Source organism: Notamacropus eugenii, chromosome 2, assembly GCF_028372415.1.
Source record: "Notamacropus eugenii isolate mMacEug1 chromosome 2, mMacEug1.pri_v2, whole genome shotgun sequence".
Classification (NCBI taxonomy): domain Eukaryota; kingdom Metazoa; phylum Chordata; class Mammalia; order Diprotodontia; family Macropodidae; genus Notamacropus; species Notamacropus eugenii.
This window is the reverse complement of record NC_092873.1, coordinates 198,110,312-198,239,134: the sequence shown is the minus strand read 5'-3', so window position 1 is coordinate 198,239,134 and position 128,823 is coordinate 198,110,312. Positions and strand designations below refer to the sequence as shown.

General features: G+C 38.0%; 4 protein-coding genes across 8 annotated transcripts; 2 read left to right on the top strand and 2 right to left on the bottom strand.

The window, feature by feature from the left end:
- Nucleotides 1-18,838: 18,838 nt before the first annotated feature.
- Nucleotides 18,839-58,755, bottom strand: CALHM4 (calcium homeostasis modulator family member 4). 4 transcript variants are annotated; one of them, XM_072643100.1, is made up of 5 exons: nucleotides 58,634-58,755; nucleotides 52,826-52,937; nucleotides 26,008-26,156; nucleotides 21,661-22,099; nucleotides 18,839-19,282 (listed from the first exon to the last, which is right to left on the bottom strand). In XM_072643100.1, exons 4-5 carry the CDS (start codon nucleotides 22,024-22,026, stop codon nucleotides 18,896-18,898), a joined length of 753 nt encoding a protein of 250 aa, XP_072499201.1. In that variant the 5' UTR covers nucleotides 22,027-22,099; nucleotides 26,008-26,156; nucleotides 52,826-52,937; nucleotides 58,634-58,755; the 3' UTR covers nucleotides 18,839-18,895. The 4 variants fall into 4 exon arrangements, with proteins under 4 accessions (XP_072499201.1, XP_072499200.1, XP_072499202.1 ...); XM_072643099.1 differs by lacking the exon at nucleotides 26,008-26,156; XM_072643101.1 differs by lacking the exon at nucleotides 26,008-26,156 and having other exon boundaries at nucleotides 21,661-22,040.
- Nucleotides 30,593-91,530, top strand: TRAPPC3L (trafficking protein particle complex subunit 3L). 2 transcript variants are annotated; one of them, XM_072643104.1, is made up of 6 exons: nucleotides 30,593-30,891; nucleotides 33,426-33,473; nucleotides 36,004-36,101; nucleotides 39,589-39,688; nucleotides 89,055-89,240; nucleotides 90,885-91,530. In XM_072643104.1, exons 1-6 carry the CDS (start codon nucleotides 30,850-30,852, stop codon nucleotides 91,002-91,004), a joined length of 594 nt encoding a protein of 197 aa, XP_072499205.1. In that variant the 5' UTR covers nucleotides 30,593-30,849; the 3' UTR covers nucleotides 91,005-91,530. The 2 variants fall into 2 exon arrangements, with proteins under 2 accessions (XP_072499205.1, XP_072499206.1); XM_072643105.1 differs by lacking the exon at nucleotides 33,426-33,473.
- Nucleotides 76,250-85,607, bottom strand: CALHM5 (calcium homeostasis modulator family member 5). Its single transcript, XM_072643102.1, has 2 exons — nucleotides 84,727-85,607; nucleotides 76,250-77,312 (listed from the first exon to the last, which is right to left on the bottom strand). The coding sequence occupies exons 1-2, from the start codon at nucleotides 85,264-85,266 to the stop codon at nucleotides 76,923-76,925; spliced, it is 930 nt and encodes a 309-aa protein (XP_072499203.1). The 5' UTR covers nucleotides 85,267-85,607; the 3' UTR covers nucleotides 76,250-76,922.
- A 13,957-nt stretch (nucleotides 91,531-105,487) lies between the features above and the next one.
- LOC140523781 (calcium homeostasis modulator protein 6-like) lies at nucleotides 105,488-109,101 on the top strand. Its single transcript, XM_072638447.1, has 2 exons — nucleotides 105,488-106,136; nucleotides 107,464-109,101. The coding sequence occupies exons 1-2, from the start codon at nucleotides 105,561-105,563 to the stop codon at nucleotides 107,824-107,826; spliced, it is 939 nt and encodes a 312-aa protein (XP_072494548.1). The 5' UTR covers nucleotides 105,488-105,560; the 3' UTR covers nucleotides 107,827-109,101.
- The last annotated feature ends 19,722 nt before the right edge of the window (nucleotides 109,102-128,823 follow it).

Genomic DNA, 128,823 nt, shown 5'->3' with positions numbered 1-128,823 from the left:
CAGATTGGCACCTTACCTTGTCTGAAATTTATAATTTTATAGATTTTCCTAGAGCATGGAGAGTATAAGCTACTTGCCCAAGGCCATGCAGTTAGTAGGTCACAGGAGGGACAGGAGGAACTTGAACACTGGTTCTCCTAGCTGGGACTACATCTCTATCCACTAGGCTGCACCATCTTTCAGATAGTTAATATAGCTATTAAACATCTTTAAGACTGGATATGGCTCTCATCCTTAAAGTCAGTAAATTCTTCACTTCAATAAATTTCCATCCTTACCTCCAAGTAACATAATACCAAATTGTTCTGTGATATTAACTAAAGAGAACAGACATTCTAGGATTGTAGACCTAGAGACAGAAGGAACTTTAACCATCTAGTTCAGCTCACATCTTACAGAAGAGGAATCACACACACACACACAGTGATAGAGCCAGGATTCAAACTCAGGTCCTGTGATCCCTTGGTAGCTAGATAGTGCAGTAGATAGAGTGCCAGGTCTGGAAGTCAGGAAGATGAGTCTTCCTGAGTTCCAATCGGATCTCAGATACTTCTAGCTGTGTGACCCTGGGCAAGTCACTTAACCCTTTTTGCCTCAGTTTCTTCACCTGTAAAATGAGATGGAGAAGGGAAAGTACCGTCAAGAAAACCCTAAATGGGGTCACGAAGACGCAGGCAAGACTAAAATATGACCTGTGACTCCAAGTTTAGTGTTCCTTCTACTGGATCACCAGTACCTCATTTATAATCTCAAAGATAAGGGGTTTTTGTTTTTTTGTAAATGTCTCACCCTGTGACATTTTGTAGGAGGAGAATTACATTGTGTTTTACCTCCATCAGGCCAGAAGATAGCACTTAATCACAAGGAAATTCAGCAAGGATCTCTTTGGGGGATCTATACTGATGTTATCCAAGTTCTGGTATTGATCCATTGAAACAAACTGACTCATTGTACAAACAAAGCAAGTCCTGTCCAGAATAGCAATTGCTACCTAAGTCACAGACACTATCAGAACCCTCCAGGTGATAGAACAAAACTTCCAACATACATAAGGCCTTTCACATAGATATGCACGATTTACTTCTTAATTCAAGAGGGGAGGTTCTAAAGACACCTGTGACCAACCTCCAAACTGGGGCCACTAGACATATATCCAACAATCAGGAAAATGAAGGCCAGAGCACCCAGAAAAAGCCATAAAAGAGATTAACCAGGGCATCTGAAAGTCAACACAGAGGAAAACTTTTGTCCACTGATGACCAACACAGAAACTAGGTCAGAAATAATTGATTGGCAGTTTTTGATGAAAGATAAAATTTAGGAAGCAAACATATTGTTCCCTTGTTTTTACTCTCTACTGTTTGCTTCTGGGATTCTTTTCTTCCTTCCTTGGGCATCAAAGTTGTAAGAAGCAGATTCAGATTTTAGCAGAGAATTAATTTTCTCACAATTCACCTTATTTAAAGAGGATTAACATGTTTTCTCTTTCCTCCTCTACAACTGTTTAAGAAAAGCTAAAAATCCCCAAACAATCCCAATTTTGTCCATTTTTGCTATAGATTGTCTATAGTATTTTGTAAACTTGATTCTTTCAAATAAGTTCTTTCCCATTGTTTATGGGCATTTTATTACTTGAGACCAGAGTGAACCCTGAGGGACTCTTGAGCAGAACCCTAGAACTCAACTCAGGAACATTGAGATTTTTCCCTGCAAGAATAAGCCATTGGAGCATGGGAGGGCTGTGGGTGTGAGCTCAGTTCTCTTGAGCAGACCCCTGAGGCTAACCTCCCCCTAAGGGATGGAAAGAAAGGAGAATACAGACACTGCACTTAAAAGGAAAAGAGAGCTTGAGAGATTCATTGTTTCATACACAATCCTGCCTCTCCCCAATTCCTTATATCATTTTGCTCATAGTGTTTGATTTTGCTAAGTTCAGAATAAAAGTAAATTAAAAAAAAAAAATGAAGGGGCCTAAAAAATAAAACCAACAAAAAGCCCTTGGGAATCTTATGTTTCTTCCTCCACCTTCCCCTAAAGCTAATGTTGTACTTAATGATCAAATCAATCCCTTTAAAGAGGCTTTTAATTTTAAAGACAGATTGCTAAATTTTTACCTTTTTAAAAAAGCATTGTTATTTGCCTGGGATTGTCAGAAAAGCTTTTGAGCTACCTACCAGATATATTTGATATGTCATGTATTGGACCTTAGTTATTTTAACTAATTGTCAGCAATGGTTTTCCTCATTATGTTCCCATAATTAAAAATGCCTGGAGAAAGTAGATATGCTCTACAAAGAATGTGACTGCTTTCAATCCAAGTGGTAAGAGAGATAATTTATAAAACTGAAAATGCCATAATACCTAGAAAATATTTTCCTGTGTAAGTCCAGTTAGTAGTTTAGTATCAATTAATTTCTGAGAAACGCATCAGACATTCTGACATTGGTTGTGAAGAGTAGCGAAAAGTGTGGATTTTAGTTTCAAGTGTTAGTCCAATTAATGTATATTTTGCTTTTTTTGTTGTTGTTAAGTCATTTTTCAGTTGTAGTCAATTCTTCATGACCCCATTTGTCTTTTTTCCCCCAGTTAATAGTATTTTATCTTTTCCAACTATATATATATGTAATATATTTGCATATATATTATATATATATAGTTTTCAACATTCACTTTTATAAGATTTTGAGTTCCAAATATTTTTTCTTCTTCCTTCCCTCCCTTCCTACCTCCCCAAGATGGTAAGCAATCTGATAGAGGCTATACATGTACAATCATATTAAACATATTTCCAAATTAGTCATATTATGAAAGAAGAGCCAGGACAAAAGGGAAAAATTACGAGAAAGAAAAAACAAAAAAAAGGAAAAAAAGGAAAATAATATGCTTCTATCTTCATCTAGAGAAGGCTGTGGATAGCATTTTACAAGACAAGTCTTTTGGAATTGTCTTAGAGTTAAGTCTAACAAAGTTGAACATGACACAATGTTGCTGTTACTATGTACAGTGTTCTCCTGGTTCTAACATAAGTTCCAGATTTTTCTGAAATCTACCTGCTCATCATTTCTTATAGAACAATAATATTCCATGACATTCATATACCACAACTTGTTCAGGGTTTTCTCGGCAGAGATCCTGGAGTGGTTTTCCATTTCCTTCTTCAGGTCATTTTATAGATGAGGAACTGAGGCAAAGAAGGCTAAATGACTCGTCCAGGGTCACACAGCTAGTAAGGTAGTAAGTGAGGCCGGAACTCAGGAAGATGTATCTGGTTCCAAGTTCAGTGTTCTATCCACTGTGCCACCTAGATGTCACTTGGGATTTTTGGTTTGTTTTTGTTTTTTACTGCACTGCATTATTAGAATAGCATCCTTGGTCAATCCTCCATGTCTTATGTTCTGGATTCACTGTAAAGTATTGAAAAGCCCCCAATACTAGTTTTTTTACACTGGAGAAGAGACAAAAATATATTCAGCAATAAAGTCCAGCTGCCAGCTATGGAATCAAAGTTTGCCCCAGTTCTTTATTTTGCCCCACCTGCAAAGGGGTCAGTGATAATTGTAGCTTGATTTATAATCTCCCTCTGTGTGAAAGCGAGGAAGCTTCATGGGGGAAAGGAGAGCATAGAATATTATTAAGCAGCATTCTTACAGGGCAAACACATTTTTTTTATTTGTAGCATTAGATTCTTAATAATATAGGTAATTTTTAGTGGAGCATTTGTGGTTGCAGAATATTTTAAGAATAGTTCTGTTATTTTCCCATATGAAATGCTTCTGTTCTCTCATGATTTTAGTCATTTTGGTCTGTGTATGAGCAATATGGCTAAACTTTAAAACTATCTCTGGGAAGCTATGGTTCCCTCATCTATAAAAGAAGGGAGTTAGTTAAAGTTATCTCTTCAGTCTCTTCAGCTGTATTTTTCTAGTGAATTTTGTTTACTTCTAAGATTGTGGAAACTCAGGAGTTTTAGTTTTCGGATAGATTGTTCTGAATGTCAGCTATTTTTAAGTAAAAGGAAAGGATGGGAGACAAAGCTAAAGATAAAATATAATAAATATGACTGGTGAGCTCAGTACTTTTGATTTAAGTGATTGCACAATCAATAAAGCATTATTACAGGGCTGAGTTAGCTTTCGTTTTGCTTTGGGATTATTTTTTTTTCCTTCTTATTTCTTCAATTCATATACTGGAACGTGTCCCTATTGTAAAAGATTTTGAATAATGTCATTCTGATGATCCTGATGGGCAGCCACAGAAGGGGAAATATTTTAAATAGCTTTCATTTTCCACATTGAATTTTTCAAAAAGAATCTCATTAGTGTCACTATTTATTTCTAAAGTCTCCACCACCATTTTTTAAAATGTCAGAACTTCCTTTTGCGTGTACTTCTAAGATGAAGCCTTTGATTATGTCTTACTAACACATTCTGAAGAGTTATTTTTCAGAAGCAAATAAAGTTGCTTTGTATGTTCCTATTCAGGTCTTGAAATGGTGTGGAAGGAGAGAGAGGACCCCAGGTTTCCCCAGAAAGAATATCTGAACCAATCTGAAACACCCTCTTTTCCTCTTGCCCTTTTATGTGTCCTCTGGTAAGGAATAGCAGAGAGTGAGTATATTTTGATAGTGGAGTTGGACCCTATATCAGGTATAAAGGGAAAGGAAAGGCAAACTATTATTTCAAAATTTTATTCTTTCTTCTCTCCACTCATCTCAAGCTCTATTTGCATAATTATATGTAACTAGAACGTGTTTCTTCTACTCACCTCATAATTTTCAGGAGTTTAGCTGAGGCAACACCAACAACTTGACGTCAGGTTTATGTCAAATAAGCTTTCCTTAAGAATAAAGTCCATGTATAATAAAATAGGATTAGTAATAATTGATTGTGCTATTTTTAATTCTCTGGGGTTTTTTGTATTTTTGTTTTGTTTTTGCACTAAGTAGAGTCCCAGAGACAAAATAATACAGCAGAAAAAATACTAATCTGAGAATGAAGAGCTTTGGACACATGTCCTTGCTGTTGTCACTAACTTGCAATGAAACTTTTGGCCACTCATGCCACTTTCTGGATTCCAGTTTTCTTAACTGTGAAGTGATGGGGTTGGATTTAGATGTTATCTGATATCCTGTGGCTCTTCACTGACATTTGATAGCTCTAATTTGGTAATATACTTAATCATTCTCTAGGCTCAGCACATGAGCTATATCTTGGACCATTTTATTCCCTTTCGGAGATAAGCCAGCTAACAGAGTTAGGAACCTCAGGGAACTGCAATGGGGAACATGGATGTTTAGGATCACATTAATGGCAGGAGAAGTGAGAACTCAAACATCATAGCCAAGGGTTTCTAAAAAAACATGTAACCCCATATCACCATTTAAGGTCCTGACCAACGATGTGTCTACATACACATGGAGAACATATAATTCAAATAAGCATATAATATAATGGAGAGCATATAATTCAAGGAAACTGGCATCACACTCCCCCCAAAATCAATTGTCAAGACAAAGGTACAACAGCATTGATTTGGTGTCAGAGCACCTGGGGTCAAATCTTGGCTATGCTGTGTACCACCTATCTGACTTAATCACTTAACTTTTATGGGTCTCAGTTTCCTCCACTGTAAAATGAGGAATTGGAATACGTAGTTTCTGAGGACCTTTCCACCTCTACATCTGAAATCTTAATGCAACAAAACAACATGGATGAGTATTAAATCATAGCTGGTTTTCTTCAGAATGCTTTTTTTAATATAAGAATTCTCATGTCCTTTGAATATTTATTGGGGAATGATTCTTGTTGATATGTATTTGATTTGTTCCATATATACCTTGAATATCAGTCTTTTATCAAAGAATCTGATTTTTTCCAGTTAACTAGATCCCTTCTAATTTTAACTGTATAAGCTTTTCAATTTTATATAATCAGAATTGTCCATTTTATCTTCTGTAGCCGATCACTTATTTTGTCATGAATTATTCCCCTAGCTACTTCTATACTCAATAGTATTTCCTTCCTTGCCAATTTGTGTAATTTCTTCCTTCTAATTTGTTTATTTTATACCTATCATATCAGACAATCAACACACATTTATTAAGTGCTTGCTTAGAATTGGGGATACAAAGAAAGGCAAAAACATGGTCCCTGCCTTCAAGGAGCTCACATTCTAATAGGGGAGATAATATGCCCCTCCCAAAGTTGTACATACAAGATATATACCTACTTCCTTTTCATCTAGAGCATTCTTTTCCCCCTTCCTTTCCTTTCTTGTTTCAAGATCATTAAAATATTACAAAGGACCTCCGATGACATTAAGGTTCTGATGGGGTCCTTATATTATCTTGCTCCTTGATTGGAACCTAAATAGTTAATTGTCTTTTTATGTTTCTCTTAATGCCTGTGTTTATATTTCAGAATTTCTATTAAGCTTTCAGTCTCATCAAGATTCTTGAAAGTCCCTTATTGAAGGTCCAACTCCCTATAGTAGGAGTTTTACTGAGTAAGTTATTCTTAGTTGTAGACTTTTTTTTCCTTTTTGGTTATTGCTTTCCTTGCTCTCTACTTCTTTGTAGAGGTCACTCTGCATTGTTTCTTTAACAATCTAATTCTTTTTTTTATTTTGCTTCCAACATTTTTTTAAACTGGAAGCTCTGGAGGCTGAGATATAAAATCCAAATACAGTAAGTTCTCTCATTTCTGATCCCTGCATCATCTAATCCAAATGTGCAGTCTCTAAATGGAGTGAGATTCTCTCACTACCTCTGTTCTTTAGAGCATGCTTAGATAATGTGTGTGACTAAGTCTAAATCCATTTCTGAAGCTCAGATCCAATGCTAATTCTAATCATTTATTGAATTACCCAGTTTAGGCATACCTTGGGCTTCTTTTAAGGTTAAGATCTTCCTTTCAAAGAATGGCCTGCTTTATTTATAAGAAATGAGACAGATGTAGGATAGGGTGCTCCAGGAAAAATGAACTTTTGTTAATGTACTCTCCCACCCCTGCATGCCAAATGTCGCACTTCTATTATACATAAAAGTTTTAGTAGTTGTATGTTTTCAATGAAATCTTCACTAAACATGACTTCACAATTTCTGTTCAGTTGCGATAATTAAAGTGGGTATGCCATTGATGAAATGGGTTTTGTCTGAAAATCAGGTTCCTTTGACCAAAATATTTAACTCTAATTCATCATGTATTCTTATGGTAACCAAAATCTGTATCACTGAGCCTCACAGATGCTTCTTTTTTATTCATTTTTCATTTGAAACACATGAGAATGTACTTTTTATTTCCCTACAAAAACATAGCTGCTGAAAATGAATTAAAACCTAATTTTTCTTGAAATGTTCCTATGGTTTTGAGTAAAATAAACTCAAACTGCATTTATAGTCAAAATAAGTATGAAGTTGCAGAATTGGATAATGATTACACTGTGCATATTAAGTGTGGTTGGCTCTAGTTTCATTTGATTATATAAAACTCAGATAATCATCAATGTGAATGTTTTCTAAGTCTACCAAAATCATTAGCTTTTCTTAATTCATTTTTAAAAGAATTTTCATAAAAACTGAAATTTTAAAATTGTGAACCAATACTTCATTCTCTTTCAAGTGAAAAAAGCATTCCAAATTTTAACTTTTGTAAAAGAAAAGAAACAGAGGTACCATCTGCTCAGAACCACATGGTAATAGGGTACAGGAATGCGACTTGATGATGTTCCCCAAACTCAGAAGCTCATAGCAGTTCTTGTCTTGCTGGCTGCTAGGAAACAAATGAGAAGTATTGCCCTGGAGTCCCCTTTAAATGCAGATCATCATTAAATGCAAATAGTTTTTAGTATTTATTTACTGAAATCACCCACTTTTTCATTATTTTTATGAAAATTTTTATAAATGGAAACTAAAATGTTAAAATTATATACCAACTTGGCATGAAAATTCAGTCCATTTCTTTACCTTTAGGGTCATTGGTTCTGCCAATTCTACAGCCAATTAGATTTTGTCTCACATCAGGCCAACCCCTTTAATCACTCAAGCCCAGAAGAACCAAAGTTCTCAAAGTTCTATATGATGGATGGAAACCAGGCAGGCAATATCTATACATGATCTGTATAATCCACAAAGAAGGACAAATCTGAGCATCCTCTCGGGGTCAGGACCTCATTGGCCAGGCCTCATATCACATGTAAAATGGGCATGGTAATATTTTTATTATGTACCACACAGCATTATTATAAAGAAAGTGCTTTGTAAAGTATAAGGCGATACATAAATGTGTACTATATTGTACGTATTATTATACTAAATTTATATATATATTTATCTACATATGTATATATAATGTATTATGTGTGTATATATATGCATACACATACACACACACATACACACACACACACACATACACACACACACACACAAATTATTATAAAGGAAACTTTCAGGAGCTCCTCTTTGAACCTTGTATTTAAAGATCAAATTTTCTGTTGAGCTCTGGTCTTTTTATCAGGAAGGCTTGGAAGTCCCCTATTTCACCCAATATCCATCTCCTCCCCTGAAAGATTATGCTTAGTTTTGCTGGGTTGTAATCCAAGTTTCTTTGCCTTACAGAGTAGTGTATTCCACATCCTCTGATTTTTTAATGTCGAAACTGAAAGGTTCTGAATAATTTTGACTGTTGTTCCATGATATTTAAATTTTCTGACTGCTTGCAGTATTTCCTCTTTGACTTGGTAATTTTGGAATTTGGCTACAATATTCCTTGGTGTTTTCAATCTGGGATCTCTTTCAGGAGGTGATTGATGGATTCTTGCAGTCACTATTTTACCTTCTGGTTCTAGGACCTCAGGGCAGTTTCCCTTGATGATTTCCTGAAAGATGGTATCCAGGTACTTTTTTTTCATCACGGTTTTCAAGTAGACCAATATTTTAAAATGGTTTCTCCTTGATCTATTTTCTAGGTCAATTGTTTTATCAATGAGGTATTTTATGTTTTTTCCCATTTTTTCATTCTTTTGCTTCTGTTTGACTGATTCTTGATATCTTGTGGCCATTAGCTTCCATTGCCCAGTTCTAATTTTTAAGAAATGGTTTTCTTCTATTAGATCTTGTACTTACTTTACCATTTGGACCATTTTACTTTTTAAGGAATTCTTTTCTTCAGTGAGTTTTTGTGCCTCCTTTTCCATTTGGTCAACTCTGCTTTTTAAGGACTTATTTTTTACATTCAACTTTTGTCCTTCCTTTTCAAAGTTATTGATTCTTTCTTGCATACCTCATTTCTTTTCCCAATTTTTCTTCTACCTCTCTTATTTGACTTTTTAAATTCTTCTTGAGCTCTTCCAAGAAAGCTTTTGGGGTTTGATACCAGTTCATATTCCCCTTTGATATTTTAGATGTGGTTACATTGACAGTGTTGTTCTCTTCTGAATTTGTGCCTTAATCTTCCCTGACCTCATAATAAGAATCTATGGTCATTGTCTATTTCTGTTTTTTTGCTTATGATGCTTGCCTAATTCCTGACTTTTAGAGTTGAGCTCTCCTGCTGGAGCACAAGGGACACTAAGTCAAGCCTTTTGTTCTAGGAGCCCAGGACTTGGTCACTGGCATTATGTGCTGGGGCCTTAGATGCTGGCAGCTGGAGGCAGTGGGGTTCTGGCAGTTTACCTGGTGCTGAACTGGGGTCAGCAACACTGGAGCTCTCAAGGTGGGGATGGGAGTCTGGCTTCTGGGGGGCTCCTGTTCACTTGGGCCTTGCATTTGAATGTTTGACTGCTGGAATATGTCTGCCAGCTTGGAGCTGTGTCTCCTGGAGTTGTGCTTCTAGGAGTTGTGCTGAAGCACTAGGAGACTTGGCTGCTGGAGAATGCCACACTTGTGATGGTTTTCTGAGCTGGTATCTACTGCTTCCCCTTCCTGTGCTGAGGCACTCAGGGGTCCTGGGGTTGGCATTTGCCTGCCCTACCATCCTGGGGCTCGGGATCTCCCCCTGGTTTGCTGAGGTGGGCTTGCTGGGATGCCTCCCCCTCCCCCTGAGCAAGGAGGGAACTTTCCTATTAATCCCCCAAGCTTACTGGGCTACAAGACTGCTTCACCCTATCTTTCTGCTGGTTCAGCTGTTCCAGGGTTTTTCAGGGGCAATGTTTTCTGGGCTTTCAGAGGTCAATAAGAGAGAGTGAGAGCAACTTGCTTCTTACTCATATATCTTGCCTTCTAAAAGTGGCTCAGTTTCCTCATCTTTAAAATGAAGAATATTAGAGTAGATTATATCTGAGATCCCTTCTGGCTCTAATATTCTGTGTATTGTAATATAAATAGGCAGCAAAATAATGCAGCAGCCATGTGAATTCATATACTGAAACGACTAGATTATCAGCATGGAGCAAATATCTTTCCTTGGTTATTCTTCATTCCCAGAAAGCTTTCCCTCCTCACTTCCCTGCTGTCTCTCAAGTTTTGTCTAAAATCCCAGCTTCTGCAAAAAGCCTTTCCCAGTATAGTGTAATGCTAGTGAGGGTGTCTTGTATTTACCCTAATATATCTTATATGGACACAGTTGTTGTATGTTGTTTCCCCCATTTGATTGATAACTCATTGAGGACAACGACATTTTTGCCTTTCTTTGTATCCCCAACATTTAATATAGTGTCTGATGTATAGTAAGGGCTTAATAAATACTTGTAGACTGATTTATTGAATGACTGATTGAGCATGAAACTGCTTGTCTGTCAATGAAGTAATCAGGTGCTCTGTCAAATCATGAAGAACCCCCAGAACTGTTTTCAAACTTTCATTCTTTTTTGGGGGGGGGTTATAAATTTTTTTTATTAATTTTATTTATTTTCAGTGTTCCACAATCACTACCATATAACTTAGATTTCTTTTTCCCTCTCTCCCCCCTACCTTCCCCCTCCCTTTTTGAGACAGCATACAATTTTACATAGATTCTATACATACATTCTTATTAAATACATTTTCACCACAGTTGTGCTGCATAGAAGAATTGAAATGAATGGGAAAAATCATATAACAAAACAAAATATAATACAAAAGAAAATGATCTGCTACATTCTGCAACTGAATTCCATAGTTCTTTCTCTGCATGTGGAAGACATTTTGCCTAAAAGACCATTGGGAATTGTTTTTTTAAGTCCTTGCATTACAATGAAGTTCCAATTGGGGAATGGCTTGTATTCTTGTAAATTTGACTCAGTTCTCTATATATTTTAGAAATGAGGCCTTTATTACAGACACTAGTTGCAAAAATTCTTTCCCAGTTTTCTGCTTCCCTCCTAATTTTGGTTGTATTGGGTTTGTTTTGCACTTCATAATGCTTTCTATCTCTTGTTTAGTCAAAAATTCTTCCCTTCTCCATAAATCTGAAAAAAATACTATCCCTTGCTCCACCAATTTGCCCATAGTAACAATCTTTATATCTAGATCATGTACTCATTTGGATTTTATTCTTGTGTACAGTGTCAGGCATTGGTCTATGCCTAGTTTCCGCCACACTGTTATCCAGTTTTCCCAGCAATTTTTGTCAGACAGTGAGTTCTTATCCCAGAGGTGGGGTCCTTGGGTTTATCAAAGAATAGATTGCTATAACCATTGCTTACTGTGTCTTGAGTACCTTCCATATTCCACTTGTCTACCCTTCTGTTTCTTAGTCAATACCAAGTGGTTTTGATAATTGCTGCTTAATAATACAATTAGAGATCTGGTAGCACTGGCCACCTTCCCTAGCATTTCTTTTCATTAGTCCTCTTGATATTCTGGACCTCTTGTTTTTCCAGATGAATTTTGATATTGTTTTTTCCAACTCCATAAAATAATTGTCTGATAGTTTGATTGGTATGCACTAAATAAGTAAATTGTCATTTTTATCATATTGGCTCAGCCTACCCATGAGCAACTAATGTTTTTCCACTTACTTAGACCTGACTTTATTAGTGCAACAACTGTCTTGTAATTGTGTTCATATGGTCCTTGAGTTTGTTTTGTCAGGTAAACTCCCAAATATTTGATAGTGTCTACCCTAGCTTTAAATGGGATTTCTTTTTCTATCTCTTGCTGTTGAGCTTTGGTACTAATATATAGAAATGCAGAAGATTTGTGTGGGTTTATTTTGTAACCTGCAACTTTGCCAAAGTTGTTTATTATTTCAAGTAGTTTTTTACTTGAATTTCTGGGATTCTCTAATTACATCATCATATCATCTGCAAAGAGTGATAATTTAGTTTCTTCTTTGCCTATTCCAATTCCTTCAAATTCTTTATCTTATCTAGTTGCTACAGTTAACATTTCTAGTGCCATATTGAATAACAGTGGTGATAATGGACATCCTTGTTTCATCCCTGATCTTGTAGTAAATGCATCTAGTTTATCTCCATTGCAAATAATGCTTGCTGAAGGTTTTAGGTAGATACTGCTTATTATTTTATGGAAAGTTCCCTTTATTCCCATGTTTTCCAGTGTTTTCAACAGGAATGGTTGTTGTATTTTGTCAAAAGCTTTTTCTGCATCTATTGAGATAATCATGTAGTTTCTGTGAGTTTTGTTGTTGATATGATCAATAATGCTAATAGTTTTTTTAATATTGAACCAGCCCTGCATTCCTGGTATGAAAGGGTTATTCGCGTGATAAGTTGCTGTATTCTTTTTGCTAATATCTTATTTAAATTTTTTGCATCTATATTCATTAGAGAAATTGCTCTATAATTTTCTTTCCCTGTTTTATCTCTTCCTTGTTTAGGTATAAGAAACATATTTGTATCATAAAAAGAATTTGCTAGGACTCCTTCTTTGGCAATTTTCCTACATAGTCTATATAGTATTGGAATTAACTGTTCTTTAAATGTTTGATAGAATTCACTTGTAAATCCATCTAGCCCTGGAGATTTTTTCCTAGGGAGTTCTCTGATGGCTTGTTCAATTTCCTTTTCTGCGATGGGGTTATTTAAGTACTCAACTTCCTCTTCTGTTAAGCTGGGCAATTCATATTTTTAAAAATACTTATTCATCTCATTTAGACTGTTGAATTTATGGGCATAAAGTTGGGCAGAGAAATTTCTAATTATTGTTTTAATTTTCTCCACATTGGAGGTGATTTCACCCCTTTCATTTGGTTTTCTTCTTTTTTTTTAATCAAATTGACCAAAGTTTTATCAATTTTATTAGTTTTTTCACAAAACTATTAGTTTTATTTATTAGTTCAATAGTCTTATTAATTTCAATTTTTTGATCTCTCCTTTGATTTTCAGTATTTCTAATTTGATATTTACTTGGGGATTCTCAATTTGTTCTTTTTCTAGCTTTTTCAGCTTCATGCCCAAGTCATTGATCTCCTCTTTCTCTATTTTATTTATGTAGGCATTCAAAGATATAAAACTTCCCCTAAGAACTGCTTTTGCAGTATCCCATAAGATTTGGTACGTTGTCTGATTATTGTCATTCTCTTGAATGAAGTTCTTGATTGTTTCTATGATTCGTTGTTTAACCCACTGCTTTTTTAGGTTTAGATTATTTAGTTTCTAGTTAGTTTTTGGTTTATCTTTCCATGGCCTTTGATTACATATAATTTTTATTGCATTATGATCTGAAAAGGATGCATTGAATATCTCTGCCTTTCTGCACTGGATTATGAGGTTTTTATGCCCTAAAACATGGTCAATTTTTGTATATGTGCCACTGAGAAAAAGGTATATTCCTTTCTATCCCTGTTCAGTTTTCTCTGGAGATCTATCATATCTACCTTATCCAGAGCCAAACTCTTATTATTTTGATAACTTGGCTATTATTAATATATTCTTGAACTTCTAGGAAAAAGAGGTTAAGAAAAATGTGTTTAATTGGGTAAATTCTGAAAACTATTCTGAAGAGTTTTTCCCTTTGCCTCTTTGAGTTCCCAAATTTAATTCTCAAAGAGGATGTGGGAATAGATGTAATGAGAGTTAAAGATCTTTGTCCACCCATTAATAGGCCTCATGTGGAGCCCAGTGGAGGAGAAGCTTGTTTAAAGGGAAAGTTTGCTTATGGGGAGGTTTGCTTGCTTGAAGGTTTTCATATCTTTTGGTAATTAAGCATTGAAGCACGTGGGTTGTGAGGTCTTCTGGCTCCATATATACTTTGAGATGAGGTTTTGCTTTGGGGGATGACTCTTTGGAAGAAGTTTCTATGATATGACCAGATGAGTCTCTGGGTAGCTGTTAAGGAGCCCCCTGTGTTTGAAAACCCAGATGATGGTGCTTCTCTCTCTGGTAACTATGTTTGCATGTAATGGTCATACAGTTCAATCTGTCTGTTGATCTCTGATGTATGTATTGTTTATGGTCAGATAGTTAGAAGCCCTGTCTGTTGGTCTTTATTTCTCTGTTTGTATTTTCTCTGTTGGTGAATGTAATTAAAGAAAATTGTTGACCTCTCAAAAGTTTCTTTCCTTTTAGAAAAGTAGATCTAAGAACCTGTGCAGCAGACCCTTTTGTATATGCAGGGATGCTTGCTACAACAACAGCAGAGGAAGGTAAATACCGAGGAATAAGAATCTCCTTTTAGCTTGTTAAGTCAAAGTAAAATAATATACCAAAGTACCCTTCAATTCCCTTAATTGTCATTATCTTTGCTTCTTGTGGAAGTTAGATAATGTCCCTATGTCAAGCATTTGAAGTGGCAGCCAAAAACCTTTGGTAGCAAAATGTATAGTAGTATCGACACTGAAATGATTGTAAGTAGACTTCATAATTAAAATTCCATTAAGTACAAAGAGGGAGAATGTCTGCCCTTCATTGTACATGTTTTGTCTAACTGGTTGCAAAATAGTGAAAGCAGATTTTGCGGCTCAACAAAGAGAAGAACTTCAAAATGAGTCCTGCTCTAAGGAAGAATAGGTTGCTTTACGAGGTGGTAGTAAGATCTCTATCACTAGAAGTATCCATGCAACATCTGGATAACAATTTCTCCTGTTGTAGAGAGAATTTATCCATTGTTTGAAGAATCAAACTAGATGACTTTTAAGACTCGTTCCAAGTCTAGGTTTCCCAATCTTTGTCAAAAGACATTTTGTCCATCCTTCCAAGTGAAAGAATGCACTAAAAATCACAAGGAAAATGTTTTATTTTAACTTTCAAGATGATGATTCCTGTTTCTTCTATAGCACAGTGCAGAAAACTTTTTATTCCCTGCATTAGGAAAAGTTGGGAGACATTTTAAAAGTGTTATTGCAACTACTTTTTCATGAAAGCTATTTGGTCAAGTTGTATTTCTCCAAATATTGAAAGATCTATGATTTCACAAATGCTGGGAGTTCCTTCCATGGTACAGTGAAAAGAACACTGACTTCAGAGTCAGAGGACTTGAATTCACTCTGAATCTCACTACCTGTCTGATCCTGGGCAAGACATTTCACTTCCATGAACCTCAATTTCCTCATCTGTAAAATGAGGGGGTTGATATATTTGGAGACTCTCAGATAACTAGTAGCTCTAAATCGATGATCCTATGACCTAATGACTCAGAGCATGAACCAGCTATACTTTGATGTAGTAATTTCATCAGTTACTGTGACCAAAATATTTGGGGGTGAGCCTCACTGAATTGAGTTAGGTTGGTCATCAGAAGACACACACACAAACTATTGCTGGACTTTCCAGCTTGGTAGTGTTTGCTAAAGCTTGTGATCTTCTGGCATAGTTTCTAAGAACCCAGGGTCACCTCTCTGGCTTTGGACTCAGACTTGAATGGAGAATTGGAAAGTTATGCCATCCTAAATTAACTGGTTCAGTCTATAAAGAGTATACCATTGCTTTAAAGGAATTTGATGTGGAAAAGGCTTCCAGAAGCTACTGAAAATGTTTCCTGGCGTTAGGGTGTGAATAGCTATTAGGCATATTTCCGATTATGTAATGCTTTGAACTTGTTTCATTCATTGATTTTGCTATTGCTCTTTTAGGAGAGTCTTTGCAGTAGCATTTTCCCCTAATGCCAACTTGAAGTGCAGTTCATGGTGTTGATTTAAACTCCATAACCTAATTCAGGATCTCAGATCCATTGGAACTATAAAACTTGAGAGTTGGAAGGAATCTCCTAGGTTATTTGGTTTAGCTCTTTCATTTCACAGATCAGGAAACCTCAAAGACATCTTGTTTTGATGGTTTGGCAAGACTGTTGAGCTAGTGACCAGACAAGGCAACTTTTCTTTCCCCAACTTAAAAAAAAGTACAAGAAAAAGCACTCGTGTTTCTCTGTCTCTCTGTGGTGTGTGCAGATAGTGGATAGAGATGGATATAGAAATAGGTGGGTATATTCTGTCTGTATATAGAGAATAAATATATGTTCATCTATTCATCCATTCTCTAAATAGAGAGAATATATTCTATCTATTCATCCATCATCTATCTATCTCCCTGCTTATCTGTATCTATTACATATTGGAATGTCAGCCATAGATAGTAGATAGATAGAATACGCATCTAACTATCTATTTCTCTCTGTTTAACTCTATATTCATATCTACCTACTGTATGTTGGATTATCAATGAAAGACTAAAGAAGAATAAATAAGGTTCAATAAAATGACCATATTTCACTGACAGCAGAGAGCAACTGTCTGTTGCTGAGTCCACCAGCTCACTCAGAATCAGACTGGAGTACTTCACATAGATTACGTATATACACATATATCAATAAATCCACAAGCATTTTCTAAGCACTTACTATGTGTCAGGTACTGTGCGAGGTGAAGGGGATATGAATACAAAGAATCAAACAATCTTGTTTTCAAGGAACTAGAGTCACAGTTCTTAGAGCTGGAAGATAGGCTAGCCTCATCTGCTTCCAATATAAGAGGTATTGATATCTCTGTTTTACAAATGGGGTAGAAAGAGGTTAAATTAATTGTCCAAAGATTATAGCTAGTGGATGGGGGTAGAGATGGCTAGAGGGAGGGTGTGCAGAGCTCAAGTCTGTGATTTAGAAATAATTCCTCTTACCTCTTAGTTGGTTGTTTGTTTGCTTGTTTCTTTGTTTTGGGTATATCTATCTATCTATCCATATATATCTACATACGCACATACGTAGATATATATATATATGTACATATATATATAAAACCTCCTAACCCCACTAAATAAATGCTTTATTTCTCTAAATTTCATTTTCTATTTGATATCTTGAAGTATGAGAGAAAAAAAGTTATATAAAAAGGAACACAAAAAATGTATAATTTAAGTCACTGATCATGTTGCCTGTCCATCTTAATCCCTGAAATAACTGACTTACATTCACTGTAGAAGATGTCACATCAGATTTTACACTTTTCAGTCCCACTGCTCAATTGTCAAATATTGAGACTGGGGGAAGAAGAGAGAGAACAAATTTGTTAGTTGATATAGTCATGCATGTGCTCATGACCCAAGTCAGGTAAGACACAGTTCAGACACTAACGTTAGGAGTCAATAAGACATGACAAAAAGACATCAGATGTCAGAGGTTTCAGGTGGCAAGACAAGGTGAGTGAGAAGTCAGGCAGTGGCAACTCTTCTTTAGGAGTTGTAGAAGTAGGGAAGAAGAAAGTAGGTGAGAATCTAAGTTTCTCACATGGAAAGTGAGTGTACAACCTGTGATCTGGTCAAGAATCAGAAGACCATAGATGCCCAGAGCAAAAATTTTATGGAGTGAGGGAGCTTGGTATACCCTGCCTAAAACAAGGCACTCTAGCATACACTCTAGCACATTAATCAAATTTAACAATAATGAGGATGATGAAATGTATCCTCTTCTTGGAGAAGCAGTATGACTCAGTTTCCTGTATGAGTTTTTCTCTCTTGTAGTTAGTCTAAGAGGGTTGTCTGTCCTGGTTCTTGAGAGATGTGTTTCAAAGATAATTAGCAGATAGGAAATAGGAATGATAATTAAAGCTCTCCTTCTTATAGCACTTTACAGTTTACAAAGTACTTTCCTCATAATGACCCTGAGTAGTGGGCAGCCTAAACATTAATATTCTCATTTTACAGACAAGGGAACTGAAATTCATGGACCTGAAATGACTTGTCTAAGTTACTTAAGCTAACTCACTTGATGCTTACTAGCCAAGTAAACATCTGAGCCAGGCCTGGAAAACAGGTCTTCAAGATACAAGCCCAGTGTTCTTTCCATGGATTCAGCTATGGAGTAAAGTTTGGAGAAACAGGGAGAGAAAACAACTGTGGGGGCAGGTAATGGGCCTAGAGCCAGGGTTGGGGAACCTGAAGCCTCTGGGCCATATGTGGCCACAAATCCATGAAGTTCGGATTCAGGTAAAGGGCCACATTTGAAGACCTAGAGGGACACAGGTTCCCCACCCCTGATATTGTACACATACACATATGCGTATGCCATGTCAGCATGGCAGTTCCTTGAGGATAGAGACTTTTTTTTGCATTTCTTTGCATCCTCAGCATTTATCACAGTGTTTGGCACATAGTAATTGCTTAATAAATGCTTCTTGACTGATTGAATTTTGGGGAGTTGTATGGGAGCAATTGTCTAAGAGTGAAATGAGAAATTAAAAATACAGAAAATGGTGGGAGAAGAGACTTGAATATGAATAAAAAGTTTAAATACAAAGAACTGAGTAAGAAGTTAGAGAAAGTAAGGAACAAGTGGTGAAAGGAGTTTGAATGAAAGAAAAATTTTAAATAGGTTGCTGAAGGAATAACATGTTCAGTGAGGAAATTTGGAGAGGGCAGTAAGTTCAGACATAATAGTCACTTGAATCATTTTGACAACACCATTTGGGATAGACTTATATGAGTAACCTCAGATAAAGGGAAAAGCAATGAAGAGGTTGAATTACTTATCTCATCCTCATAAAGTAATCAATTCTTTATTAGCCCAGCATCATGGAAGATGCTTTAGTTAGGATGTCAGTTCAATAGCTTCTGACTTTCCTTCCTCAAAATTCACATCTAATCTCTCCCCAAGGAAATTGTAGCAACCTTGCTGATTGTCAGTAATGCACACAAGGCTGGGTCTTGAAATGTCCTTCCAGTCCTGACAAGAAGGAATCCGAATTTGCCTGACATCTTCACTCCCAGGCATGAAACCAAACAATTCCTTGATGCGTTGCATGATAAGGATTCGGGAGTGCTGTTCTGCAGCCTCTTCAAACAGTTGCCTCTCATTTCGGACGTGAGTAGACCAATAGTAGTGCTGCAGGGAGGTAAATGGGGAGCAGCATCTTGCCAGGCAGCAGGAAAGGAAAGCCACCAAAGCTGCCACTGCAATTAAAGTCCAGCCCAACATCTACAAAGCATTATTTAAAAGAAGATAAGAAAGTTAATTAAATGTTGATCAGAATGGAATGAAATTGAGCAAATATCTCAAATTTGAAAATTGGTAATGGTAAGGACTTGGTTTCAAAAATGAAGGCAAAGGTCAATAATGTTTCATGAATGTTGGTAAGTGTTATTATGTTATATGGGGCTTTGGTCTAATGAGAAACTAAAGGCTCTAGGCATTTCTCTTTGGTCTTCAGTTAATGAAGTTTGGCCATAGGGAATCTGGAGCAGCTATTAGCTATTAGCCATAAAATGAGAAACATGTAACCACCAATTACCATAACTTAAAATACTGCGCAATAGTTTCTTAGTTTTTTGCTCTGAGGGTCCTGGTATAAGTATGACACCATGCACCCTCTAGGTACTCAATCACTTTTTTATTGTGGTGGTGGATAATAAAGGAAAATCATGACATATAATATATTCCAACTGATAATATATTGCTATCTCTGATAATATATTGACCAGTAGGAACTAGGGCACCAACTGTTAGTGACACTCTTTTTGTCTACTTATTAATTTTTGACCACCACAAGAAACATTTTTGAATAAAAATGTTATGTCCCTAAATGGCTTTTGTTGATAGCAGTAACCTTGTCTAGGTCCTGAAGTATGTAAAATACTGAATCTTCTCTGCAAACAAATTAATTCATTAGGATGTTTTATGACATGTATAAAACATACTTCAAAAGGATCATGAAATGGTTTTTATATGGAGGCAGTCTGTGATGTTTTCATTAACATGTATGAGGATAAAGGGGAAATAAGGTTATTTTCTTATTATCTTAGTTTTGCAGGCTTTTAAAAAAGTGATTGCTATTATTATTATTGTATGAAGCAAGGAGACAAATCGGTCAAATGTAAGGAAGGCCTGCTTATTACCCAGAGAGTTCAGTGGGTGGAAAATGGCAAGCCTTTTAATAACTGCTTATAGATCTGTAAATAGCTAGCATGGTAGGGCTTTTCAATAACACTATAGGAGGGGAAAATATTTCATCATTGCACATTCCAAGGGACCTGAGGAAGAGTGAGACAGGTGTAAAAATCATCTGAGACACTTCAGAATGGGACTGAAGGCAGAATAGAGACCCTACTTCCCAACCCTGCTGGTGAACTTAGGAGACAACCTGAAAGAGTCCAACTTGGGGTGGGGGTGTGTGGAGAATCTTCCCCATAGGGGATTACAAATATTAAAGAGATGCCCACACGGACACTCTCAATGGCTTTCTTTATGCTACTTATTAGATATCTTTCACAATAAAGTATTGATTATGTTTAGTTTCTAAATGGATTCAAATTAAATATCATTTTGGTAATTTTGATAATTTTCAGTATCATGAAAAGTTCCAATACTAGTATATCCTACTCTTCTTTGACCTCTGTGATTTTAATCCACATTTACATTTAATTTCAAAGTTTTAAATTATTATTTCTTTCTAATCTTTCCCATTGAATGTAATGGGTATTTATTTTAGATTCTAAACATTAGTTTCATTTTGAGGCCCACCTAAAGAAAATCTTGCCCAAGTTGAGTGGGCGACATCCAGTTCTCTCTATAATTAGCGTCTTATAGAAGGCTGACCTTGTTTCATTGGATTTTTCTCTTTAAAATATCTCCTTGTAATTCTAACTTTGCTCAGGACCAGTCTAGAGAAATATAAGAAAAAGTTTCTCTTGATAATTGTCATCTCATATGAAACCAGGATTTTATTGGGGGAAAACTTCTATAATTTTCAAAGATAGACCACTTTGTATGGGAGGAGCAGGAGAAGGTATGGGAGGTAGAGAAAAGAAGAAGCATGGTGAAGAACCAATTATCTTGAATAACCTCTTAAAAATTTCGAATGAATTGCCAATCTATAAATGTGAAAATATGCCTCTTTAATATCCACCATCACTGCCCTAATTCTAATGTTTAAGAATTATAAGTCCATCTTAGGATCACTAATTCATACAACATAGATTTAGAGGTAGAAGGGACCTTAGATGCTATCAAGTCCAAATCCCCTCACTTTGTAGATGTGGAAATACTGAGACACAGAGACCTTAAGTGACTTGTCCAGGATAACACAGTTCATAATTTCTGAGGTGGAATTTGATGTTTCTGGACACCAAGTCAAGCATCCTATCTGTTGTATTTCTCCACAGGAGAAACTCTGATGACTTTTGCTGAAAATTTTACAATTAAAGTAAAGCTTTTTTTCTTAGGGAAAGTGTATAATTACTTTAGATGAAGCTAGATTGTGTTCTGTATTAAAAACAATATGAAAAAGAGAAAAGAGAAGTCTTTCTGGTTTCCTATGAGATGGTTGGTTTGACAGTAAGAACAGAGATAAAACTCACCTGTGACTGATACCTGAGTTGAAGAGCCACTTCATTTCTCACCATAAGCATGTCAGGAGGAATCTGTTCGAAGCATGGAAATTCAGCCAGGATCTCTTGGCGTTCAGGGATGCTGAAATTGTTAAACTCATTATATTGTTCCACTGAGGCGAATTCACTTGCTGCACACTCATAGTGGGTCCCTGTCAGCAGAGCCACTGCCAGCCATGTCAGCGGAGCCACCAGAGCTCTTCCTGTGATGCTGAAGAAGGTGAGGCAGGCAAGCTTGCGTTGCAGGGAGTTCACAGAGCGCAGATGAGGAGAGGAGCTGCAACAGCTTTCTTTGCTTATCATCCATGTTTGACCACTCACAACATAGCCAACCATCAGGAGGACCAGAGCTGGAATGATGAGAAAAGCTGAGCCATAATACAGATTGTTTCCAGGCTGGCAAGGGCAGCTAAATGTGAAAGAAGAGAAAAGTTGTTGTCCACATATAGTTAGAAATGCAATCAAGGTATTGATAAAACTTCCACTCTTTTGTAGAGAACACAGAATGCTGCTGATGCTTGTATCCATCATAGGATGCTTCTTACAGCTGTGGCCTTGTGGTCCTTACTGTTTGCCACACTCCATCATCTGTAAGCTTTTTTATAGGACCCTACTGGTTTAACTGGTTGTGTAGTTACTCAGCATCTTTGCCTCTTTAAAAGATTGTAGCATCTTCTCTTATGTACTTAATGAATACTAAGCTAGTAAACAGCTTAATTAAGAGGAGAAGGAAAAAGAAGAGGAGCTTAGTACAGTGAGGGGCCAGGAAGGGACAAATGATAATGATAAATTGACAGAATATCATTGACAAATGATAATGTTTTAGTTACAGGGAACTATTTTAAAATTCAGTTCTACAAACATTTTTTAGGCACCTAGTCTACATGAAGTACTACATTAGACACCGAGGAACATACACAAATGGCACAAGTCTCAAGGAGTTTACCAGCTGCCATCAGTCCAACATTTGTCTTTGGTAATAAATGTGAACTCAATGATGGGAAGCTTCAGGAAAGGTATTAGAAGCAAAAAGGAGAGTGTCAATTGTGTGGTCCTGGAATACCACAAACAGTTCAGGGTTTTCACCATTGAAAAAAATCCCATAAAAGTGAAGTCTAGAGAAGGTAAGTGGAATTACTCAAGGTGATGGAGAGGTTACTGTATGAAGAAAAACTAGAAGCTTTAAGTTTCTTCAGAAGATAGAACCAAGCTCCCTAAGATCATAAAATATAGGAGTGGAGATATTCACTAGATCCAGTTATTTACTAGACCTATACGGTGCCTCCTAAAGCTTATCATTAGGAACTGGGCTCATGATTTCATTTGTGTAGGAAGCTCTCTGGTGTGGAAGCTGCCTCTACCAATGGAGGTTGGCACCTTCTTTGCAACTTATAATGATTTTTGTGTCATTTGCAGTCAGTGTGTGAAATCCATATCCTCCTTTTCAAAATAACTTTATCCAAGAAACTCCCTCAACCCTCCCAGATCTAAAAGAGTTGCCCAAAGCACTGGGGGATATAAACACTTACCCTGGGTCACATAACTAGTATGTGTCAGAAACAGGACTTGAACTCACATTTTCATGGTTCTAAGGCTAGCACGCCATCTTCTATATCACATTGCATCCTTAAAGTTTTTAGCAGGTAAATTTAGGGGGAAAAAACCCCACAAAACCAAAATGAAGTACCAACACCAAGTAGGGTAGAATTGTTCAGCCAACTAAATATCTAATTAATGGGACTCATTGACTGGATGTTTCTCTAATGTAACAGAAAGAGTTCAAGATTTGGAACTGGAAGTCCTGGCTTAAATCTTGTTTCTGCTACTTACTGTGTGACCTGAGACAAGTCACTTAGCTTTTCAGTTCTCTTATCTATAAAATAAGAAAGATGATCCCTGTCCTACTTACCTAAGAATGTTCTAATCTAATGAAAAATAAAATTCATGTAAAGTGCTTCATAGATCAAAAAGTGTCACATGAACGTTATGTTTTTATTATCATCATCCTCTGAATAAGGCTGAAAATAGAAATAAAATTAAAATATTTAGCTAATTTTGTCAATTTATTTATTTAGCTAAACTCATTGATTTACTCATGAGTTTTATTTAGGAAAATTAAGATATTCTGATATGTGTCACTTATCTTCTGAGTCTGACGATCAGAGTGTATAGTAGTCACATACAGAATATAGGGTTGAATTTCTTTTTAAAATCTCCTGAAGTTCTTATATAGTCTCGCTTCCAAAGAAATATTAAATGATAGTGAAGAATTTTTTTTTTGTAAATTTATGGTTTTCTGTATTCCCCTTGTGTAGGAATAGACAAACTTTTAAAAACAGGATATCAAATCGCTTATGTCAGATAAGTTGAGGATTTCATGGGAGCTGAAGCACATTAGGATATGAGAAAGTTCCCCCTTCAAAAATATCACTCCTTATTTATGCTATCTACTAGAAACTTGTTTTGGTTTGTTAAAAATGGAAATATCCCCTAGAAGAGTGAAGTTTTTGGCGAGGTTCTTAATCTGTCATCTATGAACTTTTTAATATATTTGTAGTGGAGAGTTGGCATAAACCTAAACCATCTAAGATGGTTCCTCTATATGAAAGACACTAAAGACTTGTTTTGGAGGGGACTGGAGACTTGTAGAATATAGAAGAAACACATGAATGAACATCCAGTGTTGATTTTTTGCATTGGCTGTTTAGCTGGGTAGGTCTGTCCCTTTAAAATAATCTGACTCTCTAATTCAGGGGAATTCTGCTCTATTCTAAGAGTGAAAGATCTCCCTCATCACATCCTGTCATCCAGAGGCAAGCCTAAGATCATAGAGGTTCATCACCAGAAGGTTGACATCAGGGCATGATTTTTTTCTCTTTGAGTTACAGTAACTTATGAAACATCTACTGAGGTGTGAAAGATTGTGATCCATTAGAGGAAGTATAAAATCACAGATCTTTTAAAAAGGGGGAAGGTAGCTTGGAGCATTGACCTGCTTCTGGAGAGGGTAGAGCTGGGTAAGGTAACATGGCATAGGGAGAGTTGAGGTAGGGCTTTCATTTGTCAAAGGGCAGTAGAAAAAAGGTACCAGAATTTGAAGATGAGGGGCTCAAGAAAGAAATAGTTTAGAGTCTAAAGTAGGTCTCATCTATTATAGCAGCTAGGTGAAGTACTAGATAGAGTGCTGGACTCAGAGTTTGGGACCAGCCTTTGAATCCTGCTTCAGACACTTGCCAGCAATGCAACTCTAGGCAAGTCACTTAAACTCTCTGTTTCCTTATTTTAAAATATGGATAATAGTAACTCATAGGGTTGTAATAAGGATCAAAAGAGATAATATATGTAAATACTTTCAAATCTCAAAGTGCTATATAAAGGCTAGATCTTATTATCCAGATTTGACTTGGGCCCTAGTGATGGAAACCACCACATTTTAATATTTGAGATGTTTTTTCCATAGTGTCTTTAGCATGCTTCTATAGACCTGAGTCACCTTTTGGTAGTAAATTGGACCCATGGAAAAAAACAAAAACACGAGCTATGGGGCAATGAGAAAGTAGTCTAACTGACAAAATGAAGTTCTTTAGCCTATTTTCATTCCATACACTTAATGATGTCTGCACAAATTTCCCAGGCGCTCATACCTACTTTTAGTGCCTCTTGCCCCCAAACCATCATGTATTTATTTTGTATGTACTTGTACATGTATATAATCTCCGAGAGGGACTGGACCTGTGATTTTTCTAGTATGGGAAACTCTCTGGTAAGGCAATTCCTTCTACCAAGGCAGGCTGGTAACTTCTCTGCAATGTATTGTCTTAAAGAACCACCCAGAACACCAGGAGGTTAAAGAACTTGCTCAGAATCACACAGCCAGTAAGTATTGTAGGTCAAATCTGACTCAGGTCATCCTGGTTGTGAGATTGGCTTTCCATTATATTGCACTGCTTTTTAACATGCACATCTGACCTCATAGAATATAAAGTTTTTGTGGGGCTAGGATCTTTCATTTTTTTCTTTGTATCTTTACCATCTAGCACATCTCTCTGGCACATATTAGGTACTTGATTCATGCTTGTTGATTAATTAGGCGGAATGGTACACAAATCTTCCCAATATATGAGACTGAATCATATCTGAGGAAAAGTTCTTGAGTACTATTTGAATATGGGTCATGTTCAGTAGATAAAGTACTAGACCTGGAGTTAGAAAGAGCTGAGTTCAGTTTTTTACCTCAGATACTTACTAGCTGTGGGCAAGTCACTTAATCTCTATTTCCATTTCCTCATGTAAAATGGGAATCATAATAGCATTTACCTCACAGGATTGTTTTGTGGATCAGATATTACGGCAAACAAACAGTTCTTGCCCTTGAGGAGCGTAATATGCAGTGTGTCTTAAAGAACACACTTCAATGACTGCTAGAGATATTGTCTGTTGGCTTGGAGAAGTTACATCAGCAACTTCTGAAAAAAAGAAAGTTCAGTAAAAAATTAAAGACAACACCAAAAATTGATAAATTATTGGCACAAACATGAAGAAAAAAGTTTGTCATGCACAAAACAATACAAAGATGATGATACTGGTTTGGAAAAAGATATTTTTACTGATAGGGAGTGATGAGGTGCAGTAGATATAGAGTACTGGGCCTGGAGTCAGACACTATTAGCTATCTGACCCTGGGCAAGTCATTTAACCTTGTTTGTGTCAGTCTCCTCACCTATAAAATGACCTAGAGAAGGAAATGGCAAACTACTCCAGCATCTTTGCCAACAAAACACCGAAAAGGGGTCACAATGAATCAGACAAGACGAAAAATGACTAAACAACAATTTTCACTGATAAAACTCACCTTTCCATTCAAAGCTATGCTAAAACAATGGTCAGAGACTACAAGACAGACATTTTCATCAGCTGATAAAAATATCTATCCCAAAAAATGATTTGGAGATTTAAAAAAAATTTCAGTGGACCTGGAAGTCTTGTCTCCACTGAAGAAATTATAAACTCTGATAGATATATTGAGATATTGAGAAATAAAATTGTCTTGGAATTATGAAAATTCCCAAATGGAGGTGAAATACTGAAATACAACTTTGCCATCCTACACATCATGATGGATTAACAAATTATCTGAGATATGGACATAAATATGTTTCAACGGTCTGGGAATTCATCTAATTCATTGAAAATCTGTGGGACATAATCAAGACCTGTAGAAAAAATGGACTATTTATCAAAAGTACACTTAATATTCAATGTGCTGTTTGCTTTCATAATGGAGAATTAAAGAATATATCTCAAAATATTGTTAACTCAATGCCAAATCATTTAAAAATAAACAATTGCTGCAGAAGGACATGTTGGAGATTAAAAGTTGTTTAGAGATGTAAAAAGGTATAAGGTTTATTACATTAATCAATAAATTTATTTATTTTACTTTGTCCCAGTTAATTCACACAATAATATACATTCTGACTTACATTTCAGCACTACTTTCTCTCCAGCTTTCAAGCTCCTGGAGACATTGCCAAGATTCCTGGTTTCCTTAGCATGGAAGGTGAGGGGTGGCAGAATCAGAGGGAGGCAGCCACCAAAGCCATAGGGCTAAGGTCCTGCCAAATGTATACGTATAATGAATAAATAACTTCTCCGTGGTTCTCTAGCCTTCCTACTTTTTCACAAATACAAAATCAGTGTGATCTGGGCTGCTTAACAAATAGCACTTGTCGTAAGACAAGAACTTGCAGTCCTGAGCGAACAACGAAGACTGCCCATCTACCATGCTGAGCACTCTTTACTCTGTCATGCACAGCACTTTCCTGGCCAAACTTAACCTCTGTATTTTTGTTACAGTCACAAATGTATTTCTAAAATTAATAGGAAAGAGGCAAGAGATGGCAGAGGTGGTCCACATGAGTATTAGGGAGTATGGCTTCCAGGTTAGAACGCAGAGCTGTCCAGCTAAATCCAATGTCATCATCCTTACCATACAGTTCCCTTATTGTTTTTTGCTATTGTCAAGGACCTTGTGCAGAATATAGAACTGGGTGCAAGCTATGATGTCATTTCACCTTGGTTCCTCTTTTTTTATTTGCTTCCCAAGAACTATTGTTGCCTTACTTGATCCCTGGAGAGGCCCGTAACACCCACACAAATTTATTTCCCCGGGTCAGCAAATCCTCTGAGACTATAGAAAAGGATGCTTATACATTAATTACTCTAAAATTCCATATGTTGCTATCTTTTGGCTTTTAAGCCTCATCTATAATAAAGTCTCAGTAATGGGACTTTAAAGTGGTCACTAATTTCTTACTTTAGAGTTAGATATTTGCCAAATTGAATAGGGCTAATGGACTTATGCAATGAAGGGTCTGGAGTTACTTTCAAACTGAACTTTAGGTTCCTATTTCTGGAAAAGCTTTGATCAAATGCACCTTAAAGTTGTTGAGATAACGGTTTGTTGTTTGAATTTTAAATGTCTGTAATGCTGCATAAATAGTCTTTGATATCTGAGTATCTTGGGGAATATTAGAAGAGAGTCAAGAGATTTTGTTTCCCCATCAGTATCATTATAGATTATTAAACTCCAGACCATCCATTTGCACATCAGTCTGATAAGCCAATGTCATTGAAGATCCACTACTCATTACAACATCAGGGACTTTGTTGATTTTTTTCTCTTCTCTGAGTCATCATAGCCATTATCCAGGAAAACAACTCCGGTGGAGAAGGTTACAGCCAGCTCCTCCAACTATCATCCGATTGCCCACACACTAGGAAGCCAACCTAGTTGAAACAGCAATGTACATTGAGTGGGAGAAAGGAGGTAGTGCAAATTAAACCACCACCACCACCATCTTGACCATCCTTTCTCCACAAACTGATGGAAACAGAATAGGATTCTGAACACAAGAGCCTTAGAAATAGCAGCACCTCCCTCCCCCAAACCATCAAGTTTGCTTTCAGCCCAACCCTTACAGGGGAGAAATTATTTTGCAGAGGAGATCCAGGGAGCCAAGCATAAGAGCCCTGGGAATGGCAGTGCTCCCCAGACCATGAAACCTGTTACTAGCCCAGCCATCACAGCCATCATCTAGAGAGAAAATGCTGTGGAGAAGGTTCTAGGCATCTCTACCAATTGTCAGAAATCTGCTACACTAAGGTTGGGTAAATGAGTCTAGTTGAAGCAACAAGGCACTAAGAGAGAGGCGGAGAGAGAGAGAGGGGGAGAGAGAGACACACACACACACACAGAGAGAGAGAGAGAGAGAGAGAGGGAGAGAGAGAGAGAGACAGAGAGAGAGAGAAAGAGAGAGAGAGAGAGAGAGAGAGAGAGAGAGAGAAGGCAGTATGTGGCAAATAAGTCAATTTCTCCTCAGACAGTGATGGAGACAACCCAGGTCTCTGAACCTTAAGAGCAGCTATGCTTCCAAAGTCCTCAGTCATCATTCTGGGAAGCCACCCTTATAGAATTATATAGTCTGGCTACTGCTCCTATAAGAGCTATAGCTATAGCTGCTGAAGACTCTAAAACGAAAGTTCTTGCCACCACAGTCCTTAGCACTATCAAATCACTCTTCATCTAAAACTGATAATCATTTTATCAAAAATGACTTTAAAGAAAAGGTATCACTATCTGCTCTGGCTCTGTACCCGAACGACAATGGGCTTTTCCATCTGCAGATGAAATCTTCCATATACCTTATCTCCTCCTTTAGAATGTTAACTGTTAAAGAACAGGAACTGCCTTACTATTCTTATTATATCTTATTACATATATTATATAATATATTATACTATTCTTACTATATAATAAGGATTATATCTTATATAATCCTTATTATATTATTATATTATAAATGGTTAGTAAATACTAATTTTCAATGAAAGAATTCCTTCATTCCTTCATAACATCATACTGTGAAAGGAATTCAGCTCATCTAAAAATATATCTTTTTGAAAACTCGTTGGGACACCTAGGTGGCACAGTGGGTAGGCCAGCAGCCCTGGAGTCAGGAGGATCTGAGTTCAAATCCAGCCTTAGATACTTGCTAGCTGTGTGATCTTAGGCTGGTCACTTAACCCTGATTGCCTCCCAAAAAAGTGGAAGTATCTGTGGGCAGGGTAATTCTTTGTTTTGTCATCCGACACTTTTCACATGTATCCTAACTTTACTATTCAAACTTGTAAAGGCAGTTCTCTTTCTCGTTCTACCTTTTGGGCATTATTGGTAGTTTAGGTAGCAGTGGTGACCAGTTCATTCTTCCCTTCACCTGGGGCTAAACTCAGAAGAAGGAGAGAATCAGAAAGTTAAGAGGAAAAAGTATCTTACTCTCCCCAACCAGTCAATACTTGTTCCCCATAATTGAAGGGACATAGTAGCTTAATATATTTATTCAGTTTTTAAGTAAGCATTTCTCAGCCAAATTTCTTCTGGGAGGGAAAGTAGAACTCTCCAGGTAATTAAAATCATTCAAAAGTTTAAGACAGGCAGAAGTGATAAGAGTATAATAAACATGATTACTAACTCTGAAGGACATTATTAAATCTCTTAGCACTCCCTCTTCATCCCCTAATTTAAAATCTTTTATGGATGTTTGTTTTATATTCTGAAACTATGAATTTTTAAAACTGTGTTATAAAAACTACATTTTTTTCAGTTTAAAAAAACCAGGTCTTGAAACCTATAAGTTGATGATAGTGTCTATCTAATTTATAGAATAGTCAATGCAGGTTTATAATGCCAGCATTGAGATTTCTCTGGCCTGTGAAAATTTATTTGTGATTAGAAAAAAAAATCTTGGCATGAGAACAGAATACCACTCACATATTCCCTAAGGCAAAAGAATTCTCAGTATCTCTGAGCTGAGCTGTGCAGCTGGTTCTAACTTCACACAGAGATACTCAGCTATTATGTCTGTAGCTCCATCCTTTTGGGTGGAGCAGTTATTTGATCTGTATAAAGCTATTAGGGTTAGAAGTCAATTCTGTCCACAAAACTTCACCTCCACAACTGAACACAGAGCAACAAGAGAGTTTGGAAGCAGCCTTTTTTAGATGCTGAGATACTTGAGAGTGAGGGAAGACTGAAAGGCCTCCAATACTGTAGGCAAAAGAAAATAAACTGATCATCCCATTCTTCATTGTTTAAGTACCATGTCTCGTCCAGGAAACAGAAGACCAGAATACCATAAAATAGTAAGTTTTTTAACCATATCAATATATTTAACTTAATGTGTTCTATTTTCAAGAATAGGGTTTCTTGAATTCGACCTCAATTTTCAGGGATGATTTAAGAAAAAGTTATTTCATGGAGTAGTAGCAATTGAAATTGCTTATCTATTAGCAACAGAGAGTTTTGTGAAACCTGTATGTATCACACCTCTAGGGATGTTTATAATTATGGTGAAACATTAAAAGTACTCCAAGGGAGTGATAGATCTCATAAAACATTTTAGGGATATATTTTTCTGTCTAATTAGAGCCGTCCTAAGAGGGACTGAAATAATCACTAAAGCAAGTTTATTTTACTTGTAACTAATCATAATATGATTAATGAGTTGTTTGATAATGCTGTATGAATTGAGTAATGAATATTATATAGAGAGTATATGTAATATACATATATATTCAACTGTGTTAAATTTAACTGAGCTGGCATAAGAAAGGTAGGCACTGAAGTTCCTACATTAAGAATATTGCTTAATATATTTAAATTTAGTGATCATTTCTATGATTCAGCCTGTGGTAGTATTTTCAGAAAATTGCTCTAAATTCAGTCATTTAAAAGAAAATCTTAGGTTTTTTTAATGGGCTGTGATTCTGGTGGTGGTGATGGAAGTATTACTTCATAATTCTTAATCCAGTACTGCAATTTTAGGTATAGAGAAGTCAGCAATTTGAAAACTCATTTTAGATTAATAATCCCCAAACTCACATGACCAGAGACTGCTGGTCATTGAATCAGATGAGAGCAACTGAATCAATTTTAACAGGTGGTACTTAGGATTGCTTTTGCAGGCTCTAAGATGGCTGCTGAAAATACTTGCAGAGCCTCTTATGACACTAAATGATGCTCATACCCATTTTCTGCAACATTCAAAATGTTTTTCTTTTAAAATAAAGCAATGATACTTTTGTTTGTGAATGTCATTAAGTTGCTTGATGATATGTCTTAATTGAATGTGATATTTTTTTCTAAGATGCCCAAAGCATCAGAGAATCATCAATAATAATGATAATATATCCTCTTCCATTTGTGAAGATAATAATAGTTAGCAGTTATATATTTATGTGGCTTAAAAACTTTACAAATATTAACTCATTTTATCCTCACAACAATCCTGAGAGGTAGGTACTATAGTGTTCCCCATTTTACATGAGGCAGACATAGATTAAGTGACTTGCTCTGGGTCACACAACTGATGTCTAAAGTTGGATTTGAATTCAGGTTTTCCTGAATTCAGGTCCAACTCTCTTATCCACTATGCAACTGCTGGAGATGAAGCTACTGTTCAGTGGGGAAGGTGTTTTGAGGAGTTTTCAAAAGAATTTGTTGCCAATCAATCCACATTTCTCTCTTCTGGTCTCTGTTATGCCCAATAGTACTTGTTCATTTGTCAAACAACAACAACAAAAGGCTATAACACAAGGTGTGCTTTATAATCAAGGGACAGAATAAAAACCAAGTAAATTCAGATTGAACCTGCAACCTTGGTATCATTGTTATTTTTAATCAACTGATAGTTTAAAACTATTCATAAAATACGGTTACATTCTACTTACGGCTGATCTAATTTACTGCATTTATTCTTCATGGCTGATTTTTCCTTTTCAATTGCATTTGAGACAAAATGAGAATTACACAATGCTAGAATCATTGTCATTCATTCTTTATGTGATGCATCAGTTTTGAGCCTCTGCTAAGCAGAAGCTCTCCTTCCCTGAACTCTGCCCATCACAAGTTAACATTCCAAGAACCTCCACAATATTCTACATAAAGAGCTTCCTTCCTCCAACCCGTTGTCTCTTAAATACCGTTGGAATACATCTATTTAACGTCCCCAAGCCATGAATGGGCTACTTAGACAGAAGCTATGCCTAGGTGCATTATGGTTAGGGGAGAAAGGGTCACTTTTTATAGGGATGTTCCAAGGAACAGCAGAGAAGAAGCCAGTGTAACAGAGCAGGATATGGAATTGGCCTACATCAGGGAACTTTCTAAAGACAGTCTCTAAAAAATGAAAAATTTGATTGTGATGTGTACTTAATTTGCTAATTTGATTCCATATACAGTCTCTCACTTTGCCAGAAGGAATTAAAGTTTGTGCCTTTGTTTTTTAAGGAATGGATATCTAAAAGGTTAAACTATATATGTGCATGTATATATATATATAAAATGTGTATATAATATTTATATAAAATATATTCCCATTTGTATTATATATACACATGTATATGTGTACATATTATATATACATTTGTATGTATATATAATTAGCCACTAAACTCTATTAATTAAAAACTGAGAAAATGTTTTAACTTGAAATAAATTATAAATTGGCATAAAGCTAAAGCCAAGGTATGTGGGTATGACTTGAATGTTTGCCCAGTCCTTTTCCTGACATATCTGTTACACATCACTTTTCCTTGGCTGTTAGCAGCAGCATAAAGCTATGCGGTACTTGGTTATTTTTTTACTCCCTTCACTTTTGCTTTTTTTGATGTTGTAGGATTGGCATTTACCAGCAATTTCATCCTCTGCTTCAGCACATTCCATGGTAGGCAGAACATTTTGTTTCTAGTTTCAAAACATTTTTTGTCTTTTATGATGCGTTTGCATTGCACGCCTCAGTGGCCAGAACGCACTCCCTGCTATGGCTTGGCAGAGCCCCAGGCTGACCCATTTGTTTCAGTTGGAAAGTTTTTGATTGTTATATCTGGATCATGGCTGCTCTACATTTTAAATATATTCATTGTACTGAATTGCCTCATTAGTGAGGAAACAGTGTAGTGAGGAGAGAGCTGAACTCAAATCCAAGAAAACTTGGGCTCATAGTCCTGCCTCTGACATATGCTGACTGTTTGACCCTGGGCAAATCATTTAACCTCAAAGTGCTCTGCGAGTAGCTCTTTAATACGACTAGTTGCAGAGAAAGAGTAGATTTGTATTAGCAGAAGGGGGTTCCTTCACTTAGGAGTTTTCTTCAATCATATTTCTGTATCATAGAAGAAAATAGTAACAGCTCACATGTATGTGATGTTAGATGGTTTACAAAGTACTTTTCCTCACAACTAGGTAGATAGTATAATTAATAGTAGTAGTATTCCCATTTTATAAATGAGAATACTGAGGTTCAGAGAGGAGGTAGCTTGCCTCATTCAGTGGCTGAGTCAGGTAGCCTCAAGTCAAGACTTCTTTCCCATTATATCATGCCAGTGTCAGAACTAAAACAAAGAAATGACGTTTAATGGTGGATTGAGTTTCCATCTCACATACTCTGAGCATGTCTCTACTAATAATAGTTCACATTTGCACAATACTTCTAGGCTTACAAAATTCTTCTACCACAACAATTTTGTGAGGTCATTATGTCAATACATTCAAAGATCTGTGATTATTACCGGTATGGGAATTCCATCCACCAATACAGATAGCAAATCTTAGGGTTCTAATTTGGAACAATGTAGAAGTCTTAGTAGGTTTTCCAAGGCTCGGAGAAATTGTGACTTGCTCATAGTCACGTGACTATTTAGTGTCAGAGGTGGAATTTGAAACCAGGTCTTCTTGTTTGCAGTAATAAATAATTTTGACATCTGGGGCAAATTCATTAGAGATGAAGAGGTTTTAAGATTGAACTGTTACTGTGTGTGTGGGTAAGGTCAATTGGAAACAGAAATCATGGGAAGTGAGGAAGATGAGAAACTAGAAGATAATGGTATTTGAAGGCAAGTTGAGTTGGGGTAGAGAAAACAGTGAGTCAGTTACTGAATTTACTTCAGATATGAGAATGAATTTAAGGTTCATAGATGACTGTAATGAGAATATGAACAAGGTAGAGGCAACGATAAAGCAAGAGAAATTGTTAAGTGATGGGAAAATCTGGAAGTTTCCATGAAAAGCAAGAATCATGCCGATTATTCCTCTTGACTGTTTGTTAGGGGTATGGGAGAAGGAGCAGTCATCTTTGGGGAGGGAACTGAGTGATGTGGCATCCTGGGGAGAAAGTTTGGTTTTGGTGAGCACTGGAAAATGGAAGAAATCTAGAAAGAATAGGAACTTGTTAGCAATAGGTAAGGATTCCAGAGGGCACAGTGGAAAAGGAGGAAGAAAGAGGATTGGATCTAAGGAGACTTAGTGTTGAATTTATGATGGGAAGGAGGCAGTCAGTTTTGGGTTCCTGAATTTATCCCATAGCAAATTCAGGTCTCCCATATGGCATGAGCCCCCAGGCCAGTTGGTTCCTCAGAGACAGTCATCCCATGTGGGAGAAGAGCATGGCGGCCATAGAACTCTGGAGGGTGCTCAAGGGACAGGATAAGAAAGTCAGAAATTGCTAGTTCTAGCACAGTTCTAGCCTGATTTCAAGTTTAGTACTGTATTTACTATATTGCATTACTCTGAATTAAGTAATAAAATTCTTCCCATCTTACAGGTGAGAAAACTGAGCCTCAGAAACTGTGTGACTTATCAATAACTAGCATCACAGAATTTGAGGTCCAGAGCTAGAAAGGACATAAATGCTTGGGCAGCCAGCTTTTGAAAATGCTTGATAATGTGTGTTGGAGGGACCCTGCCCTCAATTCAGAATTTTAAAAAGTATTTCTATGATATCACATCTCTACTTTTGTAACTGAAATCCATGGTAAGATATGCTTTGATTTAGATGCTCCTCCCCCTATCTTCCTCCCCCTCCCCCCACCCTGATTAGTCTTCATTCCCTCAGGAAGGCTTGTTTCTGTATGTGGCTCTCAATGGCTGTCAAAAATAAAGTATGTCACTATTGTAAGCATAGGGGACTGGTGTGGGACCGTCTTCCACTCACCGGATCATAACCCATCTGTGACTTAGTAGGAGTTATCTGAGTTTCAAATAACTGAAATGTCTTGCCTGGGTCACAAGCTGATAAATGTCAAAGGTGATATTTGAACTCAAGTCTTTTTGACTCTAAACCCAGTGCCCTAAGAGCTACACTACATTGCTTCTGAAAATTAAACAATGTTGCACTATTCAGGGTGAAGCAGGGCAAATTTTAAAATGTTTTGTTCTTAGTTTTTCACTATAGCATAAATGCCATTTTTTTTGGACAGAACAGAGATCTCTTTGTGCTCACCTATGGAGCTCTGGTGGCCCAGCTGTGCAAAGACTATGAAAAGGATGAAGATGTCAATAACTATCTGGATAAAATGTAAGTGGAGGACTCTCCTGCATTGTATATTAATAATGAGTTTCTCTTGCCTTTTAAAAAAAATCAGATTTTCTGGTTCTTTTCTAAGACTTTCATTTCTATGACCATCTTCTTAAAGTAGGAAAAGAAAGATTCCCAAAACCATTGTGTGGGATGGCTCAGGTCCCTACATAAATCAATTACTCAGAGGCCTCTCAAAGTGATGACAGAAAAGAGATTTATTCTTTTCTCGAGAATCTGGACAATCCTACAGCAGTTCACCTGGAGTAGGAAAGCCGAAGACAAAGAAAGGGCAGTGATTTATATAGACTCTAACGCAAGTCCCTCCCCCCCCCCCCCACTGACCATTATTCTCATTAGCTGAGAATATGATCTTACATTCTAGACACGAAATCGAACCAATCCCTTTTGAAATGAAGACATTGAAGAATTAGGTAAACTTTATCCAATCATTGAGACCCTAATGTACTACATAGTTTTATATCCTTATATGGAATTATTCTGTTCTAAAAATATAGTAACCTTGAGCCTCTCAGTCTTACCTCACCCCTGGGAGAAGAATTACAATCTGAGAAGTCTTCACTAAACCTATCCCACTCACCATCATTTGTGTGACTAGTCATTAAAGGGACATATTTCTTCACAAATTTAATGCAAAAAGCCCCCTATGAAATACTTTCCCTCTCATTGGTTGGAAGCCAAATAAATCTTTGTCATTCAGTTCCAGTCAAAACATGGTGGAACTGATATGGTTGTATTAGAGTTATGGGGAGTCATCATAAATTCTCATTTACAGAAATCTCCTTGTTTTTTTAGGCAGTGTTGCATAGTGGGTAGAGAGCCATGCCCAGTGCCAAGAAGACCTGAGTTCAAGTTCTGCCCCTCTTACATACTGGTTGTGTGATCCTGAGCAGGTCATTTAAACTCTCAGCGATCTAGCAACTCTCTAAAACTGTAAGCTATAGAAGTGCCGACATGTGTTGGTAGAAATTTCCTTACCAGGAAGTTCCCTATATCAGTAAAATCACAGGTCCAACTTTTATGCTTATTCTTGTTTTTATATAATTTCCTACAATTATATTAAAACTCCTTCTGATCACCCCTCTTAAAAACAAGGGTCATCCTCATTTGTAATAAAACTCTTTCACAATTGTTGTTTGTCCTTCATTCTTGAAGAGGAATAGGACATCAGGGAAATGATGCCACGACATGCAGGTGAACTGGATTTAAGTGAGGGAAGTCTGTGCAAAGTCTTCAGCCTAACTCTCTCTTCCTGAGTCATCTGAACCACATTCTCAAAATAATTTTGTTAGTAGTTAAATGGAGGTCATATAAAGAACACTGGTTCTGAACAGTTCAGTCACAAATAATTGGGAAATGAAAGTAGTCAATGTGTTTTTGTATCTCTCATTTGTAGAACAATATCAAGGAGATGAATCATATGATGACCCTTAAAACTTTTTAGACCTTCCTGCTTATATATGTTAGGAGAGCTTGGCACTAGACCTTCTTAGGTAAATTAGGTGGCCTACCATTGAGGCAATTCAATTGGCTACTGCATTATATTCAATTGATTATAAAAGGTCAAGGTTAAGGAGATTTATCTATGTAAGGCTGGTGTAGAAAGTACAAGTAGAGCTGAGAGTAAAAAGGGCTTGCCCATACATTTTCTTGAATGAATCAATGCTATTGTGCGACATGGAGAAGCTGTATCAGAATCAGGGAAAAAGAGATTCTGATCATCAAGACATGTTAGCTCAACATGAAACAAAGGAAAGACTTACCTGTGTCAGAAAATGGAGATTCTGAGGATAGTCCTTGACATTGTCCTATGGGACAATGGGCATTGCAGACTTAAGGAAGTCGAATGAAAAGGTCATTTCTTTCCCCAATTTACCTTCCTAATGTCTATCCACAAACACAATAATATAAAATTTTGTTCGTTTTCTAAATATTTCCAGCAAACTGAATTTTGATTCAACCACAAAAAGATTAGGGGTTAACCAGAGAGAGATATAATGTAAGATTAGTCAGAAAACTCAAACTCTAAGTATTAAATTTTTTTCTTAGCTTGAGGCTTGGAGCAGTTGTGACGAAATGAGGAACTTTTTATTTAAAATAAATTCCCTAAAGTTAATGAGAAGAAAAAGTGGATATTAGGAATCATTATACTTCTCATAGACTCAATTCAAGCAAATTATTCTGAGTGTTATAATTTTTTCAGGAAAAAAACTGATAAAAAAAGATTGAAATATTTTTCTGAATCATTGCATTTCTCCCTGAAAACATCATTCTCTGTATATTTTCAGTCTTTTTTCTTATTTTAGAAGCTATTTTTATTTTTCCAGATTGATTTGTTCAACACAGTTTTTTGGAATGTATACTTAAAGAGGCATGCATATCCCTAGAAGAAACAAAAAGCACAGCTAATGAGATTTGGAGGGGGGAAGAGTGGGTAAGAAATATAATTACATCAATTTATTGAACTCCCAATATGGAAACTCTCACCCAATGCACTTTGGCAATACAGTAATAGAGAGCTGACAGTAATAGAGAGCTAAAAGTCAAACCAATGTGCCATAGTAGAAATGTGTAAGACGTAGAATTTGAACCCAGACCTTCCTCTGGCCCTCTGTTATGCCAAGCTGCCTCTTTTGGTATTGAGATGAGACCTTAAGTTAGTTCTTTATTTGCCCTCATTATAGCACTAAATATCTTATAAGGGTGGAAAAAAAGTACACAGTAAAAATTACATAAATTTCACTTGTCTAGCTTGTTTTACTTTGCTTAATTAACAATCTTGCATTATATTTGCTTTCTTCTATAGAACTAAAGTTATAAATGATATCACTATTAGTAGCAATAACTAGCATTTGAAAATTTGCAAAGAATATTCCATATGATATCCGTTAGCAGAAAGAACATTTATTTTGCTCTAATTCTAAAGGATGAATAAAATAAGTCAATAGGGTAGAGAATACTACTGAGATTATTTCAGAGCTTCCTGATGAATCTATGCAATCATGCTTGAATGCCATAAAAATGCTCTTGATATGCAGGTATCTATCATGTGCTTTGAGCAGACTTAATCCAGGAAAGGGGCAGCTAGGTGGTGCAGTGGATAGGGCACTGGGCTTGGAGTCAGGAAGACATTCACGAGTTCAAATCCAGCCTCAGACACTTACTTATGACCCTGCTCAAGTCGCTTAACCCTGTTTGCCTCAGTTTCCTCATCTCTAAAATGAGCTGGAGAAGGAAATGACAAACCCCTCTGGTATCTCTGTCAAGAAAACCCCAAATGAAGCCATAAAGAGTTTGATTCAACTGAAATGATTGAGCTTCAGCAATCTAGAAAAGTAGAATTTACACAATGTGTACACCAGGCACAACCAGAGATGATCACCATTCTCAAACACAATGAACAATATTCTAAATGACCAGATACTGCTTTTGACATTCACCTGTCTTTCCTTCATCTCATTCACAGGGGTTATGGCATAGGGATACGACTAGTAGAAGACTTTTTGGCTCGTTCTTGTGTGAAAAAATGCCATAGCTACTCAGAAATTGCTGACCTAATTGCACAGGTAAATACTCTTCATTTCTGTCGTATCTATTTTTCTTAGTCTTTAATTCTGTGACTGTGTTCAGTAGCTTTGAAAAAAATCACATAAACTTTGTTTGGAAGGGACTTTATAGGTCATCTAGTCCAGTTGGCACCTCTTTAAGCCCAAGTGTCCTCTGAAATATCCCTGGTGAGCAGTCATCCAACCTTCATATGAAAACTCTCATTGATGAAGAATGGCATTTTCTTAGAAGATGCAATGAGCTTATTGTAATTACATGAACTTAGAAAAATCTGTGCTAACCTGAAAGGTCTGCTTAGCTGACTTCCCTTTAGGTCTAACACCTGAAACAACCTTTTAAGTGTGGAGTGTTTACAAACAGGCCAAGAAATGATGGTTGTCCAAGGAGCTGTGATACTGCATATCCTGGTCTGGCTATTGGCCACAGAAATCAATTTCCTTTGTAAATAATTACTTTGTAGATAATAAGGCTGCCTCTGCAGCTCTATCTCATTACTATCTTGGTCCAAAATGTTAGGGTCATATAGTATATGGTTGGAAAAGATAGAAGTAATTGTATTCCTTTACTTAATATCTCTGTGCCATAGTTAAAAAAACAACTAAGTCAATTGTTTTAGAAATATTTTATACTTATAATTTATATTTGTGCATACACATACAAACACAGAATATTCCAAAAGTCTTAGCATTTTAATCTATTAAATTTATAATCTATTAAATTTTAATCTATTAAAGCTTATAGATGTATGTGTATGTTTATAATTATACATGTATTAATGCGTGTAATAGCTAATGCTCATGTGACATTTTAAAATTTGCAAAGTGCTTTACATAATCTTAGTCCCACAATAACCCTCTGAGGTAGGTTCTATGACTCTTATTACCCCTATTTTACAGATAAAGAAAATGAGTTTCAGGTTAAGTAACTTTCACATTGTCACATAATTATCATCAGAAGCAGTATTTAAACCCAGGTTGTCCTGACCTTGGGCCGAATATTCTGTTCTCTAACTCAATATTGAATGAATAGTTTATTTTAGAGTTGAAAGCGTAGTGAGCCTTGAATAGATCACCAAAAAAATTATTACAATCTAATGGACCAGAAATTACTGATTACTAAGATGGCAATCCTTTTCAAACCAGCTGCTTGTGTACAGTCAGCCTATAAGCTTGTTAGAGAAATGATTGAAATCAAAACCAACTTAGAAGAAATGATAAAAGTGAGATACAGTATGCAACTGAAGTAATTCTAACCTAACCTGTTTAAATGGTGCATTGATGCCAAAAGAGAAGGAAATGCATAAAAGAATAAATTTGGACATATCATTGCCATTTTCTAAGCAAGTCTAACCGATATAAATCAGTTGTTGCAACAGGGAGCCCGGAAACTGCCTCAGCCAGCAAACGTTTGATTTACACCCAATAGGGAAATGTAGGCTTGTCAGAGGAGTTTGTACTCTCACTGAGGATATCCTGTACTTGAACTCTGGTTCAAGTGGAAGACAAGTTTCTTAGAGATTTGCTTGCCTTGTGCTTATTTTAACATTACAGAGACTACAAAGATCCATAATTGCTCAAAAGAGTTCAACCAGTGAAAATACAAAACAAAACAAAAAGATGAAGAGTGATTCTTGTCTAGAGTATGATATTTTTGTTTATGGGACAACCAAAAGTCCATCGGTGTTTCGACCTTGGACAGACATTGAGCATGGACAATAAATAAGAGATCCAGTAGGCTGGATTGCATGTAGGATGTTATGCAATACTTTTAATGATCCCAAGCATCTTCCTGAAGCAAAGGCTAATTCTTTTAACAGCAGTATTCTTCTCCTGCTACTATGTGAGTCATGGAATAGCACAGTTTGTGAAGAATTCTCTTTGCAGGTCATCCAAAGGGCAATGGGCAGTTGGGTAGGCCATAACAGGTTAATAGTAAAGAACTCCTCAGAAAAGTGATGCAAAGGAGGTATCAGAGCAATAAGTGAGGTGGGCCAGTCATGTAGTCAGAGTGAAGAAGAACTGATTGATATTCTACCTGCTACACTAATATCCATATGATATCAAAACTAAAGGAAGGCCCCTGATGTGTTGGTTGGACCACCTATGGAGGATCTATAGGAGGACATGTATAAGAGTTACTCCAGAGGAGAAGGTAAGATTGGGATTTCCATCATCTGGGAGAGTAGCCACATCAATGAGAGCACAGATCCATCAAAATACAAGAGTATAGCTCAGCTATTTTTCAATGTATATTGGATACAATAGATATGTTGGCTCTCCTAGTAGATAGGATTATTGATAACATCCAGGAAATCATTCTGGTTCATTACATTTTCAAGTAGTGCTCAGTGTGTTTGATTTACCACAGAGGCACTCACTGTTATTAGCCATATCCATAAGTCATGGACACTTTCAGCTTAAGAGCCAGTTACTCAATGACTAACTAAAATTAACTTCAAAATAATCCCATTCATTGTCTTATTTACTGTCGGGTAATACTGATAGGGGCATAGCATTAAATCAAAAATAATGCAACCAAAGGAAAAACAGGTTTATAGATCTTTGTGCCAGTGGAATTTTAAATTATAATTTATAGGTTCATGGAATTTAGAACTAAAAGGAATTTTAGGGATCATCTGATATACCCCTCTCATTGTTCAGAGGTCCAGGAAGGTGAAGTTATTTAAATGAATGAAGTCATACAGTATGTAGCAGAGTGATTTTTATTTTTGTTATTCCAAACTTGAAAGACACTATCATGAATATTTCTGGTACAAAAAGTACAGAAAGAAGGTCACATATATGGAACCATGAATCCCTTATTAAAAAGAACTTGCTTTTAAAAAACATATAATAAATTAAACATGTTAGTTTCAAAGCTGTCCCGATTTTCTAAACTTTTTTTCTGTTCTTTTCTGTGTGCTTTTTTCAAATAGTTTAATGACCTTTTCCCCCTTCTTTTGACATTGCTATCAACTTCCCCTTTACAAAAGTTAAAATTAGAAATCAAAAACTAAGCATAAAATATTATGTGGCTACATCACATCTCTCTCTCTCTGTCTATTCATCTATCTACATAAGTATGCAGTACAATACATTACACCATTTGTAGCTCATATCTCCTTGAAATTTAATATTCCTAAGGACAATTACATATTCCTTATGCTATCCAGCACTCTGGGGACCCAATGAAATAGCTTTTCCCAGTAGCTTAGCTACACGAAGTTTTTTTTGGTTTTGTTTTGGTAATCAGGTTAAACAAGAGAAGGCTGATGATGGACTTAGTAATCCTTTTCATGAAGAAATAATTTATAGAAAATGATGAGAAGATATTTTTCCATTGAATGCAAGAGAAGTGTACTTCAATTTCAGTATGAAGGGTGCATGTAAATTATCCAACAATAGTTGCTAATTTGGTACATTCTGCTTCAGTTAAATTCAACAAGTCTTTATTAGACATCTGCTATGTACTAGCGTACTGTGTTGGGATCTGGGGTTATAAAGACAATCCCTGTCCTCAGAGAGCTTACATACAACTCAATGGAAGTGGGAACGTGGGGAGTGGTACATAGCAGGCACTTGCTTGTTAACAATGCTTGTTAATTGGTTAATAGATATACATGAATACTAAATTCATGCAAAGTGATTTCAGAGTGTGGAGGAAAATACTTATGATTATAGGAGAAAGGAATCAGGAAAATTCTCTTGTAGGAGGTGAAGCTTGGTGAGATCTAAGGGTTCTAAAAAGCAAAAATAAGGAGGAATTATCTTCCTGGTCTAGGGAACAGACTGTGAAAAGGCACAGAGTCAGAACACAGAATACTTTTTATTTATCCATATTCATTAAGTACGTTAGTCTGAAGCTTTCCCTCTCCTCTTCCATCCCTGGTTGGGGCAACAGGACTTCATTTGGAGAAGATGTGTGGATTCTCTCTATTGACACTTTGTTTCCTGTATTTGTAAGTTCTAGGCAGTTTTCTTGTATCATTTCTTGCATCATGGTATTCGAGCTCTTTAAACTGAATTGTCATGTTCATCTGGGAGACCTATAGTGAGTGTAGTGTCATGTAATGAGAGTGAAGAACCTAACTGATGAATATCCTACCTGCTACATTAGTATGCATATGATATCAGAACTAAAGGAAGGCCTCTGATGTGTTGGATGGACCAGCTATGGAGGATCTATAGGAGGACATGTATAAGAGTTACTCAGGATGAGGAGGTAACATTGGATCTCCATCACTTGGGAGAGTACCCTTATCAATGAGAATATAGTCTAAGTTGTTCCTTTGTATCTATCTTTGATGTCTTATGTTTTATTCCTATAAAAATCATGTTTTCTTTCAGTGTGATTGCTTTTTGTTTCTTCCAGATGGTCTTTCACTTCTGTATATTTGCATTTCCAATTAACTGTTCTCTCTTTTACATCTTTGTAGAGAATACTGGATTCAAGCTGTTTTTTTTTCCTATTCTGCCAATCATTTCTGCTATGCAGGCCTTAAATTTTGTTTTCATGATTCTTTTTTCCCCTTAAACGACTAAGGAACATCTTGCTGCTGTTGCGTGACATTTTTTTAGAGTCCTGGGTGTCCTTTGTCTCTCTGCATCATTAGTTGTTGATTCAATTTCTTTTGATTTGAAATTTTTATTTAGAGATATTTGGACTTATTTAGATGTGTTGCTGAACATCTTCCCTTCTGTTTTAAAACCTTCCCTGTTGATTTATCTGATTATGCTTAAGGTTTATAACTACGTTTTCTTCCTCCTGACATCTTTGGCAATTTGTCTTTCTTTCCTTACATATCCCTACCACTCACTTTTTGACTCCTCCTGCTATGGTAATGGATTTCCCAAGGGCTAGACCACAAAATTTCCCTTGTTGGGAAATTCTCTTTTTATTGGCCTCATGCCCTGTCCTAAGTGGCTTCTGGGGTGGGGGGAACAGAACAGGCTTCATTTAGATGCCAATCTTATTTCCTTTAGACCTGGTACAGGCCTATCCTCCTACTCCACAACACACACATATTAATGCCCTGTCCCACCTCCCTCTGTTCTCTAATTTTCTGGATGAGTGCTACTGTATCTTGTTGCCACCTCCAGGAAAAGCACACTTCCATTTTCCTATATCTCTGTTCTTTCCACTTCCCTAAATTTCCTAAATTTCCTTCTCTTAAGAAGGGGATGGGTAGAGCTGATATCTACTGCTTAGTACCACAGAATGGTACGGTGAGGGCAGAGGCAGAGAATGCTATAGCACACCCTTTAGACTGTAGTAACAGCAAGGAGATTGCTGAGTAGATCCCACCTAATACAAACGTATGGATTGGGTGTGCTATACTGACAGAGCATGGTTTGTGGGAGAAGGGTACTGACTGAATTTGAGTTTAGAGATTAGCAGTCTCTCATGTTAATTCATCAGTCTTTAGCCTATTAAGATTCTTGGTGTCTTAGTCTGCCATCTCAGCTCTAATTACTTTATCTCTTGTGCATAATTCTTATTTTGGGGATTTGAGGTTTGGAAAAATTGTCTAGTTCTCTATCTTGCTTTTCAAGCAGCCTATAACAGGATCACATTTGTATACTTCTATTTACAGAAGTATATGTACTCCAACAGACTCCTTAGTAACCCTATAGCCTGAAAGAGTCATTGCAACTTTAAAAGGCTCCTGAGTTCCAAATAATGCATAGTTTTGACCCTATAAGAATTGGATTCATTCACTGTTAAAATAGAAATGACTTAACCTCTGATTTGTACATGGTTCCTTATCTCAAAATTCTGATCATTGAGAAGTTCTTCTTAATAGTTCATTTATGGCTTTCCTGCTGTATCCATTCTTACTTCATATTTACAAAAAATTAAATAAACAATTATTTAGAAACAATGTAGAAAGAACACTGACTTTAGAATTGGAAGACCTGAGTCTGAGCCTTAGCTTTGGACTGTCCTTGTTGTCCAACCTTGAACAAATCACTTAACCTTTCTTCAGACTTAAGATATACCTATACATGCACATGTTGGGTCCTTGAGGATGTAGACTGTTTAACTCTTGTTTTTGTATCACCAGTGATGAGCACTGTGCATGGCACATAATGCTTGTTAAGTAATTTAATGATAGATCAGGAGTCTTGTTGTTCTCATAAGATCATAGATTTAGAGTTGGAAAGGACTTTGAAGGTCATGAAGCCTAACCTCCACATTTTACAAGTGAAAAAGAATTGAGAATCCAGCCTAAGACCACAAAATGTCACAATCATAGTTTGAACTCTGGGTCTCTGACTCCAAAATCAATGCTCTTTCCACTGAACTATACTGCCTCTGTAAAACAGGTATGATAACATTTGTCCTACTTGTCTTGAAGGGTTGTTCTACAGAGAAAATAAAGTAATGAAATAAAATGAAATACTGTTAACAATGTTGACATTATGTAAACTGTGAATCATTTATTAATGCAAATATAGCAATGGCTCTGAACTCATTATTCCAGAGGCAGGCCAGCTACATCTCTACCTCCACTGTGGGGTTCTCAACCCCATGAAGCATTGGGTCTTTCTTTAATGTTATCGGCTTGAGCCCCCATTCTGGTAGGGTTCTCTCTGTCTCTGTCTCTCTGTCTCCCCTCCTCTTCCTCTTCCTCCTCCTCCTCCTCTTCCTATTCCTTCTCCTCCTCTTTCTTCTCTCTCTGTTTTTCTGTCTCCCTCTCTCTCTGTCTCTGTCTCGGTTTCCTTTCTTCTCTCTCACATCTCTCCTTCCATCCCCCAACTTCATACATACACACATACACACTCACACACACACTGTTAACCACCATGATAAGCACCTCGGTTCCATTTAGCCAGTTAACACTGATTTGCTTTTACAAAGGGACATTTACTGTGAAAATATTGCAAGCACAGAAACACAAAGATTTCCTCCCAAAACCTGGGTAAACACACTCCCCTATAGCACTTGAGTCCTTACATAGACTGGACTCAGATTTAACACACTTTCCACTCAGCACTCACCCCACCCAGTTCACATCCAAATTCAGCTTGGCCAGTGAATGGATGAGTTTGCATCTTTATGACTGCTGGGCTGTCCTAGATGGTATGGGTACTCAGGAGTTTGCTCCTCACCATCTGATTTCCAGAAAAATCCTGGCATGAAATCTGGCTCCAGGACTTTGGGGAGCTCACTCTCCAGATGTTTCAAAGCTCCAAGGTCATACCTATTCCTAATCTCTTTCATCTAAGACAGGAAAGGCCAAAGCAGAGACCTGTTTGTTGGCTTTAGATAAGGAGGCTCCTGGGTCTCTTCCCTTATAACATTCTCTCTTGCCAGAAAGCCACAAAGAGAAAACAGCCAGACCAAGAAAATGTCTCTGGATACCTAGTTCCTTTTGAAAGCATCTCAGTTTTATTACAGTCAACCATCCACTTCTTTGTTATGTGGCTAGCAGAATTGCTCCACAATGGAGAATAGGATGCTTCTATTATACATCATCATGTCTTTCCAGAGACAGGCTCCCTAGCATCTTCCTCTATGGGAGTGACTGCAGCACAAGATGCTTCTGTCTGTCTCATGTCAGAGTGATTAACTCCTATTCTTTCAGCCTTCCTCCAAAACAAAATTTTCCAACCCTTTAATCATTTTCCATTCTCATCCTCCAGCTGATGACACCTGATGCATAGATCCTTCTTCTGACACTTGATAAAAGGTTAGACTTTAGTTACACACCCAATGACTAATACTTTTTAAAAAGTAGAATGCCTAGCATCAGAATGCTAAGTTCCTTTTACCAGTAATATCTCATTAATCCTCATACTGCCCCTATGAAGTGGGCAGCTGCTTGTTTTACAGAAGGGGAAATCAAAGCCAGAGGAAGCTGTCTGGTGACTATAGTTGTATGCTATTAACAGAGTCATTGGCAAGATCAAGAATAGATTGTCCACTGAACCCATGCTGCATCAGGCCATGCTGCATCAGGCCATGCTGATACCAAATGCACTGCATAGAGTCACTAATCAGCTAAAATCCCACCTTCTACAGGAAGCCTTTCCTGATCCCCATTAATTCTAGGGCCTTCCCTCTGTTGATTCCCTCCACTTTATCCTGTATTTAGCCTGCGAGTATGTACTTGTTTGCACTTTGTCTCCCCCATTAAATTGTGAACTCCTTGAGAGCATGGACAGTCTTTTTCCTCTCTTTGCATTCCCAGCACTTTTATACAGTGCCTGGCACACAGTAGGGGATTAATCAATCCTTATTGACTGACAGTCTCCCCAAATATTAAGAAACTGCTTCACCCTTGGTGTTTCTAATGTACCAGTAACTAACTGAATGAAAGACAAATGCTCAAAAAGGCAAGCCATTTAAAATAATACTAATTAATAACATAAGATAGAATGGTTTCGTGAGGCAATTAATACAAGTAGCTTGAAGTCAAAAGAGACCAGGCCCCAGACTGTGGACATAGTACTTAGCAGCAGGGTGGTCATGGGCAAATCACCTAACCTTTCTGAATGCCAGTTTTCTGATCTGCAAAATGGAGAAAAATCACACCAGGGCTGCAGACACTACATACATGAGAACAATTATTGATATCACAGAATCATAGGATTGGGAAGAACTCAAAGATCATCTGGTCCACCCTATACTGAAAAAGACTTCATTTTACAGATAAGGAAGCTGAGACTCAGTGATGTAAACTCACTAGTAAGTGCCCAACTGTATATATATATACATATATATGAGGCAGCTAGGTGGTGCGGTGGAGTCAGGAGGACCTGTGTTCAAATCTTACCTCAGACACCTGTGTGACCTTGGGCAAGTCACTTCACCCCAACTGCCTCATCCTGAGTCATCTCCAGTCATCCTGATGAATATCTAGTCCATGGATTCAGATGGCTCTGGAGGAGAAGTGAGGCTGGTGACCTGCACAGCCCTCCCTCACTCAAAACAAAGTCAAATGCAAGTCATATCATTATTTCTCTGATGACATGGTCTTCTTTGGCAACGAAGAATGAACACACACACACACACACACACACACACACACGCATACCTCATCTCTGCCCTATACTTTTACAAAGGAAAAATGGCAGAGGTAAAATTCCTAAGACTCTTTTGCAATTTGTGACTACTATATAACTTTCTTAATATGTAAGGTCATTTTTTTTGTGACAGTTACTTAAAGGTATAAGTTCAAACATTTAGTGAGGCACACAAAATGGTAAGTAGCATTTTAATATAATTTTGAAACATTTTAATAATATAGTCTTCCTTTTAAAGTTTGGAGTGCTTTACATCTATTATCTCATTTGTTCTTACAAATGGAATAATGAAGGGAAGCTATATTATCTATATTTTTACAAACAAGGAAACTGAGGCCCAGAGGGGCTAAGTCCCATGCTCAAGGTCACAGAACAAGTCCATTTTTATATATAGGGCCAATATAAAATTATAGTGCCAATATAAAATTTTCACATCCTATCTCCTCAAAATTATGCTCTACCAGAGACTCCCATACTTCTTCATAACTAGTCATCTCATTAATGTGGGTTTTTTTCCTCCAGTAATATACATGACAAACCATCCATGCCTTCCTATCCTATATGATGCTTTTCTGCATTGCAGTATAAAGAATACTGGATAGGAAGGCAGAAGACAAGTTCACATGCTAGCTCTTTTACTTTCTACCTATTACCTTGGATAAGTCACAACTTTTCTGGGCCTCAGTTTCCTCATATGTAAAGTGAGTAGGTTAGATTGGATGAGCTCTGAGGTCCTTTCCAAATTTGTATCTACATCACAAAGTCATAAAGAGGCATATCTATGCCTTCCTATGCTGGTTGCTGAATTGTTAACAACATTTTGATGGTCTAAGCAAAACAAAGTAATGGACCAAGGGAGATCAGATGAAGGACAATTAAATTTGATTCATCTTTTCTGTTGGACTCTGTCTCCATACTAGAGACAAACAGAGATGAGACTTCCAGGACTCACTGTACAGATCAACTGAACCAACTGACTGAATTTAGCATTGTAGACTAAGTCAGCCATGTCTGCATAAACATCCAGTGCTTAGCACAATGCTTGACACATAGTAGGCACTTAATAAATGTTTGTTGGCTGAATGAGAAACATGACCACACTCTTGGAAAGATGTAGATTCTGGAAAATACTAAAATATTTTGAAGCTTTCATGGAAAAACTTCTCACTGGCATTTACATTTCTTAATGTTGGTAGTTAAAGGCTATGCCTTTAAGTTCTTTCTAAAGTATACACCATTTACATTTCCTTTAGATGTTCTGTTTTGTGTGATTTAATTTATATTGCAACCTATAAGCATTTGCATTCAATTATATCATTGATTTTTACATCACTCAACAGAAAATCGTTGCTTGCATTATTTAATTAAGGTAAAATTTCAACTTCAAATTCATCATTAGATTTAGAGGGCTTCCTTTTTTGCTTTCCAGAATAAAGTCATGCATGAACAACAGGTCCAGTGTATTAGATTCCAGTACTGTACACTAACAGTCTCAGAGTCAGGCACCATTAGACATTCTGTGCTGACATTTTCCTCAGTCTTTTCATTCAGTCTACTGGGAGTAACAATAATATATGTTGCTTGCAAAAAAAGACAATCAATCTCTGTCACTCCGGTCTAAGTAGTCCACAATTAGTATTGATCTCACTCAGGAAAAAGCCCATCCTGCTTTTATGTATTAGTTTATGCAAAGGAAACTTTCATAAATAAACTGTCAGTTAAAAGACAAGCTGCTCAGAGGAAAGCCTTATGGAAGGTTTACCTACAAAATCTAAACATATCTCCGTGACTTTCCAAATCCTCTTCCACATCTTGGGGCTTCCCGCACTGCTCATGTTCATCAAAATCCATTAGAAATGTAAAATCCTTGTAAACAGGGTTCATTTCATTCTTTATCATTTACCCCCTAACATACCTATCATAGTGCCTAGCACATGGTATATACTTAATAAATGCATATTGATCGATTGATACCCATGTAATTAAGTTGTGCTATGCTTAAACAATGTCTAATATTCCAAGTCAGTGACTCAATCTCTGGATAAAGTAAAGCGCATTTACATCCAGAAATATTTTAAGCCAGGAATGGTGGCACTTGCCTATAATCTCTGCTGCTGAGGAGGCTGAGGCTGGTGGATCACATGAGTTTGGGAGTTCTGAGCTGCAGTCATGATAAACCAATCAGATGTTTTGGCACCATTATAGTTAGCCTCTGAGAGCTAAGGGCCACCATATTGCCTAAGGTGGGTTGAACTGGATCAGGTCAGGAATGGAGCAGGTAAAAGTTCTTGTGCTGGTCAGCAGGGTTCCATAAGTGGTAGCTACAAATCTAGCCTGGGTGAGATAGGAGTATATAAGGAAGGAAGGAAGGAAGGAAGGAAGGAAGGAAGGAAGGAAGGAAGGAAGGAAGGAAGGAAGGAAGGAAGGAAGGAAGGAAGGAAGGAAGTGAGGGAGGGAGGAAGGAAGAAAAAATAAAGACAGAAGGAAGGAAGAAAAGTTTTAATTCCTTTTGAATTTGAAACTACATATTTTCTTTTCCTAAATAGTTTGGTATCTTCCCTACTCTTGAAAGTCTGTATCTTCCATTGGTATAGATACAAAACAAAGGAAATTCAATAAGAGCTCTCATAGACCTTGATGAATTACAGGAGGATATGGATCGTAGGGTCAAAATCTTGGAAGTCGGGCTCTGACTTCACTGGGTACATCACTGCATAGAAGTCACTATTACAAATAAAGGCAAATCTATTTTTCTTGACTTTTTTTTTTTGTCCAGACCTATAATTTTATCTGTGAGGTGAGCTCCTTGCATAAATACACTACTCTCTTCCTCCCCACAGATCAAGAGTACCTCTATATCTTACCTTAGGGAATTGTCCTAGGGGTACTGAGAGGTTAAGTGACTTGTTCTTGGTTGTCCAACTAGTATGTATTGAAGGTAGAGGGCATGAACCCAAGTCCTTTTGGCTCCAAAACCTGTCCACTATTCATGTTATCACTCTGTTTTTGCTTTTATTTCTATAAATTTTCACTTTACTACTTTTATTGCTTGGAGAGACCAGAGCAAAAAAGTGTTTTAAGCCATGCCTATAATCTCTGCTGCTGGTGAGGCTGAGACTGGTCGATCAGAGAGCAGGGGGCCACCATATTGCCTAAGAGAGAGTGAACTGGACTAGGTTAGAAATGAAGTAGGTTAAAGCTCCTGTGCTGACCAACAGTGGGTCCAATAAATGGTAGCTAAAATTCTAGCAAATTAATCTTTCAAATTAATTCATTGATTACTAATTCTAAGTTTCTATGACAGTTATCTGGATATTTGCCAGTAGAGCCAGTCTTTTGTGTTTATACTCTAGATATGATGCACTTAAAATCAGGTTCCTTTAGGTAGTACAAGACATAAAGTGCTGGACCTGGAGTCAGGAAGACCCAAGCTCAAATCCTGCCTTGGACATTTTCTGGCTATGTGACCTTGGATAAAGTCATTTAACCTTGCTTCCCTCAGTTTCTTCATATGTTAAGTGGGGACAATAAAAATTGTCAGCACTTTTGACAGCACAAAGTTGTGAGGATCAAATGAGACCATATTTGTAAAGTGCTTTACAAAACTTAAATGCTAGCTAGTAGACTACAAGTTCAGAATCTCACCAGTCCAGGAATGAAGAAGGCAGGTATAGAGAAGAGGGAAGTGCAAATATGGCTCTCTGGGTATTCTAATATACTTTTTGTAATGGAGTAAGTCTCCCATAGATAGGAATAACACCATTTGCATTATTTTACCCTTCAGTTTTATTCTTGGTTACTTTAAGAACTAATGCTCTTACTGAGGGTGGGTATAGGAAAAGTCAGTCATTCTACACTATTATTAACTAATCTATAACTCCCAGGATCAGAGATCTCATAGATTTCTAGTCCAGCTTCCCCAATTCCCTCCCTCTTATATTTGAGGACGCTAACGTCCAGAGGGGGTAAGTTACTTACTTGCCTAAGGTTACACAAGCAGTAAGCAGCAGAGTCAAGATTTGAACCTGGGACCTCTAATTCTAAGTAATTCCATTGAACCATGCTGCTTTTCAGTTCTTCAAACTTATCTCAAGTGGCACCACTCACCTTAAAGCATTTCCTTGTCAGCACAGTTTATGACCATTCCCTCTTCCTGCCACAGTTCTAGATAAGTGAATGAATGTAGCTGTCTCCTCCACTCAGAAGCATCTTCTTAAGTCTGAAAGGAAGAATTAGGCTGAAAAGCTTGTTTTAAATATGAGACCACTTGTCTTCCTGATACAATAGAAAGAATGTTGACCCTGGAGTTAGATAACTTGGCTCTGCTACTTATTGCCTATGTTACCTTAGACAAGGTTCCCCCCCCATCTCTGTACCTCAGTTTCCTCATTTGTTAATATGAAGGGTTTAGACCAGATGACCTCAAAGGTCCTTTCCAGCTCTAGCTCTATAGCCTTTTAATCCTAAATAAAAGACTGCTTTACCTATTAAAAACAGATGCCTCAAAAAATGGGACTTTCTTCTTTTTCTTCTGTACTTAGGATTTCGTTGGCATAAGGAATGCCTTGCTGCTAAAGAAACTCTTGCTAATAATTCAGCTTGGCAGTTGTTCTGCAATTCATTATTTGTAGTATTGCCTGGGACACTGAAATGTTAAATAATTTTTCCAGATACATATATAATTAAAATATAGATCGTACCTTCATGAAGATTATACTCTGGGAAGGGGGAAGTACATTTTTATATACTTTATACATACTACAGGTATTAGAAATATGCAATAACTCTAATGCAGGATAGAAAATAACATGATAGGAATAAAGCATCAAGTCACAGGAAAGAAGCAAGAAAAAGATAATTCTAGTAGAGGTTTCAAATTTGATTAGAATTATGGAGCTATTGATAGGAATGAAGTTAGGAAAGGAAGCTGGTTTGAGGTCAGAGGAGGGAAAATGATGATTTTATTTCAGAGATCTCCCTTATTGCCCCACTTAAGCTATCAGCTTGAGCTAGAACAATTTCCCTATAGTGCCCAGCACATTTTTTATACTCATTTTACTCTCTAAATCTATACTTATCCTGTTCCTTCTCAAATTTCCCTTCTTTTCCATTTATTCAAATCTTAACCAGCCTTCAGAGATTAGCTCATCTTCTCTTTGAATCACTTTCCACAATGTACCTCACAGTGATTTTCCTTGCTCTGATGTATTCAATTGGTTATTGTCTGTACCGGTCATTTTAGCATTTATATATGATCTTATTTGTTACCTAACTTTTTCTCATACATACTTCTTTCTTTCCAACTATACTGTAAGCTTCAGTAAAGTATGGATTGTATTTTTTTCTTATTTTTGGAAACATCTGCAGGTTCACAGAATCATAAAATGTTAGATCTAGAAGGAAGAAACCATCTAATTCAACTTCCTTCATTTTACAGATGAGGAAACAGACTCAGAGAAATTAAGGGACTTGGCAAAAGGTCAGGCAGATAGAAGGTGATGGAGCTGGGATTCAAACCCAGGTCTTCTGGCTCCCGGTCCAAGGTTCTTTCCACTCTGCCTTAATCCAGAAGAGAGAGGAGGTAGAAGAATTTCTACAGGTTTTCTAGGTATATAATAAGTGCTAGTTTCCTTGTTGAGTGAATGGAAGATTTTTATTTAATTCGTTAACAAATTTATTGAACTATAAAATCTCTTAAAATTCTAATTAAGAATAGAGTTCTGCAGGTCATGGAGGTTCATTCATTGTATACAGTTATTTATGTCCTTTAAACAGGATCCTGGAAAAATTTTAAAATATGTGCTGCATTCCCATAGAGTATTTGTGCCACCTAAAATATTTATGGAGCATTCTGCAGGTCTCTCTTCAAAGTTCTCCCATTTCCAATTGTCTCTCATTCCTTATTGTGCCAGGGAGAGAGTTTCAGTTACCTGGGAATCTGATTTTAACAACTTTTTTTTTAACCCTGTGTAGCTTCTGATTACCTAAATCCAGAAATGGCTGCTAATATCCCTTTTAACAAATATAGCATGTCCTAAGCACATCTAGAGCCAAGTAATGGCCAAGAAGAGTCAGGCTTGGAATGGGGACCCAGCAGGATAACAGGAGCAGCAGGTATGTGGACCTATATCAAGTGGTCTGCATGCACACTGAATATTTGAAGCCATGAATCCTGAATTCCTTCTCCCTTTCTTTGCACCCCTAGTGCATAGCGTAGTGTCTGGTACATAAGTGCTTCTTAAATTCTCATTGACTGTCTGAATCTTTCTTGTAACAGCCCAATCCAATTGAAGAAACATGGTGCTCACGATTCTAGATACCTCAGACTTAATAAGTGATGACATCTGAATGATTATTTCTGTTATTGAGTCTGATCCTTTACTGCAGCTCTTAGCATATAGCATTGAGGGCCAATTTGCCAAAAAAAAGTTCATCTGAATAACTAGCTAATTAATAATGCTCATTAGGTGGCAAAGAAGTACCCATTAGAATAGCCTATAACATGAATATGGCAAGTTGCCTCCTACGATCCTCCAAAGCATGCATCTTGCTACCAGAATATTTTTATATCGCCCATCTTAATCTTAACCATGGGGAATAAGTTACTAGTGCTTTCTTGAATTAATCAATAACTTTTCCGGCCAGTGATTCCTGGGTACCTGCTCCTTTTCATAACAATCTGGCTCTAATAATTTTCCTACATGTTTCTGAGTAAAATGGAAGAATCAAGGTTTCATCCTTAAGCACCAGTCTATCTCACAGTCCACCTGTGTACACCAAATCAACCTGTCCTTCTAAAGGTTCAGGCTAAATCCTTAAGGGACTCACTCCATCCCTCCTCCCCACTGAAAATACCAGATTTGGTCTTTGAAAAGGGGAAAGCAATTACTGACTGGTTCTTGTTTAAACGATCTTTTTGCCCCCACCAAACAAAGCAAGCCTGTGTTTTGTTTCAGTTTTTCAATCAACGTTTACTGTGCAATTCTAAGTGTGAGGTATGTTTGCTTGCTTTAAAGGACCTGCTGCTGAATTTATTCTTTTGGGTAAATGCTCTCTGTCCATCACACAACTATCAGTTAAATTTACACACAGTTTAAAAAAATATATTTTCATTCACAGTGGCCAAAACTCAGAATCTGAATTAAATGTCTTGTTCATAACAGGAGGAATTTTTAAGCATGAGCACTTATAGTTAATTTATTATATATCATATGTATACATCTATACATACATACATATACAAACACACACATATATGAATATAGATTGTGCCTGACCTGTGGTAGAGCCTTCTGAGCTCATATTGGTTTGATCAGTCACTTTGGACTCACTGTACCTTGACCCCATAGTGATGTCATTTTGGTTCTCCTTGAAAACAAAGTACAACCAACCATCTCTCTCTCTCTCTCTCTCTCTCTCTCTCTCTCTCTCTCTCTCTCTCTCTCTCTCTCTCTCCCTTCCATACATATACACATACTATACATATATATGTATATGTATATATATACATGCATACATACACACACAGGTTCCACTGGCCCACTACATTTATATATATGTGTGTGTGTGTGTGTGTGTGTATACATATATATATATACACACACGTACACAAACACTACATATATCTATATCTATATATAGGTATATACTTTAATACAATTTAATTGGATATATTCTATAATTCTATAATTTAATATATTTCAAAAAATATTGATTGGCAGCTTTCCTCCTCACTAGGGCTGTCTTGTATGTCAACATCTTGCCTCCCCAGTAAGATGATAAACTGCTCAATAACTATGTTATATGCTTCCTGTCTAGCCCTCATAGTGCCTGGAAAGTAGGCACTCTAAAAATACCAGTTTAAGGGAAGAAAAAAAATTTGTGACTGTTTTCCCAGAGTATGCTTCCTATTCCATCCAGTAGAGGGCAGTATTCCACATTCATTGATATGGGGCACACCCTTAAATCAGGCTGCTAGGGCTTGAGAAAAATCTTTGTATAATGAAAAGATATTTAGACAGAAATCTAACATCCACTTATTTGAACCAATTCACAAACCTTTATTAAGTACCTGCTGTGTACCAAGCACTATGCTAGGCACTGTGAGAAGGACCAAAAGTAATAGTCAATACAATGAAATTGTCTTGAATGATGCAGTTCACCATTTTAAAAAGGAACTGCTCTCTCCCCTTGAATATTTGTCCCTTTGTTCTCAAACTGCTAATTTCTTCATCTGGAAACAAATTGGGTTCCATGCCCTCTAAATTTCTTTCCTCTTCTTAGTCCTGTGATCCTAAGCCTGAACTTTGGGTCACTCCCACCATCCAGCTCTTAGCACTCTTATTCCTGAGTCTCCAAGCAATGCTGCCTACCTGCCTCCTACTCGCTCCCTTCCCTCTGAGGTCAGTTTCCATTTATACTGTATATATCTGGGACACACATAGCTATTTGCATATTTTCTCCTCCATGAGAATGTGAACATCGTGATAGGGTGACTGACTACAGAGGGGAATCATGGAACTTTGCCAACTGCATGGACTGCACGTTGAAGCTCTCTAACTTGGAACAGGCTTTTACCACTCACTGTACAGTGATCACTTTATTCATCCATGACTATACCAGTAATATTTCTTGCAACTTCCTCCTGACTCCTCAAGTCCCCAGTGCCACCCTCAGTGGAAAACTTCACCTCCTAATTTACTGAAATTAAAGTCCTTTGCTATACTTAGCTTCAATTCTCTACCCTTAAAAAACTTTTTATTTCTTTACTTGTCCTCTCCTTCCTTTCTGCCTTAGTTTCCAAAATGTGTGACACTCTTTACTGATGAAGCTACTTTACTTTTGCCTCTGATATCATCTCCTTTCACGTCTTCAGGACCTTTCTTGGTGTATGACTGTTACAAGTCATTGTAACTGAATTTGACCTTGTCGGACCAGGATCTGCCCCTCTTTCCTTTTCTCTATTTCTCTTTTGGCACCCTCAGCTTGAAAACTTGTAATCAGATTTAGCATTTTCTACCACACATAAAAATTAGTTGCCCATTCCTGTCAGTTCTAAATCTACAAAAACTCTAGTATCAACCATCCCTTCATCTACAGTCCTCAACCACTACTGTGGTTCAGACCCTCATCACCTCTCACTTAGACTATTTCAATAGCCTCCTGACTGGCATCCTCAAATCCCTCCACCCAATCTCACAGTGCCTCAGTTTCCTGATCTTTAAAACAAAATAATTAAATTCAATGGCTTTTCATAGCCGAAGAATTCATATTTCCAACCTACTGATAATGAGCCTTTCCATAATTAGCTCAGCTAAGCTGGTCTCAGAAAAACAGACATAGAATGCTTTTAGGACCAGACTGAAAATCTTTCCAAATTAGAAGAACTTCTGTTCTGTTGGTACAACCTTCAAGAACCTCTGGTCAACTTCCCACTATTTCAAGGCATTAGACTTTGTTGTAGTTCTGGATATTTCATTTCTATAAAAATAGTAAGACAATTCTCACTTTTTTGGCTGCCATATCACACTTGCTGACTCATAGTGAACTTGTGATCCAATAAAACTCCTAGTTCTTTTTCACATGAACCTTGTCTAGACATATCTCCCCCATCACCATAACAAGATTTGAGCTGTAATAGGATCCTCAGCAGGACATATCCAAATCTAATTAAAGGATAGATGGTGAAATCATTTTGATAACTTGATCAGATTTTTTTTCTATTTATACAAGAGGGTAAGCTTTAGGAAAAATAGACAGGATTTGTTTCTATGACTTTAGGATCAAATGAGAATATTAAATTTGTTGTTCTATAGGCTTTACCAAATAGGTGATCAAATCACTATGACATTTCAGAACATTGTAGATTTTTTAAAATTGCATCTACACTGCAATTTTTCAGGAAGTCTTGCTCACCTATGGACAATGTACTTTTATCATCCTATTCTTTTACCCACATGAAAAGAAAGCAAAGATTCTCTGTTTTTTTTCCCTCTCATTAGTAATGGTTTCCTTCTTTATGCTTGTTTTTTCATCTTTCAAAGACTCTATGGAGTGGAATTTATGGTGATGAAACCACTACATTAGCATAGTGGGTATTCTTCTGTTACCTCATAGCCGGAAAGAATATTGAGGCATAGAGACCTTTGGTTGGTAACCAGTACAAACATTTATGAAACACTATATGCAAAGCACTGAGATGCTTTGTGGAATCCATAGATAGGTGTAGTTTTTCAATTCAAATATTTATGAAGTTCCTATTATGTGCAATACAATGTGCTTACAACTTTATAGGGTTAATGAAACGTGTACAAATAACAATGCTGTAACTGTGCACACAGAAGCAGTGTGGTGTGATGGAAAGAGTGGTGGACCTGGAATCAGAGCACTTGGTTTCATTCCAGCCCTGGATCTGATATTTTCTAACTGTGGAACCTTGAGCAAGTCACTTAACTTCTCTAAGTCTTCATTTCTTGATCTGTAAAATAGGGAGAATAACACAAAAACACTATTGTAAAGAAAGATCTTTGTAAAACTTGAAGTTCTATGTAAATATTATTTAATATAATAAAATGTGATGGGAAATCATTGAATTTTCTATCAGCATCCTAAATAACATTTGTATGTTTAGTAGAGAATAAATGAATTAAGCAACACTTGAAGGATTTAGTCACAATTTATATTACAATGCAGATGACAAACCTTTCCATATCTTAGTAAGTGAGAACCCAAACTTGAAATTTATTGCCTGGCGATCAGTCATCTGAGGATGGATGAGCTGCTCTCAGTTTAGTCAGACTGGTTCTAAGATGATACAGAAGTTCAACACTAAGCTCACTTCAGTACTTTCCAGCTGAGTTGAACTCACCAAACCTTGTGCTTTACTGGAATAGCTTTTGAAAAATTAGGGAAGCCTCCATGCCCCAGTGAGGCATCAAAACAGAACTCTACAGGAGAAAAGTAAAAGCTTTCAGAAGATGTGCAGTTTAATCTAAGTCGTTCACGGAATAATAAAACATTGTTGGTTGAAATTAATTATGGTCAGTATGTTTTATACCATCATTAAGAGGATGGGTAAAGCAGTGAAAAGAGTTGTTTGGAGTTGGAGGACCTATGTATAATCCTGTACCTGATGCTTACTATCTGCGTGATATGGGCAAGTCACCTAAACACTAGAGGGCTCAGTTTCTTCAAATGTAAAGTGAGATCCAGGGCATAGAGTGGAGGCTTGGTATTCCCAGTTTTCAGTTACATAGATGTATATGTGTGTGTGTGTGTGTATGTATGTATGTATGTAAAACCATTCTATACATACTGCTATTAATCAGTTCTTTCTTTGACTATAGATAGTGTCTTCTTTCCTATGTCCTTTGTGGTTAATTTAGGTATTTATAATAGTCAAAATGACTCTTTATTTCATAGATGAGAAAACAGAGGCCCTCAAAAGTGATGTCACACAAGTACTGAATAGCAGAACCAGGATCTGAACCCAGGTCCTCTGACTCCTCATCTAGCATCTTTTCACCTGTACCCCATTTCTTTTCTTTCTCAAACTTTAAATGTACAGTGGTCAGTACAACATGCTCCCAGCATCCTTGAGGCACTATTAGGTAGGGATGGGGCTATGTTAACAAATTGTACTCAGCTTTTGTCAGATAAAAAGGTCAACTCAGTCCAAAAATGATGCAATGTGGTTATATAATTGTTTTGTACTGAAAAAGGAATTTTAAAGATTTTTACTTTCCTAAAGCAACACTCTACTTTCATAATTCTAAAAGTTTTTCTAGAGTGATTATCTAAGTTATCCTTCAGCTATACAAATTTAGCTTATTTAATTAAAGCAACATATAAAAGTTATGTCTTTCTGTACTTTCAAGGTTAGGTCAAAAAGTTGCTAAACAGCTTTGAGAACTTGTAACATTTTAATCTAGTTACTTTGTTTTTTATGAACTCTGATATAATTAAATTAGTGTTGTGTGAAAGAGTACACTGAAGAATGGGCTGAAAATTAAAAAGGGGATCATGATATGTGATGATGTAAGGCTAGGCTGTAAAAATCATTATGAAAGAGAATATCTCACTAAATACTGCTTCCATGTGAGAGCTGAGTATCAGAGCTATTTTAAAGAGAAATAGCAATTTGAGGGGAAAGGAGAGAAGTGAAGAAAATTTAGAAGAATTGCTTTTGGGAGATTTAAATGTGCTCCCAATTCCATAAGCTATTTAGACAATCTCAAATATTGGAAGTTCTATGTGAAATATTTTTCTCATCATGTGTCCATATGTATGTCTGGATGACTTCATAAAAATATTACTATCTTTTATTTCTATATAACATTCATTTTATGCAACTTACCCTACAGAGAGCCATTTTCTGTAACAAAAAATAAAAAAAGGAAAAGGAGAGCAAGAAGCAGTTCAATGTAATTAGCCAACTTATCATCCAAGTCTGATAATAAATGCAAGGTCCCATGCAGGGGTGGGGAACTTGTGGCCTCAAGATCACATGTGGCGCTCTAGGTCCTCAAATGTGGCCCTTTGACTGAATCCAAACTTCACAGAACAAAATAAGTCACTTCCCTCCATTCTTTGCAGAAGTAGGGAGATTATGGGTGTAAAACCCAGCATAGAAATGTGTGGGGTACAGAGAGCCTTATCAATGAATCAGAGACTCAGAGATATTAGCAAAGAGAATAGTTCATTTATTGACTTTCTTGAGAAAAGGCTCCCTCAGAGTACCCGAAACATGGCACCAACTGAAGAGCTGTGTTTTGCTCAGCAGATTATATAGACCCTAACCACAATCCCCCCTCCCCAGCCTCCTTCCTTGTGGCTCACTGGTGCAAGCCCTGAGGGGACAATCTATTTGAGGCACTATATACCTCAGCAGCAGAGAACAAAGACAATTTTCACACATTAACCCTAAAAAAAGGAGGGGGGGGGGATGTTATTCCTCCCTGCTATGGGTCTAAAAACAAGGAGGAGAAAGTCTGGGAAAATACAGAGGGCAGTCTGGGAAAGCAAAGGGGGTAGTCTTGGGAAGATATAGGGAGTAGTCTGGGAGAGTACAGAATATGTTGAAACATGTCTTCTACAAGGTCAACCTGCTGCAAATGTTTCAACTAGGCAAGAAACAATTAACCCCTTGAAGAGACTTCTCTCCTGAGATATCCTCAGAGATCATCTCTCACAGAAAGATCAGGGTTTTTTGATACGTTGGTTATAGTTAGTTTTGCTTCACTGTTTATCCCTTCTTAAATTGATTTTTTTTATATTTTAAGCTCCAAGCTGTCTGCCTCTCTCCCCCATCTCCACCCCACTCTAGAGAAGGTTACCATGTGGTACAGATACACACACACACACACACACACACACACACACACACCATATGTACATGTATTACATGTAAAACCATGCTATGCATACTTCTGTTTATCAGTTCTGTCTCCGGATGTGGATAGCATCTTCTTTTCTAAGTTCTTTGTGGTCGATTTGAATATTTATAATACTTAGAATAGCTTAGTCATTTCCTGTTATGCTTTGAACAATATTGCTGTTACTGTATCCTATGTTCTCTTGGTTCTGCTTATTTCAGTATTCTTTACTTCATGCAAGTCTTTCCATGTTTTTTTCTAAAATCAACCTGCTCGTCATTTCTTGCAGCATAGTAGTATTCCATGACAATCATGTACCACAGCTTGTTTATTCCCCAATTGATGGGTATCTCCTCAATTTCTAGTTCTTTGCCACCACAAAGAGAGCTGCTGTAAATACTTTAGAACATGTAGGCTCTTTTTTCTTTTCTCCTGATGACCTTGGAAAATAGACCTAATAGTGGTATTGCTGGGTCAAAGGATATGCTCAATTTTATAACTCTGGCATAATTCCAATGGCTCTCCAAAATGATTGAATTAGTTCACAGTTCCACCAACAGTGTATTTGTGTCCTGATTTTTCCACATGTCCTCCAACATTTGTCATTTTCCCTTTCTGACATTTTAGTCAATCTGATAGGTATGAGATGATATCTCAATGTTATTTTAATTCGCATTTCTCTAATCAATAATGATCTAGAGCATTTTTAATGTGGCTATATATAGCTTTGATTTCTTTACCCCAAAACTGCCTGTTTATATTCTTTGACCATTTATCAATTGAGGAATAATTTATATTCTATAAATATGACAAAGTTCTCTATATATTTGAGATATAAGACCTTTATGTGAGAAATTGCCTGTAAAATCCTCCCCTCAATTTTCTTCTTTCCTTCTAGTCTTGTCTACATTGGTTTTATTTGTACAAAACCTTTTTAATTTAATATAATCAAAATGATCCATTTTGCATCTATTTCTTATTTATTCATATCCTCTTTTTAAAAACAATTTTATAAGAGATAACTTTCTGAAAGGAGGACTGAGGAATATACTAGGGAATATAGAGTACATAAATAAAATTTATTTTGAAGAAGTCAACTGGAGTCTTATGTATACCAACATATTTATGGAGATGCTTTTTGTAGGCATAAAAAACTGGAAATTCATGTATCATGATTCGTTGAATGAATGGTTTCATTCAACGAATCATGATACATGAATGTCACAGAATATTATTGCACTATAAAAATGAAGATGAAGAACCATCACTGTTTAAAGCTGTGGTGAAGTGGAGAAGGAGGTTGTGGGAATTGAGTAGATTGAGGAAGAGAGAAGTTAGAATATTTGAAGGCATCAATATTTTTGTTGAAGTCCCCTAGTATGAGAGCAGGAACTGAGGAAGAAAGAAAGACTGCAAGCTGGGCTTGAACACATTGAGGGAAGAAGGAGAATGTTCAGGAGCTGATTGGATGATAAATTTGGCTAGCATGAGCCTCAAAGGAGAGGCTGCTTAGTGATGGTGGTAGACAGAGATTATGGAAATAGTAGTGGGGAGCAAAGAAATATCCTACCATGACAAGTGAGTCAGGAGAAAAGGTGTAGTTAATACTGGATTGTGAAAGGAATGTGATCAGAAGGCTAGAGGTCTCACTGAAGGCCAAAGGATTGAAGGAATGAGAAAGAAAGAGTTTTAAGATAAAAAGAATTATTTAAATTATGGAACAGGTATTCCAGAGGGCATAATGGAAGGGATGGGCAAATTTGGAGTGAGACATTGGTGGGGTAGGGTTGATGTGGAATGAAGTGAGGGAGCATCTGGTTGGAGATGGAGAGCAGGATTTGAACCTCAGGAGCTTAGGGTTCAGAATCACTCGGATGAGATAAGAATGAAGGAACCGGATTATACTAACCACTGAGGATTCATTCAAAGGAGAATATTATTAGGGGAAGAGAGGCCCATTGAGGTTGGTATAATTAAACTATGTGATGTCCTGTATTGAGGTTCAACATCAGGACAAGCATTTGTTTTGGGAGGGGATGGCTTTTATTTGTTTGTTTGTTCGAGGGGGATGGGAATCTTTTTTAACACTTTTTTTTTTTTTGAATGCTGGAATAGACAGTTTCTGTTTAAGCTAAAGAGCTGGAAGAGAGAAGGGAGAATTGTTCCCTCCTGTATACAAGGATAGCTACCTGGCTTAAGAGTTCAGTCAGTTGGATGATTCCTCAAAGAAGGCAGTAGTGTGGCTTGCAGTACTTAGTGATGGGGGAGGAAATCAGTCTGACTTCTCTAGCTCTCCTCTAGTATTACGTGTTCCTACAAACTGTTTGAACTATCTTAAATAGAATATGCCTACCTTTTTCCATCTGAATAGTACAACACACCTCTTATAAGAGGCAGATGGATCATTGCCTTTTGCTTAGAGGAAAAAGAGAGTAGGGAAGAGATGGTTGTTCTCGCATTTCTGGGATACATGCAGTTTTCAATTATCAGTCTACCAGTAAAGACTATAACTCATCTCTACTTTAATAAATTGTTTCTATGTGTTTTGGGGATCCCTTCTTCAACACCCAAAGAAAGAGTATCTGGTAATCAATCATCTGGTCATTAGCCTCTCTGAACTTAAATAATAGGACACATAAAGTTCATCTTTCCATCCGAGTAGGACCAGAAATATTTGTGTTCTTCTGACACGGCTTTCAACAAATCAGCATTTCTATACCATCCTAAGTTTTCAGAGTAGGGCTTCAGTGGACTTAAGAATGTAACTTAAAATTCAGTACTCAATAAATGTCTCAAATTTATAATCCACTGCTCTGTTATGCCCCCACCGAATATCGTTATTCTGTTTGGTTCCACTGATGTAAAGTTGTATTGGAGGCTTGGAGAAGTACTGTCTCCAGCTGGCAATATGTCCAGGGCAAACATCTCCTTGCAAGGGACTGTGGGAAAGAAAAACTCAAACCAATTAAGGATTCAGCATTTCCTTCACCATTCTTAGGTCATTTGCCTTTGAAAAGACTCTAAACTGGGAATAACTATTTTCCTAAGGAGAAACACAATAGTCCCTGTGAGTAACAGGAAACTGGTCAGTTCCAGGCGGGCAACACAGTTCCTTCCTTCCTTCCTTCCTTCCTTCCTTCCTTCCTTCCTTCCTTCCTTCCTTCCTTCCTTCCTTCCTTCCTTCCTTCCTTCCTTCCATCCTTCCTTCCTTCCTTCCTTCTTTCCTTTCTTCCTTCTGCTCCTCTCCTCCCCTCCCCTCTCCTCTCCTCTGCTCATTTTCTCCTCTCCTTCTTCCTCTGTTCACATAGGGTATAAAATCCTTACCTGCAGGTGCTCTGCCCAAAGGAATATAAATTTTAATAACCGAAATCTCACAAGGTATCTTGGGGTTTGTGGGCTAGATTTCTTTCTCTTGAACCTTATCTTAAACCCAGATCACTTTGGCTGTCATTGATTGGATAACAATGACTCAGAGTGAATGTAAATAGCAATTGTTTCTGTTTTGGTCAGGAACCCTGAGGGTGTTCCCCTCCCAGATTGACTCTTTTTTTTTTTACTAGGTAAAAGAGGCAATTCTTTGCCTCATTTCTTCCCCAGCCTTAATCACTGAATGGACATTGCTTCAGTCAAACTAAAACCTGGGAAAGACCGTAACTTAAAAAGGCCAAGGTCTCCCACTGCATCCAGATCCATCTCCAGTCATCTTGATCTCTGTTTAGCCACTGGACATAGATGGTTCTGGAGGAGAAAGTTAGGAGGCTGGTGACTTTGTACAGCCCTCCTTCACTTAAATCAAATTCACTTGCAAGTCATAGCATCACCTTCCTGATGTCATGATTGTCTTCCAGAATAAAGGACAAACAACAGACCCTATTCCAAAATAAGGAACAGAGATAAAAAAGAGAGGTTTAACTTGAAGTAAGTAATTTGATGCCTGAGACAGCTCTGGGACACCCAGTGGAATCTTGTATCTTGCCTGTACAATTTCAACCAGAAAAGGTACTCCATCCCCAATTTCAACAGTACTCTAAAATCACTCTGAGTTAATACTATGGGGGTTTAACTCCAGCATTCCTAGGAGATGGAATGGTTATCTGATCTCTATTACTTTTCTAAGCACTGCAGAAATTTAGTGAGCATTTAATCCAACACTTTCTTTTTACAGATAAAACTGGATGCCAGAGAGGTTAAGTGATTTATTCTAGATCACGCAACTGGTAAGTGATAGAACAGGGCCTTGAACCCAGTTGTCTTACTCTTTTTTGTACACCATTGGGCAGATGTATTTTCTTTAGGACCATCTATTATTTGAGCACTTTTCCAAGGTAATGCTTCTCAGAGTCCTCATCAGAACTTCAGATACCTGGGCACATTGAAGTAGCCCTTGCCTCCTTAGCAGCCAGAAACTTAAACATCAGAAAAGAAATTTCTTACCCCCCAAAACTTTAATATGTTCAAATGGCTCAGCAGATATAGCTTTATCAATAGAATTGGCGTTAAAGAAGATACTTTGCCATCTGCCTTGCCACTGAACCCCAAGGATTAATAGGCTTTCCTATTAGATTTCTAATAATCAGTCAACAAATAATTATTCATTGCCTAATTCCAGGCACTTTTCTAGTTGTTGCTGATTCAGATACAAAGAATAAAATAATCCTTGCTTGTAATGAGCTTATACAGTTATCTCTTCCACATCATGAGGGCTAGGGACCTAGCACCCCAGTGATCAGAAAAGTTCACATAAAATTTTTTGGTCTTCCCTTCAAACCAGAGACGTCTGAATTATTTTGGTATTAAACGATAAAATATGTTGACAATATCCAATACTATACATATATTTTATGCACTTTTGAATTTCTATACTTTTTCTGTCATCTGCTGCCTTTTACATGTGCTCTGCAGTTTCTTCAAAACTCCCCCCAAATTCCCATTTAATTTCTTATGCTGACCTGTGACTTATAGAAATCTGTGACAGAGAAAGTCACAATGTGGAAGGGATAACTATATTTTAATTAAGGAATAATACATACGTATGAAAAATCTATACAACATAAATTTAAAGTAAACATTTATACACATATATGAGTGTGTGTGTGTGTGTGTGTGTGTGTGTGTGTGTGTAATTATATCTATCTATCTATATTGCAATGTAGTTTGGAAAAAAAAGCAGTAGCATTTGGGAGATCAAGAAATACTCCCTGAACAAAATGGTGCTCAAGATGCATCTTAAAGCAAAAGAGGGACTCTGTGGGACAGCAGTAAGGAGCGAGTACATTCCAGGCATAGGGAACAACCAGGGCAAAGACATGAAGATGGGAGATGGAGTGTGGTGAGTAAGAAACAGAGAGAAGGTCAGTTTGGCTGGATCTCATACTACATGAAGCAATGTCCAAAGAGGAATGTTGGGGGCAGTTTGTGAAGAATTTTTTGGAATATGTATTACTTTCTACTATTAGAATGTCAACTCATGGGGGAAAAGGAACTAGCTCCCTCTTCCTCCTTGTACCCTCAGTACTTAGAAGAGTGTTTTGCAAATTGTAAGCATTGAATAAATGCTTTTTTCATCCATCTATTCATTTACTCAGGTCTGTGAGCTGCTCTTTTGTCACAGGAATGTCTTGTTTTATTTCTGCAGAGCTATTTTAATTTTGATGGAGAGAGTGAGAAACCTATTCACAGAATAGAAACCATACTTATGGAGACCTCAGTAGCTCTTGAGGCATTTTATTAGCAGAACTATTTACAGGTAGAGTCCCACAGTGAGGTGAATGCCAGAGAATGAGTAAATACCTTAGAGAACTTTGCCTCACAGTCTCTAATCCTGGAGGTGCTTGATCCAGTTAGATCTAAGGGCCCAGAGTTATTTCAGCATGACTCTCAAAGACCTGGGGTCATGATTCCTGGAAAGCTCATTGAGATCTTGATTGACCCAAGAATTTAACTCTATTCTAGGGTATCCAAGGTCACTCCAGAGACTCCCTAAAGTCATAATTCCTCTGAGATAGTCCAGAACTAACCTGTTCTTTTAGGGACTCTTTAAACTAGATCTTCTCTAGCATGATAGAGTGGCACAGTGGATAGAGAGCCAGGCCTGGAGTTAGGAAGACCTGAATTAAAATCTAACCTCAGACCCTTACTAGTTTTGTGATCTTGAGCAAATCACTTAACCCTTTTTGTCTTCATTTCCTCATATGTAAAATGACCTGGAGAAGAAAATGGCAAACTGCTCCAGTTGTCAATTTTGGAACACAAAATTTTGTAAAAATGAATGGTAAAAATTATCTTCACATACAATTAGAAAAAATAAAATATGGTTAAAAAAAGTATCTTTGTCAAGAAAACCCCAAATGGAGTCCCAAAATGTCAAACATGACTGAAATGACTGAACAACAATGTGCAAGTCACCGTGTTAGGCACTGGAGGCTACAAAGACATGAATAAAACATCTCTGACCTAAAGGAGCTTACCTTCTTCTAGGAAAAGATTACAATATGTAAGCCAGAAGGGAAATATATGTATGCATACATGTATTCATATACATACAAATATGCATGTAATTATCTGCACATGTAGCCACATGTGCACACCTGTGTACAAACATGTGAACATATACAATACATATGCATACTTATATACATGTACATATGTGTATATTTGTGTGATTATTTGAGGAAGAAGAAAGCAGTTCCAACTGGGCAAGGGGGAGTGAGTCATAAAAGTAAGCACCCCAACATACAGAGGAGGGTCTGCTGTCACAGGTTCTTAGATCTACTTTTTAAAAGGCAAGCATCTTTTGAGGGGTCAACAATCACTTTAATCAAGGACATATATCATTCACTTAGTTCAGGGGAAAAAGTCAGCACCCTGACCTTCAGAGAAAATACAAAGAAATAATAATCAACAGGCAGGGCTTCCAGCTGTCTGGCATAAACAATATGTGTGTGTGTGTGTGTGTGTGTGTGTGTGTGTGTGTGTGTGTGTGTGTATCACAGATCGACAGACAGATACAACTGTCTGAACATACATACCAGAGAGAAGCACCAACATCTGGGTTTTCAAAGCTGGGAGGCTCCTCAGGCTGCCCAGAGTCTGCTCTGGCCAAACAAACTCTTCCAATGAGTAGGCCCCAGAGTAAAACTTCACCTCAGAGTATTTATACACTTTTCAGAGCCAGAGGGCATCACAGCCCTTGAGAACCAGTGCCTCATTAACAAAAGCTAGGGCCTTTCTACAAATCTCCCTTAATCAAACTTCCCTTAATGGGCAGTCCCATTAATGGGTGGGGAAGGTCTTTAATCTCATTAGCATTTCAGGAGGGTGTCAGGAAAGGCAAAGGTGAAGAGGAAGGGGATTTGGGGAATGGATGCCCATCTATGCTAACGTACAGAGACAACAGGAAATGGAATGCTTTGTTCTGAAAACAGCAAGCAAAATATTTTGAATGGAATATGTAGTGAGCACAAGGAGGGGAGTAATGTGAAAGGAACTGAGGAAAGTAGAGGGCAGCCATATTCACATAGTCTTTAAACACCACTCTGGGTGCTTGTATTTTATCCTGGAAGCAATAGGGAGTCACAGAAGATTCTTAAGCAGGAAAGTGACATAGACAGACTTGAGGTTGAGGAAGACTTTGTTTTAGGAAGGTGGACTAGAGACCAGAGAGGCTGTAAACTAAGAATCTAAGCAAGATTATTCTTTACTTGTGACCACTATCATCCTCTGCATTGACCATACTTATTTCACAAGCAATTAAAGAGTATGTGCTTCTAAAATAATATTCCAATCTTTCTTGTTAAGGAAAAAGGCAATGTCCTATATTGGACTTGAGGCCAAAGATTTGGGTTCACGTTTCTGTTTTGTTGAGACAGGTGGTGCAGTGCATAGAGTGCTGGGCCTGGCGTCAGGAAGACTCATTTTCCTGAGTTCAAATCAGGCCTTAGACACTTGCTAGCTATGAACCTGGGCAACCTTACTAACTATGAACTTCATCTTGTTTGTCTCAGTTTCATCATCTGTAAAATAAACTGAAGAAGGAAATGGTAAACCACTCTAGTATCTTTGCCAAGAAAACTTCAAATGGGGTCTTAAAGAGTTGGAAGAGTTGGACATGACTGAAACACTACCGAACAATAACCCTGCTCTATCCTTTAGCACTATTTGTGACCCTGTGGCAGTCTAGGGGTCTTGGGAACCCTGAAATGTTAGGGAAAAGGGCACCGGTCTGCCTCAGAAAAATTCCACCACTCAAGACTTCTTTCAGTCCAAATAGTTTATTAAAACACCAGTTAGGGTGGGCAAAATTCCTAGTGAGTCTGCACTACTTGTGAAGCCAATACAAGCAGGTCAGATTTTAAGAATCTGAGTAATCTAATGGAGGAAAGATGGACACTTTCATACAGAAAGACTGTGGAAAGATCTGGGTGAGATTAAGAAGTGGCAGTTACCCTGGGCTGGACTGGGTGCTGACAATGGAGGGAGTAAAGTGGTGGGAGAGCCCCAGTGAAAGGGCAGTTAAAAGAATTATTGATTGGGATGGACCAGGTGCTTCAAGTGAATGCCAGAGATCTGGGTTCAGGGGCTTTGGGGTCCAGGTCCCAAAGACATGGTCTTTTCCTTTTAGGGGTCCATCATTAGAGCCACATCAGGTCTATCATTAGTGTCCCATCAACCCTACACCCTCTTCTCCAATTTTTCCCCTGTAAAATGAGATGGGGGGGTGGGGTGGAGTTTGTTGTTGTTCAGTTGTGTTTGACTCTTCATGACCCCATCTGGGGTTTTCTTGGCAATGATTCTGGAATGCATTGCCATTTTCTTCTCAAGCTCATTTTACAGATGAGGAAACTGAGGCAAACAGGGTTAAGCGACTTGCTCATGGTCACACAGATAGTGTTTGAGGGTTAATTTGAACTCAGGAAAATGAGTTTTCCTAGCTGCAGGCCCAGTGATTTATCCACTGAGTCACTAACTAACTTCTAAGGTCAGCTAGGTGGTACAGTGGATGGAGCACCAGTGCAGGAGTCAGGAGGACCTGAGTTCAAATCTCACCTCAGACACTTGACACTCACTAGCTGTGTGACCTTGGGCAAGTCACTTAACCCCAATTGCCTCATCCTGGGTCATCTCCAGTCATCCTGGGGAATATGTGGTCACTGGATTCAGATGGCTCTGGAGGAGAAGTGAGGCTGGTGACCTGCACAGCCCTCCCTCACTCAAAACAAAGTCAAGTGCAAGTCATGTCATCATTTCTCTGATGGCATGGTCTTCTTCAGCAATGAAGGACAAACACGTACAACTAACTTCTATGGGTTTTCTTCCAGCTGTGACATTATATGTCTAAGAAAATGTTGTCTCTTACTTCGGTATAATCAGGAAACAGAACATTACTATATCATTAGTAGTTAAAGAAAGGTACACTCTACTGGTTTTGAACTCACAGGTCGTTTAATAAAGAAAGTATTAGGAAACTGCTCTTCAACACAATTTTTTAGCTCAGCCTGAATTCCTTTCTGTGGTGGTTTTTTAAAAAACTTGATCAGATCCAGAAAACATTCTCCATTTGGTTTAGTTATTTTTGAACTATTCTCAGTCTTTAACTTTTACCATGGAGAAAACATTGGAAATCTTTTTTTTTTTTTTTGCATAGTTTCCATCTACGTGCCTCTTGGGTCCAGAAATCTGGAAAGAATTTGGAAAGCTACCATAAGACCGTAATGCAAAACACAGATCAGTTCAGACAATAAGCTTTCAAGCACTCAAGAGGCTTTGCCTAGTTCAATAATAGAAGTAGAGGAGAAGATGTAGGAATGTATACACACACAAACACACAAATTGCTTTTCATTGATAATAATGAGTTCATATTTTCAATGAAAGGGAAAGAACATTGGATACAGAGTGAGAAGAGATCAGAATTTAAAGTGCTTTGAAAAATCATATCTATCAACTGCATGGTGACAAGTTGTATAGGGATGTATGGAATATTATTCTACTGCAGGAATCATAACTATGAAGAATATAGAAAAGCTATAGGGAGACTTGAAAGCTAATGCAAAGTAAGCAGGAACAGAAATTATTCTATACACAGATTGCAACTATATAAATGGAAGAAACAATAACAACTAAATATGGTGAATTAATAAGGGCTAAGCTTGGCGCCAAAGGAGAAATAGGAAAATGTACCCTCCCCACCACCTTTTTGTGCGCAGGTATGTGGTGATTATGAATGTGGATCACTACATATAATATTGGACTTGGTTAATATGTTTGATAGTTTTATTGAATTGTTTTTTCTTCTCTTTTTCCTTCTTTATTATAAGAGTAGCTTTGGGGTAGCATCAGGATATATACTAGGAAAATAAGGTAATAGAAAGATAAAAGATATCAACAAAAACTTAAATTTAAAGTCCTACATTAAAATTCTAATGAATATATTATCATTAATATCATCACCGATACTAAGTTTTCAAAGTTCTTTATGAATATTAGAATAAATTATTATCTTCAAAATGTTCTTCTTCATCCATTATCATTTTCCTGCTGAGATAGAGGCCAAAGGAAGGAAAACAATTTGAGTTCATCTCTAAGCTTTCTAAATAGATTAAGAATCCCAGAAAGAGAATGACAGGGATGTTAGACCAGGCTGGGATAGGGGGGATCCAAGGGCCCCCCATACCAGAGTACACCAGGAAGCAAAAGTGACTGGGTGACCTCAGTGTGTGTTGCTGCTCTAGGTGTTACAACTAATAGCACAGGTATGATTGGCAGAGCATTATAACTGTGAATCACTGTAAATTAAGACAGCTTGGCATTGTGGACTAGGAGGCAGAAGACACAGGTCCCAGTCCCAGATCAATCACAATCAGCTATGTGACCCTAGGCAAGTCATTTCATCTTTCTGAGTCTGGCTCCTTTCCTATGGGAAAGAAGGAGGAGCGGGAGGAGGGGGAGGGGAAGGGGAGGAGAGGCAGTGGGGAAGGGGACGAAAAGAAGAGAGGAGAAAGAAGAGGGAAAAAGACAAAGCATTTACTAATAGCTGACTAATAATAATTGGCATTGGCATTGGCATTAACTAATAGCTAGTATTTATATAATGCTTTAAGGGTTGCAAAACATTATTCCTGTATGTTCTCTGATTTGATCCTCTCAACAACCCTGGGAGGGGTTAATTATCTCTCTCTTACAGTTGAAGAAACTGAGGTAAATAGAGGATAAGTTGACTTGCCCAGGATCACACAGCTAGGCAGTGTCTGAGACTACATTTGAACTCCAAGTTGAGTTCTATCCATTACACCCTCATTTATTTATTATCTGTGTACATGCTGTATCCTTCTAGGAAAGTGTAAGCTCCTAGAAGACAAGTCCAGTTTCATTTTTATCTTGGCAACCTAGCAACTAGCTCGGTACCTTGCATACAATAGGCAAACATTAGCCACCTTTGATTGATTGAATTTCTTCTTCGGTTACATAAAGAGCTTGGACTTAGAGATTTCTAAGGTCCCTTCCAGCTCATGTTCAATTATTTTATGAATTACTGTTAGTTGAGAAGCCCTTAGAGGGAGAAGGGGGAATTGAGAAGCTGACAGAAACAGCAACCACCAATGTAATAGATTAAAAGTAGAAAAATATACCAAATGCATTAGGATTTATGAGGTATTTAACTATTCTGTTCTCTGCAAAGTTGTGATATACTGGTAAAGTTTATGTAGCACTTTCTTGCCTCCCTTTTTTTTTTCACTCTTTTTCCACATCTCCCTGGAATTGCCATTACTTTTCAGTGTAGTACCCACTCCCCTACAGAAATGGCCTCATTGGGTTATCCTTTGTTTTCTGTACCTACCCTTTCCCCGGCTCCCCTCTCCTTACATACTTCTTAGAATTTAGCTTTCCTTTTTATCTTAGGCAAGGTGTTAAGGGCCAAAACCAGCCTGAGGATATTCATATTTTATACAATGGATTCCTTCTGGAAATATAAGGCTTTAATCCAAAAGAATGAATTACTAATGATAGCATCTAAGGCATGTAGTAGAGGGATTTTTGAGGCTGGGATGCCTTTTTAGTGGCTCTCAAACCATACCACATTAGCAATCATTTTTGTAGCCTCAAATAGTTGAAATAGTTGAGGCCAAACTGACTCATCTACTGCACTTGGTCCATGTTATTTTATTATTATACATATTTTTGCCTGTCTCTTTGATTTTCTTTGTTGTAGATAACTCCAGGGTTGGAACTCCCTGTATCAGTGCATATCATGCCATGGGAATTTAAATCCCCAGAGAGCTGCAAACACACATATTGATCATCTAATTAGGCAGTTGATCTGTCTAGCCACATATCCTATTTTGGTCATTGTATACTTTTCATCCACGTTTTTTTTCAGTGTGGATGACTGAACATTCATATTACTGTGGAGTCACTGAAGAAGTTTTATAGCATACTAGGTAGAGCTCAGTGTAATTCATACAACGTTACCTGGGGATAAGAACATTTGGAGAACATTACCATTTGATCGTGCATAATCTTTGGTCCTCCTCAAGCCATCTCTTATAACATTAGTAAGCTGGCTCTATTTTACATACATCTGTGAAGTTCTAGACGTGAATTATGTCCTGATATTCCCAAGAAAACCTGAACAAATGCAAAATGGGCCAAATAGATATGGGGTTGGGGAGAGCTAATCAAGAACCACCGAACAGGCCAGATCTGTAACTAAAGGATATTTTAAGGTATCTAAATTTACTCTGCCCCCATGTACAAACCATGGGCCATTAGACAAGATTGTCTCATGTTTTCCCTGACTTTTGTCCTTTCCCTCAAGGCAAGACATCATGAACAGAAAAGGGAGAAATCTTAAAAATCTAAAAAAAAATTCTCCAGAGAAGAAGCTGAACAGTAAAAAAATTAGATACAGTACTTATCTGAGAGATCTACAGGCCAGCCAAGTCTAAGTGGAAGAAACAGATGAAAGATTGCAAACAAGACGTCATCTGTGTGCCTAATTCTCTCCCAAGGAAAGATGCTGGCAGCTCTTTGCTACTCTATGACTGCTTGTTTGTTCTACAGACACTCAGTGAAATGTTAGGCCTTGGAATTCTCCGAATGTCCAGATGGAGCCCCTTATTTCCTTCATATAATTAAATCAAGGGAGTACACATTTCTTGATTTTGTAGTGGTGTAGGGAAGGGTGTAGGGAAGCAAAGCACATTTTTCTATAACAAATATCCTTTGGCACTTGTTTTATTAAAATATGACACTAGAAAGTGCTTCACATCAACATTTATGTGATGTGATGACTAGGGAATAACTTAAAAATTACTTTTTTTTCCCCCTATGAAGAAGCCATAAGGGAGAGCAAATAGAAGGGGTGATAATAATGATAACGATGGTGTTTGGGAACAGATGTGAGATTCCTTAGGTGGATGGAACTCTTGGTAAAGAAACTCCCTCTACCAAAGCTGACTGACACCTCCTCTTCTATTGCTCTGCTACAGGGTTTTAAGCTGTGGCCCTGAACCTCATCTATGGTCATACAGCCAGGGGAACCCAGTTCTTTCTGACTGGAGACCAACTGTTTCTTCTACTCTACTTACACTATCTCTCAATAATAATAGTCATAATAGCAACGCCTGATACTACACCAACAACTGATACTACATCATACTTTAAGGTTTGCAAATATACCCTATTTTTTTTTAACTAGTGAGGTAGGTAATATAGATTTTATTATTTTCATTTTATATGCTGAATGATTTATCCATGGTCAGAAAGCTACTATAACAATGTCAGGTCAATCAATTAGCACATATTTTGCTGTTGTTTACTCATTTCAGTTGTATCTGACTCTTCATGACCACATTAGGTGTTTTCTTTGCAAAGATACGAGTGATTTGCTATTTCCTTTTCCAGCTCATTTTACAGATGAGGAAGCTGAGGCAAACTGGGTTAAGTGACCTGCTCAGAGTCACACAGCTAGGAAGTGACTGAGGCCAGATTTGAACTCAGATCTTCCTGACTCCAGACCCAATGTTCTATCCACTGTGCCATCTAGCTACTTCCTATACTACACTACCTCTCAGTATTAATAGTAATAATAACAATTTTGCCACCAACAACTGATTCCTACATAATTCTTTACAATTTGCAAATATACACTCTTATCTGAACCTGTGTGGCAGGTAACACAAGTTTTATTATTTTCATTTTACAGATGAGGAAACTGAGGTTCAACGTGATTAAATGATTTTTCACATGGTCAGAAAACTATTATAACAAGTGTCAAGTCAATATATTAGCACATATATTCCATGCCAATTATTTATGTGCTAGGCACTCTGCTGGGGTCTAGGAACATAAAAAGACAAAAATAAAATAGTCCCTGCTCTCCCAGAGCTTGCCTTCTATTAGGGAAAAATATACATAGATAAGCAAATCCGAAATATATACAAAGTAAATACAAGGCAATTTTAGGAGGACACAAGGCAAGGCACAAGCATTTGGGCCCCCTGGAAAAGGTGGCACTTGGGCTGAGCTTTGAGATTCCAGTGCGTGGCAGTGGGGAAGGGGTACATTCCAGGCATGAGGGGCAGCCTCCTGTACAGAGAGGGGAGATGAGATGAAATGCATGCAGAACAAATAGGTCACTTTCGTGCCAACTGGAAGGAGTTCAGCTCGGGTCTTTCTAACTGGAAGCCCAGCTAGTCTCTGTGCCGCTCTAATCATTACACCATACTGCCTCTGGAAAGCTTTTTTCAGTTAACGAAAGGTGAAGATTCCCCCAAATGTAAGAGAGAACATTTGTGAAAATACAAAGCGGGTGGAAATGGTGCTTTTCTGAATGCTAGACAACAACCCGGTTGTCCACGAAGTCCAAACTTGTCTCTATTTCCTCACTAAGGATTCCCTGCCCATCTTCCACTACCCGGTGCAGGGTGCTGTAGTGTTGTTGAGTTCTGTTGAAGGAGTACAGCTCTGAGGCAGCCTCCCAAGCTTCAAAGGTCGGCATGGGGAAAGCATCTGGCTTTTTGTTCTCAAAAAAACATTTTAGGTTCCTCTCACTCAGCCTGGCTGCATAGTCCCGGAAAGTTTTCTCAAACTGCTCCTTCTCCTGGTCGGCGTAGGTCCTCCAGAATTTCATCTGAAGGTGGCTGACCTTGGATCGGCATCTGACGTAGCAGGTGGTGAGCAGAGAGAAGAAGGCAGCCATGGAAACCACACACCACCCTAGGATCTTGGAAAGAAAATGGAGGAACAGAGAATTTTCAGTTATTTAAATTGACATCATAGCAGCACATCAACTAGAAAGAAGCTTAAAGGTCATCTTGTCCACCTCCATCAGCTTTAGAACAACAACCAACCTCAGGAGTCTTCCAGTGCAACTCATACATTTTACAGATGAGGAAACAGAATCCCAGAGAAATTAAATGACTTGTCACACAGGTACTGAGCAGCAAAGCTATGAATTGAACCCAGGCCCTACTGTCTCTTTACACTGTATGATGAATAGGCAATTTGTGGCTAAATGAGCTTCACATTTATAACCAAAGGCCTGAATACTCCCTCAGATCTTGGGTGACAAAGAGTTGACTCCACTAAAGAATCAGCCATAGGTGAAAGAACCCAAGATGACATTTTTGCTGAGATCAAAGTGAAGCAACGTTACCTCTATAGGCAGTGTTCCATACCATCCATTTCACTGACATGAACTCAAGTCACTGTTCAAGTACAGGTGTTGCTGAAAAGAATTTATACCCCCACCATCAAGCACTCCAAATTTGCTAATAAAAATATACATTGTTGCAGTGATAGAAAATGGAAGAGGCAATGTCTTCCCCAGTAACTTACCTATTTATCAGTTAAAATGTTCATTGCTTATCACTGAGCAGCCATTGTGGTTTGAGATCTTTCAGTCCATGTAATAAGTGTTTTCTTTAAAGGAAAATGTCATTTTCACACAAAGGGCTTTGATTCAGGGATTATTCAAAGGAGGCTTTACTGAAATTGATACCTTTACCTCAATCTTCACAGTGCATAAAATCTGTATACACTTTGTGTTTAATTTTCATAAAAACTATAGTACTAGGAATGAAGAAGCAGCTAGATGGTACAGTTTGCCTGGGATCAGGAAGACTCATTTTCATGAGTTCAAATTTGGCCTCAGATACTTACTAGCTGTGTGACTCTGGGCAAGTCACTTAACCCTTTTTGCCTCAGTTACTTTATCTGTAAAATGAGCTGGAGAAGGAAGTGGCAAACCATGTCAGGATCTATGCCAAGAAAACCCCAAATGGAGTCACAAAGAGTCAGACATGACTGAAATGACTCAACCAAAACTAGGGATAAGATGGGGGCTATTTTCATGTAGTCAATATTTTCAAGTCAAATAAATGGCATTACATGGTCTGCATACCCCTCACTACCTCCTATTCACTCGCCAAGCATAAAGAGTACAATGGTTTTTCTTTGGTAGAGGCTGGCGTGTGGTAACTTGACCTTTTTCAGTAAATCCAGTTACAGTTTAGTTTCTTGATTATGTTCTAGGATGTAAGCTATCACATTTCTGCATAGAACACATATGATAGATATAACTGCTACAAGAATGGTTCATAATTATTTTTCTTTTCTTTTTTATATTCTTAGGAAGCACTGTTTGTTGTGCAAAAATATTTTAAGGTCACATCTAGAATGTTTGAGTATAAATTTTAATGTGTTAAAAACAAACCATTCTATTTAATGAGCATGGTTCCTCCCCTTCGTAATACAGCAGCAGAGTGGCCTTCTGGGGATGATAATTTTGAACGTGAGTGATCAACTGTATTGTTTTTATCTCAAAACAAACTTTTACTATTTGTCTTAAAATTTCCACGTTCTAGCAAAGTGCCTCACACAAAGTAGGCCCTTAATAGATGCTTCTTGACTAAACAAATGATTGAAAGGTGAATATATTTACAATCAGAGACTACAATAATATAATTTCTTGTCTCATCAGAATTGCTATTTTATATTCTAGACCAGGGCATCTTAACATTTACTTTTTTGCAACATAGATCTTTTCTCAATCTGGTGAAGTCCCTGGATGCCTTTTCATTACACTATTTTAAATATATAAAATACATAGAATCACAAGGGAAACTAAAGGTTAGTGAAATTTATCCATGAACCCCAGGTTAAAAATCCACGTTTAGACCAGCTTCCCACCTCTTTGTACATTTATAGGTATATGTGATCCCTAGTAGTGTGTCCTACAGAATAGGAGGCCAGGCTTGTAATCAAGATGATGCATTCAAGTCTTATTTCTGCGGTATACTGACTGTATATTACAGCAAGTGATATTTTCATTGTGCCAAGTAACTTTCTAGCACTGTAAGCTGCAGAGGAGTAAACAATCGGCATCATCGGAAGGCATTTCCAAATGGGAATTCTCCGTACCAATGGAATCATATTTGTGCAACTCTACCTCACTTAAATCCAATTCACTCTCAAGTCATGACATCAACCTGGACACCATTGGTCCTTTTGAAAATGAAAGACTAACAACAACTAAACCCTACCCTTTCCACTGCCCTCAAAAATGAATCAAGGTGAAAGTGCATGAATTTTCTTAGCAAAAATTTCATTTTCTACAAATATTTTATTTCCTACATTACTCTCACTGAAGATATAGCTTCAAAATGAATCCATTATATGCTTCCTATTCTGTGAAGAAATAAATAATAATTATAGGTTCAAAAGGCAGTATTATAGGAGCTGAGAAGTAAGGGCAACTAGATGGCTCAGTGGATGGAGTGCTGTGCCTGGAGTCAGGAAGATTCATCTCCCTGAGTTCAAATCTGATTTGTGACCCTGGGCAAGTCACTTAACTCTGTTTGACTCAGTTTCCTCATCTGTAACATGAACTGGAGAAGGACATGGCAAACCACTCCAGTATCTTTGCCAAGAAAACCTCAAACAAGGTCACAAAGGGTCAGACATGACTAAAAAATGAAAAACAAGAAAGGAGCTAAGAAAATCTGGGCAGAGAAAAAATCATCTTTTAAGCATACTTTCTGATACTGGTGACTTTTTAGCCAAGTTTCCCAGGCAATGTGCAGTCTTGCAAAGGGACTGAAACTTCTTTAATATTACTTTGTGCTCCTACTAAGGTTCTCATCCTGGCATAGTGTGATCTTGGGATCTTGACAGATATTTCAGTGGAGCACAAGTAGGAAACAATTCAAGTGAAAAAGCTGAGATTTAGATAGTGCTCTGTGTTCTGCTTTACCTCTATTATCTCATCTGAACTTCTCAATAACCCTGTGGGATAGGTTCTATTACTATTCTCATTTTTCAGAGGAAGAAATTGAGGCTCGGAGCAGTTAAGTGGCTTGCCCATGTTCAGGAAACTAGGAAGTGCTTAAGGCAGAACTTGAACCCAGGCTTTTCTGACTTGAGTTCAACACTTTATCCACTAAACAATTCTGCTTCCTTAGATATAGTCCTAGCAACAGGCTATATCTGTATTATGAAAACTCTTCTAGAGTTTCTAGACACTCATCACCAAACAGCTGGTCACCAGTTGATGAATTTTTCTGCCATAGTAATTCATGAAGACCTTTTACTATGGCAAAAGGGGATAACAACCTGCCTACATCATCAGGAAGAGTACACACTCTAATGAAACCATTGAGATCGGGAGCACTAAGTAAGTGCTTTGTGTGGGTTAAGTACCCCATTTTACTAAGTTATTGCTAGAGAGAAATGAGATGAACTCAAATATATATGGCAATGGGAGACATATATGTTTACAGATTCTTTGAGGAAAATTGACCTATTTAGCTTTTGGTTCTCCCAGATTGCTCTGAAATGGTTAAGGTCATTTGGAATCATTTGTGTGCATTATAATTTTGACTACCTATCCAGAAAGTTTAGCCTTCTTCCAATTCACTTATTAATTGTGTTTATTTTTTTTCATGCTTATCTCAGGAGCTCACTTCACTTCTGCATTGCCAACAGACCTCTTTATAGCATCTCTAATCCTAAATCTAATCCTAATTCTCTATCTCTCAAATTCCTTGTTTTAATCCGTTTTCTATCAGACTCCTAACCCCTATCCAGGGATTAGAGAGAGCTGATTATTAAATTTTTACTGTGAGCATGTACACTTTAGAAATCGACAAATGCTACAACTCAGGGCCTGATACATTGTTTTGTTGACAGGAGCATGATGGAGAAAATGTTAATAATACAGATTAAATTTAAAAGTATGCTCTTCCTACATTTATTTTTTGGTGAGATGTTCATTAAACGTTTACCAACATACCCCTGCCCTGATCTCCATCTAACCATTTCAGGCCTCTATTGGAGCTCACATAGGTATCTACAGAATACCCATCAGATGGCTTCTGATTCCCAACTTTAACCTGACATTTTAGTTTAGAAGTCATTCATGCTTCTGAATTTGAGCAGAGCCCAAAGATGGAAGATCTGTACATTTGTACATTGATCTCCAAACAAACTGATTTCCTCCTATAAACCATAATATATCCACAGATAAATACCACACCACATCTCAAACATTAGTTTCAACATTCTAATCATCACTACGTTGCATCACATCGTAGCATTGCTAGCAGGTAACTGATGGAAGAATTTAAGTTTTAACTCTCTATTCCTCTTGGTGGAGGCACTGACCAGCAAACACATTAGAAATATGAAGAACCAGGGAAATAAAGAAGAGTTTAAAAATATGCAAATAGGATTATTCATCTTTCACTTATTGAGATGTGACTAGAATTTCCTTATAGCTATTTCAAAAATGAAAGCAAAACAAAAAATAAAAACCACAAACAAAAAATCCTAAACTCCACAATAACCCATCAGTAAATAATCAGAAGAGTTTTCTACTTGATTGACAATTCAGTGTTGTATGGCTGTAAGTCATGGGAGAATCGAAAATGGGGAGGGGAGAATAGCTCTCTTCAGATATTTGAAAGAGATGAGATTAGAGGAAGAGTGCTACCGTGTAAAGAGCACACTGATTTGGGAATTAGAAAACCTTAGTTTCTCTTTTGACACGAGATCTTAGGCAAGTCATCTACCTCCCAGTTATTTCAGTCTCTTCATCTATGAAATGTAGGGGTTGGATAGAGTGCTGAACTTTGTGTCTACTGCTTTGCTTGGTTTCAGCTCCACAGAATAAGATGCCCCTCCCACAGTAAACTCATTACTTCTAATTTCATCATCATACTGCTAACGCAACCTCGAATGAGACTACTTTTCTCAGTGTCCTCTCCACTCTGTTTGGAGGACTAGAGGGTGGAATATCAGACTTCTCCCAATGCCTTCCTTTATAAAGGGCAGAATCGGACTCTCGATCATTGTACTTTGCACCTACTACTGCTCTGCAGAGTTTCAGCTCCAAAGAACAAGATGCCATCCTGCTTTCCTGCCTCCTTTTGTGTGTTTTCTCCCTCCAATAGTTCCTTGAAATCACAGACTATCTTTTTTTTCATTACTTGTATACTCAGAGCTTAACACAGTGCCTGGTACACAGTAGGCACTTAATGATTGGATTGGATTCCAGATCTGTATCTATTTTTTTAAAGGTGGCAATTGAGGTTAAATGGTCAGAGTCACACAGTTAGTAAGTGTCTGAGGCCAGATTTGAACTTCTCCCTGACTTCCAGGCTGGTGCTCTATCCACTGTGCCTCCTAGCTCTCCCTTATATCTATGATTCTATGAACTTGTTCCATTTGTTCCCAGAGGACAGACCACAAGGAAATAGATAGTAGTTTTCAAAGGAGAAAATTTCACTTTGACATCTGGATCAACTTCCTAACCATTTGAGCTGTCCCAAAGTATCATGTGCTGCCTCTGAAGGCGGTGCAGTCCACCTTGCGGGAGAATATTTAAGCAGAAAATGGATAACCACTTGTTGGGTATGTTACAGTAGAGATTTTTTTTCACTGTGGGTTAAACTAATTGAGGTTCCTTCCAACTCTCAAATTCTATAATCATAATGCAATAGGAAGCAGGTTGCAATATTAAAAAAAGAATTATGAAGCAGAGGAAAAAGTGCCATCAAAGAAATGAGAAAAGAATATGATCTGGTCATGTGGTAAGAGGAAAGGGTAACACAGACACACAGGAATACACTGTGTTTTACACTAGTGGAGAGGATATCTACATTAATGAAATCACAGATGCATTTGAGTATTTGATTCTACTAGAAGAATGAAGCTAGGAGCAGGTCACAAGTAAATAAAGAAGGTAACAAGCACTTATTAAACATGTATTATATACCAGGCACTTTGTCATTACATAATCTGTTGGCTATGACAATGAATCTCCAATTCACAAGCATCTTCAAATAAAGACATTGATTTAGTGGGAAGGGGTTCTCTGTTATATATTGGATATAGTAATGGTGGTAGTTGGTGAAAAGTACTGCAGGTTATGGTTTGAAGCTTGTTAATTCAAGAAAAGACAACCACTACATCACCAAACTTTTATATGGATGTTTTTTGAAGCCAGTTTTCATGAATGATGATGAATGGGGCAAACCCTAGAGATGTAAGGTCCCCAAGCTTCAACGTGTTTACTGTAAAACTCGACAACATTCCTGACATGCTGTTTTTCTACTCCATTGGTAATTTTGGCACAGAAATGCACACACATTTGGCTTCCTGTTTGCCACTCAAAAACAGGAAGTCAAACTGCCCTAGTCTGTGTTCTACTGTAGGCTGTGCACATCTGCTTGTTCATATACTTTCAACTACCTCCTTCAACTTTCTCTATGCGAAAGGAGAAGCCAGAAATCATTAAGTTAACATAGTCTCATTTTCTGGACCATTCCAGAACATTCTGAAGTTCTTGCTTCCCAGTGCTGCTACCCTGGCATAAACCTTAGAACTGTAATCAATCTACCTGCTCCCTAGAGAGTGTAATTTCCTTTCACTGGAGGTTTCCTGTATTTAAAACAACGTGGGGATATCAGCTCATTCAGGGAACACTGAATAATGGTTCTGTAGTTTTCTGTGTTATTGAAATTCATGATTTAGACATAAAGAGCATTCAGAATAGGAGATCTGATCCAGCTTTGGAAAGCTGGCCTTTATTTGGCTCAACTCCATGACAATAACTGAACAGACTCCAGATAAGCTTTTTTTTTTTTTCTGGGAAGCAAGCTTTTAAAAACAGAATTGTCTGGTCAGAAGTTAGAGGTTTCCAGTTACAAGCTCTGCCATTAACACTAATTCCTGCCATGTTTCATAGTTATTTATTATTTACACAATAAACCCAGAGAGGTTGCTATAAAGTACTTGGGCATCTAAGTTTTAATAGCTTAAAACTGTACTGAGACTTTGGGAACATCCTGCACATGACAAATAGGATGTCTTCTTTTCAGAAATGGGAAAGACAATCCAAACAACAAATTGTCATTGCCACTGAGCCAGGTGGCTTTCTAAAAAACCTTATGAGAATTTGTCTTTTTGCTGCTTTATTGACATTTCTACATAATTCCGTGACCCTGAGACTCAAATGAGATCATAAGAAAGACTAAGCATGAACTGCAGGGAGAATAGGAAGAACAAATCAGTCCATTAAAGCAAGGCGCTGAGAAGAGAATCAGCTTGTCTTTTTTTTTTTTTTTTTTAAATCTTACCTGAGATTGTGCCTGTAGAGTTAGCTTCAGTTCCTGGGTGTCTGCAGAGGACATGCTGGTTTTGCCACAAGCTACTTTATGCAGTTCTTCTCTGCATTGAGAGGGCTTGTCTTTGCAAATCATCTTCAAGAGATGTGGATTCTTAGTGCCACTCATGGCACATTCATAAAAGGTCCCATTGAGCAAAGCCACAGAAAGCCACATCATAGGGGCCACCAGGGCATTTAAAGTGATCTGACCAAAGACATAAAAGAAATGGCAGCTGTTCCCCTTGGGGAAAATTTTTCTAGGGTTCACACAGCAACCTGTGAAGAGTCTCCACATCCTGCTATTCAAAAAGTACCCAATGATCAGTAACACCCAGGCTGGGGCAAGAAGAAAGACCAATCCATAGGCAGAGTTTTCAGTACTACATGGACATCTGAAAGCAACAATTGAGAAGAGCCGTTCACCTCCTACTGTTAGCAAAGCCATAAAGCTGTACCCAATGACATTTTTCTGATTAGTGAGGAATTTAAAAATAGTCTGGATCCCATCCATATTTGAAATTCACAGAAGTGAGGGAGGAGGCGATGTTTATCTACCGAACAGAAATCTGGTATCCGGATCTGCAGTAGGGTGGAGCCTGTCTTCAGAAATAGTAGTGCTGTTTCTTTCTCAGATTTGGTACATCCACAGATAAGGAAACGATGTCTTTCACCAGGAATGAAGACTCCTAAGTGAGCATGTTCAGATATTGCCTCCTGCTGGTAGGAATATTGCCTTCTAACTGAATCCAAAGCCAGCTGAAGTCCATCCAAGTGAAAAGTTCACAGAAGACTAGAGGTGGAAGGGCTCTCAGTACAGTGAAGTTGCAGTAATGGTTTTGGAAAGAGAAATAGAGAAGTGTGCACTTATACAATCATCCCAGGAATTTTCCAGCTGTGTAGGCAGTGACAAACGCAGAAATCATTTTCAAACTCTTCATTGCAAGTCAAAAGCCAAGCCCAAAGTGTCTTAATTCATTTTTCTTTACTATTTTATTTAAAGTTTGGAAGAGAAGGGAATGTTTCAAACCTTCTCAAAATGCATTGGTTTAGATATTTGAACCTAGTCTTGGCATTTTGAGGTTTTTAATCCAAATCTGTAAAATTCCTAAGAACATAAAAACATATTAAAGAAAGGGAATGTGTATTGGTGTTAAGAAAAGCAAGATTTAATAACCAAGTTCTGTGTGTGCAAAACCATCTTGATTTTAGTATTTTTCAAAATGTGCCTGATACTACTTAAAATCAAAAGTTTCAGAACCCCATTGTAAAGAGACAATAGCTATTTGAGTTCAGAATGAACCTTTGAGATGCAAATGAATCATGACCAAAAAGATCTGATTTCTCCCTCCACTACTCAAGTTTTGATTCTTGGATCAATCTGGGGTTTCACTGGTTTTCTTCCACTGATACAAATCACAATTCCCTTGGGCTTCCTCATCCTGGTTGCTCTTTATCCGTGTCTTTCTGTAAATCCTTCAGAAAAGATCCCCCTGATTGGCTGGAGGTCTTCCTCTAATACTTTTAATGTCTCACAGGCATTCATATACCACCTGAGGTCTGTCTTTGTTGTCTTGAATCCTTGCTATATGACCCATCCTCCTTTCCTTAGTGGTAGCTTTTTATACCACTTCTCACATGCAAGTGATCATTGGAAATGCATTCTACACGATTTAACAAATTAAAATGGATAAGAACCCTTAGCAAATGACAGCAGATCATGATGAAGAATCATCTTAAGGTGTATATTACTTATAGCATACTATATAAAAATAGCCTTGCTCTTGGAGGGCAAAAACTTGAGTTCAGGTGAACAGCTGTAGTATTTCACAGGAAGAGAGCAAATCTTAGGGACCTTGTTTTTCAGTGACATGTGATTCTTCATGCCTCCTTTTTGGGGTTTTCTTGGCAAAGATACTGGAGTGGTTTGCCATTTTCTTCTCAAGCTTCTTTTACAAGGGAGGCAACTGAGGCAAATAGAAGTTAAGTGACTTGCCCAGAGTCACACAGCTAGTAAGTGTCTGGAGATGGATTTGAACTCAGGTCTTCCTTACTATAGGACCAGTGTTCTATCTACTGAGCCATCTAGCTGCCAGAGACCATGTAGTCTAACTTAATTATTTTATAGATGAGAAAACCAAGGCTAAGATCTGTCAGCCTTAAGTGATTTGTCTAAACATAACATAGGTTTTAAGTGGCATAGTCAGTATTTAAGATCAAGCCCTTTGATTCCAAATCCAGCTAGACCGTTAACTGTGCTACTCTAGGGAAATTCCTTGATCTCTGTGCACTTCAGTTTCCTCCTCTGTTTAAAAAAAAGAAAAAGAAAAATGTGTACTACCTGCTTTTCAAGGTTGTTATAAGGATAGCCCTTTATAAACTTACTTTATAAAGTAAGCTTTATAGAAATGGGAATAGATGTTATATTTCTGTGTGTAGACAGATGTTGAAAAGGAGAAAGATTTGTCTTTAACGCTTCTCCGTTGCTCTTTAATCAAGCAGCCACTCAGGACTACTACCCCTGAACCAGGGGTGGGTAACCTGTGGCCTTGAGGCCACATGTGGCCTCCTAGGTCTTCAAGTGCAGCCCTTTGATTGAATCCAAACTTCACAGAATAAATTCCCTTAATAAATGGATTTATTCTGTAAAACTTGAACTCATTCAAAAGGCCACACCCAAGGGCCTAGAAAGTCACATGTGACCTCAAGACCACAGGTTTCTCACCCCTAAACTCCTATCTACAGGTTAGTTTCCTTTATTGCACAGGCCCACCATCCTTCCAAATATAAACTTTAAGCCTGTTCTCTATAGAAGAGTTCTCCCTCTACTTACTCAAAACTTAACTATGCCAAGTTTCATTTGCAAGGGCCTATTATCTTTTAGGGTGGTGGTGGTAATGGAGGGCAGTCAGCAAATTAATTCATACTAAGATGTTAATGACTAATAATGATTTGGTGAATTAGAGTCTTAAAAAATAGTATAGTAATGATCTTGGAAACAGAAGACCTAGGTTCAGGTCAAGGCCTTGACACGGTGATATGACTGAGCTCCAATTTCCTTTGGTACAAAATGAATATAATAATATTAGAACTACCTACCTAACAAAGTCCTTGTGAAGAGCATGTTTTTTAAATCTTGAGAGGCTGTATCCATAAGAGCTTTTGTTAGGATTTAGAATTTTATTAGGATTCTAGATTTAGAGCTAGAAGAGATCTTAGGAACCATCTAGTACTATCCCTTCACTATACAGATCAGAAAATTGAGCCTCAGAAAGGTTAAGCAACTTGTCTAAAACCCACCCAAGGAAAGTGACAGAGCTGGGATTCTAACTCAGGTCCTCTGAATCCAAGCCTACAAATTTTTCTTCCAATATAACATTTCCATGCCAATAGAAGTCACCTGGGGGTAATGATTTAGACCAAAAGAGTAATTTCTAGTAGGGATGATAGACATTCTCTTAGTTCAGGGAAGGGCACATCTGGTGGCAGTAAGAAAATGAAAAAAGCTTTTAGGACTTCTCAAATCACCGACTGCTTCCTATTTCACTTACACTCCATGACAATCTTGTCTATCTTCTTTTGAAGAAGGTCCTTTTAGATATTTTGTTTTAATTTTAAGCTACTTATTGTTTTTTAAGATGAATGTATGCTTTTAAGAATTCACTTTTTTTTCATAGTTAGTTCTTTAAAATGTACATAACCAAATCCTTCTCCCCCTTCTCCTGCCAATTTCCTGGGCATCCAAGGAAGATGTCCCTTTTTGTGTTTTTACGAAGAAGGTTAAGGTGACCAACAGAAAAGCATACCTGAAAGCCTACAGGGCTATACCATTTGTATCCATAAGTTTCTGCAGAGTTGAAAAGAGATGTCCCCAATCTCTGCTTCAAGAATTTTCTCAGAAAATCATTTGCTTTGATTTTTTTTTAAAAAGAAGAATCAAAATTGAGCCATATATTCAGTTACATGTTTATCATTCACAAAATATGGCTCCCATACACTTAACATATTCTAGATACCTTTTTGTGTATGTGTGGCCTAGTTACAGTATTTCTGTAATCATTTCATCCTAGAATGCTATTGAACAATTAAAGAGACTTTCAAAATTTGGAAAAATTGAGATAATTCAGAGAATTGGTTTTTATTAAATTTCTCATAGCCCATGGAAAAGGTAACTTCACTGATTCCTGTTCTAAAGAGTCAGTGACATTACTACTAACACACCAATAGAAACCTAGGAAGTAAAATATAAGATATTTATTTTAGCCAAAATGTCAACAACAACTATATTTCCTCCCTTTTCAGGTTGCTTTCAAGATGTACCTGGGAATCACACCTAGTGTGACACGTAATGAATCATGTAGAAATGAATTCTCTCTAATTCTGGATAAGAATCCTTTGGTGGAGTTTGTAGAGCAGCTCCCAGCTGGACGGTCTTCTCTCTGTTATTGTAATTTGCTGTGTGGAGTCATTAGAGGTGCCCTGGAAATGGTAAAGCACACCATTCATTTTTCCTGACTATGAACATATTGGTCTATCATACTAATAATATATATGTGTATGCTAACAAGAGAAGGGCACAGAAGTCATACAAGTGATCAAAAAACATAGACAACCTCAAACTCATTTACTGTCATTTACACAAATATGCCCTTCCATATCCAGAATCTTCCTAAGTTGGACCTAAGATAAATAGCCTGGGGATCAGTGAGAGGTAACAGGACAAAGTCAGGAAACTAATGAAGAGAAGGAAGTGACTCTTGGACCTGACTTGGTCCAGGAGGAGAGAAGGCTCTAGGTTTCATGAATAATAGAAAGCAGTCTAGAAATAGAAGTTCATGACACAGGCTAACACCAAGTTTTATATGGTACCAGATGTCAGAGTGACTTTAACCTGCACCAACTCACAGGATCACAGTTGGGAGAGACCTTAAAGGCCATTTAATCCTGCTTCCTCATTTCATAAATGAGAATACTGAGGTCCAAAGAGATTAAATGAGTTGCTCCAGTTCATACTGGTAGTAAATGGCAGACTTGAGATACGAATCCATATCTGAGTTTGAAGCTTCTCTTTCCACTCAAAATTTATGACCTGCTGATGGCAGGTTGGTAGTATGTGTTAACCTTATATGAGAAAGCAAAGAAACACTGGCTTATTTGAATACATATGAATGAATATAGGAAGATATACATTATACATGCATACTTAAGTACTTCAAAAAAGAAAAAAGTCTTAGGAAGGAAACGAATCTTAAGTATGAAATGTTTATGTTTGTAATTTTAATCTTTACTTGTGTATCCATAATTTATTAGATACTTTGATGCTCTCCAAAGACTTAAAAGGTCTCCAAATTACTGTATCATTTAACATATGATAGAATAAATTAAGAAAATCAAAATGAGTCATCATTAAAATCTTCATTTCTTCCCAAAAGGTCTACTTTGAACCAGTATCATATTTTCAATTAAAGTAACCTAATTATTTACTGATAAACATACTTATTCTAAATGGCCTCTTTTTTTTTTTTATGTTGGAGATCTTGGGAAGTGTAGAAGTATAACACTGATGAAAATGTGTTAAAAAATAACACTATATGTTAACTTTATAGCTCTCTCCCCAGCCCTTTAGACATACACTTCCCTAATTCTTACTCTTAGCCAGATGTTATTATATGCATCCTCAGAAATTGAGATGAATTTATTTCTGATCCCAGGAGATTTGGATTGGGATTGGGATAGGTTTAGAAAGAAAGAGAAGAAAGATTTTTTCTGCTTTGGAGCAGAGAAATCCCGAAAGGTGCTCCAGATTCAGGGTCCTCCACAACTCCAAGTTCAATTTTGACTTAGTTTTAGAGATATAGATTCATTCTGAGATAGAGCCACAGCAGCATCAGTCACATTGACCTGAACCAAACCCACAGGAACAGCCTCGTGTGGGTCCAAATCTCTGGTTTTGCCTCAGAACCATTCTAGATTTTCCTTATCCTGTAAACTAAGCATATAACTAGCATTTTCACTTTCATTTTCCCATAAGGAAAGACATGCTTCTTACTGGGGAAATGAAAACTGAATGAGACAATGCAGTAGGAGTGGATTAAAAATAAAATGACTCCGCCCTGGGTTTTTCTCTTCCAGATCCATCTGACTGCTGATGTTACATTCTTGCAAGACAGACTTAAAGGCGACAAAGTTACAGAAATAGGAATCACATTCCTGAAGAAGTTGGAAGAGAAAAAATACAGACGGAAAAAATGAAGAACAACATACAGAAGCCACAAGAAGTCATTTTAGAGAGTGACTTAGAGCTGATTGACTATATATGGCCCTGCAGTTTTGATTTTGCTAAACTCAAGCAAACAAAAAAAAGCATAACTTAACCACGCACCCACAAAGAATTGCTTGGTACCAGACATCGGCACTTTTTTCTGTTTGTAAACTTGCATTTTCTCCCACTCTGTAAAGCTAGAGACCTTTTAACAAGAGTAATTCATTATGTAATAGAGTGAGCATGAATTTCATGATATTGTACCATCCTATTTAGTCATTCCATACTTATAAGCATGAAGAAAAAGATTAATAATTTATATATCTCCTCTTCTTGAGCAGATGGGGGAAAATTAGAGATTGCTGGTTTTGTCTTATTTTGTCTTCTTTGTGCTTAGTACAGTACCTGGCTGACTGACGTAGTCTCCTACTATTCTGTATCAACAATCAATGAGAATTTATTAAACTAGACACTGGAGACTTGAGTAAAAAGAATGAAACAATGTCTATTCACAAAGTGCTTCCGTTCTAATGGAGAGGACAATGAATACATTTATAAATATATTCAGCCTAAATAAAAAGTAGTTCGGGAAGGAGAGCCCTAACACTTGGGGAGATTAGGAAAGACTTCCTGTGGAAAGTGTTTGAGCTGCACCTTTTTGTTTGAGGGGCTCTTTGAGGAGGAGCACTCCATGTATGTCAGTGTAAAGATACAGAGAAGTGACATGGAGTTATTATGGGGAAGGAACAAAGAGAACCAGTGTATAAGATCTTCTGGTAATGCTGCCAAAGTTGAAACACTTTCCCAAGTGTTTCAGGGAGTTCATAATAGGATCTTAGACTTCTATTTGGGGTTTTCTTGGCAAAGATGCAGGAGTGGTTCAGCATTTCTTTTTCCAGCTTCTATTACATGTGAGGAAACTGAAGCAAAGAGGTGTAGGTGACTTGCCCAGGGTCACACAACTAGTAAGGGTCCAAGGCCAATTCAGACTCACAAAGATGAGTCTTCCTGATTCCAAGCCCAGTGGTCTCTCTATTGTGCCACCTAGCTGCCCCATTCTTCCTTACAGTTTGCCTAATTTCATTAACCCGCTAAAGTGGTATTTGATTTGGAAGCTTCAAAGACATGCTACTATGTCAGTGTCCTCTTTAGAAGTTATTCATTCCAAGACTATTAATAAATGACATTCATCTATTTGGCAATTTTAGGTGTTTTCATAGGATCGTAGATTTAGAGATATAAGGGCATCACTTAGTCTAATCCCTTCATTTTACAGATGAGAAAACTGAGGTCTCGGGAAGAGTTGTCTGTTCAGTTGTTTTTCAGTCATGCATGACTCTGCATGACCCCATTTGTAGTTTTCTTGGGAAAGATGCTAGAGTGGTTTGCCATTTCCTTCTCCTGCTCTTTTTACAGATAAGGAAACTGAGACAAAGAGGGTTAAGTGAGTTGTCCAGGGGCACACAGCTAGTAAGTGTTTGAGGCCAGATCTGAACTCAAGAAGATAAATCTTCCTGACTCCAGGCCCGGCACTCTATCCACTGTGCTACCTACCTTCCCTGGAATTATGTTCACATAATAAACAGCAAATGCTGGAGTTGGAATCTGAACCCAGGTCCTCACACTTTCCACTGCACTACATTGCTTCCATCATAAGAAACAGTCTATTGGTAATCTTGGTTACGTATGATATATTTTAAAATAATATCCTTAAAATTCTAAAGAACTATATTTCTTTCATTTGTAAGATGAAGAGGTTGGACTATGGGTATGTTATTTGAGAAAAACTAAGATATGATGCTAGCTTGTTGAGAATATAAGGCAAAAACATAATAGTTTTGATTCCCCAGATGAAATGTCCCCACCAGAAAGCTGGGGATCTTAAATCATTTACTTTGGGAGTGCTTTCTTACCTCAAAAATTTCATTCTGTATTTGACTAGAATTTGTAGTAACGATTTTACCTCTGGAAACCATAGGCCAGAAAAACAATTTAAGATGTGAAATCTTTCCTGCTTGAGAAAAAATGAAGGAATCCACAAAAGAGAAATAGATGAAAGCATGTGGTGCATTTTCAAAGGATGGTACCAGTCTTCATTTGGTACTGAGATATCTAGCTGGCATCATGAAGATGATTGAAAATGGCCAGAACTTATGAAGAGTTGGGAATTTAAGTATAGAGACAATCAAAAGCCTTTTTTTTTTTAAAAGGAGAGCATGGGTGTTATATGAGGAAAGCAGCATTTTAGGAAGGAAGAGTGGCATTGGGTATTGGAGTGTGGTATTAATAACTGATGTGTATGGGGCTTTGCAGTTTACAAAGTAGTTTACATACATGACCTCAACTGATTCTCCAAGCAAATCTGGATAGACTGCTGTATTTGGAGGCAGGAGAATCTGGGTTCAAATTCCACCTCAGTCACTTACTAGCTGTGTGACACTGGGCAAATCCCTTCTCTCTATGCCTCAGTTTCCTCATCTGTAAAATGATCAAGTTGGACTCAGTGGCCTCTAAGATCCCTTTCAGCTCTAAATCCCATGATGCTTGGTAGGTATCTCCATTTTACATGGTTAGTCGTTGTTCTTCATCTTCGAAGAGGACCAAAATGACATCACCATGATAAAGTGAAATTTCAGTGTGTCCGAATGGCAGATCAGACCAATACAAGCTCAGAATGCTCTACCACAGGTTGGCCACAAGTAGTCTATACAAATATTTGGGGTGGATATCCCAAATTTGTGCATCCTATGTTTACTTTGTGCTGTCTCAATTGTGGTTTGCTCAAAGAGCACAGCACCCTTTCTGATGTGGGCACTCCATGTCGAGCAGTCCTGTGCCAGCATCTCCCATGTTGCACAGTCAAATCCAAAGTTCTTGAGAGAGACCTTGAATGTCCTTGTATCGTTTCTTCTGGCCACCAAGTGATCACTTGCTCCATGCAAGTTCTCCATAAAATAGTCTTTTTGGCAAGAGTACATTTTGCACTCAAACAGCGTGGCCAGCCCATTGGAGTTGTGCTCTCTGAAGCAGTTTGAATACTTGGCAGTTCAGCTCGAGCAAGGACTTCAGAGTCTGGTACCTTATCCTGCCAGGTGATCCTCAGAATCTTCCCAAGACAGTTCAAATCGAAGCAATTCAGTTTCCTGGCATGGCGCTGGTAGACTGTCCATGCTGCACAAGCACATAACAATGAGGTCAGCACAAAGGCTCTGTAGACCTTCAGTCTGGTAGTCAGTCTAATACCTCTTCTCTCCCAAACCTTTCTTCGGAGCTTCCCAAACACTGAGCTAGCTCTGGCAATGCATGCATCAACCTAATTGTCAAGTACACTACCCAGAAAGTACACTACCAAGGTAAGAGAACTTATCCACAGCATTCAAAACTTCTCCATTTGTTGTAATTGATGGTTCCGTGTATGGATGATGTGGTGGTGGTTGATGGAGCACCTGTGTTTTCTTGGTGTTAATTATTAGGCCAAAATTAGTACAGGTATCAGAGAATTGATCCATACTTTGTTGCATCTCAGTTTCAGAGGCTGCATTGAGTGCACAATCATCTGCAAACAGAAAATTCATGTACCAACACTGTCTCCACTTTGATCTTGGCTTGGAGCCTTTTCAAATTGAAGGATTTACCATCAGTACAGTAGTTGACCTTGATGCCATGTTCATCCTCATTGAAAGCATTTGTCAACATGGCTGAAAACATCAAGCTAAAAAGCATGAGAGCAAGCACACAGCCCTGTTTCACTCCACTGGTGACTGGGAAGGCATGAGAGCATTGTCCATTATTCAGAACCTGGGCAAACATGCCATCATGAAATTGACATACAATATTGAGGAACTTCTCTGGGCAACCAAATTTTGACATAATTTTCCATAAGCCCTCACGACTAGCAGACCTTGTCAAAGGCCTTGGTTAGATCTACAAAAGTTGTATACAGATCTCTGTTCTGCTCCTGGAATTTCTCCTGGAGTTATCAGGCAGCAAACACCATATTGACTGTTCCTTGGCCCTTTCTGAAGACATACTGGCTCTCAGGTATATGACCATCTTCCAGGTGAAGGATCAGCCTATTAAGGAGGACTCTAGCAAGAACTTTGTTGGCAATGACTAAGAGAGAGATCTCCCTGTGATTGTCACAGGACAATCTATTCCTTTTACCCTTATAGAGATGGACAATGGAGGTGTCCTTGAACTTCTGGGAGATAACCTCCTCTTGCCATATAACCTGGAAAATTTCAGTCAGCTTTTGTATGAGCAATGGTCCCCCTACCTTGTAAATCTCAGCTGGAATAGAATCAGCACGAGGTGATTTGCAACATGAAAGGAGCCTAATGGCCCTCGAAACCTCTTCTTCAGTTGGAAGTTCAGCTAAGAAGGGACTGACTTCAACCTGAGGTAAACGGTCAATGGCCTCAGCATTGGTTGATGATGGTCTGTTGAGAACACTATGGAAACGTTCAGCCCATCTCTCTAGGATCATGTTCTTATCACTAATTGATGTGGCTCCATCAGCACTGAGTAGCTGTGATGCACCATAGGTTTTTGGTCCATTGTTACTATCAGCTTAAAACTGAATTTCTTCTGCCACTTCATCTCCATTTTACATATGAGAGAACTGAAGCACACAGAGAACAAGTGATTTGCTCATGGTCACACAGCAAGTAGGTAAGATAGGATTTGACTTTAAGGATTCTAAGTCCAACTCCATTTCTCTTCCTCTAATTCCAGTGTTTCTAGTCTAGAAGAGTGGTATAGGAGTGATCCCCATAGATCACCATGGCATAGAAAGATCTTTAGTTAAAATGCATATATATCACCTGGCAAGAGTAATCCAGCTACTATTTTATCAGCTTAACTAGCTTCAAGAGAGGAAGCTTGAAGGATGGAAATAAAAGCAAAATCACTTTTGATAGGTGTCAGAAGTGGGAAAGATCTAAAGCATGAACGATTTGGGTTGGGTGCTATAGTCCTGGATGCCTGGGAGAAACATGAAGGCACTGGGTGCTCTGAAGCAAGGGACTGACAAAAGATTGAAAAAGGGAACTAAAGAGAGAATAGAGAAGCCCCCTAGCTTTGTCTACCTTGCCATTTTGCTTCAAGTTTGTCCTAGAGATAAACAAGTTGTATGGAGACAGGAAATATATAACACTGAGAACATAGGGCCCTTCTAATTCTAGGACAGGGCACCTCTGGTTATTAAACAGAGAATTCTTAGTAAGAATGGAACAGTAATTGGTTACATTGTCCCCTACGCAGAAAGGAGGGGTACTTCAGGAAAGGACTGTGTGCATGTATGTATGTGTATATGTGTGTGTGTACATACACAAATGTATGTGCATATATGTATGAACATATGTGTGTATATGTATGTATATTATGTGTGTGTTTCTGTGTGTGTGTGTGTCCACTGTTGTGTATAGCAACCTGATACTGTGATGTGCCCCTTATTTCCTGCAGAAGGCTCAGAAAATGTGTTAGAGAAATCAAGGAGAAAAGAAAAGCAGAAAAGGAAACACAGGATATTCCTGGGTATGAGAAAAGATTTTCATTTAAAAAAATTCCACCTCACCTGAAAACAAAGAAAAAATTCTGGTTTCCAGTTCTCCTACTTTCCTGTGCTGAAGCAGTTTTGCTAGAAACACAGACCATGTCCTCAAGTGTCCTAAGACACTTTCTAGCATCAAGCATACTAAAAGCTACATGAATCTTTCAGCTACTAGCTAGTAAATTGCACCAGCTATGTATATTATGAAATACACATTCTAGGCATATAAAAGAGTTAATGCAGCATCTTAAAGTGCCTGTTTTATAAACTGGTCCAAGCAATGGGTAATCTTGGTTTAGAATATCATCATTATTCTCAACATCGTTTAGAATACCAAGCAATTCCATGGAATAATGGATAGAGTGCTGGACTTGGCATGAAGAAAACTTGGTTTACCATGTGGTCACTTATTACAACAGCTCTGAGCTCCAATTCCCTTATCTGTAAAATGGTGATAATTATAATACCTCTAGTACCTATCTCACATGGTTATAGTGAGGTTCAGATGAAATAATACATGTAAATCCCTTTACAAACTTTAAAGCATTGTATGAATATTTGTCATTATTATCTTTACACTGTCAGCTTTCTAGAAGCAATCAATGATACAGCATTAAAAAGTGCCCTGGGTTTGGAATCAGAGGACCTAGGTTCTAATTCTGGTTTCCTCACCATGTGACTTTGCTAATCTATCAACAAACACAAGGTGCCTACTATGTGCCAGGAAATGTACTAGTTGCTGAGAATACAGGACAAAAGAAAGACAGAAAAAGAAATAATCCACATTTTCAAGAAGCTTACATTCTGTCAGGAAAGATAATATGTAACTCTGCTCCCAACCAAGCCAACTGGTAGTGTCTATATGGCTTTCTTTGCTTATCTCTACATAAATGGGCCAGATCTTTAATTACATCTAGCTATGAACCCACAAACCACAATTGAGTACTTGTTGTTGTTCAGATGCATCTGACTCTTCAATGACCCCATCCGGGGTTTTCTTGGCAAAGACACTGTAGTACTTTGTCATTTCTTCTCCAGATCATTTCGCAGGAGGAAACTAAGGCAACCAGGATTTAGTGACTTGCCCAGGGTCACAGAGCTAGTATCTGAGGTCAGATTTGAACTCAGGAAGGTGACTCTTCCTGACTACGAGCCCAGCAGTCTAGCCACTGCACCACCTAATTGTCCTTTACATTTAAAGATCACATAAACATATACATATACAGACATGTACACACATATATGCATATATATATCCTCCATAGAAAACAAATATTTGTACACTAAACATGAAAGAAATGTAAGATACTTAAATACAAGGGAGTTAGGGAGGGAGGGCAGTAGTAGTTGGATGCATCAGAAAAAGTTTCATAGCAAGCATGTCTAAGATGAATCTTGATGAAAATGAAAGATTCTATGAGTTAGGGGTTAGAAGGGCATGCATTTCAGGCATGGAGGATAACCAACATAAAAGTGAGAGATGAAGTGTTACATGTAAGGAAGAGATAAAGCCAGCGTAGTTGGATTGTAGAGTGCAGAAAGCAGAGTAATGTATAATGAAGCTGGCAATGTAGGCTGAGGTCAGGCTGAGAAGGGTTTTAAAAACCAGAGAAAAGTTTGTATTCAATGCAAGAGAAAATAGAGAGCCAGTAGAGTTTATTTAGTATGGGAATGACATGGTTAAGCCTGTACCTGAGAAAAATCACTTTGATAAGTCTCTTAATCTCTCAATTTTCTCATCTATATAATGAAGGGTTTGCACTAGGTGGCCTCTGAGGTCTCTTCCAGCTTTAAATACATGATCCTATAATCCTGTGATCCCTTACCTTGGCATCTCAGGCTGATAGAATAGATAATGAAAAACAGACATCTGCTCCCCCCAGAAGAACATCCACACATACTTAATTAGGCACTTCTTAACTGGGATTCTTCATTGCTTGAATCTGTGTCTACAACAGCTTATTTTTAAAGCTGCTCATTATACCCTAAATGTAGGAAGTACTATTGTGGAAAGTCATCAAGAGTCATACGGTGGGAGCCACCAAAATTTTAATACACTTTTAGCAATGATGTAAAAGAAATGACAATGGTAACCCATCAGGAAGATTTTCCACATGTTTATGTAAAATCACGATGAAAATTTCCATGCGTTGTTATTTAAGAAATACCTTGGAAATGGTGAAACAAAAATAATTAAGATATGGTCCCTGACCCAAGCAGTTTGTAATACACAATAAAGGTAGACTAATCAATTTTTAAAAAAGAAACATCCAATGGTATTTTATCTGTTTTGTTCCTTTCATTTTCTCCCTACTTGTAACTAACAAAGGATTAGGAGATAGGAAGGTTATTTTTTTCCCATTCATACTTATTTCTCATTTGAAAATTCTTTATATGGATGGGGTTGCAGAGAGGAACCAGTAACTTACTCTTTTCAGAATGAAGAGTCCCGAGCCAAGATGGCGGACTATAAAGACACACTTACACAGGGTCCTCCCCACAGCCCATAAAATACCTGTAGAAAGGGACTCTCAACAAATTCTGGAGCAGCAGAAGTGCAGAACAGCAGAGTGGAGGAGATTTCCAGCCCACGGTGACCTGAAAGGCCCATGGAAACTTGGTTGCGCTGGACGCAGAGCTGAGTGCAGAGCCCAGCCCAGCCTTGGCCACTCAGTGGCGCAACGAGACTCTGGGAGGAGGACACCTCGGGGGCAGAATCTCTAGGTGCAGTAGCAGGGCCTCAGATCCCTTGGTCCACAGGCACCAAAGGTCAGTGATGGGGTTTAATCAGCAGGCCAGGAAGGGAGAAGTGCTTTCCCATAGCTCCAGCAGCAGGCAGCAGCCACAGAGCCTGCACAGCAGCCCATATGGAAGCTCCATTATTGGAGCGTAAAAACCTCTGGGGGCATTGAAGAGCTGAGTCTTGCCTCTGCCCTGGGTGGAGGCCCTGGCCGAGCTGGTCTTTGTCTCACACTGAATGGCGGCCCTGCCTATCCAGCTTATCTGAAAATCAGCCTCCAGTGCTGACTTGGGAACTGGAGGCCAAGTGGCTGTGGAGAGGTATCTGCTAAGATTCTGGGCATAAAAATTCCTCTCTGTGTCCAGACCAGTACACACTTGATTGTGTCACCTTGGAGGAACTGAGATCTCACAGATTCCAAGAATATACCCTACTCTTGACAAAGGACCCAAAAGGCAAGTAACTGGTTGGGAAAATGCCCAAAAAAGGGGAAAAAAATAAGACTGTAGAAGGTTACTCCCATCCTTTCAGATGAGGAAGAACAATGCTTACCATCAGGTAAAAACATAAAAGTCAAGGCTTCTGTATCCCACACATCCAAAATAAATATTCATTGGGCTCAGGCCATGGAAGAGCTCAAAAAGGATTTTGAAAATTAAGTTAGATAGGTGGAGGAACAACTGGGAAGAGAAATGAGAGAGATGCAAGAAAAGCATGAAAACCAGGTCAACACCTTGCTAAAGGAGACCCAAAAAAATGCTGAAGAAAATAAGACCTTGAAAAAGAGGCTAACTCAATTGGCAAAAGAGATTCAAAAAGCCAATGAGGAGAAGAATGCTTTCAAAAGCAGAATTAGCCAAATGGAAAAGGAGGTTCAAAAGCTCACTGAAGAAAATAGTTCTTTCAAAATTAGAATGGAACAGGTGGAGGCTAACGACTTTATGAGAAACCAAGAAATCACAAAACAAAACCAAAAGAATGAAAAAATGGAAGATAATGTGAATATCTCATTGGAAAAACAACTGACCTGGAAAATAGATCCAGGAGAGACAATTAAAAAATTATGGGACTACCTGAAAGCCATGATCAAAAAAAGAGCCTAGACATCATCTTTCATGAAATTATCAAGGAAAACTGCCCTGAGATTCTAGAAACGGAGGGCAAAATAAGTATTCCAGGAATCCAGTGATCACGGCCTGAAAGAGCTACAAAAAGAAAAACTCCTAGGAACACTGTGGCCAAATTCCAGAGTTCCCTGGTCAAGGAGAAAATATTGCAAGCAGCTAGGAAGAAACAATTCAAGTATTGTGGAAATACAATCAGGATAACACAAGATCTAGCAGCTTCTACATTAAGGGATCAAAGGGCATGGAATAGGATATTCCAGAAGTCAAAGGAACTAGGACTAAAACCAAGAATCACCTACCCAGCAAAACTGAGTGTAATACTTCAGGGGAAAAAAATGGTCTTTCAATGAAATAGAGGACTTTCAAGCATTCTTGATGAAAAGGCCAGAGCTGAAAAGAAAATTTGACTTTCAAACACAAGAATGAAGAGAAGCATGGAAAGGCAAACAGCAAAGAGAAGTCATAAGGGACTTTACTAAAGTTGAACTGTTTACATTCCTACATGGAAAGAAAATATTTGTAACTCTTGAAACTTTTCAGTATCTGGGTAATTGGTGGGATTACATACATACAGACACACATACGAACACACACAGAGGCAGAGAGCACAGAGTGAATGGAATAGGATGGGATCATATCTTAAAAAAATGAAATTAAGGGGTGAGAGAGAAATATATTGGGAGGAGAAAGGGAGAAATGGAATGGGGCAAATTATCTCTCATAAAAGAGACAGACAAAAGACTTTTTTGTGGAGGGAAAAAGAGGGGAGGTGAGAGAAAAACATGAAGTTTACTCTCATCACATTCCACTAAAGGAAGGAATAAAATGCACACTCATTTTGGTATGAAAACCTATCTTACAATACAGGAAAGTGGGGGATAAGGGGATAAGCAGGGTGGGGAGGATGATGGAAGGGAGGGCAATGGGAGGAGGGAGCAATTTGAAGTCAACACTCTTGGGGAGGGACAGGATCAAAAGAGAGAATAGAAGCAATGGGGGGCAGGATAGGATGGAGGGAATTATAGTTAGTCTTAGACAACATGACTATTATGGAAGTCATTTGCAAAACTACACAGATATGGCCTATATTGAATTGCTTGCTTCCCAAAGGGAATGAGTGGGGAGGGAGGGATGAAGAGAAGTTGGAACTCAAAGTTTTAGGAACAGCTGATGAGTACTGTTCTTGCTACTAGGAAATAAGAAATACAGGTAATGGGGTATAGAAAGTTATCTGGCCCTTTAGGACAAAAGAGAAGATGGAGACAAGGGAAGGGAGGGATGATAGAAGAGAGGGCATATTGGTGATAGGGGAAATCAGAATGCTCGGTGTTTTGGGGTGGGGGGAGGGGACAAATGGGGAGAAAATTTGGAACTCAAAATTTTGTGAAAATGAATGTTCAAAGTTAAATAAATAAATTTAAAAAAAAAAACAACTAGAATACAGCTGTCACTTGAGAGGCTTTATCCAGGAAAACAGGATGCTAAACAATTAAATCCTTATCATCCCTGTTGCCCAAGATCCAATGAGTACATATGGAAAGACCCAGGAAAGGCTATTGACGGAATACAGCTTATGTTTGAGTCAGGTTCAACTACTATTCAAGACCTCTGGGGGTTCAGTGGATAGAATGTCAGTGCTGAACTTTGAATCATGAGACTGAAGTTCAAATTTTGCCTCAGAAACTTACTTTCTGTGCGACTGTGGACAAGTCAGTTTATCTCTCTCAGTCTTAGTTGGTTTAGGCAAACCAACTGTAGATTCACCACTCAAGTGCATCCAGCACTTAGATATTAACCTAGTCCACAGACAGAATAAAATAAACCTCTATGTCTCCCATGTACCTTTCTGGTGGTATTCATACTTCAGGCTGACATGACCTCTGGTCTCAATAGTCCTTGGCCTGTTTGAGGGTTCTGCTTCAGTTTTTGACATCCCAGTGAACAGCCTGAATTGATTTCTTTAAGCACTCACTGATTTGATCTCCTTGTTGCCCAAGGGACTCTCAAAAGCCTTCTTCAGCAATTCGAATTTCACACACATTTAGAAATTTGAGACCGTCAGTTCTGTATCACTCAGCCTTCCATACAGTCTAACTCTCATAAGTAAAGTCTAACTCAAAAGTCATAGCTTTGACCATATGGACCTTTGTTGGCAAGGTGATGTCTCTGCTTTTTAGTATGAGTCCAGATTTGCCATAGCTTTCCTTCCAAGGAACAAGCATCTTTTAATTTCATGACTGTAGTTAATATCTGCAGTGATCGCTGACTGCATCGTTAAAATCTAACACTACTTCCATTTCTTCTCCCTTGATTTGCCAGGAAGTGATGGGACTAGCTGCTATGACCTTAGTTTTTTTTAATATTAAGTTCAAGCTAACTCTCCTTTCACCTTCATCAGGAGTCTTCTTATTTCCTCTCTATTTTCTGCCACCAGAGTGGTATTGTCTGCATATCTGAGATTGCTGATATTTCTCCCAGCAACATCAATCCCAGTTTTTGATTCATCCAGCCTGCATTTTCTATGATGTAGTCTGCATGTAAGTTAAATAAATAAAGTGGCAATGTACTGCCTCCCAATACTCCTTTTCCAACCTTAAAGCAACCAGTTATTTCATATTCAGTTTGCAGGAGTCCTCAGGAGACAAGTAAGATGCTCTGTTGCTCCCATCTCTCTGAAGGCTTGTCACATTTTATTGTGATTCACACAAAGGCTTTAGTGTAATCAATGAAGCAGAAGTAGATGTTTTTCTGGAACTCACTTGCTTTTTCCAAAGTCAAGCAAAAGTCAACAATTTGGTCTCTAGTTCTTCTGCCTTTCTGAAAACCAGCCTGCTTACCTGGTAATTCTCCATTTACATATTTCTAAAGCCTAGCTTGAAGAATCTTAAGCATAACCTTGCAGGCATATAAAATGAACACAATTATTCAGTAACTTGAACGTTCCCTGGCATTGCCTTCTTTAGTATTGGGACATAAACAAATCTTTTCCAACCCACTGGCCACTTTTATATCTTCCAAAACTGCTGTACATGGAATATAGCAATTTAAAAGCACCATCTTTTAGAGTTTTAAATAGTCCAGCTGGAATTCCATGACCTTCACTAGCCTTATTGAAGCAATACTTCCTAAGGCCCACTTGAGTTCATTCTCCAGGACATCTGGCTCTAGATCAGTATGAAGATATTAAGAGACACCCTGTTTTCCAGAACTAAGGTCCAGAAAACCAGCTGTGCCCCGAACTTCGCAAAATAATTCTTTGGGCTCATCCTCTGAATGATCTCAGCCACAGCCAAATCCCAGAATTGTTCCTGGCCATGAAGCCCTGCTATGAATCAAACTTGTCTCATTGTTGTTACCTCTCATTGTCAGGGCTACAGCTTACAGTACAACCATTAATATAAGTATTGATATCTACCTATGCTGCCTAGACCCCCCTCCCCCTCCCACTAGGGAGTGCATTTTTTTTATTAGATTTCTTTTTTAAAAATTATTTTATTTTTTTCAGTTTTCTACAATCACTTCCATATATCTTAGATTTTTTTCCTTTCCCTCTCTCTCCTTCCCTACTCCCTCCCCAAACGGTGTGCAGTCTTACATAGATTCTACACATACATTCTTATTAAATACATTTTCACCTTAGTCATGTTGCATAGAAGAATTAAAATGAATGAGAGAAACATAAAACAAAACATAACATAACACAAGAGATAACAGTCTGCTTCATTCTGCAATCCAATTCCATAGTTTTTTCTCTGGGTGAGGAAGCCATTTTGCCTCAAACAGTCCACTGGGAATTTTTTAGGTTCTTGCATTACTGTGAAGGACTAAGTCTACCAGAAAAATTCCTCACACACTGTGGTTGTTGCTGTGTATAAAATTCTTCCTAGTTCTGCTCCTTTCATTCAGCATCAGTTCATACAATTCTGAAGTCTTCCTCTTCCTCATTTCTTATAGCACAATAGTATTCCTTTCATTCATATACCACAACTTGTTCAACCATTCCCCCATTGATGGGCATCCCCTTGATTTCAGTTTTTGGTCACCACAAAGAGAACTGCTATAAATATTTTTGTACATGTGGGACCCTTTCCCATTTTTATGATCTTTTTGGGATACAGTCATGGAATTGATATTGCTGGGTCAGAGGGTATGCATATTTTTGCAGCCCTTTGGCATAATTCCAAATTGCTCTCCAAAATGGTTAGACCGGCTCATAGCTCCACCAACAATGAATTAGTGTTCCAACTCTTCCACATCTTCTCCAACATTTATCATCTTCCTGTTTTGTCATATTAGCCAATCTGATAGGTATGATGTGGTACCTCAGAGTGGTTTTGATTTGCATCTCTAATCAATATTGATTTAGAGCATTTTTTCATATGACTATAGATATCTTTAATTTCTTCCTCTGAAAAGTGCCTGTTCATATCCTTTGATCATTCATCAATTGGGAAATGGCTTGTATTCTTGTAAATTTGACTCAGTTCTCTATATATTTTAGAAATGAAGGCTTTATTACAGACACTAGTTGCAAAAATTCTTTCCCACTTTTCTGTTTCCCTCCTAATCTTGGGTGTATTGTGTTTGTTTGTGCAAAAAGTTTTCACTTTAATGGAATCAACATTATCCACTTTGCCTTTTATAATGTTCTCTATCTCTTGTCTGGTCAAAAATTTTTCCATTCTCCATAAATCTGACAAATACATTATTCTTTGCTCCCCTAATTTGTTTATAGTATCAGCCTTTATGCCTAGATAATGTATCCATTTGGACTTTATTCTTGTGTACAGAGTCAGGCATTGATCTATGCTGAGTTTCTGCCACATTGTTATCAGGGAGTGCATTTTCACAACTGTTGTGTTAGACATGTTTGAAGTGAAAGATAATTGAGAAGACTTTGGACTAATGATACAAAAAAAGAAAGTGAAACTTTTAAGGCATCTGTAATAAGAAACCTCTTTTATAAAGCAGGAGCATTTCTACACCACTTCCCAGAACCCCACACTCCCTCATTTTTTTTCCCTAATAAGAAAATCCTCATATCCAACTGAGGAAACCGGGTAGAGGCAACGGGAGATCTGCTTGACCAGTCCAGGAGTGAGGAGGAGAAAAACAAGACAGGAAAGCCATGAAAAGGTTTAATATTTTCTTGGGTCTGCTCACCAAACACCACAGGGCCTTGGGCATGAGCTTCTTGAGCTTGCTGATCGCTGGTGGGGAGAGCCTCTTTTCCAATGTAGTGTTCCAGTGCCCCTGTAACGCTACCTGGAACCTGCCCTATTCTCTTTTCTTCGTCCTAGTCCCAGCCCTGGTCCTCTTCCTTCTGGGCTACCTGCTGAGCTCTAAGGCAAAGCATATGATGACTGGCTGCTGGGCTGAGGACCAGAAGGACACTTCTGACAAGCCTGGGCCAGGAAAGTGTAGCAGGAGAGCAAAGCGCTGTTGCAAGATTGTGTGTAGTCAAATCACCTGGTCTGCTTCCGTAGCTCCATTCACCTGGATTGCAGTAGCGCTACTTGGGGGTAATTACTATGAGTGTGGAGTCAGTGGAAGTGTGTGGATGCAAAAGAGCTTATGTTCAACTGTTCTGGAGCAGATGTTCAACTGTTCTGAGAAAGTGGTACAGATGCCCTGCCAGAAGACAAACCCCACAAAGTCAGAGGAGATCCAAGGGATTTTGAAGATGTTCAGGGCTCATTCCCAGGTAAAGACTCAGGGAGAAAAAAAATCCTATCAGTTGGAGTGAGAGTAGGGGCAGAGAAAAGGAAATTGTTGGAAAGATGGGAGTGGATGTAATTTGACTTGTCAGAGAAATGCAGTGGAGCCCACAGAAGACCTAAATTGAAAATTAGAAACTTGTGATTTTCAGAGGCTAATTAATGCCTTCTTCTTTCTGCATACATTACTTTGTAACCTCTTTCTAGGTGGAATGTATAGACATTATTCCTCCCCCTCAACTTCAGTAGAAGGTAAGTTCCTAGAAGTCAGGGATGATTTCATTTTTGTCTTTTTATATCCAGCATCTAGCACCATGGTAGGCACATTTTAGGATCTTAAAAAAATGTTTGCTGGCTGATTGACTGATGGAACTGTTCTAAATTACCTGTTTTTATGATGCCTTTCCTACCCTTCTTTAGTCTGTTGAATTGCTATCTGTTCTTTCAAGGCCAACCTAAAAGCTACCTCCTCAAGAAAATCTGACCTGGAAAAGAAAGGCTCTTTGTACCTCAGACTTTGTTTTGCACCTCCCTTATGAACTTATCATGTAATCTTGTGTATTAGAAAGGCTCGGTCAGTGCGGGCTCCACCCTCAGGCTTCAGTGGAAGCTTGGTTACATGATTCGTGTTTGTGCCTCACCCTGGACAAGGACTGTGACTCTGCTAAATTCTGTATTTCACAATTTCCCAATAAGTTTAGCACACAACAGGTGTTTAGTAAAGTAATCAACAAGCATTTACATTATATTCCAAGACAAGTGCTAAGCAATGATGATACAGAGACAAAAATAAAACAGATCCTGTCCTATTGGCACAGTTGCTGGTTTCCCCTAAAAGAGAGAATTGACATGACTGGTTAGAACTTATCCTTAGAATCCCATCCTTACAACCTTCCTTCCAACTTGCAAAATGATATTAAATCAAATGAAAGACCAGAATTAATAAGCTTAATGTTCTATTCTACTTTTGCCTGGGCTATACCGAGCCACCCATCTGCTTAAGTTTGGAATTTCCATTTGGGGTGTATGGTTTACGCCCTTTCCTTGGGGCCCTGACATTCCTGGAAACATGAATGAATTTCCAAGTAAGCAGTTATTACCTGTGAGTGATAACATTACAGATCTCTTGTTTGGACTTAGCCCTTTTCACTTTTCTGATTGTGGTTTCTCCAGCCTCATGCAGAGTAAAAGAATAATATCTATTTTTTTTGGGGGGGGGGATTTCTTTTCTTTCTTACTTTGTCATCATTGTCATCATCTTTGTTATTGTTGCTAAATTGTAACCCCGCTATGTCTTGTTGGTCTCTTTCACAGATGATAGGTTGGGGATCGGTGGCTGTCATCATGTTTTTCTTCATGCTGGCCAAGTTCTGCCCCTTGTTCTCTTCTCAATTTACTTTCCTTCAGCTGAAGTTCCAGAAAATCTATAAGAAAGAGGAAAAAAAGATGTTAACTACTGAATTAAAGAGGCATGCTACTGAATTGGCACAAAGAAATGTCAAGTGCTTCTTTGAAAATGTCTTCCTAGACAGTGTGAAAATTCCAGGCTCTGATGAGTGGAAGAAGATTTCAGTAGTGATTGATTTTACGGATCCAGCTTATACTGTACTGCATGAGTATCTCAACAAGCAAAGTCCAGAAAGACAAGATGATCATCAAAGGTCTGTTTCTCATTGAAATTAAGGAGTTGAAGAAATTCTCCACAGTACTGCACCAAGGAAATGTTATAAGTGATCCTAAGAACATGGATTTAAAGTTGGAAGGGGTCACATTTCATGGAAGAGGCAACCAAGGACCAGGGAACTCCAAAGAAATGGCAAACCACTCCAATATCTTTCCCAAGAAAATCCCAAATGGGGTCACAGAGTCAGACATGACTGAACAACAACAGCACTTCCTGTTTCCATGTTGTCTCCTCTTGTTGGGTCTCCCTCCCCCCACATTAGACTGTGAGCTCTTTTCAAACAGAAACTGTTGGGTTTGGGGTTTGTTTGTTTTTAAGTTTTGCCTTTCTTTGTAATCTCAGCCTCAGTGTAGTTCTTGGGATGCAGTAGATGCTTAATAAATGCTAGCTGATTGACTGACTAACTGAATGCTTTACAATCCAGGATTTAGGAAAGGTTCTAATACAGAGAAAGTGAAAGTGAACTCAGGGGCCTACAGTATATAACAAATATTTCTTAGGAAATTTAGATGCTCAGAATATAATCTGTCACATGTAAAGAAAATAGAAGAGATTAAATAATAATAAGTAATGAAGAAGATGTTGATAAGATCTTACGTTTATATAATGCTTTAAGGATTTATAAAATGTGTTATCAGTTCTTTTTTACCTTCACAAGTCTGGAATATAGGTGCTATTATCATCATCCGCATTTTACAGATAGGGAAACTGAGACAGACAGAAGCTTAATGACTTGCCCAGGGTCAAAATGCTAATAAGTATCTGAGGCTAGATTTGAATGCAGGTCTTACGGACTTTAGGTTCAGCACTGTGCTATTTGCTGCCTCAGTGAATAAATGAAAGTTGAACAATATAGAGTTAGCATATGCCTTTTTTTATGAGGAGGAAATATATATTCAGAAATAAAGATCATGTAGTAAGCAAATGACATCAACACAAATTTTAAAAGCAAAGTAAAATCTTGCACTTCTACAATATCTACTCATGACTTCTGATTATTCCAAGTAGGTCAAACAGAACAAGTTTAATTCCTTTACCACATGGCAACAGTATACATATTTGAAAACAGTCATAATGGCCCCCAAGTGGTCTTAGATAATCATTTGTAACTATTTCATCTCACTTTCTCCTTGTTTTATATTTAATTTTTATTTTAATCGCAAGGCACGCAAAAAAAAAGAATTTCTAGATATAAAATAGGAAACATAAAGAGGATTGTGTATGTTACTGAATCTCTTTGCCATGTTGATTGCCTTTTTAAAAAGTGGATATTAATAAATTCACATGCTAGTTGTAAAACTATATTGCTTGTCTGTTTCTTTCTGGATTTCATTCTGCTCGTTTCTGCATTTTTTTCTTTTTTTCTTTAGTATTTTATCTTTCTCCAGTTACTTGTAAAAACAATTTTAACATTCATTTTTAAAACTTTGAGTTCCAAATTCTTTCCCTTCCTCCTTCTTCATCCCACTCCCACTGAGAAGGCAAGTGATTTGATACAGGTTATACATGTGTAATCATGGAAAACCGTTCCATAATAATCATGTTGTGAAGGACTAACTGTATTTCCCTTTATTCTGTTCTCCCTCTTGTATGTTCTATTTTCTCTCTCCTTTCACTGTGTTCCTCCTCAAAATTGTTTTGCTTCTGACTACCCCCTCCCCTAATCTGTCCTCCCTTCTATCACCAACCCTGTCCTTCTCTTATCCTATTCCTCTCTACTTTCCTGTAAGGTAAGATAGATTTCTATACCCAATTGAGTGTGTAGGTTATTCCATCTTAGAGCCAATTCTGATGAGAGTTCACTCACTCCCCTTCACCTCTCTCCTCTCCCCCTCCATTGTAAAAGCTTTTTTGAGCCTCTTTTATGTGAGAAAATTTGCTCCATTCTACTTCTCCCTTTCTCTTTTTCCCAGTACATTCATTAACTTTAGTTTTTAGATATCATTCCTTCATATTCAACTCACATCTCTGCCCTCTGTCTATATATCTGTGTGTGTGTGTGTGTGTGTGTGTGTGTGTATACTCCTTCTAACTACCCTAATAATAAGAAAGGTCTTATGAGTTACAAATACCATCTTTCCATATAGAAATGTAAACAGTTTAACTTTAATAAATCCCTTATGATTTCTCTTTCCTGTTTACCTTTTCATGCTTCTCTTGTGTCTTATATTTATCTGAAAGTGAAATTTTCTATTTAGTCCTGGTTTTTTCTCAGGAATGCTTGAAATTCCTCTGTTTCATTGACTATCCATTTTCCCCCTCATGGATTATACTCAGTTTTGCTGGGTAGGTGATTCTTGGTTGCAATCCTAGTTTCTTTGCTCTCTAGAATATCATATTCTAAACCCTCAGATCCTTTAATGTAGAAGTTCCTCAATCTTATGTTATCTTGATTGTGGCTCCATGATACTCGAATTATTTCTTTCTGGCTGCTTGCAATATTTTCTCCTTGACCTGGGAACTCTGAAATTTGACTATAATATTCCTGGCAGTTTTCATTTTGGGATCTTGGCTTTGGATGTAGGAGCTTTAACTTTGTTATCTTCTTGTGAGTATGTGTTTTGATCTTCCTTGTCAGCAAAGTAAGTTTCTATAGTCAGAGTTCTTTTCCATTGTTTCCTCATTTTCCCAACATATTAGTTGATTTTTAAACTCTGTTAAGGTAGGCCTCTGTTTCCAGAGTGTACTGTACCAAACTGTACCAAGCTTCAGGGGTTTTGTCCAATTTCGAATTTCTTGAAATATGATATCAAGGTTCTTATTTTTATTTTGTCATGACTTTCAGATAGTCCAATAGTTTTTAAATTGTCTGTCCTGGATCTATTTTCCATACTAGTTGCTTTTTCAATGAGATATTTCACACTGTCTTCTATTTTTTCATTCCTATGGCTTTGTTTTATGATTTCTTGATTTCTCATAAAGTCATTAGCTTCCATTTGCTCCATTCTAATTTCTAAGCAATAATTTTCTTCAGTGAGCTTTTGAACCTCTTTTTATATTTGGCCTAGTCTTTTTTTTTAAGGTGTTGTTTTCTTCAGCATTTTTTTTTTTGTGTCTCCTTTACCAAACTATTGAATTGCTGTTCATGATTAACTTGCATCAGTCTCATTTCCCTTTCTGATTTTTCCTGTACTTCTCTTACTTGATTTTCAAAGTCCTTTGGAGATTGAACTATACCAAACTTCAGGGGTTTTGTGCAGCTGTTTTCAGAGATAATTCTCGGGGCCTATACATTTTAAGTTCTTCCAAGGTGGTGTGATCCAAGGAGATGTGTTTACTCCTCTCCCTGGCCTGTGCTCTGGTCTGTGAATGACCACAAACACTCTTTTCTGCCCTGAAACAGTGAGAAAGGTTCCTCCTCTGCTGCATCACAAGATCTGCTATGCTAGAGCTTCTTGCCCTGGAACTGCCACCTACAACTATTATCCAAGTGTGGGCAAAGCAGGAGAGTCCTGCATCAGTGCTAGCAAAGAACCCTTGTAATCTCCTTCTGACTGGTTGTTCAACCATATTACCATCTGTGAGCTGAAAGCATAGTCACTCCCAAGGCCTGCTCTTGGTTTGCTGGTTCTGGGGCTGTGCTGGTATAGCCTGTGCTGTATATTATTCCACTCTCACTCAGGCCCAACAGACTTTCCCTGCTGATCTTCTAAGTTGTTTTTGGTGGCTATGGACTGAGAAGTCTGGAAACCATCACAGTTGCCAGTGATTCAGTTGCCCCAAAGCCTACTCTAAATTTGCTGGGGCCTGGTCTATACCAGCATGGCCCACAGTGGACTACCTACCTCTCTCACCCTGGTGCAACAGACCTTTCCTGTCAACCTTCCAGGTTGTGTTGGGCTGGAAATTTGTTTCACTGTCTTTTTGTGTGTTTTTGCTGCTCTAGAATTTACTTAGAGCCATTTTTTAAAGGTATTTGAAAGGCTTTGGGTGAGAGCCCAGGTGAGTCCCTGAGTTTACTCTGCCATCTTGGCTCTGCCCCCACTTAGTATATATTTTAAATAAATATACTGAAATCTTAATGGTCATTACTGGATTCATGGTCATCCTTTCCAGAGCTAGTGTATCTTCTCTAGGCAACTAGATGGTGGAGTAGAAAGAGTACTGGGCTTGGAATCAGGAATATCTGTGTTCAAATCCCATCCTGGACACTTATTAGTTGTGTGACCCTGGGCAAATGACCCTGGTCAGTCTGCTCATCTGTAAAAAGGGAATAATAATATCACCTACTGTCATAGGGTGGTTGTTGTGAGGATCACATGAGCGAATGTATGTAAAGTGCTGTGCAAACATTAAAAGTCTATATAAATGCTAGATATTTATATTCCCTAGGACTTTGACCCCAGAGAAGCAATTAGCAAACTCCTTGCTCTCCATTGCCACTTCTAGACCCTCCTTTTCTTTCTAACCATCCCTCCTTTGAATCTTTTTGCAACAATGTGGAGGATAGTTAGGAGGAAAAAAAATATGAGACAGGAAGCCCAGTTAGGAAACTATTTCTAAGTTGGAGGTGGGGGGGGGGGCGAGATGGAGGAAATGGTCCAACTACACACATAAATATTTACGTATATTGGTTGTTGTTGTCCTTCCTCTTCGAAGAATGACATCACCATTGTAAAGTGAAATTTCAGTGTGTCCGACTGTGACTGATCAGACCAATCAATATAAGCTTGGAATGCTCTACCACAGGTTGGGCACAGATAGTCCGTGAGAATATTTGGGGTGGATATTCCAAATTTGCACATCCTGCATTTACTTTATGCTGTCTCAATTCTGCTTTGCTCAAAGAGCACAGCACCCTTTCTTAGGTGGGTATACCATGCTGAGCAGTCCTGTGCCAGTATCTCCCATGTTGCACAGTCAAATCCAAAGTTCTTGAGATAGACCTTGAGAGTGTCCTTGTATCATTTCTTCTGGCCACCAAGTGATCGCTTGCCCCATGCAAGTTCTCCATAAAACAGTCTTTTTGGCAAGAGTACACTTTGCACTCGAACAACATGGCCAACCCACTGGAATTGCACTCTCTGAAACATATTTTGAATACTTGGCAGTTCAGCTCGAGCAAGGACTTCAGCGTCTGGTATCTTATCCTGCCAGGTGATCCTCAGAATCTTCCTAAGACAGTTCAAATGGAAGCAATTTAGTTTCCTGGCATGGTGCTAGTAGACTGTCCATGTTTCACAAGTGTATAACAATGAGGTCAGCACAAAGGCTCTGTAGATTTTCAGTTTGGTAGTCAAATACCTCTTCTCTTCCAAACCTTTCTTCTGAGCCTCCCAAACAATGAGCTAGCTCTGGCAATGGGTGCATCAACCTCATTGTCAATGTGTATACCCCTGGAAAGTACACTACCAAGATAAGTGAACTTAATCCACAGCATTCAAAACTTCTCCATTTGTTGCATCTCAGCTTCAGAGGCTGCACTGAGTGCACAACCACATGCAAACAGAAAATCATGCACCAACACTCCCTCCACTTTGGTCTTGGCTTGTAACCTTTTCAAATTGAAGAACTCACCATCAGTAGGGTAGTTGACCTTGATGCTGTGTTCATTCACCAATATTTGTATCTACATATATATATATATACATATTCATATCTATATGTACATATTTATATCTGTATTATATCAATATATACATATTGCCTCCCCTGATAAAATATTAAAACCTTAATAAAAGTTGCTGTTTCCTTTTTTGTTCTCTTGCAATAAGAGCAGTTCTTCTTTCAGGTCTACTGGATTTTGTATTGTCTATTAGTGTGCGCATGTTCCATGCCCCGATGGTGAGTGGAATCATCTTTGCAGATGTTTTCGTACATTTTTTTGTGTTTTGACCACATAGTGGGATTCCCTGCCTGCCACGGTAATCAGGCCAGGGTTGGGTAAGCAGGCAATGTTTAGAGCACCTTTTCTAACCCCCTTCCTCACACCAAGAGGTGAGTAGTGCAATCCTTGAAAGGCTGCTCAGACACCCAGGGGGCTGCCGAGTCCCACTGCTGCTTCCAGTGAGAAAAGATCCTATGGCCTAGGCCTCCTGCAGGGTTATGACTACAGCTTCCAGGGTAGCTCACCTGCTGCTTCATCACTTGATTGTTGCCATAGGACTTTGAGGCATTATAGTGAAATGGTATGAGTGATGTCTTTTGATTCATGCATAAATTGGATTCAAGTGAGGCAGAGTTGCACAAAGTCGTCAGCCTCTCTCTCTCCTCCAGAGTCATCAGAGTCCGGTGGCAGAGCAGAATCAAGACAGCTGGTGATGGCTCAGGATGAGTAGATGACCTTGGTGTCTTCGGTGTCTAACCAAGCTCTAAGTGCTCCACATCGCCTGCTTCTTTTGTCTTCATGGCCATTGGAACAAAATGTTTTCATTGGCCCATTCCACCAGATGAAGTCTTCACAAGCTTGGGGTAGACACCCCCCTAACTCAGCAATGGGTTTGAGAACTCTTAGTTACCATCAATCTGGTTTGGCCCGTCTGCAAAAATGGTTTGCTGGAGTGTGGCCATTGTGTATGCTGCAGCTTCTTAGAGCCACAGGTGAGAGTTAGGTGGAACAGGTGGACACTAAAGGCAGAAAGAGCCCTGAAAAGGGCTAGACAGCCATCACACCAAAGGTACTGGTCCTCCCTTAACACACCCTACACCCCATTTTAACCCCAATATAACAACTGCATTGACATAAGTTGGGTTGTGTTTTGAGGTGAGTCAGGAATGGTGATCATTCCCATTAAGCAAGTCTTAGAGAACTGTATATTATTTCATGATTTCTGTTCCAACAAATGGTGCTATCTTCTGCCTCAACATGACTGTCTTCTAATTTTTGCCTCTGAATCACAAACTTTTCCAGTCTCGGTTGATTTTGAAATAGTCAAATTAATTGTTTCACTTATGCTGTCGGAAAATATTTTTAGAGCAGAATCTGACAACCCAGTGGGTTTGCTACCACAGGACTCCATTGGGAATGCCTGCTCCTTGGAACATAAAGAAATCCATGGAATACGTTGAGGGATGGAAAGTTGGCACTTAAGACTGTTGTCCATCTCATCATTGGCAATGTTCTTTTGCAAAGTGGTAATCAGGGAAGCTAGAAGTACCAAATCCTTTCAATGGAATACCAACATCCTCCATTCTGTAGCAAAGAGGCTGCAACCCAGAAGTTCACAGACAGTCTGCACTGGACCAGTTGCATTCACCACTTGTATAACTGTTAATTCCTCATCCTTCACTGGCACTAAATTAAATTTTAAAACCAGGGAAACTCAACCTCCACCTGGTTACCATTCCCCGAAGTTCTTCATTCTCTACATACAACAAGACAATTTCGCCTAGAACATAGTCATCCCAGTGTCTAAAGAAATGCCATCATCTAAGGTACTGGGCACCATTTTTTTCAAAAATAATAAAGATGATAATGACAACAATGATGTTTACTCTGTGGGTTTTGCTCAATTCAATTTCTGCATTCTGACACATATGTTTTTAATAAAGAGGAGAAAGATAAAAGGACTGTTACCATACATTTCTAGATCTACTTTGACTTTACCTCAGAAGACAGTTTGTTAAAAAATTTACATACATATGTGATATATATATATATATATATATATATATATATATATATATATGACACATGTAAGGTAGGTAGAATTTAACTTTAACACTAGCACCTAGGGAAAAAAATCAGAAAAGGTCTCCTGTTGCATGATGGCTCTTGACTTGACTCTAGAAGGCAATCCCACAAATAGAGGAGATGGAGAATCACCTGTGAAGAACACCAAGGAGGCTAGTATGGCACGTCTGTAGTGTATGCTGAGTTACATAAGTATCACATGGAATCGATTGCACCCTTGGAGTCTGATGATCTTAAAAACATTGCGAGAGTTGTATGAAGTAATGGACAGCAACACGAGCAGAACCAAGAAAATATTATATACAGTGACAGCAATATTATTTTATTAACAACTTTAAGGGACTAAGTCATTTTGACTATTATAAATACCCAAGTTACCTACAAAGGACACATGAAGGAAGATGCTTTCTGCATCCAGAGAAAGATCTGATAAACAGAAGTATGTATAGAATGATTTTTACAAATATATGTGACTAAATATAGATACACATACACACACATATACATATACATGTTTGGTCTAATGGTAGCTATCGGTAGGGCAGGAGGGAAAGAGTAGAAAAAAGGGAAAAAAAGAAAGTTACATGATAACTTTATTATATATTTAAAAAGAATATTGTATAATCATCTTTTTTCCTATTCTACTAAGTTATGGAAATATTTGTTTTATATCTCAAGTTCAGAATAAAAAAAGAAAAAAAGAAAAAGAATATGCTGTTAATTAATGTGGGAAAAATGTTTGAAAGATAGGAAGGGGGCAGCTAATAAAAAACTTTAAATGCCCAACAGTGGGTTTTATTATGTGTTTTTTTTTTAAATATTCAAGCTGGGATGGGTATAAGAGCGGAAGATAATATGAGGGAGGGAAAAATCTGTAAGTAAAACAAACTTCCTGACCCTAAAGGAGATAGTTCCTTATACTGCCTTCTAGACAATCGAGGAAGTTACTAAATAAATTGTGGTTTATATGAGTAATGGAATATTATTTCCAGTTCAACAAGCTATAGCCCAAGACTCTGGTATTTGTTGCATAGCCCAGCAGGTGCTGTTAAGATCTCTTCCTGACCTCAGGAAGTATTGCAGGGAGCATGGGATACCTCTGTCTGGCTTCTTCTGTGCAAACTTTGGTTTCTCCTGGTGACTCTGAATTGAGAAGAAGAAGAAGAAGAAGAAGAAGAAGAAGAAGAAGAAGAAGAAGAAGAAGAAGAAGAAGAGGAAGAGGAAGAGGAAGAGGAAGAAGAAGAAGAAGAGGAAGAGGAAGAGGAAGAGGAAGAAGAAGAAGAAGAAGAAGAAGAGGAAGAAGAAGAAGAAGAAGAGGAAGAGGAAGAAGAAGAAGGAGAAGAGGAAGGAGAAGAAGGAGAAGAAAGAAAGGAAGAAAGAAAGAAAAGGAGAGGAAGGAGAAGAAGGAGAAGGAGGAGGAAAAGAAGGAGAAGGAGGAGGAGAAGGAGAAGGAACAGGAGAAGGAGAGGGAGAAGAAGAAGGAGAAGAAGGAGAAGGAGAAGGAAAAGAAGGAGGAGGAGGAGGAGGAGGAGAAGGAGAAGGAGGGGAAGAAGAAGAAGAAATGTATTGGGGGTAGAGGGGTTAGGGAATTTCCTATTCTTATAAAATATTGCTGTGCTTAGCAGAAGTGGCTTTATTTAATTTTAATTTTTAATCTGGTGAATATTTCAAACCACATATTCCCAAGAAAACACCCTGACTGTTTCATACTCTCAGTCTCCTGGATTGTTCAGTCATTTTTCAGCAACTTCAGTGCTTGCTTTAGACACAGATCTAGCTCCCCTCTACCTGCTCTCCTTTATTTGCTCTCTTTTCTCCTTTGTCCCCATTTAGGAGTTGATTTGCTCTTATCTAACCTCTCTTTCATTTAATCTCCCCTCCTATTACAAATATTAATTATTGAAAGCTGATGATTTTTCTCTCCCCTCCTCCTTTACCTATTTTTGCAAAGAGCAGACAAAGCCTAAGTGGTTGTTTAAGGGTTTGTAGTGTTTTACTTTTTCTTTTGGATATACTGAAGAATTATCTGGACTTCCAAAACATGTAAAAGTCTAAGTAAACAACCACTGAATACTTTTTTTTCTCATAAAGAAACACAGATTCCCAAAATAGTGGGATATGAACAAGTCCCTGGACTTGGAGTCAGGAAAATCTGGGCTCAAAGACCACCTTAGACTCTCACTAGCAGTGTTATTCTGGACAAGTCATTTAACCACGCTGTGCCTCAGCTTCCTCATATATAAGATGAAGGAGTTGGATCTGATGGCCTCTAGGATCACCCTGTCCATTTGACTCTAACTGGACATTGCTGTGATGATCTTTGACCCTGAAACTCAAAAACCTCACCACAAAGGAAGCTAATCTAGGTGTGGAATTCTTATTCCTTTGCCCCCTTACTTAAAAAAGAAAATTAATAAGTACATGTTTTCCTGTGGTTTCTGAGAAATTAATCGCTTCAGCAAATGTATCCTAAGGGATGTAAAGGTAAGTTTTGTGCATGTCCGTATCACCTAACACGGAGGCACTTAAGTGAAAGGCACCGAGGGACCTGCTTCTGAGAGAAGACATTCTATGTTGCCATCATATTGTGGTGCCATAGGTAGGAACATCCCCTCTCCCTTAGCTTCATAGACAGAACAGGCTACATCTTTAAAACTACCAGACTGAGACAGTGCCTTTGTTTTTTTTCCTGTGTTGTTCAGAGGGGTAAAAGTCCCATTCACCCAAAGTTTAGGCACTTAGAAGCTTAGGCACTTAGCCCTGACCTGGGGGGAGAAGGTAGCTGAGTCTCCCTCACATTTAGGCTCTGTGGCCCCAAGAAATAGGTTTGGGGTTTGATCTGTTGCATCTGTTTTTCTCAGCAAATGGTAGAGTCCCAGCACCTGAGAACTGAAGCTTTGGACAACCTTGGATCAATATTCCAGGCTGGATATTGCTCCAGTCTATCAGGGAAACCTTGAAAAACTATGTTGCTCTAGAATCAAGCTCAAGATTTGGGGGGAGGGTAGGAGGTTTGGACTTGGAACTTCCTGGCACTAAACTACACAGGAACTGAGTTAAGCTGGGAACCTAATTTCTCTCCTATCTCTAGTCACTGAGGTAGTGAAAAAAAGGATTATGAAAAAGGAGAAGTAGGTGTTCCTGTTTGTGTAACACTGACTACCTTCCACCTTACTATCTAGATAACCAAGTAGGTTATATCTCACTCCTCCTCCAGGCATCATCTCATAAAGGAGATGAGGTTATATAGGCTCTTTACAAAGGTCTCCAACACCCACAATAGTATTTCCTCAAGTATGCACCCTAGTTCCAGTTAGCCACTGATAGATTTGCTTTTACAAAGGAATATTTAATCCAACAGGTATACTCACAAGTATGAAAGCTTACTGCCCTGACAGGTAGTGGGCAGAATACTTAGACTTGTTCCTATATAGAACAGTCCCAGTTCTAAGTCAAACCTGGCTCCCTTGGGCTTGACTACTGGACACCCTGGATTCTCTGGGTTTCCCTGATGGACTGGCTGGTTGAAACATCCTGCCTGGAATCTTGGCTCTAAGGTCATCATGGTTTGAACTCCCAGGCCCTGCACCTAAAACTGAAAACAAATGATACCAGACAGAAAATACACACACACACACACACACACACACACACACACACACACACACATTTTTCAGAGTCAAGGAGTAAAAGAGAGAGCAGGGGAAGACAGTGAGAACCCCTCTCACTAGTTCCGTTCATAACACTGCACTGAAGGTGAACCCTTTGGTCAAACCAGAAAAATTCAAGAAGGAAGAAATGATGGCCAGAAAGTGAACAACTGTCTCAGTTTCCCCAGTTTTCCAGATGTAGGCTTTCTGACTGTGCAGTCAGTCAAAGACTACCCTCATCCATGTGGTGGGGGAAGCAGAGAAGACTCTAACTTAGGCAATCTGGGAATGCCTAGAAAAGACTTTTTACATTTTTATATTTGTTAAAGTGAGTATTCTTTTGTAGAAGCTGATCTGACTGTTAAGTAATTAAATGGAATCGGAGCATAGGGGAAGGGAATAGAATAAGTATTTATATAGTGCCTACTATGTGCCAGACACTGAGCTAAGTGCTCTTTAAAAGTATTATCTAACAACAACATTGTGACGTAGGTGATATTATTATCCCCACTTTACATTTGAGGAAATTGAGGCAAACAGAGCTTATTTGTCCAGGATTACACAGATAAGAGGTGTCTGTGGCCAGATGTGAACTCAAGTATTCCTGACTCCAGTTCCAGTGATCTGTTTGATGTACCACCAGCTGTCTCACTGGCGACTCCTAAAATTGAGGAAACACAACTGATGGGCATTGGAGGCAATGGCAGAGGACTGGATGTCTCTAAACTTCATTAAGAGTATTAGAGAAGCTTGTGGAAGGGTGAAACATAACAAACTTGACCTGGCATTAGGGGCCAAGGTAGTCACTGTTAAGCACATTATGCATAAAATAAAGCATCCCGGTCCTCAATGAACTTACTATGTAGTGTGTGGTAGTGAGGGGGGGTGGGTGAGGGAGGAGCAAGAAAAAAATTATATATATATATACATCAATAGCTATAAAACTAAATAAGATGTGGGTTAGCATATATAACTCGTGGCCATGAGCACCTCCTCTCAGTTTGTACAAAGAACATAAAATTTTGGAGACTTCTCACGTGTCATTCTTTGGATCACGTCCTAAATCAATGTTTCTTCTGGGAACTTCCGAATTTGTCTCATTTTCTCCTCACCTAGGGTCTCCTCTGTGAACAATAGAATATAGCTTGACACTAAGGCTACAGTTGTAAATAAAAGAGCTGTCGGCATCCATGCAAGCATGTAAGCTAACAATAGATATCAATCAGCAGGGTTTTTAAAATATTTTCCACTTTTGAGCCCTTCAGTGCTTCTTAAATTGTGGCTCAGACCCCATATGGGGGTCCTGGACTAGAAGACAGCCTTTATTTTGCTCCACAGAAATTGCAAAGTACAAAGGAATGAAAGAAGCCTATGAACAGTCAGTCTATAAAATAAATCTTCTTCCATTTTTGATTAGTCCTATTTGAGCCATCCCTACCCCCAAAACCCACCAGGGACTTATTCAGACTTGTATTTCCATGCTGTGGTTTAAATTCCCTTAGGAGGAAAACACATTGGAGGTCGATAAAAAGATACACCTTTTCCCCTGGTGAGCACCTCTTTGCTCTAGGAATCTATTCAATTCTTGAAACTAATAGTACTCACTGAAGTTTTTCAGTTTACCTGAAGGGGACCTTTTTATTGGAGTAATATTCACGTGCAGGCTAAACTCTAGACTTTCTCTTCATTCTGGAAGCTCACACAAGTCCTGGGATTTGTACAATGGAAATACTCTCTACCCCTTCAGCCTCTCTCCTCAATTGGACAGCTCCTCCAAGACCCTTTGTTTCAGAAGGGGGCCCTAAACTAGTCAGGTCCTCATTCCTCTCCAGGATGTGCTCTGGACTTTATCACGCCCCATGTGCTGGCTGTTTTTATCACTTCCTCTTCAGCTTTTATTTGCCGTCTTCTCCCATTAGAATGTAAACTCTTTTAGAGCAGAGACTTTCTTTCCACTTATCTTTGTATTCCTAGAACTCACCACAGTGCCTGGCACACAGTAAATGCTTAAATAAATGCTTGTGGAAATGCCTGCTGTGATGCAAGAAAGTCAAAACACCTTCTCAGAAAAATATTTGCACAGTCTCCATCTCAATATGAGGGGACTAGATTTGTTCTGTCACACTGTGTATTAATCAGCACTCCAACTCTGAGGACATAAGTTTACTCATTTTCCTTTCATAAGGAATGCTCACCATATGCCACTGCCCTCAGCTATTGCCATTTTCCAGACCATGTGGTTCCATGTTTCCTATAGACATGCTGATTCCCTTTGTTACTTTGTCACTGCCTCTCCAAGAATGAAGGATAGGAATATCGAGGTGGCACCATGGATAGAGAATTGGCCTTGGAGTCAGGAGGACTTGAATTCAAATCTGGCCTTAGACATTTGACATTTATTGGATGTGTGACCCTGGGCAAGTCATTTAACCCCAATAGCCTCAAAAAAAGAGAGAGAAAATGAGGGGTCAACAACAACAAGGAGACTATGGGATATAGAAAGCACCATCCATTCTGTAAAGAAGTGCAAGAGTTCTATGGAGGTGGAGCACAGCACATATTGTGGGAACTGGATTGATAAGCTGATTTAGTTTCATTGAATCAATTTTCTTCTTTTTTCTTTGATATAAATGATAGTTCTTTGAGGAGGGTAAGGAAATGATATATTGAGAAATAAAGACAATGAAAAAAACAAAAAATATCAATAACAATTTTTGTCGTTTGGACCCCCATCTATTTTTTCAGACTTCTTTCTCTCCTGACTGTTCTTCCCTCTTTCAATTTCTAATCATCTTTAGAAAGAAATTGACATAAGGGATCATATGATCTCAGAGCTAGAAGGGTTAGGCTAGTCATAAATTAGGAAACTGAGGCCAAGGAAATTTAAATGATTTTTCATGCAGGTAGTAGTAGTAGTATTAGGATTTGAACCCAGACCCTCTGATGCTAATCATTACTCTTCTGAATATAACATACTGCTTCTGAGTGGGGGTAGTATGAAACTTGTTTAGCTTTGTTTTTTATTGTACCAAAGTAATTTCTCTGAGTATAACTGGGGTTTATGAAGCTTTGAGAAAATAATTCTAGAAATTTCAGTATTTCTTTCTACAGTCACAGACTCACTAATCCCCAAATTCTTTCAAAAGAAATATCTATTTTCACTGTAAGACCAATATCACAAGGTTCAAACTAATCTGGGTTAGGAAAAGAAAATTTGTTTTAGAGTAGTGGTTTAGAAAACCTGTTAGAGGGCACCAGTGCAGTGGAAATGCATCAGCAAGCTTTTACAATCAATACTATAAGTTGTTTGATTGGCTGCTCAGTAGTTGGATAGTCAGAAGTATGTTCGGCTATTTTCTCTCTCTCTCTCTCTCTCTCTCTTTCTCTTTCTCTCTCTCTCTCAATATATGACAATATAACAACTTATAAGTTACTACTATAATAATATTACAATGCAAGTCTTCTTAGAAAAGAATTTTTTTTTTTACCAGATCAGGTGCAACACCACTAGTGTAAGATCCATTTCTGCCTGTTTTCTTGGGTACAATTCTAGAGAGTGGGAATTAATGCTGGTTTAGCAAAGAAATGAAAGAAGCACATTCAATGGATGGCAGAGGATCCAGCTTGACCACTCTAGTGTCCACCCTCCACCCTCTTCAGTCAGAAGGGAAGGGCCCCAGGCCATGGAGTGAGTTACAAAGTTTATTCAATCTTGCCAGGAAGATGACTTATTGGAGACATTGAGGTCCAGGAGACCATGGGGTGGGAAATGCGTGAGCACGCACGTGTGTGTGTGTGTGTGTGTGTGTGTGTTTGTGGTTTTTAAAGTGTTCTAATTACTTTAAAAGCACACTTCAAGCTTGTAATGTGATTTAGATTGGGCACTGATTTGGAAGTAAACATCAGGCTTCATTAAATTGAATTGTGGAGAGAAAAAAAAACCAGTCCATCAACATTTCTTGAGCACCTACTATGCGCTAGGCACTTTGTTAAGTGCTAACAATACAAAGAAGAGCAAAGAACTATTCCTGCTCCCAAGGTGCTCCAAGTCTAATGGGGGTGGGAGTGGGGTGAAGTAGAAAGTAGCTGTTTGTCCTGTATTCTTGAAGAGGACCATGACGTCAGAGCAGCGATGCCATGATATACAAGTGAACTGGATTTCAGTGACCAGCCTCATTTTCTCCTCCAGAGCCATCTGGATCCAGTAGGGGGAGGAAACATCACACAAACTACCAAGTACAAACAAGATAGGTAAGAATACATTGGAAATAGTCAAAAGTCAGTCAATAAACTTTTCTTAAAACCACTTACTACATTGAAGGAAGCAGACCAGTGCCACCTCATCATCCTACCTGGCCTGTCTTCATTATGTCCCTGAGCTACGTACTTCTCCCCCACCCCAAATCCATTTTCAGCTTCTTTTCGTGTGTTGTCTTTCTCTCTTAGATTGCAAGTTCTTTGTTGGCAGATATTGTCTTTTGTCTTTCTTTGTCTTTCCCATCTCTTAGCAGAGTGTGTTGTACAGTAAATGCTTAATAATTTTTTGGACTGACTCAAATCAGATTCTCTATATTTAAATGAATTATTTAATGAAATACCTTGGAAGATAATTCCCCTAAATGCATCTCCCAAATGAGAGAAAACTAGGTTGATTAAAGTCTCCCTTCATTTATTCCCACTTGACCTCAACATCCTACTAGTGTTTGTATTCCGGTTTCACATCTGCCCCAGATATTCAGCTTTGCTTGGAATGGTACTCACTTCAACCTCTTGTCATAGACCTTTATGTTGCAGCCACTACAAAACTTCTTTTTATTTATGCTTGTCTGGATGTACACACGCACAAATGTTGTCTCCCCTGATAGAATGTATGTTCCTTTAGAGCAAGGTCTTTGCACACGTATTGGCATCTCCATCATCTAGCTGATTACCTGGAACATTGTAGGTGTTTAGTAAAAGCTTGTGTACTGATTGACTCTCAAAAATCTCTTTTGCTATGAAACATATTTCCACAGCTACAACTATAGCTGGCATCCGCTAGGGCTATGGGCATTTCATGATTCACCTGTGCCAGACTCCTGAATCCCCAAGAATAGGCAGAAGTTAGTGCTAGAGGAAGCTTCTCCAGCATATATAGAAAACACAAGCTACAAAAGCACAAACTATAAAAACAACTTTAATAGCCTCTACTAGAGAGACAACAGCTACTAATACTATATATCTAAAAGACAATAGAATTTGGGGGAATGGCAATTGAACTGGGAAAATTATTCATTATGATGGCTAGAAAGAGACTGAGAGAGGAGAGAGAGAAAGGATTGAGAACTATTTTAACATGAAGAAACATGAAGCGAATTCTTGGCAAGAGACTTTCATTGGCATTCTGACAGAGATGAGAGGTGGAGTTGTGTTTTTGAGAACAAGGGAGAATTTTAAAAATTATTTATTTTTAACATTTTTTTAAATTTTGAGTTCCAAAATTTTCTCCCCTGTCCCTCCCAAACACATTGAAAGGCAAGCAATATGATATCAATTATACATGTGAAACATGTTTCTGAATAGTAGCCATGTTGTAAAAAAAAAAAAAAAAGCAAGAAAAATAAAGTGAGAAAAATATGCTTCCTTCTATACTCAGAGGTCACCAGTTCTCTCCCTGGAGGTGGACAATATTTTGCATCAGGGTCCTTTAAAATTGTCTTAAATCATTTTCTTTATCAAAGTAAATAAGTCTTTCATAGTTGATTGTCATTACAATTTTCTTGCTACTCTGCACAAAATTTTCCTGGTTCTGTTCACTTCACTTTGCCTCAGTTCACATACATCTTCTCAGGCTTTTCTGAAACCATCCTGCTTGTCATTTCTTAGAGCACAATAGTATTTTCCATCACAACCATATACTACAGCTTGTTCATTCATTCCCCAATTGATGAGTACTCCCTCAATATCCAATTCTATGTTACCACAAAAAGATTTTGCAAAAGACTATCTTGATTTCAGGAAGTGTTTTTGACATCTCCCCATTAACTACTAAAATTGCAAAATCTCTTATTAATTAATCAATTGGCTCTGAGCCCCACTCCAGTTTATTAAATATTGCTCATCAAAACAAACTAATGAAACTTCTTTTTTGAAACTTAAGATACAGCTCCATCTTTTCTCAAAATTAAAATTACTTTGCATTAAATATGCAGAATATATGAAATTATAATTTAAGAAAATGAAATTAAATGGATCTTGTATTTCAATGGTTGATATAAACTTATGATATTTTCATGTTAAAATTGCATTAAAACTGGGGGAGGTTGCACCATTGTTTATGATAATCTAGACAAATACACAAACATGAAAAGAACAAAATTAAAATACTCTGGTACATAATAGAAAGTGCCATCATACACAGTACAATTAGCTAGGCCACATATGCACTTTGATGCTAACTGTCAATATGTTCCCTTCTTTAGATGACAGAATTTTTAAATTTAAGTTTTTAAAGTTCTAACAATAACATTCAAGACTGGTATATTCTAAAAACAAATTTTAGAAATAAAGACTTATTTTGTTACACATACACACAAATGTTCAAATCAGAATTATAGTGAAGTCTTCTTACACCCGATGATGCTAATTTGCCTATTATTGATAAATTCTGGGCAAATTAGGGTCTCTAGGAAAGAGAACTGAAGACCAAGGTACTCCTTGAGGTCTTTGTGTCATACAAACTTCGGTCCTTCTCTTTTCTTTTGACATTGTCTTTTTTAGTGCTTAGAATCAATTCCACGATTTTAATTATGAAGATTATCACTAAAACTATTTTCTCCCTCAACATCCTATCTCTAGTTGTCTGTTGGAGATCTTCAACTGAATCAGCCATTACCACTTCAAACTCAAATACATGCAAAACTGAACTCATTATCTTCCCTCACAAAATTAACCCTTCTCCTAATTCCCAGTTTTGTTGGTCCTATCCTGTATCTTCTCAGTCATCTAAGCTCAAAACCTTAGATTAAGTTTTGACTCTTTCTTCACTCTCTCACATCTAATTATCTTCTGACCCTTAATGCTGAAATTTCTCCTGCATACATGCTCTCTCATACTGCCATCACCCCATTTTATGTCCCCACCACCTCTTGCTTAGAGTTATTATATTAGTCTCCTGACATTTCTGATTCTTATTTTTCCTCTCTAAAATTCATCACTCAGAGGGTTGTTAAAATAAACTTCTCAATTTGCATGTCTAACTATGTAGCTCCCCCGCTCAAAAAACTTTTATGCCTTTCTATTGCCTCTAGGACAGGGTGGGGAAACCTGTGACCTCAAGGTGATATGTGGCCCTTTAGGTCCTCAACTGAGACCCTTTGACTGAACCTAAGCCTCTCAGAACAAATCCTCTTAATAAAAGGATTTGTTCTGTAAAATCTGGGGCTCAGTCAAAAGGCTGCACCCAAGGACCTAGAAAGTCACATATGGCCTTGAGGCCACAGGTCTCCCCACCCCCTACCCCTTTCCCCAGGATAAAAATTGAACTTTTCAGCTTGACTTTTCAACTTCATCTTCAGCTTTTCGAAGCCCTCCACAATGTGTCTACAAACCTACAAACTTCCCAGCATTGTTAACTGTTCCTCCCCTTTGTATGCTTTACATTTCCAGAAAAGTAGACTACTGTTTGTTCCTTAAATTCAATATGCTATCTCCCATCTTCAGGAGACTTCCCTTTCCCCTGTGCTGAGGACCTCCTTTGTCCTTATCTATACAAGCTGAAATCTTCCTCTTCCTTTATGATCCAAGTGTCATTCCCTCCATGACGTATTTCCTGAACCTTCCCCTACCTTCACACAATTGGAAAAGGATCTCTTCCTCTTCAGACTTTGTCTGGATTTTTCCTTTGCCTTAATCATAACTTACTTTGCATTATCCTTACGAGTGAGAACATCACATTTTACATTAGACTATAAGTTCCTTGAGGATAGGAGTTATATTATTTTTCATCTTTGTATTCCCAAAGCCTAATGCAGTGTCTTGCATTTAAAGGATATTTAACAAACACTTCTTGAATTGACTCACATGGAGACCTTGGTTCTAGTCTCAAACTAGAGTCTCTGTCTGACGAGTTGATTGTCTTCTTTGTACTTAGAGTTATGCTAGGTATTATGAATAGCAGCTAATAAATCTACTTGGGGAGGTCAATCAAAAAATCAACAAATATTTATTAAGCACCTACTATGTGCCAGATAGATGTGTATACATATTTTTCAGTTTAAATGGATCCACGATTTCATAGTAGTGGGTGTAGATCATACCATATATATGTTTTTAGTCAGTGTGATTCTACTAGACCATATCATGAAACACTTAGCAAATAATATACCTGAGCACTACATACATATGCTAAAAAATATTGAATTTCATTATGGCCACAATTAGAGCAAAAGTCAAATTGTAAGAGGAGAGTAGAGAGAAATCCAAAGTAGGAAGAGCTTAATCTCAGCTGGAACAGAATGGTCATTTGAAAGATTTATTCATCTTGGCATTTGTTCTGTAGTATCTTTTATAGCTACCACACCCACAGCATACAACTACTCAAGGCATAATTCTTAGCGTCCAAGTTTTCAAGGCTCCAAGACCATTTGCCATTTGTCTACTATTATGCAATGTTGGTGATTTTAGAAGATCTGTCTAAAGTGAGTTTATTTTAAAGTACAGGTCAGAAGATGCAAAGCATCCTTAACTTGACAGATACTTATATTTGAGTTTATTCATAAATTAAAATTCCAGGAAAGATTCTACAACAAAAATGCGCCCTCTAATTATGTGTACAACTATGAGCAAGATCAGAGAGGGTGATCATAGAGCACAGCATCTGCAGACTCTCTTCACCAAATCAGACTGTAACTTTCCTTTTAGTAGGCAGTTGAATTTAATTCTGCAAGCATTTATGAAATGCCTACTATATACAAGACAAAACAACATAGTCCTTGTTTCTAAGGAGCTTATATTCTTTTAGATGAACATCATGTGTACATAGAATCACAGAATATAAGCTGGAAGGGACCATCATCTGCCATCTAATCCACCAATACTCCCCAAGATATCTCCATTCCAATCCACCCAGCAAGTGTCTATCTAGTCTTTGCTTGAAGACTCCTAAGGAAAGGGAATCCACTACCTCCAGAGGAGCCTTCTCCATTTTTGAACAAACCAGAAGTTTGTTCTTTTTTTCTCTTGATAACAAGCCTAAATTTGCCTCCTTGAAATGTCCATGAATTGTTCCTGATTTTACTTTTTGTGGTAAAATGAGTATAATTCCTCTTCCACAAAGCATCTTTATAAATGCTTCCATATTGTGCCCTGTGTCTTCTCTCTCCCAGGCTAAATACCTTCAAGGACTCCCACTTGTCCTCATAGGTCTGCCATGGATTCCAGGATCTTCACCACTCTAGATACCCTATTCTAGATATTCTCCAGTTTATTCATGTCCTTTTTAAATCATGATGCCTAGAACTGAAAACAATATCCAGATGACATCTGACAAAGGCAGACTACAGAAGAATCATCAACTACTTCCTTCCAGGAAGTAATTCCTCTAATTGTAGAATAAAACCACATGAGCTTTTTGGCTAATATAGCACACTGCTCAATCATTTTGAGTTTTAGTTGTTGTTCATTTGTTTTAGTTGTGTATGACCTTCCATGTCCCCATTTAGGATTTT

What these genes read in the sequence shown, in the direction of transcription:
- LOC140523781 (XM_072638447.1), top strand. Translation starts at nt 105,561, where the DNA reads ATGAAAAGGTTTAATATTTTCTTGGGTCTGCTCACCAAACACCACAGG. An exon ending in TGTTCAGGGCTCATTCCCAG is followed by an intron (nt 106,137 to 107,463) that starts GTAAAGACTCAG and finishes TCTCTTTCACAG; the next exon opens with ATGATAGGTTGGGGATCGGT.
- CALHM4 (XM_072643098.1), bottom strand. Translation starts at nt 22,221, where the DNA reads ATGATGGATACAAGCATCAGCAGCATTCTGTGTTCTCTACAAAAGAGT. An exon ending in AACTCAGGTATCAGTCACAG is followed by an intron (nt 19,283 to 21,660) that starts GTGAGTTTTATC and finishes AATGCTTTGTAG; the next exon opens with ATGTTGGGCTGGACTTTAAT.
- CALHM5 (XM_072643102.1), bottom strand. Translation starts at nt 85,266, where the DNA reads ATGGATGGGATCCAGACTATTTTTAAATTCCTCACTAATCAGAAAAAT. An exon ending in CTCTACAGGCACAATCTCAG is followed by an intron (nt 77,313 to 84,726) that starts GTAAGATTTAAA and finishes TTTCTTTCCAAG; the next exon opens with ATCCTAGGGTGGTGTGTGGT.
- TRAPPC3L (XM_072643104.1), top strand. Translation starts at nt 30,850, where the DNA reads ATGTCTCGTCCAGGAAACAGAAGACCAGAATACCATAAAATA. An exon ending in AATAACTATCTGGATAAAAT is followed by an intron (nt 36,102 to 39,588) that starts GTAAGTGGAGGA and finishes TCTCATTCACAG; the next exon opens with GGGTTATGGCATAGGGATAC. An exon ending in TTGCTGACCTAATTGCACAG is followed by an intron (nt 39,689 to 89,054) that starts GTAAATACTCTT and finishes CTCCCTTTTCAG; the next exon opens with GTTGCTTTCAAGATGTACCT.